Genomic DNA, 144179 nt, shown 5'->3' with positions numbered 1-144179 from the left:
AGCTGTTCCTGTCTCCAGCAGCATTCTAACCACATTGCCTTGCCAACAAATTTCTTACACCATTACGTGAAGAAGGAGGGAAGGGAAGATTGTGCTGCAGGCCATTACAAGCAGGTGTGGCCCTAGAGCCTAACAGGCATAATTTAGAGCATCTTACAGTTTCTTCTAAACAATGCAGGGAACCCCTTGGGGACCCCACCTGTTCTAAGGGAAAACAATAGTGGCTTACAGTAGTTTTGCCCCTTCATCTTCCGCTTAGGTATGCCAAATGGAGTTTGTATATCTGAGTGTCTGGCTCTGTTCTTAGGCCTTTATGAGACATGGTATCTTTTGGACACATCCAACCAAGCTGTTTATCTCCATGGGAATTTTTTAAAAAACAGCAGGAAAACAGGTAGGGACCTTGTTTATCTAATTTGTTTCCTGATGAATCTAGGAGGGAAGATTATGCTTAAAAGCTTTAATAAATGAGTAGAGATAATTTGAAGATCAGATCCCTTTATGACTCGATAAGCTTTCAGAGTTAAGTCATGTTTATACAATCAAACCCACAGAAAGTTTGATTTCTCGATCACAAGAAGTTACTTAGAATTTTTCAGAGTTTTTGTCAACGTTACATATTCTGTTTACTTTACTTTAGAAGTTGATAAACTCCAAATTTTTTGTTAGGCATGCATTTTTTTGTATCCCATATTAGCATGATCCAGTTGGTAGTGGTAAATGGTAATCCTTGTTCTTAATCTTGAGAGACATATATTTGGAAATGAAGTAACACAATTCCATTATCTGTGCCTTGGTGAGACATGAAATATAATCCAAATCCTCTTATTCAATTAACCTGGCTTACTTTAAAACAATAAAGTTTTTTGCCTTTAGTCAGTTGTTCTGTGGAAAAAATAGTTACTTAATGTAAGGTTGATATTTATCTGAAATCTGTTAAGTGACTATCCTAATATTCAGGACAAAAAACTGTAGATGAAGATAAGCAGTACAGTGCAGTTTATATGTCTTTTAGATAATGCTATCATAATGCTTCTTAAGGACTAAGAAATGTAGCTCCTCTAGATTGCTTGCAATGACTTGCAATACAATATGGAGACAACACATTTAAATGCTCTCGGTCTCTTGCCACAGAATTAATAAATAATCTTCTGACCAGAATTCACATTATACTTACTTTGCTGTATTACAGTTCCATACTTACATTTTATCTCAGACACAGCTCAACACCTTTTCTGAGTCCTCTCAGCTGTCTAAATTCAAGTATTTTGGGCCTCACTTTTCTTGATCTGCCCTCAGATAACTAGTATTCTGATGTCAACATGAGCTGCTGGTACCTTTCTGCAACTGTATTGAAATCTCTCTCCTTGCTGTTAATTGTAAGACACTGTGCGCACATTTTGTTGGCTCTGTGACTTCTAGAATCTATGTTTGGATTGGACTCTACCTTTATTTTACCAATTAATCATTTTCAGATTCTGTCAAAGAGCTTCTAACACGAGGCAGTTACTGGCAACCGACAAATACCAATCCTCCCTTACATCTGAATTTCCAGAAATCATCATTCCGCTTGGAGCTCAGTAAGCAGCACAGGGCACATTTCCCTTTCTTTAAGTAGCTGCAGGTGAAGGCCTGAAAAGATGTCTTGATTCTGCTAAAAGCAAGATTTATTTGCATTGGGAGTGGCAAAGGGACCAAAGGGAATCATAGTGGCTATTTGTGGCAGAAATAACTTCAGCAATAGAAGGAGGATGAAAGGATCAGTTCTAAATGGCAGAAGCTGTATTGTAGAGGGTGGAGAGCAGAAGAGAGGTGTGCAAGTGGCCTGTGGGAATGTCAGAACACAAGCTCATTTTAAAAAGTCCAAATATATATTGCACAGAGAGGAGTACTAAACTCAATGCTTTTCTTTTATGTCCAAATGAACATTTTTACTAAAAAGAAAAGGACATTGCTAGAATTCAGGTACTTTGAGGAAACAGGAACATTGGGATGATGGTGTCTTAGAGTCCCAGGGACACTGAGGACTACAGAGGATAGTTTTTATTTGAGACTAAGCCTGGTTATTTAGCTGAAGTCTTTTGCTTCAAATTTTTCTTGGAGCCCTCAGTAGTTGAACATATTCACCCATGAGTAATACATCACAAGGGAGATTGGACTTCATTGTACAAACAGCCTTACAGCCTTATATGCACTGATTTTGCAAGGCATTTAGTTCTAGGCTATGCTTTGCTGTCGCACTGGAAAATGGCTATTAAACATTGGCTTTAAGACCTTTAAGCTTCAAGAAATCAGTTCTTCTGCATTATCTTTACATGCAGATAGGTTTGAACATGGTGGGCCAAATCCATATGTTGCTCTTCCACCACAAATGGCCGTGGTGGATCCCTGAATCCTGTAGTTAAGAAACTTGTAGCTTAGTTTAGTGCTCATTTAAATGACTCACACTCATGCAACTAACACTAAATTAAACCCTAAGTTTGGAGGTAAAGCAATTATTGAGGTACCACCCCTGGGACTCAGCAGCTTCTGGATTATTTCAAGACATAGGTTAGAAGGAGGCAATTGCAGTTCACCACTGACAATGTAAGATGGCTCTTGGGAACATGCACTAAATGGGAACATATCCAGATGTTGGACTCCCAGATGTGTGAGTCATTGTGGAATAATCATCCAATCAATCAATTTGTGTAAAAGCAGGAATGAAAAGAAAAGGCAACCAATATATAAATGTGAATTGGAAATTGAAATGCAGTGGGCTGTAAGGCACAAAGATGGTCCTGTCAGTATATAGGACACTGGCTGTATCATGTCTGGGAGGCTCTATGTAGGAAAGTCAGTGTTACTAGACCGGGAAAGGAAGGCAAAATTTAGCTTCTCACTTGTGTGTTGATGTGTAACAACAGTAAACAGAAATGAGATGTGCAACACATGAATAACCATCTGTCCAACTTGCTGAAAATCAGATCCTCTTTGTTTACAAACTGTGCCACAGAATCACCATAGATTAATGACGTCTAGAAATCACCACTTCCACTCCATATTTTTATAATTGATTTTTTTCTAATTTGTGTTTTTTTAACCCATTGCAGTCACATTCAGAATGATATAAATACAAATACTTGTAGTTTAAAGGATTTATAAACAAAAACGGATGAGGGAAAAACACTATGGTACTTTCCTTGACCTAACATTTACACAGAAAGTTTTTAATTTTGACATGACTAGACAGATACCAAATGCCAAATGGTTTTAACTAACATCAATACGCAATTAGCAGTCTTTGTAATTAATCAGGGCAGAAAATTGGAGACAAGGGCCTAACACAGGCTTCTCTCAGTCTTAATGTCCACTTTGCAAAAGTATAAACTTTTTCCCTACTCTTTGGACAATTTTCAAAATGGCTCCTGCACAACTCAAAGATGACAATTACCATTGTTACCATTCATTCAAAGATCTGTCAGCCTTTGAAACCCTGTCATTACTTATGTTCAAAGGCAGGAAATCCTAATGAGGTTTGATTTCACCAGTCTCCATAAGACCACTTGCATATAATTCTCACAAGATAAACTCACATTTTGTGTTTATTTTGTGAAATATAAACTTAGATGTAAAACATGAGAAAACAGTAGCTGAGAGATAATATCCTTAAACAGTCCTAATATTGTGGTAAAGGTACTCCAATAAAATCCTCAGCCCAGCCATATCATTGCAGCTATTTCTGGATTTATGTGATTTTAGGTCTTTAACATGCCGTTTCAAGCCCATGGAATAGAAACACACATTCTGTTTAAGAAACACTTTGGAGTCTTGGTATGATTGTATTTCAGTTTAAGTATTTTATATTTCTTCTGGTAGAAAGTATAAAACAAAAGCTACATTTAATTTTCTTACCCCTAATGCAATTAATTAAAAGACACTGGAGTTCAGTCAGCAAAACCTAAGATGTTTACTACTTGGAAATTTAATTGGAATTTTAAAAAAGATGTTTACAGTGAATTACTGTATTCACAGCTGAACTATTTTGCTGTGCAGTTTTTTGTGTGAGACAATCGTAGAAGGTTTTTGGAGTTCAAGTTTTTTACTGTTTTTCCACTGATATTTCTTACGGTCTTTCAGAATGACTCACTTATCACTCACCAGTGTGATTTAGCATTTAACATTCTGACTGCTAATGTTTCCTAGTCCAATCAAAAAGGTCATAGAACAATACACTACTAAAAAGTCCAGTGTAATTAGATTACTTGCAATGCAAATTATAGCTACTTGAGTTGAAATTAAGTGTGCTTAGATTGTTATTCATGTAATAGTCATTACACGTTTCTGAATTTCATCTTCTAAAATGTGGATTTAGTGTGTTTTTAGTTTAATAGCTGAAGGATTTTCCATGTGGCTGGTTCTATTGCACAGATTTGGCTTTAAGCTGGGATCAGAAGAAAAAACATAATCACGTATAAGAATTAATTACAGCTTTAGTGGATAAGCTAACTTTAAAAGATACAGGCAAATCTGTACTCATCAATAGTGATTTTTTCCAAGCTTCTTTGTTGATTGTCTTTGTTGTGGGAAAGTATGAGAGACATTTCAGGAATGACAACCTGGTTGCAAAGATAAGTACCAGAAAAGATTTGATCATGTCATTGATATTGATGGGAAAATATAACTTGAGTTTTCATGGGGATTGACTTGATGGGCAAGCTAAAGTGCATGTGTAAGGATTAGGCTTGTCAGTGGGAAACACTAAGTCTGGTCATTACAGTTAGTTCATTTACAGTACAAAGAGGCAAGTGAACATTTGTAAATCTTTGGTCCTTGCTGAATAAAACTGTATCATTTCAGTCAAACTGCCATCTTAGCTGTAAAATATCAGAGCATTCAGATAGGAGCAGTGATTAGTGACTGCAGAATGATATAAATCCATCTGCGCCTTGGGCACTAAGAAGGCATTGGGATAGTCTGTCCCAAATCATGACACTACCATAGAAATGATCATACTGAATAATATGATTCCTTTTTTCAAAGTTAGTGAGGAAGTTAATGACTTTGGTTTATAACACTACAGAAGAAAAAATACTCAACTCATTGGAAAAATGCATGTGTTCACCGTCTGGTTTTCTTCTTTACATGAAAAACTGAAGAAAATTGTTCTAACTGGCCACTGCTCTGAAAGGTGAAGCAGAGATTATATAGCCCATGTTGAAAGGTTTCAGTGCTTTTAAACTACCTTTGAAATCTCCCAACTATGGTTGTTGCCGAGGGCTAGAGAGACTCTCACTCCAAACAAGGCAGCCTGAGGAAAGCTTCCCCAGTTACACCAACCCCCCTTTCCTAAGATTTCCTTCTGTCTATCCAGTCAGTGCTGCCAGTTTATGCCCAGGTTCTGAAATAATCACTCTTAGCTTTTTAATTCTGGAAGGGAGTCATGATAGCTTTATGCTTAGTTGTCATAGGGTGCGCAACAAGGGAGTCTTCATCTCTCAGGTCTCAGGGCCTCAAAGAGCTCTTTATGCCCCTATGCAACTCAAAAGGAGAAGAATGAGGGAAAGAATCTGAACCTTCAGCCATCTCTTAACATTCAGATTTATGAGTCATGTCACACGAAGGTGCAGCCCCATTTTGTTTACACCACACTCTCAATGCAATTCTTTCTGCTTAATCAATTGCAGAGTCATATTTCTGTGTTTCACATGGTATGTTATTACTGATTTTATTATAGCTCAGAAACGTGTAATTATTTATGCTATTAATATGGCCCCAATGGGAAGGGTATTCTGTACTGCTTGGTGTGTGTCATAAAAGCTGTAGTCCCCAGTGAATGCTCCATTTGTTATCAGTAATTATTCAGTAATGACAGAACAATGGTGGTGGCTTAATGCTTAAATCACAAAAGTATTTTTAATCTTTTCCAGTATAATAAAACTTTGGGATACAAACAGAGTTCCTCAGTTCCATGCAAAGTTAGGTCTTCAAAACCAACAGGAACTTCCAGAGCCCATGGGCATGCAGAAGTTTTGAAAACAAAGCTTGAGGAAAGGAACCTCAGTTTTCTGCTTGGGCCCGGTTATGTAGTTCCTTCTTCAGCCAGAACTCTAATTCGAGTCTAATTTGTGAGATATATATTTGAATTATTTCCTTAATAGGGACAAGGAAGTCAACACAATACTAGTGATTTCTATTGCACAAGTACCTCATTTCTAAACTGTGTACAAAAACCAGAGTCTCGGTTAAGCAGGCTGTTTGGTATAAGTGTGCCTAACTTTAATCACAGGAGAGTTCCTGTTCACTAGTCAACTGCAGGGGGTCACAAACTAGTCTAGAGGATCTTACTGCCTCTGTGCTCCTGCAAGTGCATTTGTACTCATGATTACAAAGAGTAATGTCTAAAGATCAAAGTAAAAGGGTAATTTTCAACCTTGTAGTGCCCTACAGTGGAGTCAATTACATGAATAATTCAGTATATCACAGGCATGCATTGTAAAACCCTGGCAGAGGAAGTACCTTTGTGATAACAGCCCTGCGTCAACGTGTCTCTTTGCCCAAAGTGCACTGGGACTGAGAGCTTTTGCTTTGTTATTTTAAATCAGTGTTCTTTTTGAAGTTTTCAAACAGTTTTATCCTACAGATTACAGGAACAATGGTACCTGTGTTGCACTATATTACAGCAGCACTTTGAAGGGGGAAGCAAACAGCTGAGGAGTTACGTTCTGGTAGTCAATGGCCACCCCATCTTCTCCAAGGTTTCCTTGTGCTCCTTTGCCTTCCCTGAAAACCAAGTAGATCAATGGCTTCTGATCGCATTCCTGGAGATCCTTTCAGATTCACAAGTAACTTAGAAAAGGCAAGAGGGAATCTCTGCTAACTACATAATTGTGAAAGCAGATAAGAACCTTTATCTTAAAAGACCTATCCTACCTGTGTAAGATAAATAGAGATCATAGTAAATTTCCTTCAGCTCCTCCTCTACACTCCTCTACCTTCATTTTAATCCTCATTACTGATGTCTATATTAGGAATGTTGCACCAAAGCAATCTAGTGCTATGGAACAAGGAAAAAAAAAAGCAAAATCATGGAAGTTGTTCCTTTCTCTGCCTTATCCTGACTTTTGAGATCTTGGCATGCTATTGACAGGCAGAAAGAATATGTAGTCACATGTACCTTCTCTCCAAGAACACGCGAATGAGCATGCTCTTCAGTTAAAGAAAAGGCTGGCCCAGGAAATTCCTTAATAATAATAAAAAGCTCTCACAAGCAAGGAAACAATTTTTTCTCCATAAGGATAAATTAATTTAAAACATGTTGTAGGGTGTGTCTCACATGCTCTAATGGGTATGTCAGACACATGACATTATTTAGTATTACACAGCACAAGGCATCATCTCTAAATCAAAGTGTTGGATGGCCCATATTTTTGCTTGACACGTAGCAGATGCCATTTGCTTACGTAAATCTTGAGATGAGATTGTTAAGCTACAGGAATAGGCGCAGTACTGAACACAGAATATTAGAGTGTGCTTTGCAACAAAAGCTGTTCATTACCAGGAGAAAAAGAGCCTGAACTGTATCAATTCTAATGCCAGTTGTAGGCAACTCCATCAAGCAGTGCTCTCAAACTGTCATCCTTCTCTTTAAAGGAAGCTGAGGCAGGTGATGACATTTACTTGAAGTGCTGGTTTATCTCCCTGGTCGAACTAAAGGAGCAGAAGCAAATGCTTTTCCTTTCATCCTCCCTACCAGCTAGATCTTTACAAAGCTAGCCACAGTCTTTGAAGATAATCTTCTTCCTTGTTCTCCTGGCATGTGCAAGAAAACTCCAGTTGCTCATAATCAGGAGCCAAATCTTCCAGTTTAAGTACAGGAACAATATACAGGATAAATCTTTCAAACAGGAACTATGTGAAGGAGCAGAGCATCAACAGCATACAGCATGCTAGACCTCATGCTGCAGTGGACTGAAGGAAAAATTAAAGCTCTGGGCAGTAGCCGTTCCTAAGGAAGCCAAGGAGATGGCAGTATTTTAGCAGAGGAATTAAATGTTGCTCTTGAAAAATGGAAAGTGACTGATTTGTGATTCTAACAGCATCAAGACAATACTAGATCGGTGAAGAAGTGAAGCATAGCTGTAACTAGAGAAGATAAGTACTAGTGTTCACGGTGCTGAAGAGAGTGGTCAAAAGTCTTTTAAGCCTAGCTTTTGTGAGGCCACCCCATTGACCTCAGCTGGGCAGTAGGAGTGATACTGGAACAAAAATTCACTGCTGCTTCTTTTGAAACTGTTTCTCCTAGAGTCATCCCCAAAACTATAAAGGTTTGTTCATTAATCAACTTTCATTAATAAGACTGATTTCCTATTTTCTTGTCTCTTTTTTCCCTTTCTTCTACCTCTTTTCTTCTTTTCACACATTGCCTCAGGCATTTGCATGTTCACTAATCTTTTCAATATTCATAAAGCAAAAGTCATACATAACCTATGGGGAAATACATACCCATTCATATATTTTCTCAAGGTGAAGTACAGACGTTTTCCGAAATGATGAAGAATCTTTATGCTGTACTAATAGCTATCACACATGCCACAGACACTCAATTGTACTCACAGAGTGTGCTCCCAGTCACTTTGCCAGGCACAGATTCAATGTTGACACTAAAGAGGGGAAAAAATGAGCACAGGGAGTCTCTAGCATGTTCTTTAAGATGGAAAAGAGAGGAAAAGCAAAGATAATGAAGGAAAAAAAAATAAGAAAGAATAAAGAGGGAGGAAAATGTTAATAGAAAAAGAGAAAAGAAAGCAAGTTGTCGTGTAGAATTTGTTTGTACACATTATCCTTTTAAAAGAAACTGCTAAATATTCTTCACAAGGAGTATGAACATAGCACTATATACTGTACACATCATACAATAAACTTTTAAAAGTCCATTTCAAGTCCGTGCTAAAACAAGTTTAGCAGTCTACAAACAAGAATGCTTTTAACATTGCAACACCCACAGCCATTTTATAGGTCTTGTGGCTTGGATCTTGTTCATGGTGGGGGTTACTCTTTATTTCTTATCCAGAGTGTTTACATCTTTGCGGTGTCGGCAATACAGACCCATCTTTATAAGACCAGCAAGAAAGAAACAGCAATAAATCTCTGCAATGTGTTTTCAGTATGTCTATAAATCTGAAATATTTAAATGTAAACCAGTCCTTTTCTTTGAAAACTGTGGATTGAAACTCAAAAAAGGATTGATTACAATATTTTTATTCAAGATGATCTGAACTAAGATGAGGCTAGTATTTTTCCTTGAATGTAACCTTGAAATTAAGGGGCACTGTGAGAAAAAAAAAACAGTATTTTATTAAAGGAATTGTTGGTAGTTTGTCACTATGGGACTGAAGCCAAAACTGTTCTTACAGAAAGAAGTACAGTTCACTGATAAAATTATATAACCTGTGTGTTATAAAGACACAGTAAAAAGTTCAGCAGTTTAGATGAAAAAACTAAATAGGCACAGATAGATCTCTCTTCTATGTCTATATTCATCATCTTAAATATAATGTTATTCAGACAGGTGAATACAGATTCCTGTAAGTAATCTGTAAGTAGTTTGGGAGATTTCGTACAACTGGACATCTGTGCTGTATTTTTTTGATGAACAGAGATTTTAATCTCCTGTTTTGATAAATTATAATATTTTCATAACAATGCAAACCCCAAAGGATCAAAGATTCATTGTGTTAAGCACCTTTAGAGTGTTCAGCACTTTCTGGAGTCAAAAATAGTTTCTGCCCCACAGGGATCTTACTGAAAGGATGGGGCCTGAAACAGAGTGATAAATATGTAACTGGGGTTTGAAAGGCAGAAGAAAGAAAGACCCATACAAAGAAAACTGCAAAGCCAGGTGGATTTGAATAAATCAACAGCTTCAGACTGCAACAATCTAGAGTGACCAGAGAAGAGGTAGAATTACCTGGGTTGTCATTCTCTTCTTATCAACAAAGTGCTGAACCTAACAAAGGTGGAAGTGGATTAATATAGAGATTGAAGGAAACAAAAGAGATTTTGATAAAAAAAGAATCTTTCAAAAGATTCAAGGTCAAAATGTGTGTTTTAATTTAAGAGTGGCAGCAGCCCCTCATGCACATTTGCCCTCTCTCATCTCTGTGTCAGTACCCGAGTGCCATGAATTCTCTTCTGATGAGTGTATGTTTTGGGAAACTCACCACACAGTAAAGCCATTCTTTCTAATACGACTCTACTTCATATAATCCTTTAATGAATGAGAAACATATTACATCATCTCTTTTCTGAGGCATATAGCATAGACTGTGTGTGTACCTACCTTCCAACAGATAGTTATTCCCAGTGCAAGATTCTAATAAAAAAAAGTCTGTATTCAACTATCTTCTCTGAACACCAGCGTTTTTTACCTCGTCTACTTAACACACTAATTGTTCAGTCAAAATACAGGTTAGTCACTTGTCCTTGGCCCTGGTCTTGAGAGCACCTCATAGAGATTTTGGCAACAAAAGAGGACACACAGGTCCAAATTTTTCGCACTTAACTTGAGGCAACCACGTCATACGTATGAGTTAGGTCTGTAGCATGTACATAGGCTGCCTATATAGATAATGCATAGACATTTTCAGAGGTCAAGTCAGCCCACTGAAGATCTGGATGTGGGCCACCATGGCGTTCCAGTTTTCAAGAATTTTTACAACAGCTTCAAAATATCAATGCAGAATTCATAAGCTGCACATAGACAGATTCCACAAATAGTCACACAAGGCCAACCCACACACCCAAATGGATATTTCCCAGCTGCTGGAGCGAGTGGGGTCCCCTGCTGCTATCTCTGTCTGTCTTAGCAGCTGGGAAGGAGCTTCCTGCTGCTTCAAGGGCAATTGGTCCTTTTTTCCACTTTTAGGATGGAAAGAAGGAAAGATTCCTAGAACATTCTCACTATCTGAGAAGGGTCCCTGGCCGCCAATACTACAAGAAGAGAGTAGGTCTTACTCTTTGGGTGAAGAACCATCAATGACCTTGTGTTATATTGTGCTGCTTTAATTTGATTTAATGGGGACAAGAAAAGAAAAACGGAAGGGAAAAAGAGAGTTAATATTGAACATAAGTACTGATGGTACTGTAGAGGAGCTAGCACCTAAATTCAAGCATCCTAACAAATGGAGTGAATTGAATAAACAATTTTTGTGACTATCGTGGATCAAATCCTCGAAAAACTCATTGGCAGATATGTTTATGCCAGCATAAACGTTTAAGTAAATCACTGTGTGTTATTACAATAGCATTGCATTTGAACTGAAGTTGTTAGAAATCCCCTTCAGAAATTAACCCAGTTATTCTTAATAGCAATTATGGCTTTTTGCAACCACATTCATATTAGTCATCTTAGAAATACAAATATTTCTAATTAGCAAAATGGCAATAAAAGTAAAAGAATTCGCGTATTAAGTTAGCGGCTGAAAGTGTCCTTTTCTTTCAGCTCTGAGCTGTGTTGCTACATTAGCTTTCAGAATGATTGCATATAGTAGTTAGCCAGGAGATTTGCTCTATGTACACTTGTACAAGTGCTTCTGTACTCTAGAAAACAAGAAATGACAGGAATATGTTGTAAAAATGTATCCCCTCTGTTGGGAGGTTTTTTATTACACATGCATTTAGTCCAAATAATTTTAAACTTACATTTCCACCAAGGCTCATCTTTGCTTGAACAAGTGTTTTTTATTAACTGGAATGATGGGTTTTTCATTTTGAACTAAATCTCCTTTTCGTGTTTTCAAAAGGGCATATATCTGAAGGCTTATTTTTAAAGCTGAAATGCAATATGTTGAAAAAGCAGTTGTGAACTCTTTTTCTGTAATTGAAAAAATACATGAGTTAGGCTTTAAAGTGTGAAGAATGATACAGCTACTATCTGTGCTGACTCAGGCCAATTTGCTTCCATGCTGGTATGACCTTCAAAAGGAGTTAGAAAAATCACTTGAGGAGAAGAGAATTTCTGTCTAAAAATGTGAATCAAAACTTCATCGCTGCATGCAAAATATCAAGTGTAATACATATTATCATTTTGATCTTAACATAGCTTTTTTCTAATATTAGCAATATAGTCTGACTACATCAGGATCCTAAAAGAATACTTTTGTTTTATAGTTGGAAATTATGCAGTAATAAATTCTTCTTTCTTAAAAATGTAATGAGAAGCAAGTGTCATTGCAACTATGTTACTCTAACACAGTGCATTTTTTATTGTATCTGGCTCTATGTTAGTAATACCCAGATCCAAATGTTTTTTTTTTTCTTCTATGTCTAAATAGTACTTAGGGATCAAAATGGCCATAATGATCTGAATGGTCATAAGAATAAGTAAAACATTTTTATTGGTCAGACAAGAACTTTGATCAGTTTTTAAAGACATATAATCCACACTGATTATGTTCAAAGGATTAATATGGCTTTATGTTCCAGAATTGCCCCTGCAGGTCCCCAGGTCAGCCAAGAATAATATCTAGGCAGATTTGCCAGTCTGAAATGGTTTTAAGTGAACTTCCTGCCCATGCTCAACTTAGCTTGATTTAACTTGGTCAAAGTCAACCGTTTCACTGATGTGCAGTTTACAGAAGAAATGTGTGAAAATTACACAAATGTATAGTTTTGAATAGCATATTCATTAAGTGGTTATGTATTTTGACAAGTTACATAGGTTATCTGTAGAATTTTTACTGAGAGGGTAAATGATTTAATCTTATTAAATGAGTAGGATGATGTATCAGTGAACATTGTTGGCAAATATGCTTAAAAATAGATATCTAATTGATGATTGCAAGTATCTTATTCCAGACATACTGGAGAGAAGGGATAGGGCTGCTGCATTAAATATTTTGGCAGTTCCCAAAAATTCTCCTCATATATGGCAGCGTGTAGTCTGTGTCACATGGTGTCACAGGGTGTAGGGTATGTCATATGGTCAATTACTTGTCTACAAGTCTACACGTCTACAGATGCCATGATACTACGCCATATATGAAGAGCTCTGTGCGTGGAAGGCAGGTGATCTGCTGGTCAGCTGCAGACCATTTACAATTATCCTCAGGGATAACAGTGGTCATAGATTGGGATTGCTTCTTTATGTTATACATTGTTTAGTATTTCACCTAAGCTTTAAAGTGACTGTTCTTTTCCACTGAGCACTCTTTATGTAGTTCCTTGCACCATTTACCTAATGTGCTACCTCCTGATTAATATAATTCCCATCTGCCATGCCTATACCTGTTTGTTTCTTCAGGGGAAGAATGAAGGTACTGAAAGGCTAGAACAAGCACTGTAATAGTCCTACTTGCCTTTCACAATCTCCTAGTTTTCATGGGTTGTTACTATCTTTCACAGATATTTTGGTACATCTCTTATCTTTATATGCTGGAAATATGGGGTGTAGAAATTCCTTCCCAGACACTTCACTTCTAGTGTCCATTGTTGTTGGACTTTACCAGTTCCAAAGAAGGAAAACCAAAAAAGATCACATTACATGTATGGTCCAGAAACAACACAAACTTAGACACTTTTGTGACCAGGACCCCAACCGATTCCTGCAAGTAAGCAATAAGGAAGGATATCATCATCATTATCATCATCATCATCATCATGATGTTGTACCCAAGACCACACCATCTGTTTCCTCAGATTCATACTCCATAATCTAATGGTCAAGATCAATGTACATTATCATTTTGCTATAGCATCTGAACAGCTGAGTGAGTGACATAATGCATTCCTGCCAAACCCCGTTCCTGATGTTGGACCATTTTGTTTTGTAGTAACTTTTATTATTTTGACTGTTGTTTTCTGCTTATAATAGGGAATTGACAAAGTCAATTCACTAAAGAAATATTAGGAATGTCCGGTTCCAACAGACTGGCAAGCTACATTAAAGTTGTATAAAGCAGTTTTTTACTCAGTAGCTAAAGAGCAGTATCACTAGCTGGGTAAAGTTTGTACTTTGTCATTGATTGATCTGTAAGAGAATGGTGCTGTTGTTTCATAACTGGAGTTCTGCAAATAAACTTCATTTTGTGAAAATGTACACAAATAGTAGTTTTTTCCATAGTCCATTCCTCTCAAAAGGTTCCTGCAATCATCTTTCATCTACCCGCTTGTGTCAGCTCAATGTCCCTCTCGTCTATCATGATCAGCATAAGCGATGTGTCCTGACGGCTCTTTCCAAACTCTTGCTCCTCTATTCCTGAAGGCTCACCAGTGATGCGACAGTGGTGCCCATCTTATATATACCTTCACACACTCCTTTTTTAGGTGCTGTCCCTTGGGCTTCTTCTTCCCCATAGGAGGAGCATTACAAAAACTTCCAATGGCAGGTTGGAAGCAGAGAACTTCATAATCTCCTAATAATATGAAATCTACCTTCTTACCTGATACTGCTATACAGTGACCAGCGCAGACATCATCTTCAGTAGTAGGTGGTTCTGTACCTCCCATGCTAAACTACTGTCTTGTTCATATGTTGTCGCTCCATGTAGGTCAGAGGCTAGAAGGATGTTAAGGCCTGCCGTGGTTGTGCTTTGCAACCTCCCAGTAAACCCTGTGATTTAAGCTGGCAAGTATTTCAGTACACTTGATCAAAAAGAAATGCAATTCTTGAACTCTCCTTTCTGCCTGACCATCCTTGTTCATAATTTGAGCTAGAAGCACTGGTTGACAGCAAACTGTTCAGACCGTACAGCCATATTTTCTTTCCTCAGCTCAGGTGGAACAGTGTGAAACCACCTGAAGTCAGTAGCACAGAAGCCATAGTGCAAACTTTTGGGTTGCACAGGAGTCTAATGGCTGCTTACAGAAACAGAGGGTATCTCCAAGTTCTGTATAATTTCAGATCAGAAGTGCTTTTATTAGTAAGTGCTGGGTTGCCAGACAAAAAAAGGTGATTCACTTGGATGGTGGGGAGAACTACAGCTCTTTTGTAATGAATTCATTATTAACACAGTAAGAGACAGAACCAGGCAGTTTCAAATTCACAAATCATCTGTCTTTTTACTAATATCTGTGGTTTTTGGCACCCCAAGAGCAGGCCCCGTTCCCCTGGAGAGGCTCTTTCATAATGCTCAATAATGCATCTATTATTATGAGAAGGATGTTGAGAGTTTTGAACACAGCAGCTCAGCTGAAGCAGCTGCTGCTTCAGAAACAGCAAAAGCAGAAAAAAGGACATTTAAAATTTTTAAATATATGCTCCCATGTGGTCTATTTCTCAGCCCATAAGGGGCCTTTGCATTGCAGCTGCCACCTGTCTGCAGTGAGGGAAGCTATATAAAGGGTTTTCCTGGAGCTGCATTTGGCTGCCTGTTTCACGCCACAGCCAAAGCCAACTGTTAAAAACCATTGTAAAGACTGAATTCAGCTATTCCTCCCTGCTTAGATTTCTCATGACCCTGATCTTCCACAGGGGCTGGTGGTTAGAGTGAGTGACATGGTAAATCTTGGTCAGCGAAATGCCTAGCAATCTCCAGAAACAAATATAATTACCTGGCTGATGATACGTATTTGATTCAAAATGCCACAGGAAACAGCAATTACGATTTCACAGAAAAATGAAGTGTTGGTAACCACAGCAGAGGTCTGTATATCAGCCAGGTAATGATCCTCACCCTGCACAGGGAACTGTTATAGGCATCCATCAGGTTTCTCACAGGGTGAGAGCGTCTGCCTGATTGAATATGATAGCGACACTGAGGCTAATTAACAACTTTCTTGAAAGGATGCCAGGAGAGAATCCTATGGATAAGCTGTGTATATCTTTCAAAGACTGTACTTTATTGTATGCAACCCAACTGCCATATTATATGCCTACTACTGCTTTTTCTGAATGGCAGATACTTACTCTAGTTTAGATTCTGCCTCCCCCTTCAACCCACTTTCTCATATTAAGTAACACCACACTCCTTAGTGAATACAGCTAACTCAGCTGTGACTTTTAAGGAGCGGTGAAAATCAGTTCTATAGGAAGTCTTGTTTTTAAAGCTGTTTCATATAAGATTTTATATCTAACTTCTTTAAGTATGAAGTGGAAAAACTGAACCATAATTCATGCAGTAGTTCCCTTTCTCTGTGTTTTGAAAGTGTAAATCAAAGGTAAGATTTATACAAATAAAAACCAGCAAGTGCCCATTAACACAGAGAGTGTTGGAATTCTGGATTTGCCACACTGATGTGCAGAGACCAATGGGAGTCGTATATATTTTAATGCATTTCTAGTCATTTCTAGAATTCAAGAGCAAGTATCCTGTCCCTGTTGCATATTATTTTGTTTCTCTTCCTTGACTTCTCCAATTAACACACATGGCCATGCTTGAAGTTATGGCTTTTACAGACCCCTGTGGCTTTATACTGACACAAATTGCAGCTCAAAAGAAAAGTAAGGGAAAGGAAAATTTATAGTTCAGCCCAATACTGTATGCCAAAATCTAAAAATGGTTTAAGACAGCTTCTTAAATAATCATACTTCAAACAACACGCTCAAGTTCTTAGGCCAGAAATGTTAGGCATTTTTGTACTTCCCCAAACTCTGTGTAAATAAATTAGTTTTAAAAAAAAAAAATCAGGCAATTATTGGAGGAAATGCTGGACAATTTTAATCCAGTCTCAGAGCTGCCAGTTCTCACGATATTGGGAATTTTAAAAATAATTCCAGCTCCTAGAGCATGAATTACAATAGATTCCTAGTTCTTATTTTATTTTTTAAAGGTAACTTCCTTGTCCTTCTAACTGTGGAAAGAAAAACGTAAATGTGAACCCTTAAAGCTAAAAAAGTTGAAAGCAAATTTCACAGTATTATTCTAAAACTGTGATAGTTAAAGTTAACTCCTTCATTTGGGGGACCTAAATCATGATGCTACAGCTATGCCAATACTGCTGTCTAATTTAAGATAATAGGTACTTCTGGAATCAACACTGCTAAATAGAACACTGTAATATTCATGTTGTATACAGAGGTAGTGCCCAAACTTAAGTGTTTTTAGTGCAGATTCTAATGGCATATATGAGAAGAAAATTGAACCCATATAATTCTTTATGAACTACATACTTTCTTGTGATTGCCTTCAAAATAATATTTTTAAAAATCCTCTAAACAGGTCAGATAATTACTGTTCCGGAAGATATTACAAGAAAAAAAATCTGTGATGGTTTAAGACCTAGTGCCCATTGAAAGGGTTTGAGTTAGATTTCTGGTCAAACATCCTGTGTCAGTACAGACAAATTGTATAGCATTAAAGTACATGGCATTTTTGTATCTCAAATGAGTTATAGGAGTGTAATTATATTAGCAGTAGGAACCATATAGAAACCTAGTGTAGATTATTTCACTACTGTTACTAGTTTAGTTTAGGTAAGCAAATTTTGGGCATTATTAACTATGGAAGAAATGTATTAGCTGTGAAAGATATGTGTATTTGGAATTTTTCTGGAGTCAGTGGAGTTGCACAGGCTGCATTCCAGGCAGATGGGTAATATGTAGTTTCCAGAACAAATTGATGTCTGAAAGATCATGTAGATAGCTGATACCAGGTGTATCATTTGGTTATATCCATGCTTAGGTGTGTCACAACCACACTGACATTGCAGAAAAGTGTTGGAGAGAGTTTATTTTAATACTGCAGAGAAAAATAATCCAAGGTTTGGAGCCAGTTCTTGAGCACTGGTGGTAGGATTCCTTCTTGTGTGTTCTGTCTCTGGCATAGAGTTAGGTGATGTGTTACTCTGCACAGCCTCTTGCTCCTGTTGCAGACTGACCACCTGCTCATCTGTGGACACAGGAGAAGCCAGCTGGCTGCTGGGGCAGTGCATGTTGTCTGAATACCTAATCCCAGTCTTTTCTGAACAAAATGTTACAGGCCAGGTGGAAGTATACACTTGTCCATGACTGGCTTATGAAACAGCTGGAATTGCTACACTATTTTATGTTTACCGACGTGCCGTATATTAACGATCTCATTTTGTCAGGAAGTAGACTGTACTTGTGATACTACACAGACATGAAGAAGTAGTAAAGCATGAAGTACAAATCTGCGCAGGAGAATTAGACTATTCTGCAAAAATGAAATACTGACTGATAGTGACTGATGGTAATGTTTGCACATGAATTTCATAACTTACACAGTCATTGACATGGAGAAGATAGTGAGGATAAGTAAGATCCCATAATTGCTGGGGAAGTATTCCAATTTTCAGCTATTTATTCTTCCTTATTAGTCTCAACTCTTTTATGATAATCCACTGTTTCTTTTTCTTTCTAAGCCCTTGTAATATTAATCTATGTTAATACCATGTATTTATGTATTTGAAACATGGATTCTAAGGTGTTATGTAGCTCTGGCTCTCCAGTTACTCTGCTTCTTATTACATTTATTTTTACACATGTGTATGTATACTTATATATACATACAGACATACATATAAATATCTATGAATACATAAATACATAAGTCTGTGTATATATATGTTTAAATATGTAAGTCTGTCTGTATGTATGTATGCATTTAATTGCTGTGTGGTTAAGTCGAAAGTACCTGGATACATACCTTTATAGTTTTTGCCTTTTGTGTACACATCTTTCCTTAAAAAGGGAATATATCAAGACATATGTTTGTGTATGCACAAACACCAAGAATTGTGCAAAATGAGGTAGCATAATTTTAAAAATAAACTGTAGAAAAGTCAGACTGCTGTCCTAAATATTTTCGTATAACATACAAATACATTTCTGCAAAAAATTAATTTTCCATTGCTGTAGAGATTTATGCATAGACTTAAGTCAAAAAACTGTGGATAATCTCATTGTGATCAATGGATGCTACCAGAATTTAGTTAAATATGAACCTAAATCTTTCTAGAATTAGGAATAGATATTAATTAAATTATAAAGAACAGACATTTATTTGGGTGGATGTGCATCACGCTGAGAAAATTTGATCACACTGTAGCAAACTTTGATCCTTTTTCTATGTGACATTTAAATCCATTGGAAGATGGCCTTATAGTCAAAACCCTGACGTAACTCTCATGTATAATTGTTAATTTTAGTTAAAACTGAGGGTTGGGAGGGTTGTTTTGTTTTGCTTTTTGCCCTAAGGATTGTCTAGGACTTAATCAGACTTGCTGGTTTATTTCCATATCAAAGTTAAGTAGTAAATATTTTCTTAACAGATGTCTGCATCAAAAACTTCCATTTGGATACCAGCCCTCAATACAGAGTCCTATTACAGAATAAGAACAGCTCCTGTACCGCAATTATAATTTTCATTGTTCCCAGACAGGAACCCACCAGTGCCCCACTTATGAATGTTCTTACATATTTCCTCCAAGGAATAATTGCAAAACAATCAGAGCACATCTAAATGGGGCTCAGAGTTGAAAACTTATAAATCACTCTTGTCAACATTTTCCATCAGTGGTTGATTTATGATATGACTTAGTGCTATAATGACACAGGGATCCTAATTTGTAATCATCCATACAGTAGAACTGAGATTCAACATTATGGAAAAGCAAAAAAGCACTTTCAGATGGGTTGATTGAATATGCTGAAGGAGAATATACCATAGACAATCCCTCAAATATTGCAGAATGGGGTTTTACAATCCAACATGTGGAAGAACTATTTGTGTTCCAGTAAAAACTGAAGATGAGGTAAAAATTCAGTTACAAATTATTAATAGTTTTGGTTTTATAGTGGTCATTTTGGGTAAGGAGTACAGGATCTGGCAGAACCGTCATACTCTGGGATAGTTTGTTTTACTCATTTCACAGCCTTACTACACCATTGCATGTACTATACATTGGAGTACAGCAGTGGTTTTGGAAGGCTATCTAAACTAGGCTTCCAGATTAATTCCTTTTTAGAAGTGTTTTTCCTCTCTGAAAACAAACATATAGAGTGAAGCAGCATCCCCTGAAGAGAAGAAAAACTATGGAGTCACCTCAGTTAGAGACTACAATGGCCAGTCAAGTAATTTATTTCATGCTCCTGAATAGAAGCTGATTTCATTCTCTCTGAATGAAGATTGATTCAGTATAATTATTCTCTCTAGAGCTTTAAACAAACCAGCTTTAAATATTTTAAGTTATGTGGCTTTTATCACTTCCTTTGGACAATATTTTCATTGTCTAATAGATCTCACTGAATTTTCTTCTGATATCCTGCCTAAATTACTTAACCACATATCATTATCTCTTATTCTACTTAGTTAAAATTCCTTATAACAAGTCCTGTCAATTATTATTGCCAAGAGCTGCTGCTTCAAATATTTCAGTAGAGATCATATAGCTAAAATCTTTCATCAAAGAAGGAATTCTCATAGGTATTAAAGCATTTGGCATTAAAAAATACATATATTTCACAGATCATCTCAGTTTCTAAGCCTATAAAATAATCCTTAATTCAATTATAAGGACCCTATCATTTATAATTAATGCAAAATTGAAGATTGATCTAATCATAAGGAAGATATGCTCCTCTGGTAGCACGGTGGATTGGGAGGGCCAGTGGGAAAACCTCCTGCTGGGTATTGAAGCATTTGTCACCCAGTGCCATGATTTGTCTACAAGGACTGTTCATCTCCTGCAGCTGTGGGCAGAAACAGGTCTCTCTGTTCTGGCAGTCATCAAGATCCATGATTGCTCTGTCTGATGGCCATGGGATGTTAGAAAAGCAATCCTGCTTTCTTGATGGGAAGGGTAAATGAGCCCGGAAGTCTGACTGATGGAGAAGGGAGCTAGGAAAATGCAGGGTTAGATTCAGGCACTTTCCAAGCAGAAGGTAGATGAGTCTTGACTCTATTGGCCAGGTTAAGACTTGGGAATATCAGATACAAGTGCAAAGAAGAAAACACTGATGACAGCTCATTGGGGGAAAAGAAGGAAAAAAAAAAAAAAAAAACTAGTTACACTAGCTTTTACACTGGAGTAATCATGTTTAGGTTTGCTGATTAACTTACGGCTACTTGACCAAAAACCCTGATGTGTATATCCACCCTTATTACCCACATGCCATTGACAGATCTCTTTTTATGTGGGCTCTCATTAGATAGACCACAGTCTGAATCCATTGAACTTAACCATATAATTTGTATTTTTGTCAAGTTCAGTTTACAGCAAATGTTGGAATCTCCTCATTCTCTTGAATCTTTACATAGTGCATCTTACCATGCTATAAGGGAGTTGGCCTAATATTTTGCTTCTGTTCTCAGCAAGGAAGATATTGTGAAGACCCAACCTGGGTGCCAGTCAGAAAGTTGTGTAAGACAGAGTAAGCAGGTCACTTGCATTAGAACTTCAAGTTTCCTTCCCTGTAAATCCTTATTGCCACATGGCTTACAGCGTTATTCCTATTGAAGGGAATTGTTTTGCTGAAATCCTACAATGGAAAGCAGTATGTTGACATGGACAGATGCAGTGAATGTAGTCAATGTTGGGCAATGTAGCAGGACTTTTTTGGTGAACTAACGTTTGGCAGAACTAATGCCTGTAGTATACAGGCAGACCATCAAGTTAGGTCTGCTCCCAGCTAAACTAACCTTTCTTATCTTACGCTTCAGCAGTTGTGAGTTGACTGTGAAAGATGCATTTAGAAGCTTGTCACATAATCATATGGGATGGTAAAAGAATTCCTGACATACTTCCCATCCCATGGGATGGCAACATCTGCAGTAGAAATTGTTTTCAAGTGGGTTTCAGTCATGCTTTCTACAAACTCTTCTTTTAAGGCTTCCTGCAAAGAAAAAGAAAAAAAAATGTCCAAAATCCAAGATGATTTTTATTTCTATCCTCTCTCAAACTAGTAGAATATTTGCAAAGGAGAGATGTAAATTACCTGAGATAAACACCAGTTTTAAGACAAAGTCCTGCCAGGTGCTGTCCTGCCATGTGCTGAAGTGATGAAAAGTGGACGTAGCAGAACCATGAGTGTGGTCTGTGAAAAGAATCTAATTTGAGACATTTTCTGAACTAAATTGCTCAGCCACATATTTATAAGCAGAGTTGAATTTATTCCTGTCTTTTATTCTGCTCTGACAACTCCTGTAATGCCTTACTGTTGAATACTTCCTTATGAATACTTTACTGTTAAACTAAATCAGTTGCACTTCCTGTTCAAGAGATTATCTTGAGGGCATGTGGCTAAAATGGTTGAATTATTCAGTGTAAGAAATGACTGATCTTCCAAGGACTGAGCAGTTACATAGTGTCGTAGGACAGGAGACATATGGCTGATGAGATTATGTGAGGAAATACACTTTTAGTGCAGTGTTTAAGGAGCCAAGACAGTGGAGCAGCCCATTTACTTCTGGGCAGTTTCATCAACTCACTCATCAATAATAATGAGTTCAGGTCCACCCTTTTTCAATCCATTAAACATAATAGATATAAGAATGTAAATAGCCCCAAATAAAACAAAAGAATAAAAATAATATTTTGAAGATACTTGCTAGCTGCTGAGAAAATAAGAGAGCACACTAATAGTTTAAGAAGTAGTTTTTGCTGCTACTGCATACAGGCCTTTTCACATTCCAGCCTTACATTCCCATTGTTAAAATGAGCGCTCTCTTTTTATGGTATGTACCACTGCTGCAAGTAATATGATTTCTATGTCAGGTGTCCCTTGAACTCAAGTTCCTTCAGTTTTAAAGCCTCACTGAGTCTTGCAGTATTTGAACTAAACCACTGAATTAGTGTTTGTCTTGAAAAAAGCTTTTGTAACAGTGTCAATGAAGAATCTTCAATCAGTGTTAAAAGAATAACAGAGAGTGTAAGAGACTGTATATCTACCTTCCATAGCAGGCAAAATTTTGAAGTTCAAAAGTCAGAGAACAGAGAGAGCTCCACATATCGTCTTTCAAAAAAGAATCTGATTATCTTGTGTTTGGCTCATGGTGGCTTTAACAGCTGGGATTGGCAGAGGCATGAGCATGGGGACTGCATACCTTACAGTACCAGCACTTTGTTACATCTTTTCACTGGGGAGGTGCTAGTATAACAGTATTATTTTAACCATAGCAGCTACACATGGAAGGTTGGCTCATGCCAGAATACTGTGAAGTGTAAAAACGAGTCAAAGTACTTCTCTTCCATTATATATATTCCCAGGGTGGAGGCGAGGAGGAGATCATAAACAAATGAACACTTGAGCTCGGCAATATAGAGTTAGCGTCGTCTCAAAGACAATGAGAGGCAGAGAAGGAGTTTGACCACATGCTGTGCTGCTGTCCTCCTAACCAACAGTAAAGTCAGCTGGGGCAGGGAATACAAAAAGCCTCTTTCTTAAGTTGTTTAAGGTCTTTTTCATTGTAATACTCCCCAATAAGCTGTCCTAGACCTTGTGCTACTATCCAACAGAATAGACAAACTCTATACTAGTTATTCTATACTAGTTATTCAAACGAGATAGCCAGAGCAAGCAGTTTAGAATAGAAAAAAGACTGCTAAAAGAAACATCAAAATGATACAGTGCTCATGCAAAATGTGCTGACTTTGTGGGCCAAGTGTGAGATCCTGTAACAATAAATAGGACAACAACAGAATTGTAAATAACTGACTGAAAGGACAAAGCTGACTACAAATAAAATCATAACAATAAAAGGGAGACTACTATAATTATTCCTTCTGGCTTTTTTTCCACCTACTCTGCCACATGGAAGGAGAATTAATGTATGCACACCCTCCACGTTGCTCCAGCGCTGCACTTCCATGTGCAAAGCATCTGAAATGCAGGTTGTATATATTTTGCTTTTGCTGGCAGCTCCTCACATCCCATCAAAGGCTAATAAGGCATTTTGGATGCTTCATCTCGTTTGTTATCTTCCTGATGGCATTATAATTCAGCCACCTCTGAGATCACCCATCACTTACAGCCATGCTAGCAGGGAAAGCACATCCAGAATTATGGTCTGCCTGCGAGTTCTTCCTCCTGTGTCTGTCACGACAGAGACATACACCTTCAGAGACTGTGTGAACCGTATTTTTATTTAAAGGGTTAAATGAAAATTGGCAGGGCAGCTATTCTTCTTTCCCAGTCCTTGCTGTAGGGGTGGCCTTAGTACACTGGGGAGGGAAGTGCTCACCCAGTTATTTTACATGCTGCGCACATAGTCTCTGTTAAGTAGGCTTCAACTGACAGCACGAAAACACTTGGATTTACACATCACTAATGCTCCACTACAGTATATGGGCCTCTTCCTCTGATAGCTTCTGCAGAACAGTGCCCTGGAAGAGCACAATATGACCACTCACAGACTAAAGCTGCCCACTGGAGATTTGCCATGCCAATCTTCAGGCTGTTTTTTTTCAGCGCTGGCATCCATCCTAACTGCACAGCAGGCTTTGAAATAGTGCAGAAATTGGTACCAGTCTTCCTAAGGTGCCATACCCATGAGATTATTTATTAAAAGATTTATATCTTGTTAATGATCTCAGAACCACCCACAGGTTGTTTTGCTTTAGAATCTGTACTTGTAAATTGATGATTAGGAAGAGTAACACAAGGGATTTGTTCCAGTGAAGCACTATTTTCTCTTTAATTAATACAGGAATTTCAGGGGAAGACACTCTTATCTCTGTCTCCTTAAGGGGAGAGTGAATCTTCATCCCAACATCAGTAAACTTTAAAACATAAGCACTTGTTTGATCCGTATGTATTATTTTTGCAAGTGTAGGTAGTCCAGGTAGTTTGTTACTGGGATTCTTTGCTCCTTGTCCTCAAAGGTGACAGTGAGCTTCAAAGATTTGGATAAAATAGAGCTCAAGGGCAAAAAAAGTGTCCAAACAAAGAAAAAGGTTTGTGAGGGTGAGACTCTATAGTGGACCAGCTAGGTATCATGCTACTTTTACATGGTACACTCACTATGGGGAAGGGAACTGTTAATTATGTCTCAAGGCTGATTAGAGAAGAATAGGAGGAGATCACTGCTCTGTGGATCTTGCTGTAAGATGACAACATGATCATTAGGCACCCTTCACAGCTTAGAAGGGTATGTCAAGTAGGCAAATTCAGGTCAAAGAAGTCAACGATACAAGCAAAGTCCTAGATCAATAAAAGATCATTCTCTGGTGAACTAAAGGGGACTCCTGTGCATTTTGCATGGTATACATTTATGAGAAATTAATCTCCTTGGGTGCTGCAGTGAATTTTATTACTGAAGCTATAGCTGGGCCCTGCCACAGGTGTGTGATATAGCATGCTCTAAGGCCATGTTTTTCCAAACTATTCGGATTAGGAACCTGGCAGGATCACACAGGGACTCCCTTTGAAGACCTTGGCAAGGCAGTGAAGTGTGCCAAATTCTCCTCCCAGATAGAAATCTAATGAGAACTGTACCTATCTTCAGGTGCTTAGTTTACACAGACTAAAATAAGCTTTTAGCCCTGAGAAGTTGCTAAATAACTGACAGCTCAAAGAGATCTCTGAGGAGACATGTCATGGCTACAGTAAAAGGGACAGAGGATTCAAGTATTAAGACAAATGAGTGTCTGGTGAACTATATGTTTGGCAGACACTTCTATGTAGTTAATAAAAGTAAGTGATTTAAACCAAGGTTTTGGAGGTGGTAATGCCGTGTTCCTCATTTTCTGGGGATCCAGCTTGAGACATCTAAGCTAATGTTTCTGGTTTGCAGATGTGGCAAGATCTCTATTGCATTGACATCTGTTCTGAGAGGAAATGTGCTATACATTGTAATTGCTTTAAAAAGTCAAGCCCTACGCTTCTTAAACCAGGCAACCAAAACAACATAGCACATTTGGCAATTATGGAAGACTCATGAGTCTGATGAGGTGCAGCAGGGAATGCAGGAGGTTATGCAGTGAAGGAGGAGAACAAAATAAAATGCTCAATAGCAGTAGTGAGCATTGCCTGTTCCTATACAAGGCATATGGCTGTATAATGAGAGTCTGTACCATAATACATATATGCATGCATGCTGAATTAAGACTGCATAGGTAATTGCAGAGGCAGCCTTAATTCTGGTACCTCCTGCTTGTTGAATCCTTACTTCTCAAACTTTTGTATATAGGTTTTGGGAGACTTGACATCATTAATTTGCACTGCAGAACTCCCCGAAGGTAGGAGCTTGTTACATTAGGCACTGTGCAAACTTATAAAAAGGGATGGTCCCAGACCAAAGAGTTTATAATTTAAATGTAATAAAGTACAGGATGAGTGGATATAAAAAGCATCTGAGAGGTGCTGAAAGGAAAATGTGTCTCTGAGATATATCACAGTGATCTCTCCTGTCCCATATCAAACCTAAAATACAGCAATTAATTAATAGTGGTAGAAGATGTTCATACATTGTTCAGCCCCAGTTTTGTACTGACACTGAACAAGTTAAAGATCCTTTAATCATCACAAGATAGCATCCCTTTCTACAGTCATATTTTCTTTAATAAAAACTATTTGTATCATATTAAAAAAAAACTAATCACCTCCTACTAGTTCACTGGAAGCAGGCAGTAATGTACCATAGGGTGCCTGCTACAGGAGGGCTCTGAACCTGGAGCCTCCCAAAAATTCAACAGAACTGTCCTACTAATAGCTCTGCAACCAAAGATTCTTGAGACCTTCTTAAGTTTCCCTATGAAATCTTGTCGTGCTTTTCCTGACCAACAAAAACAACAAAGTACAAGTCCATTCAAGTCAAAGAGCTGCAGGAAAACCTGGTGCAAATTGAAAAACAAAAATTCCAACGTTGGTGGGCTTCAGAGCTGGGCTATTGTGAACTGTGTGAAAATCTAACAAAGCAACCCCCTAACGTTCATATAGGACATGTAAACAGAGAGCTATGTCTGCAGCAATTGGACTAGGTTTCTTCTGTGGGGCTGTTACTGCTTTAGCCAGACCACATGCACAACAGAGTAAAACACATCTTTGTCTTTCCTCAGTCTTACTTCTTTCAGAATTAAGTGCAACGTGAAGCTCAGCTTCGGGGATGTGATGGACAGAACTACGTGCAGGCTGCTTTCTCATGCATACTCACCTTTGTTAGCAACAGAAGTAGTAAAAATTAATAAAGATTTTTATTACTCCTTTTACCCTAATCCTTCTCACCCATCTTTATGTCACTTCAGCAAAAGGTCAGTCTTTTAAAGCATGATTTAAAATGTGCACCCGTAAAAAGAGAAGAGCAAAACCACACAGATCCTGGATGTTAAAAATATACTCATCTGTAAACTGTGCATTCCTCTTGTGTCAAATACATACTCCCTTGCTGAGGTCTGGTTATCTTGTACTGTTTTGTGAGATATCTTGCATGGAAAGAGCTGATATAAATGATACCTCAGAGGAGCAAATGAAGGAATTAAGATCCTGATCATGTCCTTCTACAAGACAACTAATGAGATGGAGCCGTAATGAAGATTCCTTAAAAAGAGAGCTATACTTAAAGAGTATGGCTTGGGAGGGGGCAGGTTGAATATCTCCAGATTCTCATGGATCTGCTAGAGGAGATTCACATGCTTTGCTGCTGCTTCCCTGATAGTACAGAATAACTGAGGCCTCATGCAATATTCTCCTGCTACTCTCAAAACTTCACTTTTAAGCAGTCCCACAGTCTGGTGCCATTCTGAAGAAAAGTCCTATTAGGCCATAATAGCATCTCATGGCGACCCATGAAAGCTCAGGCCCACAGCAGACTTGCCATAAGGCACAGGTTACACAATTTGTACGCTGTGAACATTAAATAATTACAAAACTGAATGCATGTAAAATGCAGGAATTTCACTTCTCACAGAATGGAGCATTGCTCCATTGAGGCTTGGTAATACCAAACCCCTGGATGTGGATGAGGTGACTAATATATTTAATGCTCAGCAGTTCACCTCTGGAACAGCTTGCAAACGGAGATACGTTAAGGAAGGGTGTTACACTGCTTTCTTTCACCATCTTCCTCTGTAGGAACATTTGCTTATCCTGAAAGCCCTGAGTGATCTGTAAGATAAAACAACTGGCAAATGTGTGTGGAAAAATAACACACTGCTACCAAAGCTTCTGCAAACACAGGAGATGTGGGAAGTAAACCTCCCCCCGCACCTCTGTCTGGCACAGGCAGGAGATCAGTAAAGACAAAGTTGTTGCTTGCAGGCAAGCTGTGTTGCAATGAACCAACCTGTATGCTTTGTACTAAGATTCATTAGGTTTACTGACATTGTGTAATATTCTTAGTGTGGCAGTAAAACACTTCAGCTTTCCAACTTTGTATCCACTGAGGTTTTTAAAAATCCTGTGAATTTATCGCTAGTCATTTGCAGGGACATTTTAATGGAGGAAGAGACATAGTTATAGATTTCTTTACCTCAAACAACAGGGAAGCAGGGTACCCACTGGCAAAAAACAAAGCCAGAAACAAGAGAAAAATTCTCTAGGGGACCAGGAAAATACAGTTCTGCCTAGAGATAATATTTTGTATTTAAAGCTGTTATTGTCTAGATTTTCCGACTGAGGCTTCTGCTGTGTGAGAATGGGCTGTGTATTCTGTATGTTTGGGTTTTTACTGTTGTTTTCCCAGGGATGTTTGGCGTCCTAAAGGAATATGCAAACTACAGATGGTGCCCAAAGCAAGGAAATGTGGAATGTAGCTTGGAGTGCAACACAAATGGAACGCCTGAAAGCCTCCTTGTCTGCTCGTAGAGCAGAGTAGAAAGAGTCTTTGCTCCTATTACGTTATATCAAACTGTTTGCTGAAAGACTGTTCATTTTCCTTTTCTTTCTCTCTGTCACCCACCCAAAAAATCTAAACATTTAAAAGCCCAGTTTGAATAGTGGAATGTGTGGTATATTCTTGTCCTGCCTGATGGGACAATGTCTGTGCCATGGGGGATTGCTGAGGTAATTCTTTATTGACCCTGAGTAATGCCAGGAGCTTGTTATATAAAACTCCAGTGAACTGTATTGTGTCAAAACTATGGTTAATTTAATATCTGATTTAATGAACTTTTGTATTCCCTTTGCTGAAGAATGCTAACGTGGAAAGACACTTCCCAGGTTATAGCATTTCATGGGTCACACTTGCTCTCCAGTAGCTTAAGCTGTTTATAAATTATTATTTGGTGTTTGGATTTAAGAGTTTTTACATACAATTAGAGCTCACTTTTAAGCAGCAAAAGCAAATTAAAAAAAACCCAGTGGTTTCTCATATTGTTAAAGAAAATTAAGAGTTACTGTATCATCTTTGGGATTTATTTGTTTTTTACTTTTGCTTTCATTTGTCAAAAAAACCTGTGTTGTCTAAATGAAGATATCATAATTCTAGTGAATAAACGGGGACTAGTTCTTGCTGTCTGCAATCCCATACTGAGGCATCTACCATCTCTTCTATGCAAAGTTCATTTACACCATGGCTGCAACAAAACAAACAAACAAACAAACAAACACACACACACAGCTGAATGGAACATAAATGCCTTATCTTGTAAAAAATATTGAGATTGTGTAGAAAAGAAACACTTTGGATCAAGATGGAAACATAGGCAGTTAATTATCTTGAAGAAACTAAATTCTGACAAATACATTGAGTTTTCTCCAAAAGTTGTTTCAAAATTTTAAATAAAATAAAATCTTTCTAAGGTGAGGCATATCCAAATGGAACATTCAGACACTTTCAAACTCAATTGTTTCTTTTTCATGAAAGAATTTGTTGGAATGGACAAAATAGTTACCTAGGTATCGTCACAAACCCTCTTTCAGAACCATTTATCCTAAAACCATATAGCCGATACCATTATGCGAGATGCCAGCTTATTTTTTCTTCATCAGCTGCAGGGGCAGTGGATCATGGCTAAAAAAGGTCAAACGAGGCATGTGATGTGATCCAAGTGTAAATATTTTTTAAAAATTATATATTCAACTTTAAAAAAAGTTGAAGCTGTATAATATTCTTGTATATGATTTAACACCTATGTGATAGCAATGCAATGAAAGAGGAACCGAGTGATTTAAATGCAGTCAGAACATGAGGCTGCTGATGTAGCAATGACAGTTGCATATCTTGAAGATGTACAACTTCTGGAATACAAGTAATCAAATTTGCTAGATAATTTAATTCAGATGTTTTGTGGTTACTGGAAAACAAACAAAGACCACAAACTGAGAGAGAGGCCTAAATATCCTCTAATGATTTATTAGGAAAACTTTCAGCCTACATAAGTGGTCCTATAAAATTGACTTAATAACTGAGATACGGAACACAGTAAAACCAGACATTTTTGTCTTGCAGTTCAATGTAACCATATCCTACAGAAACATTCTGAAAACTCAAGCAGATGTTCTTTAAATAAATTGTTTCGTGAAACATGCTGCTCTTTTCTTTTGAGAGGAAATGTCCTTTTGGTTGGGCTGTAATGGAGATACTTTATTGACTTCAATGGATGGCAGAAAGAAAACTATAACCATATTGATTAAAGCAGACATTTTTAGTTCAAAAGCAATAATAATAACAGATCTGAAGACCTTAGTGAGATGAAAATTTATTCCTTGGTAAAGCTCCATAGCTGTAGCTGCAAGAACAGTAAAATGTTTGTTCTTTCTTCGGGGCGATGCAATGCACTGATCCCAAACCACAGTCAGCATGCCATGACACCCAACTGCAAGGTGAGTCAGAGAAACACTAGAGTGAGTGTTCTGAGTGTTCGTCCCGTTGCTAACATGGAGCGGGTCCTCTGGTAATTAGTTCAATAGGCTTGTCTTGGTACCACAGATGGAGAGAGGCAGACTTGATTGTCTGGATATTGTCAGGGTACCATGTTACAGCAAGGGAATATGTATGAGCCTAATCTAACAAGTGTGTGAGTGAACGGAAAAGACCCCTAGTGATTTCAGTGGCCTCTAGTAATTTATGAAAGGATCAATGACCTTTAAAACTGAGTAAAGGCAACAGAAGACTGTAGCCTGGATGAAGGGAATGATGTAATATTGACAACAGTTCCCTTAGTCAGGGAGCTTTTCTTTCCATGCCGGTTAAGGACAACTCTATTTTACAGTTGCAACAATAGACCCACTCAACACCATTTCTTGCCTCCAGTGTTTTTTGAAAATCCTTTGTGGGCAGGTGAACTTTAGGCTGTCAGCCAGCTGGGTAGCAAGTCAATTTTCAAAAGCCTTTTTTCTTTTTTCACTCAAAAAGTGAAATTTTCAAAACCTTGTATGCAAAACCTAAAGCTGCAAAGTAGCCTGGGCAAAGCTCTTGGAGTTTAATGAGGATTTTGATTTAAGAAATTAATCAGCTCTTCAGATCCTTAAATAATGTAGTGTGCTGAGATGAACAACGAATTATTTAAGCAATCGGATCTCTCTCAACTGATTTGTTTGCTACTCTAATGTTCAACTCTCTTGAGAAAGACTCTTCTGTGACATGTCCTTTGGGAATGGACTGTCTTCTGGGTATATGCATATGGCAGTATTTTGATCATACAGTGGAATAGATGGTAATATTAACCCATATTAGTAAAGGATCCTCTGCTAGGCTGGAAATATGGAGAATGCTCAATTTACTCATCAAAAGATGACATTCACAATTATTATTAAGCAGACTATAAATATGAATAAATCAGTGTCAGGTTCTCTGTAAAACAGAGGTGATATTTATCACTAAGAAAACTCATTGTGTTGATGTGTATAAGAAAGTGATGGATAAGAGCTATGTTATCAGAAATGTATTTTCCCTGTACAATAACAGTAACTTAATTAGTACTTCAAACATACAGGACTACATATCTCATTTTTCAGTATGTGCTACTGTTTATAATAGCTATCTGCACATGCCCCTAAGTACACCTCTATATCCTCTTCATGTATTAGTCCTTTAAGTTGACTGTCAGTTCTTGCTGAAAATTTCTTTTGACATTGGGACTGGGTTTTGTCTGTAAGTGTGCAAATTTCCATTTGATTTTGATTATTAAAAAAGCACAAAGATGGCTTAGAGCTCTGACCTATTTTATATAGAGGCTGAAATCAAATAAAGCAATGGAAAAACATTTTACACCCTTCTCTGATTGAAACACAGCAGCTACAGTTATAGAGCAGCAGACACAGCATGTTGAAATTATTTTCTCTGACATTTGGTATTACCAGTTTTTGAAACAGGTGAAGTCCATTCTGGTGCAGAAGGTGATGAAGCTCCCGTTTCTCTGCATGAACTGGTGCTGTGTGGAAAGCACCAGTGTAACAGCCTTACAAGAGGGTCAGTGCATTATTTTGGCCTGGCAGAGAAAAGGTATTCATGGCACCAGCGATCAGCAATGTGGTTGGACCAGAGAGGAGACCACACATAGGGTGTGTGAACACACAGATTAATTGGCCTTAAAATATTGTGTATGGGACACAAAGAGGCTGTGGTTAAACTTCCCAGTGTATTGGTTCACATGATGTCTCTGAGTGGGAACATGTGGCTGTAGTGTTCAAGAAGTTTTGCTTGCACATTCTTTTTATTATTCCGATGTACAATCTCCAGTTCGCTTACGCTTGATATGATTTCCCTCTATATCTCTAGTTGGGAGTGAATAAGCTAAAATCCTTTGCCATTTAGCAAAATAACAGCGATTTATTTATGGACATTAATTCCTGCTTCAGGGATATTTTAGTTTTGGTAACTGATAGATTTAGTTTTCAGCTCTAGGAAACCTGTTCAGTGATGTCTCTGAGGCACATGTCTGCGATGTAGGAGCATAAACATGGCATGAATATAAAAATAGAGAATTTCACTGGAAACAACTGTTATCATAGGTGTAAAATGATGTAAGTAAATTGCCATCAGGCACTAAGGCTGCCCCTGGCAAGCTGCTGGAAATATGGCAAGAAACAAACATCTATGAAATTTTGAATTCTTATAATGAAGGCTCTTCATAAAAGTATTGGTATTTGCTTTTTACTTGCAAGATGAATAGAAATTACTTGCTTGAGTTCATCAGGAATGCATGTTATAAATGATGTACCAAACACCTGCATCTGTGCTCATTTTTGTAGTCATATATATTTTAGTGGAGCTATTCATAAATGGGGCCTTTTCTAGAAGAAAAAAATTCCACAAAGCCTTTTTTTTTTAAAGCAGATGCAGTAATTCAAGTGAAGAGAATTTCAAAGACGCCCCCAATTCTTGTATGTAATATGATTGATAAATGGTAAATTTGTATTTGATCTTTTGAAAACAACTTAGGAGAAAAAGTTCAGAAAGTTCAAAAGCCCCTAAAATTCTTTCCTCTAGAAACAATTCAGACTGTTTGGGGGAGTTGTTTGTTTAATCGTCAGCATCAGACATCTCTTTTATGTGTTTGGCAAATTGTTACAATTTTTTTTTTTCATTTTGATTTGATTAATTAGACCACAATGAAGACATTGGAATAAAATGGACTGGTTACTTCTTCCTTTGTTTGAAAAATAAACATTTGGTTTGAGATCACATTTTTCCACTTGAGTGCATGAGAATATACTTTCATGGGGCTTGATTTTCGAAGATTTATTTGCAAAACGTCAAACATGTTTCTGTTTAGCTTTATTTGCAGTTATGATTTCTTTTTTATTAATCTATATTATTTGAATCATGTTCATATTCTTTGGAATATACTGTTCAGCAACTTTCAGCTGAGCCCTCTGTTAATAGGACAATGAGAAACTTGTCAAATTCATGAGGAAAAAAGAAAGAAAAAACATACCAATTTTTTTTCAGCAATTTTAAATCTTTCCACCTTATGACACACAACTTGTACAATCATTAAAGAGTTCTGTGACATAACAACGTGAAATTATGAAAATATATGGGGTGAGAGTATTACAAAGTGATGACAGCTGATTCCTAATTTCGTCATTCATTATATTTCTTGTCTTTGTGAACAGCTTGAGATAAGCTGATTTTTGTGGTTGGTAGATTCATAGTTAGCATGTTGCTATATTTCTTGAGACATATGTACTCTGCAAAATATTTTAACCAGTGGAAGCGCCTGTCTGAACGAAATAAAATAAGGATAATTGAGGACATGCTGAACCCATGTAGAAATCCCCCTTTCCCCTCTTCTGCATCTGCATAAGGAATGAGCCGTGAGTCAAACCAGGAAAATGAGTTTGACAATGCTCCATTTGCAGTCCCACTGCAGTCCCACTCTCAATAAAATGGAGAAAGATGGAGTGAAATAAGGAAAAAACCCAGCTACAAACAAAAGTTTAGATTATTTACCTGTTTTGTCTGGTCTGTGAGTCAGGCTAATTTAACATTGTAATTTAAAGAGCCAGAGAGGAGGAAAAGGAAAAGCCTCACCAGTGTCCTTTGACATGACATTTGCACTCCACATTAAAGTAACAAATTTAGTATTGGTGATCAAAGTAAGGGGTACTTCTCCGAAGCCTCCTTTCAAAATGCTATCTACTTGCTAGATTACACCTTATTATTGATGATAACCTATGATCAAGTACTGAAATAGCAGTTGAGAATGGGCCTGAAGTCAGTTCTCCATTGTTAGTGTGTTCTTTTGTTTTAAGATTTTTTATGTATTTTATGGTAGCAAGTGTTTCCACACTAACATTTAAATACTTAACTTTCTATCTCTGTAGTTTAATCTTATTCTTATATCCTTCAGCCTTTCATGACATTACAGTTATCTAATAAATGCACAGTTCTCTGTTTCCTTTGAAGTAGTGAATTATTATGCAGTATGGACTAGATTATCCATAGATTATTTTCTATGCAACACAAATCATGAGATTCTTGAGACTGTGGGCACACACTCTACATCAAGCTGCAAGGTCTGGTTTAGAACTTGCTCCAAGATTATGGAAGTGAATTTTCCTTGGCTGGTTTAACGAGTATCTCTAGCCACAGGTGCCTGAAGGCAGCATATGAGCTAGAATCTTCACAACAAGCAGCATTTAATTTGTTTTCTCTGAAGACTGGTTTCATCATCTAAAAGCAAAAATTGTCCCTGCTCTAAGAATAGTCAGTCAGTACTAAAAGGAAGTTCCAAATTCCAAAATTTTGCTTTTTACATCCAAGATTTGATGCCTATTATCAACTTTAGTGATGGTAGTAAGGAGGAGGTAATGTCCCCCATTCCTTGAAATCGTGTGGTCTTTTAATCATGTGGTATTGCCTTTCATCTAAAAAAAGAAGTTTCCATTTTGTAGTTGTAAAAGAAAGGCTAAAGTCTATGAAAATCTAAAGCAAATAACCTGTGCACAACTGATTTCTGCTGCATAGACGCTCATGCAAACATGAGTACATAATGATTTAATGACTTGTACGTTTCTTTCATTATTTTTAAGACGGCTCTCATACATCTGATTTGGTGTGAAACGCTGGAGTTAGGACTGGAATGGTGTCTCGGCCTTCTCTGCATTCTGGTAACATGGCTATCTGGATTGTGAGAGGTGGTCTAAATCTGTTAATAAGTAGCCCCAGGATTACATACAAGTGAAACATACTTGCATCTATACTCAAGACTACAAAATCCAAACAGTGTGAAAATGAATGTTTCCTATAACATCTCAAAAACAAATATTCTAAAATAAAGGAAAAAAAAAAGGAAGATATTTTATCAGAAGTGTAAATGAAGAGGGGTGTTGTCTGAAAATTTATGAACCCTGTAATTCTGTGTGTGGCTCCTGTTATTTGTTTCCTCATAGGGCATCATCAAACTGTGATATTCACAGGGGTTGCAGTGAAAATAGTTTTGAAGCAAACAGCAATACCTCCACTGCACTCTTCAATCTCCTGTTTGGGGAAAATGTTCTGTCTGCATTTTGCATAATTGTTCAGGTTTTCTTAATGGATACCTCCAGCAGTCTGATCTGTTCTTGTGCTGGACAAATGTTTAGAAGCTTATGGTCCATGCCCAGTTCCTAATAACTTTTTCCACTCCACAGAAAGTCGGATGGTGCCCTTAGGAAATGTGTGATTCAGTCATTCCAATTCTCTTTTAATTATTAATTTCTACTCTTCATTTATATTTCATTGAACTGCAGAAAATCTCCAGTCATCACAGTGCCACTTCCATCTCTTAACAGCCTGAAATATTTATTAAACTCATTAAGCTCCAGTCTCAGTAGCTAATTACAACAAACGTATGTTTATGGAAACAAATCTAGCCATGAAGATTAAATTTAAATGAGTGCTAAAAACTCCTTGCCTTCGGAGATTTTTGTTTTTCCTCTTTTTAATTTGTCATGCTGATTTGTAAAGCTTCCTAGTTATTCTGGTAACATTAGCACTGTTGATAATAACAGACGCTGTTTGTCTTGGAGAAGTGCCAGTATTCTAAGTACATATCTAATTTGTCCAGACAGTTTTAAAGTCTCTTGAATTTAAATTATAAGTTTAACCTGAAGAGTTACAGCAGCTAATTACAGATTAAAATTTGGAATGAGAATTTTTTAAACAAAATGAACTACCAGAATTCTTTGAAGTTAAGGGCACTGAACAAATTCTACCCCTTTTGTATAATGAATGTCACCAACCCATGTATTAAAGCAGGGCTCTCAGGGGATTGAGCATGTGGACTTGATGCTACTTAAAGCTTTCAACAGACCTTGTGTAGCTGTTTTTGAGGCGACTGCTAGACCTAAACCTGTGTGTGTATATTTACTGGGGTAGAAAAACACTTTGCCATTGCTGGAGGCTCTTCTGGAATGCCATCCAAGTTAGACCTCCTCTGAAGCATCCTCTGGAGGACCATCTTCCTCTCCAGGAACTATAGATAGGCTACTGGGATAAGCTCTTTAGGCTGTGATAGGTGATGTTCTAGAGTAGTCTTCAATCTTGCACTGTCTTCCATAACAAAATCCTCAGTAACCTATTTTTTCACGAAGTCTTCCCGTGAAAATAGAAAAGTGTGTTTAGGCTGTCATAGCAAAAGTGTTAGCTACTTGAATACTAACTCTTACTCGCTAAGAGTAATTTCCTTCGTTTCTATTTAGGAACCTTTCTGGAAGCTGTCCCCAAAAGTATCGATGTACCTACACAGTGACTCCCCAAGAACCACTGGAATAATTCTGTGTACATAGGCTGTACAAAGCTTTCTGTGAGAGCACTCTCCTCTCTCCTTCAACAGAAAGGAAGCAAGTTCTTTCCCTCAAGAAATTCTGGCTGTGGGATTTACTGGATATTACAGTTTGTTTATGGGTATAGACAATATGAAACATTCAGACTGGATTAAAAAGCCTCTTGGATTGCTTTATATTCCCTAGACAAAATTTGCTTTTGATGCACATTGCTCCAGATTTGTTACACTCTGAGCTGGCCTGAAATTCTGTCTAGCAATAAGTTTCAGCAAAACATGACTTCAGTCCAGCTATACCGGTTCACACCAGCAGAGACTTTCGGGAGAATCTGACCCCCTGTTCACAGCAAGGAGCCTGTGAAGTCTCACTGATGCTTTTTAGTAAACTGATACCCAGTTTTACTACAAATATGTATGCTGTGAGGTGGTGTGAAATTCAGAGCACTGTGTAAGAGTTGTCAGTTATGTGGATTAACAGGACATGAGTCAGGAAGATTCTCTTCTGAATGAGAAAGATAGTTGTTGTGGAACCCCAGCCAGCAACTAAGCCCCACACAGCTGCTCGCTCACTCCCCCCGGTGGGATGGGGGAGAGAATGAGAAGGGTAGAAGTGAGAAAACTCGTGGGTTGAGATAAAGACAGTTTAACAGGTAAAGCAAAACAAGGAATTCATTCACTACTTCCCATCGGCAGGCAGAGTTCAGCCATCTCCAGGAAAGCAGGGCTCCATCACGTGTAACGGTTACTTGGGAAGACAAACGCCATCACTTTGAACGTCCCCCTTCCTCCTTCTTCCCCAGCTTTATATGCTGAGCATGACATCATATGGTATGGAATACCCCATTGGTCAGTTGGGGTAGCTGTCCTATGCTCCCTCCCAGCTTCTTGTGCACCTGGCTGAGCATGGGAAGCTGAAAAGTCCTTGACTAGCATAAACACTACTTAGCAACAACTAAAACATCAGTGTGTTATCAACATCATTCTCATACTAAATCCAAAACACAGCACTATACCAACTACTAGGAAGAAAATTAATTCTATCCCAGCCAAAACCAGGACAATAGTGTAGGAATTTTTTGTCTTTTACAGACTTTCACTTCAGTTTCAGTAGAGTGAAGGATCTGGAGCATGTACGAAACTGAGCCCATTGTGACTTGGTAATGATGGAACTATAATGCCACACTTCAATTCAGTGATATAATGCTTGGTATTACAGAATTTCCACATTTCAGAGTTATATAGCGGCATGAAAAATCTAAAAAGCTTAGCTATAAAAGATAGCAGCAGATCTAAGAAAACAAGGCATAAAGAAATAAAAGTTACATGCTGAAACAGTAGTTTTAAATAGCATCTTTCAGCTTGAGAGTCAAAAGGTGAAAGCCAGAGATTCTTAAAAAGACAAAAGGCCTCCCACATAATCACCCTTGCAATGGAAATATTTATTGATTTTTTTAATACAGCTGTTTCCTTCTTGATTTATATGTCGTTGACTTTGTCTTCTACTTTGTATAAATGGAGTTCAGTAAATGCCCTGGAAGGAGCTACAGAGTGTGTAACCTGGAGACGGGTGTGCAAGGCTCGCTGCTGACATCTGCTGGGTGGAATTTCAGGTTTACTGGCGAAGGGAGTTTGTCTTGACTTGCTTCTTGGCTGCAGTGGAGCCAGGATATAAAATGTTATGGTAGCGTAGAACAGAAGAATTCCTTTATGCACATACTAGGTCTAGCTTATCCTTCGGGTGTGCGTAGCAAGTTCCACCGTTTTCACACTGACTGCTTTTCAGGCTAGAGCATGCAGAGGGACTGGATGCAAAAGTCACCAGAAAAGTGCTTCTGGGTTTATGATTGCCTGAATCCTACCCTTTGAATTTAGAAAAATTGTTTATCATTATTTTCATACTGTTTTAAAAAATATTTGTGGGTATGCTTTGAGTTAGGTTACTTAGACGGATAAGCTTGGAGTTGAACATGGACGGTCCCTCTGGCATTGTATGCTGTAATGAGACAGATTTTAGGAAAAAGTAGCCGAATTTTTCTTTTTTATCCAAAGAAATAGGAGTCAGATAAGATATCATAGCTTGATAGCCATCAGTGTACGTTGCCAAATAAAATCAGGTTTTGTCTTAAAATTTGTGTTTCTGTAACTGCCAGTCAATAAGTATGTGCAGAATTTGGGTCATGGTACAATAGCATTAGACAGGGTTCAGAGAAGTAGGCATACAGACAGCATAGCTTTTTGATGTGCGGTCGTTCAGCCACACTAGAGTAGCATGTTGCACTAACCATTCCAAATCCAGTTATTTCCTCTAGTATACTAAAATATTAATGGTACATTGCTGAGGGTAGAATTACTTCATCATTTGACTTTCCAGTTTTATAGTCCAAGGCAGGGAATGCGTGAATGTACAGCAAGTGTACATTCTGCAGTTCCAAATATTTCAGTCACTCTGAATATGAAGGACTGCTTTTCCCCATCTGAGGACTGCAGAGCCTATTCAAACTACAAGTATATTGAAGTGCATTTCCAAAAGTGCTTAAAATCCTTAAAATCTATGGTTACGATCAAGATTTTTAGTGCATATGAATCAAACACATCTATTAGGCTGAAAAAAAAATGGCTTATTGGATTTTGAATGTTTCAAGGAGTATCTCTCCCTCTTGAACACCAGCACTTATGTCTGTCCCTCTTTAGACAAGAGTGGACAATGACGTATTTTTCTAATCTCTCTCCACTGAGCACTCAGGGCAATAAAATGGAGTTCTCCATTTCAAGAATGTATGGATTCAGTTCTTTTTTTTTTTTGACCTGATACGAATGATATCTTCAGATGTTTTTATAATGATACCATTAGGCATACCAAATTAAATTTGTACTTACGCAGTTTACCTAGGACTGCATCTCACTTTTTCCAGGTATGTCCTCTTTTTCTACCTAAATATTTTGTCCAGGAAAAATTGAGGTAATGTGATGCCTGTTTAGGACTCTAATGAGCTGATCAAGGCCATTTGCAGACGTATCTATTGTATATGGTCAGATCTACTCTACCGTATATGAACAATGGATCCCATGCATTCAGGATGCATGGGATCTAATGTGTGTGCACTGAATAGGTGATCTGTGTGAGCACATTAAATCCAATTCACTCCGAACTTACTGTATGTGTATAAATCAAGGACGCATCCCAGACACATTAGTCTTACTGCATTTCATTTCGTCTGGGAAAATCTGGACAGAAATATAGTAGCCCTAAGCTTCCCACATTCCACACTCCACACACACACATAATAGGTTCATGTCTTGAACCCTTAGTCTCTCTTGGGCTTTCCATTATTGTTGATACAACACCTAAATCTCAGGTTAAGTGTTCTCCTGACTTTGCAGTTATTTGCGATTTTCCTATAGGCCCAACAGTTTTCAAACCCTTCTGAGTCCCTTATTAGACTTTTAGGTGGGAAGTAACAGATGCCCCTTGATGTAGTTCTGAGGATGATTCAGTAGAAATCTCTTCTCTGTGTAATGCCTTGGTATCTGACAAACCACTCCAAGTGATTTTCGCAGATGCGGGCATTGTTCTCTTTGTTTAATGTTCTCTGTTGTTTTCTTAGCCAAGTTGCTTTGGTATTTATTAATTGAGAGTTGTAAGTAATTCAGTTAATCTAACACTTGATCAGCAATTTCAAATCAACATTTGAGAGGGAACATGCCCTAAGGCAGTTGTTATTTATTCTGGTCAGGTAATTCCTTTCTGGGCTGTTTAAACAGCAACATGTTTTCTGTAATAGGGAGGCTACCCAACTTAGGAAAGGAGGTTGCAGAAGTCTGCCTTTCTGTTTCTTTAAAAGTTTAGCTAAGTAGACTGCTTAGTGTGATAATTATAATCAAGTATTAAGATGGGCAGATAGCAGCATAATTAAGAATATGCAACACTGCAATATAAAGTCCAGGCATCTGGAAGGGATTAGATTTGCTGGTTATACAAATTCATAAAGATATGAACCATTTTGACAGATCTGATAGGGAGAAGAAAGATGAATACATTACCATTTAAGCTGCCCTTGTAGCAAAGAGAAATCCTGTAGTGTTTTCCACTTAAAATATTTCAACATCAAATGCTAAACATTTGGCTCTCAGGGAAAAGTTCTCATATTTACATATATCACCCATTGCTAAATTCTCCCTTAAGTATTTTAAATATTTTATTCCTCTGTGGAGGAAATATCGACTATTACTGCTCACATTTGGATTTTAGGAGATTTCTTTTCTCCATTCGGAGTTTTGGAATATGAGTAAGTCTGACTCTGTATTCCAAAAAAGTCCAATAATCATGAATCTCTATAGTAGAGTTGCTTCTGGGCAGCTCGTAAGGAAGAAGTTAGAATAATCTCACTGAAATATGAAAGATTGAGCTATAATAAAAGCACTGTGATAATTCAGGGGCTAACATATACAAGCCACATTTGTAGTTAATAAACAACCAAGCTTTAATCACTGCAAGTAGATTGCTCCCTTTACACCTATAAAAAGTGCTTTCAAAGTTAAGCAGCACAGGCATTTAGTGAGAACTCTGATATTACAAAAGTTATACCTGGTCATGTTTATCAACAAGGTAAAGTGATAACACAAGCCTCTGTTCTCCCTTTTCTTCCTCCTCCCAAGAACCACAACCTGCACAGTACCAAAGCATTAAGCTCTATTTAGTGAATTGTTAGAGCAGTTTTTTCCTGGACCTAATAAGGCAAGTGTCTGCAGCTCCAGAATACAGTGGGAAAATGAAGAAAGCTTTGAATTTCAAACATCTTTCAGTGAGGAATTAGTTTTAAAAGACATACAACAATAAGCCATGAAATAAGTCCAGACACCATAATTCAGGGATAGAATATGCTATGAAACTGGCAGGCATCCAGGCCAGAGCCAGGTGCCTGTTTTGGATTAGATTCAAGTGGCCTTAGGCCACCTACAGAGCTTTCAGGTAAAACCTGGAAGCCGCTCACCTCAATATGCCCTACCTTACTTCTATTTCAGGTACTTGTGAAGGATTCCCAGATGGCTGGCCCTCATCCAAAACAATACGCTTTCAAGATCACGTTGTCTCTATACTGTGATGAGGCAGGTTTCAGAAAAAATGTAGCTGGGAAACAGAGACTTAATAAACTTAATAAACATTTTCCTCAGTTTGCAATGAGTTTGCATTTATATCTTGCTGCTCTTGACACCCTTAGTGTGTGACTGCAACTGAGCAAGATACAAGTGTATATATATAGTCAAAGGGGCACAAAAGGTAGATCTTGCAGCTTAGACTATTAGAGGTCATAAAAAATAAAAGTACTTTGTCAATCTAATTAATATTTTACCTGTCACATTTTTTTGTTTACTTTTAATTTCATTTTATTCTGGATCATGAAAATAGGCCAAGGTAGCTCAAGTTGTAGACTGTAGTTAGTGTGTAGACTTCTGGGTGCAAATAATTTTTGCTTGACAGTGGCTAAGTCCTAGACATGCGATGCCTTCCATAGTCCTCTGAAAGATCCTGTGCATATCCCAGTACACATCATACATGTGCAACTCCAGTTTCATACCGTGAGGGCAGCAGGCAGTGCTAGCTGGCCTGGCAGAGCTGGAGTCAGCGCATTTCTTCCTGCTAGATGCAACTCAGTAAAATTATCCTGCAAGCATGGGTAAAAAATAATCAGGTTACTCTCAAATAGACTAATCAGTTTCAGTTTCTGGTTATGAAGCACAATGTTGCAGTGTCTGCATTGCCAAGAAGGTTTAAATCTCATTTAAATTCAAGCTAAAAAACCCCTGCTCTCATTAAAAGTAAAATGATTGAAAAGGCCATGAAATCACTTTTATTAATATTACACTCTTTAAGAGTTCATCCATGGAGCAAAACAACAGCGCTTTCACAGTATTTGGTATTTCTTAAAGGAGAGGAAGGGAAGGATTTTGATTGTAAGGCACCTCCCAGCAAACATGAACATACCTAGCATTAGACTCACGCATAAGGGTTGTCTGAGCAAAGCTTCAACCTGCATGACTCCAATTTTCATGAATATTCTCGTCTACATTTCTAAAAATCACTTCTTCTTTAACTCTTCCAGCTACCTTTACATTCTTGCTCCAGTAGAGCACTTGTCTTAATATGCAAGTTCAGAATTGCCACCATAAAGGTCCAACTCTACCCTTATTGAATTCAGCTGAAGAGGGGCTGTTAATTTCAACGTTACAGGCATACAGCCTAAAATGATTTCATTCCTTTTTATTCCCAACATCCAAGCTCTATTGAAAATCGACAAAAATCAAACACTTTCCACTCAGTACACACACAGAGTAAGATATTATTAAATGTTGTCACAGCAACTGGTGCAACACTGAGTTTGTAAAACAACTGTTTGACTCTTCAACATGCTGAAATCACTTTGGAAATCAACACCACCGTCAGGGAATAGTTTTGTTTGCAAATTAGGAAGGCAAAGAAGGCTGTGGTAAATTAAAAACTGTAAGCTGAGCTCTTGGGATAGGGACCAATTTTCTGTTCTGCGTGTGTTCAGCACCTAGCTCAAGGGGTCCTGTACAACTACTGCTACCATGTTCTTCATCTGTAATCGTCATCTTTCAGCAAGAAAAATAGTGGTAAAAATATCCTTCTTTGCAGAAAATAAAAGATAAGTCATGAAGGCCTTGTTTTCCTGGGGAAAGAATATAAAGCAAGTTAAATATTTACCGTTAATACCTTTATACAAAGCTGTGAAGTGACTGCTCACTGCCATTGTGGTGTAAAATAGCCTACAAGAAATGAGAATCTGGTCCTCAAAAATTACAGCTTTCCAATGTCTAACACAAACCCCACTCTTGTTATGGTACAAGAGTTTGAAGTCTTTCAGTACACAGCAAATAGAATGTCTATGCAGATTTATTAGACAACGCCTTCTTTGTATCGTATTGCATGGTGCTGTAAGCCCTTTCTTATAGAAGCAAATATGGAACAGCTCCATAATTCTGTGGGAGACATTTTCCTGTTTGATTGCCAAGCTGTAGTTAAAATTCCCACTGAAAGGTCCATTTTGAGTGAGAAAGACATGAAGGTGGTGGGTCTGGGCAGACAACTACAAAGGGAAGATGAACACACACTGAACCAGAAATAAAAGCACCTAATGTTCATAGGAAATGGGCTGATACTTAATTGAAAATGGTAAAACAAAGTATTTGTGGGTACACTGCAACTGTTACACAGAAGGGACTGAAAAGGCTCCTGAACTTCTTTGCAATCTATGTTCCCAGCAAGAAGGCTGAAGTAACAAAGGTTCATTGATGTGAAAAGGGGGGGAAGTTTTTAATAGAGGAATCCCAGGAGCCAGCCAAAGAAGCATTATCTTGTATTAAAAAAATCTGCAAATAATGAAATTCAGAGGAGAGAGAAGCCAATTTTCTTCTTTGCTTGGCCCATGAAATTAGCAAATAAAAGAAGAAACACATGTAAAAAGGACTGGAGACTAAATCTTCCCAGCAACATTCTTCTCAGGGTATATTGTTCAGAAGAGTACAGAGGTTCATGCTCAGAAATGCTGAGCAGGTTCAGTTCCTCCTGATCTCAACTGGAGCTGTGAATGCTTGGTACTTTGGAAAATTAAGTTCTCAGAGTGCACTTGAAATTTTCATCCCAGAACTCAGACTCCCACCCTGAAACTAACTGGATACAAGCAGGAAAATTGTCATCAGAGATCTTATCTTACAAAGCAATGCAAGCACCTGTGGGAACAAGTCACATCAGCAGAAGTTACCTTTCCAGTCCAGAAATAAAATGAAAAAGCAAGATAATATGTCAGGCTTGGGTGAGATGAAGTAGCGCTACTAGGAGCAGGGGAGAAAAAAACAACTTTTAGCCTCTATTCGATGAAACATGTATGTTTTGTTTACAGAGATGAAAAGAAGGACCAATAAGAACTGAATGAGGTACCATTTCATCCCAATGCCATTTGTTTTGGGGGTGGAGTAACCTCATACATTCCTATCATGGAGGACAGAGGTTGAAACTTCCATATGGATTTTCTTTCTTGGCCTGGTTTATCCTTTTCTGGGGTGCAGATGCTGGCTGACTGTAAGAGAGACTGGGCTTTCCTTCCTGCATGTGATGCCAAAGTATGTCTGAAACCAATACTAGTGTCTTAGAAGTAATTTGCAGGGGTTTTAAATATGTCTTTGTGACTCCGTAGGCTACACAGCCTTCTGGGTGTAGTGCAAATCAGTATTTATTAAAAAACATTTCAAAGTGGGTCTTTGAACCTGCTGGACTGCATGGTTTCTCCTGTGCCATTTTTGATCCATTGTATAAATACAAATTTTGGCACGTGCACAACAGTATAAACTGCATAATTGTTTTTATTAGAGTTCTGTGAGTTTGGAGGTACCTGTGCTTTAATTACACTTGGCAAGTTTCCAGGAAAACTCTTCTAAAATGTAGTGCTTGCAAAGCCTTAGTCAGGCCACCCACAATGACAGCTTTTATTTTTCTTCTATTAGTGATGGACATTTTCATTTAATTTTGGTCTGGGTGTGTGACAGAGCCCCCATGTACTGAGCTGCAGCTTCCCCCTGTTCACTTTTCAGCCACAGAGTGTGTCGGGACACTGTGGCAGCAACTTGTGACATTTGGATCCAAGCCGAATGAGTGCTATTTGTGGAGTTTTTAGGTTGTCTTTCTTGCTTCCTTGGTCTCCCCTCCCCCTTTTAAAAATTGCTGGTGACACCAGAAATGCAAGTCAGTTAATCTCTTCTAAAATCTAAGCATTAGCCTACAGCACTTACTGCAAAAGAAATGCAGAACATTGCTCTGTGACGTTTCTATATGTCAGCCGTAAGCACCCAGCATGGAGGTGGTTTTAGTTCCGCTCCTGAGCCCAAATCTCTTGTGTAGCTGGATAGAGCAAGTACAATGGTAACAAGTCAGCAGGATAGCTGGAACTTCATACTCCATGCCAGAAAGTAGGATGTCCAGCTAGCACAAATAAATGTGTAGAACTAATCAAATTAGGATGGACATGCTGTGCAATACAGAGAAATGCATGTAAGCAGAAAATTGTGTTTAATATTTGTAATCAAAAGCGTTTATTTGGGACTATAGCAGACCAGTGCTACGTGCAAATTGGGTGAGGAAAAAATGTAAACATTGTTTCTTTGATTTCTTTGGGAGTTCGGGTACAGCAGGAGTGCTGGATCAAGCTCCTTTTCCAGTGGCTGCATTTAAAAAGCTATGTGAAATGAATTTAGGGGCTTATTGACAGAAAATATTACTGTAAATGGTGGTGAGAACCTATTCCACCAGATTACTCTTTATTGCATGGAGTTTGCCAGAATTTATAGGATGCAAACTGAAAACTGTGCGTTTAGAGACCATTTGAGGAAATAACTTCAGTCCTAACACCACGTTTTGAGGCTTCTGCAGAAAGCAGAATTAATACAGAAACTGGTGAGACAGTGGAATTTTATTCTGTGAACTTTCAGGCCTTTAAGGAACAGGAATTAATGGAGGAACCACACTAAGTCAACCAGTAGATGTTTTTGTTACTTATACAGTTTCAGTATCAGCTGAAATATAGTTACCTGTAAACAGAATAACCAATGATATGGTATAGCCCATGCCATGTGTCACTGAAGAATGCAATTAGCCATCATGCAAAAGCAACTTTATTACAGTAGCTCATATTATAAACTGATCACTGGTTAGAAATGCAGAAATATGCTTTTGGGAACATGCTAGACTAGCATTTTCCGTTCCTGAGAATACTGTAGTCAGCTTCAGATTTCAGGGAAGTAAACAAAGAACTCCTCATTGTTTCTTTTTATGAGAGTAGCTTTTAAAATTTGGGGACGGGAAAGGATACGGTGTAGGAGTGGATCTGCTGTTAGCAGGCATTACAATACCGTCTAGTACTTTATAAACCTACTCTGTGGAAGTAAGAGCAAGTGCTAATGCCATTCCAGCTGGAGGGGAGGCTGACCAGTGTCCTCAGACCACCAGTCTGTTAGGATGTGTCATGTTCCAGCTGTGCCCCTGTACCATACGTGAGGTGCTCCCTATGGCAGGGAGGTAGGCCACGAACTCTCTTTGTTTACAACCTCCTTTCTGCACAAAGGATCTATCTGGCAGGAAGGATACAGTAGACTATCTTTTCAGGTTCTGTAACTCAGCCAGATAGAGGAACTATGATCATTTATGCCAGCTGAAAGGATTTGGCCTCTTCCTAAACTATATGGTATTGAGCGGGTTTAGATAACATACGAATAGCCAGGCAAATGTAATTTGATGCCAGATGACTACATCCCTGCAACTACGCTTAATCTGTATGAACCCTTCCACGAGTTCTTTTTCGAGTTGCTCGTATTTTGTTCAACTAGAGGTTTTGTCTTGCTACAACTGAGTAACAGTTGCTGAACTCTTTAGACATATTATATAAATTCACAAAATGCCTTGAGACTATTGAATGAATAATACAATGGGAAAGAAAAGCCTCCTTAGCAGTTGTGATATGTATGGAGCATAACCAGCTTTGGAGCATAACTTCACTTTGGAGCCTCTTCAACTTGGGGCAAAGTTAAACTTGATGGGTTTTGAAAACTACCAGCTCATTCTAAAGAGGATCATTTTCATTTGTAAAGGGGTTTCCATGAAGACTTCTCTGCAAGGAGTTTCAGCCAGCATGTGGTTAATCACCACTCACTATAAATGAAGGCAAAGGGCTTCTGTGCTTCACAAGAGTGAAACATCTTCATGAGGATAAACACAAAGAGAGCATAAAGATTGAGCTGGAAGAATCCTATGGAGTGCTTACATGTATCCTGAATAACCCAACAAGTATGTTGTTCAGTAAGAAATAGTCACAGAAGCGGTCAAGTAGGAATGGACAGTTGCAGAAACTGAATGCTGAGTTAGCAAAAACGTATCTGCTCCAATTCTACTATGCATATCCACTCAATGCGATGTGACTACCTGGTTAAAACAAGCCCTCACTGCACCATTTTCCCATTGTAGGTAATCTCCTTCCAGTTATCCAATCATATATGATTTAAATATAGTATAAATTATTCAAATTAATTTCTAATACAGTATACCTGGAAAAATAATCTAGGTTGACAGAGGAAGAGATGACAGCTATCAGACAACAGACTTCTGTGAATCATTCACTCATCTCAGTGGTCACAAATTTCTCACATGATAAAGAATTTGCTCTAACAAAGATGGCAAAACAAACACGATGGCATTTTAATTCAGGGCATATTTCTTCTGCATGCCTGTCAGTCATGTTACCGATAATGAGTTCTGTGTGGGGCTAGACTCTATCACGATGGCCATAACAGCATAGTTCTTGGGGAAAAAAGTCTGTAGAAATTCATGAGAAAAAGAGGGATTCAGAATTAGAAAGTATAGAGTTATTAAAAATAGTAATCCATTTTCTCTGATAAGTTAGCAAGTGGAAACGAGAACATCCAACATCTTTGCATCTAGACATCAAGACAATGGACACTTTGCATGCGGGTGTGATCTGTCTAGAGCGGGTGGATGAGAAGCCCAGGTGAAACTTGGTCTATGCTCTTGCAAGCCTCAGTGTGGTGACGAAAGTGAAGCAAACCCCTTACTTTCCCTTGCAGATACGAGAGAAATCCTGACTTCCTGAGTCATGGTACATAAATGATCTCTTTACACTGGAGATCCCTCCCCAAGAAGGATATTATTATCTATAATGCAATGCTGCTTAAGGGTGACACGCTTCTGCTGGGTCCCCACACTTTCTTGTATTCACCGGTAATGGAGGAGTTTCTTATGTAGGTGGAACACAATTACAACAGGTGGATACAAACAAGCAGGGGAAGAAAAAGAGGTACTGAAAACATGACAAAACTGATCAGCATAAAAAAGTGATAGCAGCATCCAACCTGACAGCTTAAGGAGAATAGAGAATAGCCCAATAACAAACTGTAGTATGGTAATGATTATCTCTGAAGGAATATATGCTTGCTAGACATCTGAGGTGGGAATTGCTAGGGAGTGGGGGGAGGAAAAAAACCCTCTGACTGCATTGTTTACTACACTGCTGACTGTGGAGCTTTCTTTCTCTAATGTTTTGCATGGTAACTATGTTTGGACATGGTAACGAGCTGCCTGCAGGATTCTGTGATGTTTATGACCATCTCTGCTGGGATCTTGATTGACTTGGGGAGCAAAGCATGATGTTGTCTGAGCACGTTACTGATCAATGTTGCTGCCTACAGGCCAAGAAAGGTTGGGGTCCCCTGCCTAATGCCAACTCAAATTTGGACGCATGTCATTTATAGTCATGCAAAGCAGTGTCACATTTTTTTGTTCTTCTTTGATCATACTCAGAAACAGAAATAAATCCCCAGGGTGAAATCTTAACTCCACAGAAATCAAGAGCAAAACTCCCTTCAGTGATGCTAGGTTTATGGTGAAAGTTGTCTTTTTCTTTCTTAAACAATTCTTGTAATTGCTAGAGAACTGTATTTCCCTCCCCTCACAGCAAATAAAATGTCAGTCTTCACAGCCAGGTAGTCTACTGAAAACAGTCAAGTCTGTCTGTTCAGGGTGTTGAGGGCCGATAATAAAATTACAGCCCAATAATTTTATATTTTTCTCCTATTATCTGCAATGTACAGCATGCTTAATGTGTTCTGCTCCACTGGGACCATCGTAAAGCTGTAGCCAGCTATTTCGTATGAATATACTCAGTGGGAGGTGACAGGTGCACTATTGCAAAAAGATCTTGAAGCTTTATCATAATATATTCAGCAAGGTGATAATGTAAAACCCATTGGGAAATAGAGAGAGGTGAAGGAGAAATTCCACACCTGGGAACTTATTTAATGTTTAAAGACAGGAAATGCTTTAGAACGGAAAATATCTCTGATCTGTCTAATCCGCTACCCCAAACTAGTTACCACGAAACCCCCGGTGAAGGAGGTAAGATAGAGGAGATGACCTCCAGCTCACCTCGGCTTCCATTGTGCTCTCCAGCTTGTGCGCCAACTGGAGCAGCAAGGCACCTTAAATTGACACAGCTACCATTTATTTTCATGGTGTGACCCTGGGACAAGGGAGATTTTGAGTGAGATTGGACTGAGTCACATACTGGAAAACTCTGTAGCACAAAAGGGAGATCATGAGGTGAGGGACACTTCTCCAAGTGCAGCCAAAACCATCAGAAACAAGTTCTGTATTGATTTCCAATCTGGACCAGTCCCATTCCCTTCAATACTTCAGTTTCCTTTCAGATTATTTAGATCTTTGATCCTTTACTGAAGTTTTCTGTAGAAGGGAAAGTGTAACCTAATAGATTAGTCGAGACCAGAGCCTGGTGCTGCATTTGGCTCAATACATGTAAGTCACTGTGTAAAAGTCAGCTCCTTTATGGGCATCAATTTTCAATATTCAGTAACTGGTCTTGGCTATCACAGCTGTATTTTCTTTCCAGACAACCTAATCTTTGTTTGATTTGTTTGTTTGTTTTCCCATGAAGCTACCTTTAAAAATAATAGAAAATAACAGCACATTCTCTCCAAGTGAATGGTGTTTTGGAAGCGGGATGACTGATACTGGACTCTACTCCTTCTCCCAGCATCACACGAAAGCTCTGGTCCTTTTGATTAAGCCCCGTGGGTCGGCCCCCCTTTTTTGCACCCCTCCTACCCCGGTGGAGGTCCCCCGGATCTCTTTGCAGATCGCCACAGGTGTGCCAGCACTGGCGCTGCCCTTGCTCAGCCCAGCCGCTTCCTCGCTTCCCCCGAGGGGTTGGGGGGGCCGCAAGCCACCCCCTTTCCCAGGTGCCTCCCCGCCTGCGCCCGCGAGTCCCGGCCCCGGCCCCGGCCCGGCCCCGCCGCCTCCCCATTGGTCCCGCCCGCCCGCCCGCTCCGCTCCGCGTCGCCCCCCGGGCGGCGGCCGCGCCGAGACGCGGCGCCGGAGGCAGCGCTGCCCCGCGGCGGCGGCGGCGGCGGCGGAGGCTTAAAGCGTGCGCGTCGGAGGCGGCGGCGAGGGCGCGCTCACCTGGGCGCCGCTCCATGGGCTCCGCCGCCGCGCACGGCGGGGGCGCGGCGCTGCGAGCCGGCCGCCGGAGCTGCTGCGGGGCAGAGCCCAGGTGACCATGCGGGGGATCCGGGCTCGCCCGCCGCACGCTTCGGGGAGCAGGTAGCACACCAGGTGCACGACGGAACATGGACTGTCTCCTGCTTGTCGTCTGGACTTTACCTGTTGCGATTCTCAGCGGCAGCTCCATGCAATTCCCGACTCTCCCGTGGCTTGGAAGCATTGTAAAGGCAGGTCGAGAGCACTTTCTTTTGCAGTCGCCTAGTGTACTTTCATACCAGGTTACTGCACAGTTTCTGGTGCCTTGTCTTTCTGCCTTCCCTTGTCAAGTAAATCTCGCCCAATACTCCTTTTCTCTCTCCTTTTTTTTTTTTCTCTCTTGCAGACCCTTCAGCTGTGCTGCCTCTGTTGCATGTCTCATGCAGCAACTTTAACCAGTGACAGCATCAGTGAATTGAATCATGGTTTGTATAGCTCTTTCTGTGTCTGTATATAAACATTTGCATGGATGCTTTTTTTGGTGGACTGAGCATTTAAAGGGAAAAAGCCACAGTGTTCGGGGAACATAAAGTGAAAGCACTGTAAAAGAGTAACTGTGGGCAGAGATTAACTTGTTAAGCCCTGTGTGCAAAAGCTAAAAGGAACGATATGTAACAGTAAAGCAAATGAATGAGATGGTAAATACATCCACATTTACATGTGCAGTTAGAAGGATGAATGTGTATGTAGCCACGACAGCAAAACCTCATGTGCCTGTTATGGAAGCAACGAGACAAAAGTAATGAAAAGACTTGGGTGGGAGAGCGGAAGATGCTGTGCAATGCAGGCTAAGGGAAAACAAACCTGGAGGGAAAGGACTCGTGTGAGTGAGAGCTCAGGAGCTGTTTGTTCCCAGGTTGCAGAGGCTAACACTTAGATGCTGATGACTTTGGGAAGTTTGAAGTGCAGTATATGCTTTTTATTGGGTGTGAGTGGAAACAAAGTACTATAGATAACCACACCAGGATGCAGAAAGGAAAACCCTCTTGCACCCAATCATCTGCTCACTGGGGGATTCCCTCTCTCCAGCAGCTGCTTGCATTTTTTGGCCACCAGCCTGCTTAGCGTCCTCAACTTCTGCCGTTGATTAACACCACTCAAGGAAAGTGAAAGTTCTTGATGTATTGTTTCCATTATCTAAGGGAAAACAACCTATCACTGGTTATGTTTTCAGCTTAATGTGTGCCCAATAAAGTCTGTTCAGGCAAAAAGATTGATAGTTTTTGCAACATCTGTTACAACAAAAAGGAGGGGGTTTTCTTCTTTTTTAACGGTGTTATTTCAATTTAGGAAGAGAAATTAATTGTTCTACTGTCAAATGCATGGACATCTTTAAGTATTCACAGAGAAATAAATCTCAAAAATGAAATGGGGTTGGGAAGCAGTTTATTCAGCATAATTACTCCTGTAACCAGGAATAGGTGCAAAAGTCCTAGGTCAGCAAACGGCTAAAATTCAGACCCAGTTTCCAGGATACAAGTAATCCCTGTATGGCTGGATCAACAGCAATGATAATGTACTTCAAGCTAGGCACCTGCTTATGCAGCTAGCTGAATCCTGGCCTCTATTTTTGCCTTTCTTAGGTGATTGTGAGTAGATCTTAGTCTTAGTCTTCTCCTCACAAATAGTTTTGTAATTTTTCACATATTTTATCCAAACCAGTAAACTTCTTTGACATGCAATTAGCAATGGCTGACTAAAGGTTATTAGGTAGGATGTAATCTCTTTCTGCTGAAGGTCAGTTACAATTTGAAACCCAGTCTAATCGAGTCACTACAAAGAGATGAGGTCTCACTCAGTTAAGGCATTAATAAATTAATCCTTTAATCCATTTGAACAAGCGGTACAGTTCTACAAAATCTCAGTCATGGTTACCCCTACAGTGATATAATATTTGCTGCATTCTTAGGGAAAGAAAAAACCCCTCAAACCAGAGCAGCCTTCACATTTGACAGCAATTAATACAGGGGGAGGGGAAAATCTACAGATCTGCTCGTGATGACAAATGTCTTCAGAAGAGCGATTGTGGGAATGTTCACAGCTATGCTAGTTAGTCTGTACCTCTCAGTGGGGCGGAAAGGAAACAAACACTGTTTGAGAGCCTGTGTGACTTACAGGGGTGAATTTATGCAGTCAAGCCTATACACACATAGCCTGCAGAGCTTTCAGGCCATTCCCTAAATGAGGGAATGCTTCATGCCATAGTGAAAGCCTGATGCTTACCGTGTTAGAATGACGCTTACCTTATTTACTGGATACAAAAGCTGATGGCTAACTTTTTATCGTTACAGATTATGTATTTGTGACACCTGTCAAAGTGGATTCCAGTGGATCGTACATTTCACATGATGTTTTGCACAGTACTAGGAGAAAGAGATCAACTCAGAGTTCAAAGAGTTCCTTGCACTACAAATTTTCAGCATTTGGACAGGAACTTCACTTAGAACTTAAACCTTCGACCATTTTAAGCAACAGTTTTATTGTCCAGGTACTCGGGAAAGATGGAGTCTCAAATTCTCAGGAACCTGAAATTGAGCAGTGTTTCTACCAGGGATTTATAAGGAACGATAGCACCTCTTCGGTAGCAATATCTACATGTGTAGGCTTGGTAAGTGTTTGTTTAAAACAAATCAGCATTAAAAGTATTTTCATATGTGGAACAGTAGCTGGAGGTATGTAATTCATATGATATGCAGGATACCACACACCATTTGGTGATTTTCCTAATACCACTAGTTGCCTATTGCATTTAACAGAAGAGGTTTAGTTATAGCCGATGAACTGCAATGCACCCTTTGTATTTTTTGATTGCAGTCTTTCAGGAAAAAAAACAAAAGACTGGCTGGTAGTCCTAGTAGTTATCCCATAGCAATTTTCATTTGTTACAGTTTGTGCTAGTTTATACATTTTTGCTTACTCCTAAGTAAATGCTCTTCCTGCCTTTGTGAACTACTATGAATAAAGAAAAAAAGATCAATCTATAAGCTTGTGAGAAAAAAATACTGTACCTAGGTTTGTCAACTGCTTTAAGGAAGGGTGGATTTTCTATCTCAGCAGGAGTATGAACCAATTCCCCTTCGTTTCCTTTGACAATTCCAGCCTTATTCGGGTTTATAAGTCTCGATTAGTTGATCTCTTATGAATGTGTTAAATATTATCATTGCCTATTTTCCATTTATGGCTGTGATCCAAGTTCATGAAAAATTATTACTCACAAATTATTTTTTCAAAATACATTTGACAGTGTTCATTGCCTGCAAAGAAGTCTTTACTGATGTAATTCAGAAGAATCATCTACAGAAATAATAGTTATTTATGTTTTTTAGGCTTAAGCCCTTGCACTTGCAATGCAATCTCCTGTGGATGTAGATGAAAGGAGTGACATTTAATAGTATTAGGTATATGAAGCTATCTGTATGCTTTGTGGTTGACTAAGGTCCAGAGGATGTGTTGGATCACCCTCTAGAAATCTGTTTTGCAAAGGTACTTGTCCATAAGGGCTATTAAACTGTGTGACGAGACCAAAAAAGGAGTACTTGAGACACTCAGTGTTTCCTTTGAAATAGTAATCAGTGACTTGAGAAGAGGGTGGTTCATTAGGAAGAGCTGTTGAATACTGATAACTGGTTGAAGTAGTCTGGATTATATTTTGAATGCTCTACTTTTTTTCTCAGCAAGTTAGAGAAATTAGTATCTTATGGTTCCTTTGAACAGTTGCAAATGTGACTTTGGAGCAGGTGCCAGGAACTGGAATGAAGCTTTCTTTTGTTTTTTTAAGTTGTGTTTGTAGTCCTGAACTGTTAATGTTGGATGTGCTTAGTTGTTTCTGTGGTAGCTTCATTTTCACAACTGCTAGCTTTTACCATATTTATTCATAAAAAAACTGTTTTCACTTATTGCAGTGTCTGCCTTTTCCTCTAAGAGAAGTGCTCTACCTACACACAACAGTTACAGTTTGGGTGATCTCCCCTGTTTGGTCACGTTTTGTTTTTTAACATGCTTTATGAGCTAAGTGAAGCTGGGCTTGTCAAGTCTTGTCTGGAGAAGGAAGGTTCAAGTCTGCCTCAGGTCACAGAGAAACAGAATGTGGTGATCTTAACTGAGACTGAAATGGATCTTTTACCACTGTCTCGACATAGAGATTGTTATGACTGGTAAGCTTCACTTAGACAAGATCCAGAAACTGGTCAAAAGGGAATAAATATTGTGGCATGAACAAATTTATTATGGCAGAACCTTTTTCAGTACCTAGATTATCACCAGTTAGAATCTCTCTCTTTCTTTAATCAGTTCCAAGGTTCAATAGATTTCACCTTAAATTGTTATTTTAAACTGGTAAATTAAGTAAACCTTTACTTACAATAATCTCCTGCAGAATAGGTATCACAAATGAAGTATAATTGTTCCTTTCTCCCTATGCGTTTATTAATTTCCGTGCACCTAATGAATCCCAGGCAAATTATCAATAGGATTATTAGTCTTTCAGTTTGTAAGACTGCCTTCTTAAAAATGTGTCGTCAGCTGTCTGTAATGACAACCACGTCATTTTTTACTGTGATCCGAATTCAGTAATCATATGTTAAGTCTGGACACTGTGCTCTGATCAAGAGAACCTTGTGAATAGCTTCTATATCCTCTTTGCACCAACTACTTTTGTCACTTGGTTGCCCTTCTTTCCTATTTGCTTTGTTCACTGCAATTAAACCGAAAGTGGTGTTTCTTCTATATGGTTGGTAGCACTAATCTTTCCATTGTTCCTTTCATTAGCAATAGCTTCTCTACAATAAAACTGCAGTGACCCATTCTTTCAAGCCTGGAACACCACAATGTAATTTGGAAGCAATTGCATTTCAATAGACTACAGGGACTCTTTGATCTAATTTTTTGGATGACCTAGAGTATTCAGTCATTCAGCTGTCTGTTATCTGCCATTGCCTGCAGAGTAGACTTTTGAGAGAGTCTATCTGAAATGGTTTGTTAGGCAGGATGACCTTAACTTAACACTGGAAAGGAGCAAGAATTTGTTGCTTTGGTATAGATCTATTAAGAGATGTGTGTATCTTACTCACGTTTTAATAGCTTAGTTGACAGTAAGGCCCCACATTTTTATGCTGATTTGTTGATTTGAGACCAAATGTTTCCATCAGTCAACACAATTTTCTTGATGTGTCAGAAGGCAAAACTGGATCTATGCCCTTTATCTGAATAAGTACTCTAATACATTAAGTTAGCATTTTAGGAGGATGTTTACAAGTTTACTATGAGTACTGTCTCTTGCCTTTTCACATCAAAGTTTTAGGTGCTTTGATTTTCAACAGGAAACTTGCTTTCTTCTGTCTTCCGCCCTTTCCTGCTTCAGTCAGCATCCTTTACTTGCTGGAGCATCTGTTATGCAGCAAGAAAGCTGTGATTTTTTTTTTTTTTTTTTTTTTAAATGAAATGATCTTGTATGCGAGAAATCTTGTTTAGATCTTCCCATGTGTCTGTTTCACCATCAGGCATTGAGTAGCAGCATCATACTTACTTAGTGATAAAAGACTATGACAGATTTATTAAACTTCAGGCTTATGTTGTACTTCACACGCATTTGCTCAGTCATTTTATCAAAAATGCTCAAAACACAGATGTACTTTGTACACCTTCAGAAAAATGTGTTCTGGACTATCTGTGGAGAATATGATACATTCCCTCCAAAGAAGTTGTGATAATTTTTTTCATTTTTATATATTTTGTTAATACATTCTCACTTTCAGGGGTGGTTTTTTTTAACTCTTAGAACTTTGGGTCAATGAGTTCATTTATGTTAGTAAATACAAAACTAGTTTCTCTCTTTGGCATCATCGTAATGTGGCCCAAATAGAAATTAATGCAAAATTTTCAACTCCTTTCTCCACTGATATTCATTATTACTTTTAATAAAACTCTTCTGTTACTCCAGCATGACGACTTGAAGTTTCCTTCAATCCCTTGGGCTCTCCCAATTGATATATCCAGGCCACTGGTTTGTCTTGCTGCTTCATCCTCTGTTTATGTTCTCCAAGCTGTTCATTCTTCCCAAATTCAATTTTTTTTTCCAAATTCCTGAATTGAGCTAATTCTTACTTACTTTAATTACATGTTTTTATTACTATTATTATTTAGTAATCATGTTATTACTCATAATTGCCTTTAGCTATCTAATTGGGAGGCAGACTATGCCAAATCCACAGAAAGGGGTTTTTCTGCTTTTCTGAAGGAGATGATGCTGGCCACTGTTAGAATAAGAAATTGTTTCTAGGGCTTACTCAGTGTGGCTGTATCTGTATTCCTACCTCATTCCTCATGCCTCATCCACATGTTGTGCTATCTCATCTGCATTAAAAACAGATATCTATTGTAGGTTCACCATCTTTATCTCCACTTTCATGATGACATTGTCTCTAAAAGCCTTACTACTGTCTTCCTACTCTGTGTATAAACTGTGTGGTGTTTGTCTCTCTTTATATGCTAGTTTTTGTCTCCTTTCTGTCTCCTTATGTGCTGCTTATGTTAGGTCTATGTATACATAATCTCTTGTATAAAGTGAGTTGTTTGCAGTCACACAGTAAATCAGGGCAGAGAACCCCAGAGTTGTCAGTAGTCCAGTTGTGTTCTGGAGACATTCTTAAAAGTAATTTATAACTGTGCATTTAGAAGCAGAAGTCACATTTCCCTTGTGAACAAGAACTCTCTCTTACAAACTCAAACAAGTTTACACTGTAGTCCAATACACAACATAGAAAATAGTGAACATAATGAATGAGTAATTTATTATATAGCATTTGTGGGGATGTTGCAGCTATTTGGTGGAGGAGACAGTGAGGGTATATAGCGAGTACAAAACATGTGCGCCCAGAGGAAAGAAACGTACATACAACATAAAGGAACTCTCCTACCATTACATCGCAGTGGAGACACACATGTGTATTTTGGGTCAGAGAGAAAATCAGTACAGTTCAGTGGAACAGATCAGGTCCTTTAAAACTATACGATGCACAGTTTTATTGTTCAGGCCAAATTCAGCCCTGAGCAAACGCACTAGCATGGAGGCCTGAGAGGCTGCACCTGCTTGCACTAGAGGTGAATGTGGGCCATTCTCCCTTTTATTTATGTACCTCTATTAGAAGAGTGGAGTCAGCTTCATGCACTAGCTAGTGCCCTCCTTTGTTTTTGGTAAGATGTGATTGAATCTTTCATTATAAGGGGCCTCCTTCTCTTGTCTCAAGTTCTGTTATGTTTGTTAGTGTCTAGTCAAGGGAAGAGAAAGAAGAGAGAAGGATGAATCATGTTACAGTCACTGAGCTGTCAGAGGAGTCTACGACTGGAGAAGGGGTTAGATGTAGCACTGAGAGATAAACAGGAGATGTATTAATTCAATGGAAGTTGTGTGTGCATGTCTGAGGGCAGGACTTTGCTCGAAGTATCAAAGAAGCCACAAAATTAAAGCGTCTTAACGCAGTCTGGCCACCTAAGAGGCAGGCAGGCAAGGCAACTCATGTACCCATTCTTTGTAGTCGTTTAATTGCACCCTGTATTAGCATTATTTAAGTTCTTGCTAACAACAGCCTCTTATTCCTAGAGCTCACACTTTAAGTCCAATTAAATATGTTGAGACAAATCCCAAGGTTCTTATGCAGACAAACTCCCATCAAAATCAGTGAGCCAGACTGCTGGTAAAAGTACAAAATAATTGCTGTTCGCATTGAGGTTCCTTTAGAAACCTACAGCTGTAAAAATAGGACAAAATTTGGCCCAGTGGGACCTTGAAGAGAAACTAAGTACAGAACTGGTGATTTGACTCATTCTCAAAACTATTTTTAGTCCATCCACAAGTCAATATACAAATTCTACATTTTCTGCCATTATACCAGCACAACATGAACAGCATCTGGTGTAGGAGTTCTTTGATGTTCTTTATATTCACCATTACATCTCCATCCTTTATAAAACACAGACTGTGTTTTACAGGATCATCATTTTGTCCACTCTTTTGACGGACATTTTGCCATTATTCACTCCGTAATATGGTAAAGATGAAAATAAGAAAAATCTTTACAGGAAAATGAGGTGACAATGGGAAAAAGCCATATTCTTGAAGATATTTTAAATTATACTAGACAAATACAAGACACGGTTTCTGTTCTCAGCCTTGAATTGACTACTGGGGAATGACGGGGAATGAATTGTGTGATTGGATTATTGATTGCCCTTCTCCATATCTGTCTGATAAGCTTTCTGTTCAGTTCTGCAAGACAAAGACAGTGTTATCCCAGGCATTTTGACCCTATTGATTCCTGATGGGTAAGAAATGGAATTAAAGAGGATTAATGATGGAGAAATAATCTGCTTCCGCTGGACAGGAAAAGTAATAGAAGTTGCATTTGTTCCAGGTTTTATACTAAAAAACCTGGAACCCTTGAACATACATAGAGGAAATACTGTGTCACTGAGAGCACTTTGGCTCCATCAGCCTGAACACAGTGGACTGTGGACGTAGAACAGCTTGCAAGAGTGCCCACAGGAACTGGTCCTCTCAGTCATTTTTGCCTGCTCCATTATTGCTCAGCTGGCAGTAGGAGGATGGAAGTTGTTCGTCGGTGTATTTCAAACCAACTTCAGGCTGTTAGGGCACTGCTGCTTGCATGCTTAAAGCAGCTCCAGAAACAGGGAGCCGTCCATTTATACATAGATAGGCAGTTCATCCTGGCCTTTCTTGTTAAGCAGCAGACTTACCATAACTTCTAAAGGAATTAGTAGACTATCTATACTTGAAACATCAGCATTTTTCTTGCTGTAGCAAAGTCTTTCCACAAAGCTTAGTTCCCACACTTTCCCTAGTCCATTAGAGAGAAGCTTATAGTCAAATGCTCTCATAAGGGTCAGGAGAGGATGACCTGTCTGCACAGACTTGACCTCTTCATAACAGGATGTCTTTGATGTAAATGAGGATTTTTATTTTAAGCGCCGCTATTTTCATTTGGACCATACCATCTCTGCTGCCGAGATGCAACATATTCTCTTCTGCACAGCTGAGAACTGCTGAACATCTAAAATATTTCTCTTTTTAGAGGCAGACTCTAAAAACTAATAGCAGCTTTCAGTCACTAATAATTAACCTAAACAAGGTTTTATTTCTGTCTTTTTCCCCTTCTTCCTCCACTTCAGAAGTGTTTGAGGAAGATACCAGGTTTGCAGACCTGGAGTGTAAAGGCTTTTGTTTACCCAAAACACAATGACAGTCTGTGAAACTGTAGTTCAAGGCCAACTCAAGCAGCCCACTCCTAGAGCTCTGTGCCTGACACACAGCAATAGAGTGAGTGGAAAGTACAGGAGTATTTTGGTTGTGCCCTGCTGCAGAGTCCGCTTAATTTGAGTAAACGGTGGTATCAAAACTCTTCTTAAACATTTTTTTTTTCTCCTAAGCTTACTCGCTCCTTAGCCTCTCTGCAAAACCAGTGCCCTGATTATGGTGACAGCTTTGTGATTTGCACACTTGTACTCAGTTGGCAACTTGACTTTGATTCAACATAGGCTGCCCAGTCATAACCGGTCTGGATGGTCACTGGGAGTTTGTTACCGTCTCCATAAATCCCTCAGTCATTTTGGCACCTACAGTTTTTGTTTGTCACAGTTATGTTTAAGTCTACAAGGTATTTAAGATAATGTTTTCTAATTTGCAACTTTTTAGGGAAGGGTTTGTGCTTCTGATACACAGCATGTCCCATACTCTTCAAAAGAGATGGTAGTTTGATCACTGGGACTGCTGCCCAGTACTGCAAACAGTGAGAGAAGGACAGAGGTCTAAAGACTGTTCTCAATGTCTATGGCTTTGAAATTTGCAGTCCATGGATGGGGGCAAGACAGAAGCTGGGGCCATGCTAGACAAAAGCATCCAGAGCTGTGATGCCAATAATATATCGGTCAATTCTTTAAGACAATTTCAGAGCTATTTGCATCTGATTTCATTCTCTCCTGAGCAGGAGTAATGTTGCTGACTTAGAGATTTATAGCTTTCTAGGGATTTTCTAGAAAATACCTGCTTTCTCTTTTTGGAAGTTGCAGTGTCTGGTGATAACCTGACAACAGCCCCAATAAAGTCAGCAGCCTTTTTAGTCATCAGAAGTGTTCCCTCTGACTTGACTCCTGACCACATACAGAAGCTGTTAGCTCTGTGTGCCTCATTTTGTAATGGTCTCCTCTTAGTGAGCTGGCAGGAGAGGGGTTAAACTTAGTCATCTCTGTGGTGAGAGCTAGCAGTGGACCTACAGTGAGTTATATCAGCTGAAGCTCAGACTTCAGTATCTTTTTTCTAAAAACCACTCATTTTGTGTTAGGAAGGCTCTGACTAGTCCTTAAATGGTATCTGAATTGAACTTTAATGGATAATTACATTACAAACAAGGCTTTCCTCTGTCTTTTTGATCATGTCACTGGGAGCAGAAATGTTGGTTCTTTCTTGCCTTTTCTTATCCCTTTTTAATCCCAATTCTGTTGCTGCAGGTCTACCATAAATTACAGTATGCTAAAGGAATTTCCTATTGATTTGCTGTGACAGTGATTTGACCAGCTATGTGAATAGCTGATGGAAGCAAAACTTATCTTTGGTTCAGACAGTAGTGCATTGACTAAAGCTTCGAGGTAAACATTTACAGAAGAAACCTGAAATCATAATGCCTTGCAGCTCAGCACAATTTACAAACATGTATTAATTAAGCTTCAGTACTGGCTTTACTGTGTGTTAGAGGAGAACAGCATCCTGGCTCATAATGGGTTGACATCAGTAACCTTTTATTGTTTATCATGCTCGGAAGTCACTAAGAATGAGGGTGAAGAAATGTCAAATAATCAGGTCATATGCAAGTGAATGAGTCTTGATGGTTGAAGCTCAGTACCGTGGGAACCATTATTGTCCAGAGTAATTTCTGGAACATGCAAGTTAATTTCTTTTTTACAATGTTAGTTCATAAGCTAGGGAAATCTACAAACAAGTTGTACAGTCAGATGAAAATCCTTTTCCTGAATCTCATATGTGGCTGCCCAGCTAGTTCCTGCCAAAAAATGGTAAAAGAAAAAAGTTTGATGGCAAAGATAATAGGTCTTGAAGTTATTCTTACTGCAATAACAAGGCCCAGCACAAACCTGCTTAATAGAAGAGGAAGCTGAGGCAATAAAGTGATATTTACTTGCACAGACAATAGGGCGTTGCCTTTTCACTCTTCTGTGGCATTAGCATTTCTAGCCGCCCCACTATGTACACAGCACACTCATGGCTTTATTCTTTGAGGACTGGATTCTTGCTGTTCACAGTGGGATCACTTGAATGCTTGTGCCTGCCTGCCTAATATATGTTAATTGAAGGACTTTTGTGTCTCAACATCTTTATTAATATTAATGGAATGAGATTTTTAATGGACCTATACAAAATATGCTTGACCTAGCTTGAGCCCTCACTTTTGTTTTTATACTCTGTAGCACAGTGTGGCTTCCAACTAATTTAAGAACGTAATATTATATTCTGTGGCAGAATACACAAACTAATGAAACATGGATTACTCTTCAGATCTGCAGTTTCTTTGCCATGAAATATAAAATTTATATAACACCAGAATACATTTTTTTTTTAATCATGAAATTAAAAGCAGATTTGCTTTTTCTTCATGCAAATTATTGTACTTCAGTGAAAAGAGTGAGCATTTAAAAATAATTCTATCTTGAGCAGGCTTGTCTTACGCCACACACTCATTCTTTTTTTAGGAAGAAGTCATCAAAACAGTGAGTCTTAAAATTAGGCTAGACTAAACCTCAATAAATATTTCAGGTTAACACTGTAATTAAAGTATAAGCTGGTCATGGTAAGGGGTAGGTATAAATGCTGTAACACAGTGTTGGAGAAGAAAGTTTACACTTTTCTAAAAATGTGGCTACCCAGTTTCATTTCTTGTTAACACTTGACAGAAAGATATGCTATTTGTTTTGGTAGATGCAAGTATAAACTAAAGATTAAAATACCAATCTTGGGCTAGGGCCGAGATGAATTTTTTGCAGCCCACTGTGGATGATTACAGTACGGACAAGAAAAATGGTTCTGTCACTTCTGCACTTTTTTGCTACTTTTTCTGACAAAGGATCATTCCTTATAGTCCGCTCTACGTTACATTGTTTGCAATAGATGTCTGGTCACTGTAGAGATCAGCCTACCACAACAGTATCTCCAGCCTCCAGGTTTTTTTTCTATTTGCTGGCTTCTCTTCATGCTAGAAGCCATGCTGAAGGCCATATGGATATTTTTTTGTACTCCCCAAATCAGATTGTTATCGTGCTTCTAGCAGCAAAAGCTTGAGCAAAGGGGCAGAAAAAGGACAATTTCCAGGCTGAGACACAAGTGAGCAGCTGACATCTACTGATTCCTACAGCACAATACCTTCCACTCTCATTGACAAGTTTTTGCTAGTTTATGGGCCTCATCTAAAGCTTGTAGTGAGTATAAAGTTTTATGCTGACTGCTTTGGATCAGAACCTGGCCTCAGGAGAGTTCTCTTTTCTTCCTCCCTACATCATCTTGGCCCTTGAGTCAAGAGGCACACCATTTCTTTGGGAAGCTACTACAATTATTCTTTGGTTTAGAAAGACATTTTGCAAATGGGAAGTACCACTGGCTCATCAAGAAAGTGAAGCATGTCCTTTTCGACTGGCAGACCCCAAAACACGTCTTGTAAATAATCCAAGGTGGTGCTGAATCAGAAGTGAGATGGAGGAAAACAGCCTACTTGAAGGGCAAAGAAACCCATCTGCAGACTGACCCTAGGCTGTTCTCATAGACCACTCGGACTAGTAACAGCCAGGAGTGAAATGAAGCAGGAGTTCAGGCAGTTTCCCAGAGAACCAGCTGCTGCTACTGCTGCTAGAAAATGCACTGAAGTGCTTGGCATCTCGTGCCTACAGCTGCCAGATACGTTTCAGTGTAATAATGCCAACTGTTTTCATTCTGCTATGCTGCCAGAGTATTACGGCAATGAAGGAGTAAAGGAAGCACAATGGCCACCAAAAAATACGAAGTCAGGAGTAAACGTAAAGAGATTACGTGGCCTAATCCCAATCAAGTCCTGATAAAGTCAAGTCTGGTGTTGGGAGTAAAAGAGGAAATTAGCTTTTGAGGCTTGTTTCCCTTGTTAGACAGGAGATGGACTTCACAGTTTTTGATCTACAAAAATGTGCAATGTCATCCTGGGAACCTGTATAAGGCTTCGTTCATCTTCTGCTCTTGATAGGAGAGCCGAATAATTGCAGAGAGGAGAACATGTTACAGCGATAGTTAATTGATTCCTCTGATTCCTCTGATTCCTCTGCCTACCAGAGAGTCCTGGGTGGTCATTTTAACTGCGTGAGGCACAGAAGAGTCCTTAATGAAGATCATGCATGAACCCAAATACAGGGTGGGAGCCATGACAGAACAGCACACAGTTGGTGCCATGTGTCATTGAACATCAGACCAATGGTATGGTGACAAAGGCTTGCTTTCTCCGTCAGCCTGTGTGAGAGGTGAAATACCCATGAAAGGACAATTTGAACCAGAAGCCGAATTGGAAAGAGAGGCTGATAGATTACCATAGACAATTGAAGCAGGGATCAAAAATGTGCCAGACTTTGGTCTCCGCCTGTGAATATTGCACCCGTTCTATTTACAGGTTCTCAGCCTTTGGATTACAGTGCCATGAGAAGTTTATTTTTGTTGTAATTTTTCAAGCATTTTTTGAAAACTAGCTTTCTGGTGTGCAGAATAGCACCACAACACTAAATTAGTTGGAAATAGCTTGAGGGCTGAGAGAATAGTATATTTTTTTTGTTGTGGCTGTTCACATGATTTATTTAATCATTTTAAAGATTACAGTTTGGGAAAGTCAGGAACACGTTCTAATGTGAGAAACAAAACAGAAGGAAATGTTATTCACCCAGAATGAAGGTCTGTCTTCTGCAAACTAGCATTTGTGCATAGCAAAGGTCACTCTACCTCCACAGCCCTACTTCTGTGTTAGGTTTAACAGAAGATGATGTGGAGCGTTTCCCCATGGGGCTATGTTTCCTGCTCACCATCAGTCTGCTTTGAATGGTGCCCATGTGCTCCAAAATACCGCCAAGGATATGCCACTTGCCCTTAATGACAGCTTAGCCTCTGGACTTGACTTTTCGCATTTTACTTGCCAAAAAAAAGGAAGAGAAATTTATATATACATACATATCTATACCAATGCACTGAATTGGTGCCAATCCTTTAATCTTGATTTTACAAACAACAGTGCAACTCAGTGTCCATTGTCTGTGCAATATTAGTATATTTGTATTTCCATAAAGTTGCACAAGGCAATGCTCTTTACAGCTGTTGTCTCTTCTGCCTTTCGATAACTATGTTATGTGCTAGCAAAATAGTAATTATAATTTAAATCACCACCTTCGTGTTTCTTCCAGGAAGCAACTTAGGTTTTAAAGAGAAGGTTGATGTGATTTGTCTCTGATTTTTGTAGTGACTGGGTGCATGTAGGGTTATTGCAAAAAATGATAATGTAGAGGATGTGTATCAGTCTTGCACGACTTCTATCATTATATGTTAATATATGTTAAAGGAATAAGTCACTATAAGTCTAAATTATCTTATAAAATTTATTTACTCTTGGAAAAAAATCAGATTTATTTTGGATTGGTGAAATTTGTGAGAATTGGTAACAGTATAAATAATTTGAAAAAATACGGAAGTTCAGTGTCCTATTCTAGTCCTTTTGAGGAGTTCAGTGGAGTTTATAGAGAAGCCCTGGACAGGGGTGATCAGATGTGGAATCTTGGGCTGAAACTATTCCAACAGGATAGGGAGTGTAGTTTAGACCCTCTCTTATCTTACCAGAGTTCTTGTGCATGCTGGCTCTCCACAGCAAGATGTTTGATTGATTCATAGCAACTGATGGGCAGTTTAAAATTACAAAGCTTTCAATTTCCTTGTTCCTGACAGATAAAGAGGGTGGGCATTTCCTGATTATATGGTATGCATTCAAAATATTTAAGTTCCCTATGGTGCTATTTGTGACTAATTTACTTCCATAGCACATTAAGACTGCCGGTTTTATGCTGTGGGAGGAGTGTATAGTGTAACATGCTGTGAAGAGAGGAAATGTTTCACAACAAGAGGTCCTTCTGGCTTTTCCTCTGTTTATGTTACCACCTGGAAAGAAGAAAAGGTGGAGTAAATGACTGATGATCCAGATGGATTGCATGAACAGTCACATCTTTTGTCACGACACATTAAGCTGGGCAAATTCACACTGAGAAGTGGCAGGATTGCACTTTAACTCTTGGAAGCACATATAATCTTGTGCAGGAAAATGTGTAGGCACAAATAGGGCTTGACTACCTTCATGCCAGTAGTCTTTTGGCAGGCAGTGCCCCTTTAGTGGCCACTGGGCAGCCAGATCATTTTGGGCAAAAGTCAGGGATACACTAATGTGAGGGACAGGGGCTTGAGGACAGGCTCTAGCAGAGAAGTTAGAATCTGAGAATGATAAATCAGTGGCTGTGCAAGCGACACAGAGCTTCAGAGACACTCAGAATGGGAGGGCCACATTTTTCACTTTTCATGTTCACTTTTCTAATTCTTGCCTATGAAAGTAGACAAATTATCTCTTGTTTATGGGAGTTGGTGTGTTTTGACGCACTACTTATTTGACTTATGCAGCACTTCTCAGCACGCCAAGCGTATCCTGATTTCTAAGTAAGGGCTCAAGATACCACAGAAGCTAAGCTGTGCAGCACTTCCCTCAAGTTATGTCTGAAGTCCACAGAGAGCAGCCGCTGGCTGTGGTGTAGCATGGTGCGAACCCAAGTCGTGTCCCGTGGTGTCAGGATGAAGCAGAGCACACGCAGGCCCTGGGACTAGGAACTACAGATGAGATTGAAGTGTCTGTAACACTCTCACACTTCCCTGATGTCCCAGAGCCTCTGTGACCCTGACAGCACATTCCTCTTCTTGGAGCTTTTTTCTTAACCTATGCTTAACCTGACCTTTGCTTAACCTACTGTTCAGTAGATTCATTGCAGAAAGAAGGTCAGGCTGCTTAGGAAATTTTGCCTCTTAAATCTTCTGCTGATTTTTTTTTACCATTCTTTTATAACTTTGCAGCATGCTGAGCTGTCAACAAATTCCATATAATTGTATCTCCCTTGACTTTAGTGCATTTTTATTTCAATAAGAAGGCCTATAGTGTTTAACATAGTGGCAACATCTGTGGCAATAGATTTCTAGATTCTTGGACCAGTTTAATATAAAGAGTATCTCAGAAGAAAAAGTTGCTTTCAGGCACAACCTTCCCTTTGTCACTTTATCTTTCATATTTCCTGAGATCTCAGAGATCATCACAGGGTTACTTAGATCTTTGGTGCTCCACAGACTATATTTTGAGAGCCTAATATGTAAGGTAGTGCACTGAAAATGCTCTACTGTACAAATGCTTTCATGAAGAAATGCTATTCACTTGCTTGAAAATCATAGCAAATGGTGCTTGCTGACACAGGAGTCAAAGGCCTCCCTTCTTGGAACAGTTTCTGTCAGACTTTGTAGAAATTGGAACCTTTATGTCCTCTCCTCAGCTGCTTCTTTGTCCTCTGTTCTCATTTCTGATTCTCAGAGGTGCATAATAGAACTGATTTCTCAATGAAAAACATAAGTAAATGCTCCTACAGCATCTTTCATAGTTTTCTTAAGACTCATCCCTGCTAAAGAGTCACATAATTCACAGGCTTATACTGAAGTCTGCTTATGGTAAAATCAGTGTAACTTTTCATGACCAGTTTAGTTCTGCACGCCTGTTCAGTAAGTACAAGTCAAACACGGATCTGAATACCTGGGAACTGTTGTGTTAACACTCCAAATACTGGTTTAGACTTGTATGTTGTACTCTGACCCTGTCAGTAGACAGGATGTCAGGAGATGTAAATTGATGTATTGGGTTGAAGAATGGATTTACCTCACTTTATGCTGAAAATCTGGACAAATACAAAGGTAATATTACTCTTTCCATTTTAAGAAGACAGTTATGGCATGAGGTTTTATTTCATACCAAACCAGGACCTCTTTGTGGCAGTTTTTGCATGTGATCACAGTTTTTTCTACTACAGAGGTTTCTGTAGTTAGAAAATTGTACTGAAAATTATTTCTCATCAAATTCTCATTTATAATAGTATTAAAAAATTTCCTAGTCTGGAACAAATCCACCCAGGTTTCCTGCTTTTAATTTCGTGCAGTTACACCAGCAGAGAAGTTATAGCGTGCTCACCTTTGTGCATCATTCCCTTAAAATAGAAACATAGGCTAATTTGTGGGAGAGAGGAGTGTGAATGAGTGTGCACAGTTTTGAAGGAGGACAGGGATCAGTGCAGAATGTCGGAGCACTGCTGTTTGGTAGATTTGGCCACAAGTAGGAAAACTAAGAATCTTTGGACCCATGTTATACTTGGCAATATAATGTTGTGAAGGCAGGTTTTACGGCTGTAAATGGTGCCTACAAATATGAGGCTTTTTCATGATGTAGAATATAGATGTAAGTTACTACATTTATCTTAGCAAATAACTCACTTCTTATTCAAATGCCCATTGTAAACTAAGATCTGGATGCTAAGGATGTTTGTATGGTTATCTAAATGTTACATGGAGTTGCCATTGTACAGGTTTCTTAATGTGAAAAACTGAGAAAATTGTGAGGTCTTATTTTAAATCAGTGGATCTTTGGGATGATGCTGCCCTGTATTTCAGGTTTAATAGTATGAATTGCACTCAAGGTTTTACTGATTTGCCATTTCTTGGAAAAAATTGTTATTCGGACATACCTAGGCTGCTGTCCTGTTTCAAAGAGGTGATTACAGCAGAAGAAGAGCAGATGAAATTTATTATTTCCTGCTCCTCCTTTCACAGTGATGCTAGGTAATCACACTTTCTCTGTAGGTATCTGTAAAGTAGAAAGCATTATAGCAAGGGAATTCCTAGTTATGAGCAAACCTATCAACCTTCTCAGACTCCAGTGAATGTGACTGCATATTTCCGGGTCACTTACCATGTAGCATCGTTGTTCCTGTGAGTGGGGTCACACAGCAGAAGCCCATCCAGTGATGTGACGAGGGACAGATCACGGGCAGAGCCAAGTCTGAGGAATGTGTCTTTGAACAGGGCACTTGCCAGCATGAGCCCTGCTAGGTGGCACGTACGTAGCTATGCCGTGACCTTCTGTGCTGAGTGCAACTGGTCACTGGATCATAGCTCAAGCTACTGAAGGCTGGAGCTGCAGCATATAGTGAGGAAGATGGAGGCATTTTGATACAACAACTCAACTGGGGTCAAATGTGAGCCTTTACAAGTCTCTCTTGAGCATTTACTGAGTTGATTACAAAACCCTGCCTATAAAACTGAGAAATAAGGAACAGAGAAGCTGAATTGCTGAAGAACTGGGAGTTTAATCCAGATAACCCAGGCGCCAGCCTGACTCTCACTCTTGGGCCATCTTTGCTTCTTGTTTTCCATTCCCTTAATGGCCTAAGCTCTTTTGTTCCCCTCCCTTTCTCCTTCCCACATAGATATTTCAACATATGTATACGTCTGTGGATGTGGAATATCAGCAAAGCTGATACTTCGCTCCCTACAGAGTTCCTTGTGACCACTCTCTCATGTAACTAATCCATAGCAATGTATACTCCAACAAGGAAAATTAAAAGGTTGGGAACCACTGACCTAACTTCTTAGTAAGCAATACAGCTGGCAATCAGATGTAACCCGAGCTCCTCGTTATTGGAGATGCCTGAGCTATTCATAGCAAAGTAAAATTGCTATGGGAATTGAGCTGGATTTATTTTGTTTGAATGCAAATTATCACAGGTCAGACAGGCTCAGATCTTCTGCCCCCTCCAATTCATTTGCATCAGCTCTGCCAGGCTGAAGCTTTTATCTGGAGGATCTTCGCTGGGGAAAAGCGGGTATGGGTAGTGAACCGCCAATGTCTAGAGTATTTGCTTTGGGGCTTTGATGCAGTCAGTGTAAGTCACTCTGAAGCCAAGACCTCTGAATAGAGAGAAGGGCCTACCATCAGCTAGCCCTATGTGGTGTCCCAGTGCATTGGGTAAGTGTCTCTCTCTATTGGCTGCAACTTCAACAACTATCTTGTAAGGGAGAGGGAGTCTTTCAGACTTGTCTGCCACTCTCACTCATGATATGAAATGTTCTTCTGAAAGGTCCAGCTGCCAAAGTCCCATCATCACAGGAAAAGCTGCGATTTCACTAAAAACCCCCAAGTTTTATTCTACTACACATGATCATAAAGGGTAAAAAAAACTCTTAAAAACTCAATTGAAAATGGTTCAAGAAATCAGAAAGAAAATAAACCACCAAAGCCCTTCGGCATTATTTTAAAAAATCTCATAATTTATAGTGTTATTTCCTGCAAGGTCTGATTCATGGCTTTTAATGTTTGGAGTTGCATGTCTGATAGGGAGGAATGTTCCTGATCGGAAACACTCAGGCAAGCATCTGTTAATGCTAAGTACCTATGGAAAAGAATTTCCAAGTACTGATTTCAGTTATCTATCATCAGTTCTGTTTTTTTTAGCAGTTCATTTTCTGTGTCACTATGCCCTAATCTTATTGGGTTTGCCTTTATCACAACTATAGGAGCAGAAGATTCATTAAGAAGGCATGCAGTTTCCCTAGAATATTAGTATATCTGAATTCCATCCACATAAAATCGATTAGCTGTACACAAAGGAGGAGGAAAATCTTGCCAGACCATTTTTATTGCACCTAAGCCTTCGAGCAGCATGAATAATTCATAGCAAATCATCCTTAGGGTGAAATTCTGCCCTGTCCAAAGGCCTGTTAAAGATCTAGGCATCTTGAAGTCACATTTTAGAGATTTAAGAGGAATATAAATGGGGCTTTTGTTTTGTGCTGTTACACAGAATGAGAGGACAGGGAGGGCTGCATTTTCTATGCTTCAAAATTTCCGAAAGGTAGACCTCCTCTCACACTTTAAGGATTCTCTTCAGCTGTGCACTCAGTTACATGGGATGCTAGATTAGGGGACTAAGCTACCTTCTGAAGTCAGTTGTTCTGTTATTCTTGATGTGCCGTAAGTAACTAATCAACTGTAAGACAGCACATGACAAATAGTGGGCTCTTTTTAGGAAACGTGAAGCATAAATGCATTCATAAAACAATCCTGCTGTTTCCTGTTTGCTTTGTGATGGATTTCAGAACTGTCATAACTAATAAAATATCTAGATTTTATCTTACAGTTGCAGGGATTTGCTTAAACAGGCCATACCCAAGTGCTTGTACAGCTACCAAGCCTAAATTCGTGCTGTTGGTTTTAGCTAATGGCTTTTCAGAACCATTATAGCAGGCCAAAGAGCCATACTGATGGAATCATTAATGAAGTGATCTTGAGTGCAACTTGGTAAACCTTTGACACTTAACTTAAATATTATTAGTGTATAGTTATTGTCATAATGCTGTAGTTTACATTAGTATTTTTCTTCTGTTCATTTAGCATGCCTACTTCTGTTTTTTAAAAAAAAAACAAAACATGAGAAATGAGGGAGCTCACGTACTGACAAGCAAGTATTTAATGTGTGGCAAAGCAATCAAATTTGTGTTAGTTCTAGAATATCTCATTACCCTGCAATAAATACCAATTTAATACATTTAAATACCAATGTGACTGGTTCAACTACCTTAAGTGGAGGAACAAATAAGAATATTTCCTTATTTGCCATATGTTGACAGAGGATTGCATAAAGATGTTTTAAACAAGTTCAGTCAACTGCAGAAATACAAAGGCACTATTCAGAGATAACGCTGTCTTTGTTCATATAGGAATAATTAAAGACATACAATTTTGTTACCTTGTTTTAATAATTGCTGAATGTTCTGCATAGCACTTCTTTTGAGCAACCAAACAGAGTAGTCTTTCATGACTAACTCAGACTGGCAATTTAAACATTGTACTCTCCTTCTGTCAGATCCTCAGATAATAAAATGCTATATTGTTAAGAACTCTTAACATTTTACATTTGCAAGAAATCTATATTATGTTAGAAAACAGAATAAATTGAGTTATTTTTGTGAGTCACTTAGAATCTAAAGAAAAATGTGATCTGGTGCACAATTCTCAGGTCAGAATAGGCAACCAGTGATTCTAATGCTTCTTTCACGATAAAAATATTTTAGTGTGTATAAAGGCCATTAACTTAACCTAAACATTTGCTGTGGTAAAGAGCCAGATATTCCAATCTGGTGAAAATCAGTAAAGGTCTGCTGAGGTTATTCTCATCAGCCAAGGATCCAGTCCAATAAAACATTACATTTTTACTTCCCTGACTCCGGGGTAGTCGTCAGTAACTGCCCGTGTACAGACTTGATACTTTTCTGAAGGATGGATGAATTTCTTTCGCAAACATAAAAGCTAGGGAAAAGTTTAGTTAACTTAAATTCTCTCTTTCATTTAGTGTGTTTGCATGCCTTTGTGCTGCCTGGTTTGGGATAGGATCAAAAATGAACATGCTCTGAGTTTTACTCGTGGGATTTCTGACTTCAATAATACATGTGTATTATTGGAAACCTCATGAGAGTCCATTCTCACTAGTTTCCCAGAACATTTTCTTTCCCAAATTGGTATAAACGCGCTCTGGAAATGCTTGCAGAGACAACGTTCAGCTCAATGGGAGCTCCTGGGTGCTTAACACTCTTTAAAAGACAGTCATTTATTTAACAACCTGTGTATGGATTTAGGGTCCAGACCTTTCACTTTTTGTTGGGGAATCATGGATCGTGTCCCTGTCACTGTGTCTCAGAAGCTTGTTTAATTTACCCAGTGCTTCAGTACATGGGCGCGTCTGTGTGAAGTGCCCTTCTGAGGGGGATAGAAACAGCATGTGAAGGCAAAATACGCCTCAGCTCTGTTAGCTGCTGCTGCCCCCTTTGCAGTCACCACCCAGAAAAGGGGCTGTAGGTCATAGCAGAGAGGGAATGAACTTCTTTAATTACCATGATTTACTGCCATTGGTTTGGCTGTTTGCTCATGATGCTTCCCAAGGGTAAAGATATCTTTCACCTCAGCAACACTTTCTGCAATCCGGCTCCTTCCTTCTGCTTCGCCAGATATGTTGCTTGTCACTTTTTCTACCTAATTTCACATCTTAATTTGCTCATTTTGATTATATTTTCCAGAGCACTGACATTTTGACCCTAACCTGAGAGGTGCTCAATAACCCATCTCTCAAAAAGCCAGTTAGTGATATCAGGTATCTACAATTCCAGGTCAGGCTGTACTATAACGCTGCCTATAATTCTTGGAAGTAGTTTAGCTTGTGACTCTAGTAAGGTTATAGTCTCGCATATTTTTCAGACTACCAACTTAATCCATCCCAAGAGATGAGTCTACTTCATTACACATTCTCTAAAGAAACAATAATTTATTTAGACTGCTTACATGATGCAGGATTGCTTTGAACAGCCTTGTACTAGTATTGGTTGAATATCCTTGCTTTGGAGGAAAGAGGAATCCATAAGATGAATGTTGGCAAACTTAACAGGACTTTATTCTTCCTGGGATCCCTTGGCATGTGTGAGAAAGCTATATCTTTCCATCATTTTCAAGGCTTGACCCAAACCCCATTCTAAACAGCTGGCACTTTTCCTTCTGTCTTGACAGGATTTTGTATCAGGTTGCTGGTATATGCACAGAGGACTGCCATCTCCACATGGGTTTCTCTGAGTATGCATTTGAAACGGATCTGAAATCACTGTCGCTGTTCTCCAAGCTGCCGGCCGTGAACTAGATGTTACAAAGTACCATGTAGACACATAAAAGTTATGCTGTGCTTGAGCTAATAATCCAGTCTCTTAGCAGCTACATTGCTTCTAGTTTGAGCTGGCTTGCCACCAGCTGCCTTGGAGGATGTGCAGAATGAATGGAGGGCTGATCGCAAACGTGAAGATAATTTCTATACTTGGTGAAGTGACTACCATTATCCGCTTAAAACCTGAGGGAAGGGCCTCATCTCCCCATCAGTCTGCAGTGGAATCTGAGCAGAGGTACAGGAGTTATGGGGAGACCTCTCTCTTCTTCTAGCATATGGTGTAGTATGTTGGTATTTGAAAATTGACATCTGCCCAATTCTAGAGGCCAGTCTGGGCCCAAAGGCAACTTCTGGCTGTTGTCCGGTAGCTCTAAGTTGTGTGAAAGCTTCATGTTCTCTGGATCTCCATTGTACACTCTTTCTGCTTCTAAGATGCTCATTATTCCAGTATCGGAAACAGTCTGGCAGACAAAATCCACAGGTGGGACATCTGAGCTAGGGGAGTCTCTTCTCCAGCAAGGGAATTCCTTGGTGGCGGAGATAGGTCTTTTGTGTTTCCTTTGTGGTGCCAAAGTGTCAGAGACATAGCAGAGCATCAGGGCAGAAAATAAGAGTTTGACTTTGATTAAAATGAACTGTAGCTAAGATAATTTCATGAGTTTTCACGTGAATGAGAAACGACTCCAATGTACTGTGACATGAGATGGTCCCAACAATATTGTGATGTGAATACTAGATATACAGGCATCTGTGACCTCAGATAATTTTAAATAACCAGCAACTATAGTTCTTAGGTCATCTGTGCTTCCTATTCTTTACATTTCAGGGAAGTTCTTAATTTACGTTTTTATTTGTTTTAAGTAGAACTAAAACCTGTACTTTATGTCTCTGTACTTTACGTGCCGTAACTCTTGTTAAGATGTGTTTGAATCAATGATTTGTGTTTTTTAGGAGCTGGACAGTTGGGAAATAACACAACAGAAGTCTTGGATCAATGTCCACTGAAGTCTGTGGAAAACTTTATGCCAATTTCAGTTGGCCTTTTCTCAAGTCTTTTAAAACTTTGCATGAATATTTGGAACTATTTTAATGGGTGTGAAACTACATTTAACTCTTCCTTTTGACAGATTTTTCATGTTGAGTACATGCACACCCATCTAATGGTATAGAATTCCTTGATTTCTTTGGTCATTGTTTTAGCTGCTCTCAGTTTTTTAACACCTAATTTTATGTATATGCTCATAACACTGAATAAAGCATTCTGGATATTAAGTAGTATTCCTTAGACAATACATGCAAACTTTTTAGCGCTTTATTTAGTTGAGATACTCCTGTCTTCATAAAAACTGTAATTTAACTTTGCATCAGTCAGCATTAAGTAGTTATGTTTAGCAGAGACATTGCAGTTCATTTATTCATATGTTTTAATTCTCAGTTTCATTTCATTATGCTTCTTACCTCATTATTTGCATCTGGTTTATGAAACTCCTGTAACTTTAATATGCATATGGCCAAGTTGTTGCCTTTAATTTAATTAGCATGTAATGAAAATGCCTTGTATGCAAGCAGAGAACCCGCAGCCATGAGGCTTTTCTAGTTCAGAGCAAGGGTTTATCTACTATCGCAGAACTTAGCTTTCTTAAATTATAGGCAAGAAATAAGTTCTGAAAGTCCTTTACTCACTGTCACTGTTGTGTTTTTTATGGAGGGTCTGTTTCTTGGAGATGCTGAAACCTCAAAATCAATTAGGTTTACAGGCTGGTAAGCTGCCAAAGGCTTCACTCAGTCTAAGAACACAGGGGGAGACAAATGGGAGTAGCTTTTGTGCTGTTCCAGTAAGAGGCCAATGAGACCTGTTAGAAACAGGTATGTTAGCGTGTGACTCTCAAAACCATTCCATGTGAGTCTAAAATCAGTGGAAGATTTACCTGGTTTTGTATAGCTAAGATGAATTTCAGTGGTTTAAAAAATTCTCCTTATTTTTCAGTTTATAACCTAACTTCAGTTGAAAAATATCTTGAAGCAGATACTTTCTTATCATTTCCCTTGTCCAGATTTCTTTTTGAGATTCTTCCTCCTTTTGAAACACACCAAGAAAACAGAACAAGTGCCTTACCTTGGTAATAACACCCTGATACTGAGGAATTTCACAAAGACGTATTGGATCTGAAAATTCCTTTAGCCCAGAGCTAAGCAAACATTTCATAACAAATAACAAGTGGGAGGAATGTTGCCTTCTCATCTCTTCTCAACTTTTCTGCAAAAAAACTGCAAGTTCCTCTAATTTATTGATTCTGAATTATTTGCTAACCACACAGATCAACATACGTCCTTCAGTTTACTTTCCAATGGCATGGAATATCCCTTACAGAAGGATAGCAGATATGTGTTGTGAGGGAAGAACAAGAGAACAGCAAATTCCAACTGAGCAATCTCTTGGGTTTTCCATCCCACCATATTCTCACAATTACTGCTATTATTAGTGATAGCCACAGTGGGAGAGAGAGGGAATAGACAGGAGTCCCTGGACTTTTTCATGCTGTGTTGTCTAGACTTAGTAAGAATGTTAGATTTTGTCATCCTGCTTCCTCTCATGGTGTTATAATTGCAGAGAATCTGAAATAAAAATGGAGTTTTGACCTATCTGACCCTCTCCTTGTTGGGTCCCAAACCCATCAAAGTTAATGGAAAGATATCATTGAGTTCTGATTCAAGAAAATCACATGTATACTTAAAGCTATGCTGGCAATAGGAAACCTAATGCATAAATTTCCATGACAGTTTTGACAGTATTTGTTCATCTACTGAAGTATTAGAGCTGGATAAACATATTGTATCTAACTCACAATTAGAGAGTTATTTCATGTATTTGTAGAAAAAATTCCCTGAAACGCTTTTTTTTTAGCACTTACACTGCCCAGGAGTACACTAGCCAAAATCTGGCCTTCAAGACACTGCAATTCCTTGGCAGTGTAAAGTTAGAAAAGACCATTCTATGCTAGTATTCTGCCTCTGTGCTCTGGCATTTCTCAGCTGGCATATTTTCCAGCCAACATGACCATAGCCATAGGCCTCTTTGCTTTACCTAAGGCTAAAATTCAAGAACCTGCAAGAAAAGTATCTGGCAGTTTTTGCTGAATTGCCCCCTTTGCAGTGATCCAGAGGACTGCACCTCTTTCAGAAGCCAGGTCAGCATTCTCAGCATTACTTTGGAATTCCCAAAGAGATTATTTTAATATGAATCCTTGAAACCATCCCATACCTGGAAGAAATGGAAAATGGTCTGTGATTGAATGAGTGTCCAGACTGCTCTGTGGCACTTCCCCTTTCTTCCTGACAACTTCATAAAACTAGATGTTATCAGAAAAGAAGGTATCTTTCATTCACACAATATTTTTCAATTTGGAGGATGTGTCTGATATAAAACCCAAAGGAAAGAATTCTTATTGGAGATTTAGGGTCATTTCTGCTGGAAAAAAAAGTGAATACATTTGTAAGGCACTCAGTCAGCTACAGTCTATGTAAAGGTGCAGCAATATACATGCAGTACAGGACCCAGAATTCAGTTCGCTCCCCCTCAAATTCTCAGTCCGCCATTATAATGTTAAATATAGAAATTACATTTGGGGCTGAAACTTGGTGTACATCAGGGACAGTTTCTTACAGGAAAATGTAGAAACCCCTTTGTTCCATATGGTTTGAATCATTTACAAAATGAATCCTACAGGAATAATTTCAGATGTGGAAACCTTTAAAATGAGGAAATAAAAAACAGATTCACTACATTTCTGTTTTCCAGCTGAAAAAAAAAAATCATTTAGAAGTGCCTAATTATCAGTGCACTCTGGTAGATGAAGATTGCCTCTCAAAACCACTTTTAAACTGCGTGATGACACACATCATAAGGATTAAAATAATAGTCGTCTTCCCTACAGGAAAGTACTTTGTCATGACCAAATGTGATCTGACATTTGAAATATGCCAACTTATTGCATTGAGCAGGCAAGTTAAATTCTTGTCAATTATTTACAGCCTGTCTCTTATTGACAGAGGCAATTTTAACCTTCATTTAGAACGTTAAGTAGATATAGGCTGAGATACGTAATTATGAATTCATGCTGAAGAAGGGAGAGGGGGCAAATTGTTAATCCAAATATCATCTATGTTTGTTTTCATATTATTTTTCAGAAGGCAATTAGACCCTCCCAGTTCATAATATGGAATCTCTTCTATTGTCAAAATTAAGATCACAGTATGATTTTATGAGCACTATTATTAGGCCCCCATGAAAGATGCTTATATTGGGGAGTACTGCGAAGATACCTTTGATTTGGAAAGATAGAAGTGAATTTCCATGAAAAGGGCATAATGTATGACTATAGACAGTTGAGGCCCTGTATCTCTCTGATAAATCTTTTCAGCTGGAATAGACTTAAAGTCAATTTTAGCATTAGCTTACTAAATAGTTAAAGCTGTGAAGATTTCATATGTAACTTTCTATTTTCACTTGCTTTTCATTTTCTGTTGAGTTTTCCTCATGGGAAACAGTTCTGAAAGTGCAGAAAATTCCACAAATCCTTAAGAAATACAGTGCTTACATTAGGCATTCAAACTGTTCTCCTTCTGATACCCTTGGCATTCTGGTCCTAGGAGGTTAGGCTAAAGAAAAGCATCCATTTCAGAAGGGAATAGGTGATACATGTCTAATATGTGCATTTTCAAAAAATACTTTTTGAGGAAGGAGGTGGAATCATGGTCTGGGAGGACTTAAGATGTCGGGCAAGATGGTTTGCAATTGACATTTGTTTGTCTGCACATATTTTTCTGAAGCATAAGAGATATGTAGTTCTCGTGGGATGTCAATTTTGGCAGGAGGGGGTTGGCAGATGGTAGAGCCTCACTGATCCAAACCAAAAATCTGTATCTAGTATTACGTATATAATGTAATAGAATTACCTGATGAAACTTCTCCTTGGTTTTTGACTTGGTAAAAAGGAGTGTTTATTACAACATGTTTTATAAAACCAAGAAATGAAATAAAATCATAACTGATTAATGAGCTGCATGGAAATACTTCCTCAGTGCCACCCACATTTCCCTGGCCCTGATCCTGGAAACACTTCATCACATGTGCAGTTTTATGCACAGATACTATGTGAAAAATACAGTGTAGTTTTCCCATACTTATTTCTGTCTTTCAGGGATCCAAGAAGGAAAACAATCAGATAGTTGCTTTCACTGATCAGTTTTCTCTTGTAGGAGGGCATAAATTTTAAACTGCCTTTATGATGATTAAATTGTGGGGAGTTGATTACTGAATGATAGTAAATGTTCAGATGCTTCAACTTCGTGCTGCTGTACCATAATGTGCTTACATTTCTACTTGGAGTAACCTCAAGTCTGGGAGTCCCGTCTGGTAATACCTTGTTCTGAAAAAAACCTGAATCTTAATTCAAATATTTTGTTTTACTAATGTATGCATTTATTAGAAGTTGCATTTTCCAAAAGCATTTTCTTTTTATGTGAGACTGTATATCCTGTACACAAACACACATACAAACAAATCTATACTTTAATTATAATTAATTAATTATATTGCTTATGAAATTATTCATGGCACTGTGTGAAGGTGCTTTGCTGCCAGTCCCACAAAATTCTTGTTTTGTGTGTTACCAAATGTGAAACCTGGTCATCTCCAAAGTGAAATAATGCATACTTCAACTGGGAAGACTATCTAGATTGTATCTTGAGTAAATGTAATTTAGAGGAGCACATTTCCATCTGTCTGGGCTTTGAAGGAAGATCACTTTAAGAGCTAGCATGTTCCAGCTGTGAACCTTGACAGTCTTTTCTCTAATTTGTGGTGGTGTTTCTTTTTTTAGTCAGGTTTGATAAGGACACGGAAGATCGAGTTCCTTATATCTCCATTACCTCAGCAGCTAGCACAGGAGCACAACTACACATCACCTGCTGGACACCATCCTCATGTATTATATAAACGAACTGCAGAAGAGAAGGTGCACCGGTACACAGTAGAGTCCAGTCCCAAATACTTTTCTTTTGGTCATCACAGAATTCACACTTCCCACAAGTATCATGCTCAAGCGAATGGTTACCACCATGGAAGGTTTCAAAAGCAACATTTTTGTGGACGTCGCAAGAAATGTATGTAAGGAAACTTTCTCTCCTTGTTTGAGATAGTGGCTCTTAGAGACTGTATGGTGATTCTGAGGTGTGGTTCATAGTCACCTTTGTGATGGAGACATAATATTTTTAAATTATACATTTCTAAAGTGAAATAGATACGAGAAACTTGATTATTCCTTTAAATTGATGTCATCGTCTGATTTATTAAGCTATCAGAATCACTGTTTAGTTTTCTTATTGTCTACCTAGATTAAAAGATCCCATGCCTGATTTTTTTGACATTGACATAATTTTCAGTAAGCAATTCTGTTTTAGATTGCTGTTTTTGCACAGTGATGGATGCCAAGTCCCTGAACTGCTCTCTGTTAGTTTGGGGATATATAACTAATTAAGCTTGAAGATGGAGAAAAAAGTCTTCCAAATCATTGATTTCTGAGAGGACAGATAGTAAGTCTTTCTATAACTCACCATTTGATAATGAAATTCTCAGCAACTGAGATCTTCAAAAAGAACCTCCCGTGTAAATTGTTTAAATAAGATTTTGGAGCCACTTCTTAAAAAACGTATTGGAATATATTATCCTGCTAAGGTCTATTCTGAGTCCTTCATTAGGCCCTCAAATTGCAGAATATTTTAGAGCCCCCTTGGACCCTATATCTGTACTTAGAGCATTCAGTTGATTCTTTTTGAAAGCTGAACTGCTTCTGAGCTGAGTTTCTTACTGAGGATCTCCAGGACTGCACACAGTATTGAAAACGTTGTCTCAGTCCAGTTATATTCTTCCATATTTCTTCTATAACTTCCTACTAGAGTTCTGAGAAAATGAGCAGGTTCCTTTTCCAAAAGGTGTGTAAGGAAGAAAGGGAAGGAATGAGAAAGGAGGTAGTGGAAAAGGTGGCTGTCTGAAACTGAGGCCTATTTGAGGCCTGAAAACTGCTTATTAAAAATTGACGGCTTCTTCAAAAATCCTTCTCCCTAGATTTGAAAGCTAGACCTCAAATGCCAGCTGCACAAGCCTATGATTCAACTTGTAAACATTTGCATTCTGATGCAGTTCAAAACTACCTCATTACATACTCCCTTTTCCTTTTGTCTGGTTTTCCTGCTGCATGCTTCAGAGCAGAGGATAATGGTGCTAAGTTAGCTCCTCTGCTCTACAGTGTTTTATTTTATTTGCATTGTTCACTGTGGCCTTGCGCCTTATTTACTGTACCACCTGTGACTGCTTGTCCAAATTCAGAATTATTCATGTCCTCTTGAGCTTTTACATGGTGCTTATCCCTATAATAAATGAGCGCATTTTGAACAGTGTATTTTCATAACCTCCTGGGCTGTGAGAAGATATTATCATTATTCCTGTCTTATAAATGGGACTCACAGACAAAGGAGAGATCAAAAATAACCATTACTTCTGGGTACTAAATCGATAAACTGAGTTTTTCTTTAAAATACTTATAAAAATATATGCTCCTGTAATTGTATATATGTATCTATATATTCAGTAATTTCAGTTACAACTGTAAGTTCTTACCTGCATATTCAAGCTGGGTTTATGTTAGTTGAAGAACATGCAATTAGCATCCAAATGTGATGAGTTTAGTATAAGTGATTTACCCATCATTGCTTAGGAACTCGGTGTCAGACGCACTGTTAGAATCCAATTAAGCAAGATTGCATTTAATGACCTTAACCATGAAACTCTTTCTTTTCACATCCTGCAGTCTTTCACTTCATGCAGTACATATCTGTAACCTTCTGAGAGAAAGGAAGGAGGAGTTCTAAAAAATAACAACCTATTCCCATACCCAGCCTTGGTTATATGTAGAACAAGTTGATCTCGTGTTCAGTGAATGAATGCAGTCCTACAGTTAAAATAACGTGTGATCGCTTAATTGAGTAGGGGCAAATATAGGATGTAGAAGAAAAACATACCACTCTGGTAAAGGCAACACTCCTTCTATGAGTACTTGGAGCTTTTTTCTTCTTCTTCCTTTCTTTTTTTTTTCTTTTCTTTTTTTTTTTTAATTTATTTTTTACATTGTTTTCCTTGTCTTGTTCTGTAGTCCTATCAGTTTGAAATTTTCAGCAAATGCCTTGAAGTTGTATTGTCTTCAAAATAGTACATGGAAACTGATGTGCCTTGAACTGAACGCTTCACTCTTGGGTGAGGCATGTCTTCATGTTTTGATGTGCGTCCAGAAGAGAAAAGTTCTTTGAGCTTGTAAAGGACAGTTGTTTATAATGAGTGATACATTTTAAAATCTTACTAGCACAGTCACTTGCAATGTTAAATATAGTTCAGAGTGACTTAGTTCTTGAAAGCATTCTATGGTATTCTTGATTTCCCAGTTTGGCATGGAAGGAAGTAGCGTCTGTTTTAGCTCTGTCGTTGGGATAACTTTCTGATGAGGCACAGGCAGGATTTTTTTTATTACCTGAGGCTCCCTCACTTATGTCACGTTACATCCTGTGTCAAAAAAATCCTATTGTTATCCAAATAGTATGTTAAAGTGGCCTTCGAGTTAATTCTTGATGCAAAGGCAGTGTAGGTTTATGCAAAAGAAGCTGTGAATAACAGGAGCATTATAGGATGAAGGATATAGCTTTCTTTTCCCATTTTCTGCTCTCTGAAGAAATGGAGTAGAGACTATTCTCTAACCATGCCATTGACCATGCTACACAAGCACAGAGAGAAGAAGCGCACCCTGGCATTGGGGTGTGTGGGCTGGATGCGCATATCCTGTTGTCAAGCCCAAGTTGCTGTTGCCTGACATTTCCCTGCACTAAATAAATATGTTCCCAGCAGGAATAATCTCAATGGCAAATTCGCATAGAAGGCTAATGTCAATCACAATAGCAGGCTGGCAGGAATCTTACTTGTGGTGTGTGTCTGCTTTCTGTACTGACGGTGGACATCTGTTGTGGAAAGGAGTTTTTTACCAACTGCTATGTAAGTAGCACATGCCAAACACCTCAGGAAGTTATCAGAAGGAAGGAAAAATGTAGATATTCTGTTAAAAATTCTGTGTGTATTTTTTGCCACAGATGCTACCATTTTATTAGATTAATTCCTTATTTTAAACTGCTTGTGGCATACGAATGTGGTTCTCCCATTTCCTTCTCTCCCTGTAGCCATCCTTCCCACAGGAATGAATCAGGTCTTTTTTAATAAATATACAAGAACTTAGCCATAAGTATTAAATCACATGCTTTAAAAATAATCTAAGCCTCTAAACCTGTGATACTTAATTTTCTGATGAAACTCTTCATGGGTGATCTGAACCCTTTCCAAAAATGAGTTTTATTTCCTTTTAGATGCACCTAAGCCACCCACAGAAGAAACATACATTCGCTCGGATGAATATGGGACTTCTGCAAGGTTCAAAAGATCATCTGCTAAAATTCAGAAAAATGGAAGTCTAAATGTTGAAACGCTTGTTGTGGCAGATAAAAAAATGTTGGAGAAACATGGCAAGGAAAATGTAACGACGTACATCTTAACAGTTATGAATATGGTAAGATGTGGTGTAACTGAAATATGTTTTTCCTGTGGAATATTGTTATGTCAGAGTAGGATCTTTCAATAAAAAAATTTGGAAAATATTTAAAATGTTAAATTTTAAAATACTTCTTGTGGAGTACAAAAAAGGCAGGTGCTCTGAAATTGAAACTTTCGTTTCTTTTCCTATCATGAAGCTTAGTCTGTTTTGTCCGATGTCTCTCCTTGAAACAAAAATTTATTTGAGAAAGCACAAATTTATTTTGAGAAAAATTATATAATTTTAACTAGAAATATGTTTTCCTTTGTGGCTTTGCTCTTTAGTTTTGTACTACAAAACTTGAACTTGAACTTTGAACTTGATTACACTTGATCCAGGAAGCCAAGGACAGAACAAAGCCCATTGAAATCAATAGAACTTTTTTAAGTTTTTTGAGTAAGTGTAGTGGTTTGGAGCATAATTCTTCTGGGTTAAGCCTCTTTTGGATTAATCCTACAAGGTTTAATAACTCCATTAATTTGTATTGAAAATTGAAGCCCAATGCAATAACTCAATACATATGTTTAGTCTATTAAAAAAAAAAAACACACGTAGATGATATTTTCTCTTCAATAATCGTTGCAGGTCTCTAGTCTGTTTAAAGATGGAACAATTGGAAGTGATATAAACATCATCGTTGTGAGCCTTCTTCTTTTAGAACAAGAGCCTGTAAGTTGTGTCAGAATTTTTGTGTGGTATACTTCATTTGCTACTGTTCACAGGGAGCATTGCGTGTTCCCATGTTATGTACATGAACTTTCATTAGAGGTTTCTTAAGACATAAAGCATGAGAAGAAGATTAAAATCACAAAAACCTCCAAAATCACACTTTCTGTATTTCACTGCTTCTCGGTTTTTGATCCTAAAATCTTCATTTCTTATAAATGTTCTTTAGAAACACTGAAATGCTTCCAGTAAGATAAAACTTAAAATTTCCAGTGTTTTCTTGAAGAGTAATGGCTGGAATGAGAAATCTACTTAAGAAGTATTTAAATAAATAAAAAGATTTTCAGCTGAGCTTTCCAGGATGTGATGATCAGAAGGGGGAAGGACTCAAAAGTCCCAAACTGAAGATAGCATGTAACAAAGGTGGGAGTGGAGCCAATTCTTTTGTCAAGGTGCTGAGACAAAAGAAGACAAAATCTCTTTTGATGCAAAGAAATTTATGATGGGTTGATCTACTTGGATAATACTTTTCCTCCACAGAAATCTCCAAACATTTTAATCACAAGGTTGAAAATGGTTTAGTGTTCAGCTTTATCAGGAATCAAATATATTTGTACACTGTAATTCCAACCACTGACTTTGAAAATATCTATGTGTCTGGGGAGAGATGCAGTTTTATTTTACAGTTGTAATAGATTCACTCATCAGCTGAATCAGTCATCACAGACAGTTAACTTGGGAATACATAAGTTTATGTAGCACAAATATGAAAAAGTAATTCCCTTTTCCCTAACCAACTCTTACTCTTTCAGTCACCTTTCTCAAGTACTAATGGAAGCACCTTATTTCTGTGTCTGTGAAATACCTACAGGGTGGATTACTGATTAACCACCATGCGGACCAGTCACTGAACAGCTTTTGTCAATGGCAATCTGCTCTGGTTGGGAAGAATGGAAAGCGCCATGACCATGCCATCTTGCTTACGGGTTTTGATATCTGTTCTTGGAAAAATGAGCCCTGTGATACTTTAGGTATGATATGAAAACACATTCTGAGAAACTTGTGGGTGTCAACAGCAGCATCTTGATTGATAGAGACTGAAATGTTTTAAAATAAAAAAAGTCCATTTTTGCACATAACATTAGCCCTCTTGAAGAGGAAAGAACAGTATTATTTTTACATATTTGTCTTTGAGGTACCTGGAAGAAAAAGACTATTACTGGTATCATTGCCCCAGAAAAAGTGGCAAAATAAGCTATCTGAAGACATCCTTTTGAATTGTCACCTCTTCAAAGGAATATTTTTGATTTTTAGAATATTTCTGAGCCACTCTGATACTTTTTTTTTCTTTTTGTGACCACTTGCCCTTTTTGAATGGGTTTCCTCCCTAATTTGGGAACAGTAAAGGCACGAGGCGGGGAAAGAAGAATCTTTACAAGTAAAGTGTATTTTGGGAGGTTAGGTTTGAATTATACTTCTTATACAGGAGTCCCTTATTGTCAAATAAAAGACTGCTGTAATTCCTTCATGATAAACCTGATGAAGTAGACAACCATGTTCATGCACCACAATAGACTGGCTTGTTAGGACCAGTGCAGATGGTATATGTATTTGGAATTCTGTAGAGGAACAAGCTATTCTACTGCTTCCTTCCTTCAGGATTTGCACCTATCAGTGGCATGTGCAGCAAATATCGTAGTTGCACCATTAATGAAGATACAGGCCTTGGACTGGCTTTTACAATTGCTCATGAATCTGGACACAAGTAAGTTTCATGAGTCTTACATGCTCCTTCTATAAATAAATATATAAGTGAATGGAAACATAGCACCAGTTAATATAAATCAGTTAAATATGGATAATTTATAGAGAGCTATGTAATGATTAGAATATAGAGAGCATCCAGTTAATGCATTGGCCTTATTAAATATCATCTCTTCAACAATCATAAAAATAACCACCGTGGAATTTTGATCAATTTTCTGCCATAGGCGGAGGGACCTTATTATGATACAGGTATCTCACAACTGTTTCTAATTTGATGGGGAGCTATAGGCAATTTTAAACCAAACAGAGTCAATACTCTTCACTCAGAGGTGTGTCCTTCAGCATGAAATGGTGAATCAGCTGCCCACGGTGCTTTCCTTTTATTTTTATTTTTTGACATTTTATCTATTCCAGATGATAACCAGAACAAACAGCAAAAGCTGACAGCAATAATCTACAAGCTTCCCACACTGCTACCATGTTCTGGTAGACGAATTGCTTCTAGTATCAGTGTGGTTGCTCCAAAAAGAGAAAGGACACTGCAGCTTACAGTATGGAGAAGTGATCTCTCTGAGTCTCTTAGAGGGCGCTTTCCTAGAAGACCCAGTGTTTCATAGGATCTGGGAGCCATTCATTCCATTCAGCCTGTCCTTCTCTGTTCTCTCTACCTATTTCATGCATGATTTGGCTAAAAACAACCTTTGTGGTCGTTTCTGCCTTTCTGTATCTATATCCATTGGATTTCCATTTGATTTCTATGATAATAAGAATGTAATTTTCCTAAGAACCTGCTGTCTTTCAAACAAAATTAGTAATAATCTTTCAGAGAGCATCAGCTATTCTCTGAATTGTTGAATTAAATCTAATGAAGATGATTAGGTTTTGCTCTCCTGTTTTTTTCCCAAATCATTTTGAATTACTTTTTCACAATTTTTTGCGTGGTTTTGATTTTCCATTTTAACATAGCTCAAGCTGGAATCTGTCTAACCACTAGCAGTATAGAAGCATAGTTTCTCTATGTGGTACAAACCTGAAATCAAGGGTCAGATAAAACATGGGCATAGGATCTTTGTTTTGTGCAGCAACATTACTGCAGAGAATATCTTTGAAAAGCAGTGGTACTGTATTCTGCTGTTTGGTCAAGGCATGAATCCTTCCGATTCTGCATGACTGAATCAGGACTATTTAGTTTTCATTGTACAAATATGCTCTACAATATATACTATGACCTAATGTCTACATGAGTGACCCTTTCACAGGTTTCTGTACCTCTGAAGGGAAACAAGGAATTAAAGAATAATCCAGCTACCAGTGAAGCCCATGGGAATTGTGCCAATGCTTTCAGTGGGACCAAATATGTAAAATATATATTGTTTGATCCTCCTATCACACTAATGTAATTTCACTGACCTCAGTACCTTTTTAATGCCCTTCAATCAGTATTAGGAGAGAATCAGGCCCATAGCTTATTTTTCAAGAATTATCCCCTTTAGTCTCTTAATGTTCCTTCCTGTTTGTTTTCTTATTTGCTTTGAGAGACTATGCTTGGAAATTTTTTAATGTTTTTTTTTTCTTTTTCACCACTGCCTTTGATTCTCATATTATTCAGCCTTTCTTTGGTACAGTTCCATACTCCTGACTAATAAAATGCATCTTACCTCCTGGAAAAAATCTGCCCCAGATACAGAATGTCTTTATTATCATTTGTTCATGTTCATGTTCCTGAGACTACCTAGCATGTGACGTAAGACAACAGAATTCAGTCTCTGTGGTACAGAGGTTCCTGGAAGAAAAAAAACCTGTGACAGCTATGGAGATGCTGAGGTCCACTGTGAATATATTAACCTAAGGATTTCATAGTAGGAGAATATTGTATACTGTATAGATCACACTCCGTGATCCACTGAGTAGCTTCAGTTGTTATACATTTTTATGGTTTTCTTTAAGTAGTTTGTGTTTTTACCTGAAAGCTTAACAATTTTTTCGGGAGTTCGGTGCCCATTGTGTCAGTGGATTCTTTGGCTGCAGTGCATGTGAACAAAGTTAGTATTTTATAAAGGATTCTAAAATACTAGCTCAGTTGGGACTTTTTTTGTCCATTTATAGAAGGAGTCATATATTTTAGCAAGTTTGGAGACTCAGCTGGTGGCAACACAGGCAGTAACTCTGATGAGCCTGCAATGATTTATAACAGTAGAGGATCGACTCCAGTAAATGAGATATTCCCTGCACGTGCACAGATTACATTCATAAAGTTGCCAATGTACTGCAATGTTGAAGTAACAGATTATGAAGTTTCTGTTCAAAACACATTGAAATTCACAGATGTCCTGTACAGTGAGTAAATACAAAACAGTGAAGGGAAAAAACCTGAAAATTAGCTTTATTATAACCATAAGCTCCACATGTTTTATCATTTTTAACATGGTTTTTATTATTGCTTATTATTCTTTACATTATCCTAACACCTCTCCTAGTGAAAGCAGGGCCTCATGATGCTGCAGACTGAGCAAAGCACCCAATAAGAGGCAATATTCCCACTAAAGAGGTTACAGTCTAGGCAAAGTAAGTGACAGTGTATAACAAAGGTGAGGAAAAGAAAGTGATTTGCCTGAGGTAATGTAGCAAGTTAGGGGCCAAAATTAGAGGAATAAACATATTTTTATATTCATACTTTGTATTCTATTAATTCAATCCCACTTCTTTTGCTACAGATTGAATGCAGTTATGTAGTTCTTCCCTCCTGTTAGGAGGGCAGTTATGTTTTATTCTTACAGCTGTGTAACACTGGTATTTCCCTGGATTCTGATCTCCACGCCATTCATATTAACAAGTGTTATCACTAGGCAAAGAACGGCTCAGACTGCATGCATGTTTTAAGCTGACAGATTTATAGGCAAGTATACAAGTGTGACTGAAAATAAGATTCACTACTTCCATCCATCTCACCACGAAACATTTCTCCTTCAGGAAAGAGAAATGGTTAAACTGTAAAGCTTCTGACACAATCTGCAACTCTGGTACTTATGTGCCAGTGTCTTGTCATTAGCTCACATTGCAGAGCTGCTGTGCATCAGCAGTATGGGTCTTCCTTGAAACTTGACTATATCTTTTTCTCATCAGACGAATGTATGATGACAATAAAATTTGAATGCTATTGGAGCTACTAATAGTCATTTGTATGGTGCATGTGTTTTCATCCCTTTGGAATGAAAGGGATGAATTCCACATTCCCTGTGGAGTTCAAGCATAGAACTGTTACCCAGAAAGTGTTTCTTCTGCCCCAAATTGTCTCTTGCTTCTGATTAATCTAGATTTTCACTCTCACGCCTGGTTCTCTTTTCAGCTTTGGTATGATTCATGATGGAGAAGGAAATCCTTGTAGAAAAGCTGAGGGTAATATTATGTCTCCCACACTCACAGGAAACAATGGAGTGTTTTCCTGGTCTGTATGCAGCAGGCAGTATCTCAACAAATTTCTCAGGTAGGTCAGATATAAATCTGGGCTGGTGCCAGGGAATGTATCTTTAGTAACTGGGCTTGAACTCTTGAACAGACATAAAAATTACTTAAGTGTGAAATTCACCTCTTCTAAAATGTGCTCAAACCCATGTACTATTTGAGCCCACACACTTGGACTTATGAAGCGTATAGGTGGTATGGCATATAAGTGTTTTTGTCCTGCCTCGTTTCAAAAGAATGAATTTCACCCTCCGTGAATGTCCTGCAGTAATGACTGGTTTATCATTCTTTCCCAGGCATTCCTGTCAGCAGCTAGGTTTATTAGAGAATTAGTAAGAAGTGAACACAAAAGAGGGCAGACACAGTGGTACCAAAGTAATTACAAAATGTAAATTAACATTAGTGGCCTTCCTCACTGGAGTTTCTCTCTTGATCTAGCTCATGTCATGAGTAAGGACATCTTACATTTTTCTGGGGGAAAAAAAGGAAAAAGAGAAAGATGCCAATCATTTCTCCAGCATGTTGGCATTACTCAGCGATGCTTTTAAAGGAACTGTTTTTCGGTCTATGTTTAATGTCATCAGAATTGCAGTCCTTTCCTGTACAACTTTCCTTTTATTTTGTTTGTCATACATGCGTAGAGTATGCATGATTACTAAAAAAGGTGTAAGTGGCACTAAGACCCAGATCCAATACAGGCATTTTAGATGTTAATTCCTTAGAGTGAGAATCAAACACCCAGATAGTTCTGTGGATCTGATCCTTGAATTCCAAGTTAGTATCTTAGAGTAGCGGCCAGTAAAGGTGACAGAGTTCTGGTGATTTTTTTTGTGGTGCAATGATGCAGCATATTGTGACTACACAAGCACATTGCAAGCTAAAAAGTCACATAAGCCCTCCAACATGCAATATGGCCCAAGAGACTTACACTTGGAAGATAAATCCAGCGTAGAGTGACCTGTATACATGGGTTCTCAAGCATATACAGAGGAAAAAAAGTAGACCATAGGGTACCTTTGATCTTAAGCTGGACACAGCCAACCCAAAGCACAGACGCTGCAGCAGCCTTCTGTTTGTCAATCCACACAAAGCAAACGCTAAATGAGACAGTGTGCCTGTTGATTCTGTTGATTCCTGATTTTGGGAATCCGTGTAAGGGAAAGAAGCAGACTAGATCACCTTGCTCTTGGTTACACAGGAATAAAGAGAGGAAAAGAATTTGACATCATTCTTTCTTGTTGTCACAACAGTCCCAAAGCCTGGAAATTCCTGCTTCCTTAAAACTTTGCAGGTCAGGCTACCAACAAGATGTCAAGATCTTTTGGCTGTTGCAAGCAGATATTCTCATTTCAGTGCATACCTCTAAAGCTAGTTAAAGGTACTGTATACCATATTATGTGTTTTTGCTGGTCTGTAGCAAATTAAAATATTTTGATATAAAGATCATAGTTGTGCCTAATATACCTTCTCATTATAGTACAGCTCAAGCTGCCTGCCTGATTGATGAACCTAAGCAAACAGGACAGTATAAATACCCTGACAAACTGCCAGGGCAGATCTATGATGCTGATACCCAGTGCAAATGGCAATTTGGAATGAAAGCAAAACTGTGCAACCTCAGCTTTGTAAAGGTACCTATTGATACACTTTTGAAAAGTTAAAATTACATTAGAGTACACTAAGTACAAGTAATACAGTGTTCTTCAGAGGCCTGGGCTATTTCTCTACCTTATCTTGCTTGGCAATTTGCTTGGAAGGTACTGGCCTCTTTTGAGGAATATCACAATCCCAGGGGCATTTCAGAAGGAAATGTGTTCTTTCCAGGAGACATGAGGAGTACAGTTGAATACATAAGACTCATGAGTCTGGCCTACTAAGGGAAATTAGCAGGCAGTAGAGTTTTGATCAAAACTTGCGTGGGGTGTGGGGTAAGAAGGACTAAGTTTCTTGTGTTTTGTTTTACTCTTATGCATTGACAGCAAAGTCTGGAAAAGATCTACAGGGTTATTTTAGAACAATAGAAACGTAACTTACACTCTTGACTTTGTGATGAAGGATTAATTTAGATTAACCCGTTATTTTAGTGACTGCTACACTCTTTGCTGATCTCTTCAGAGAGGACATTTTATTAAATAATCTGGAGTGCTCATTCTGAAAAGAAGTATTGTCATTTCTTTTACTCTTGTAATTATCCTGGAGTATTTTGATTTATTTTATACTAACCACATTTATCAGGTGATGGCAGCTGTGTTTCTTCTACAGCTAATAAATAACAAAGAGAGAGTGAATAGCACTGTGAAGAGACTATGTTTCCAGATATCTCCTGTCTTTTAGAAAATGTAGTCTCTTTACAGTATTATAGTCACTGTAGACTTCATGAAATTTTAGCCTTGAACTTTTTAACACAGTTTTTGTTCTATTATAGTCTCACACTCAAAATAGTTTTAAAAAATATATAGTGAAATGATGCATAAACAAAAAGGCAATATAGAGGATATGGCTGTGCTATGAATCTTAAACCCTGAATTTTCTGAATTCAGAAAAGGTTTTATTTATATGGTTTTTAAGGTAGCAGAGGCATTTATCGTTTACTCTTTCTAAACACCAGGAAATAATGGGAATTATGAGTCCTAGAGTGAGTAGTACTTTTTTCTTTTTTCTTTTTCTTTTCAGGATATATGCAAATCTCTCTGGTGTCACAAAGTGGGTCATAGGTGCGAGACAAAGTTCATGCCAGCAGCAGAAGGAACAGCTTGTGGTATAAGTATGGTGAGTTGTTTTATAAATAGGACAATGTCATTCCAACTTGTTTTTAGACTGTGTTGGGTCAAATGCCAGCTCTTGTCAAAACCCCTTTTATCCAGATCCCTCCAGGTTTGCTATCATGGACTTCTGGATTTCTCTATAAAAGATTGCATTGTGATACATAGTCAGGACTGGTCCTCACAGTGGCACCTATCTGATGGTAGGGAGTGATGCCTCTCCCATCAAACTATGCGATAAGGTATATCTGGCAACTTTAAATCAGTAAGAAAATCCATTAATTATAACAGAAGTTAGATCAAGGCGTCAAATTCCACTCTGATATAAACATTCCTTAAGCCATAATATTTGCTGTACAGACTAAGGCCATCATGCGTATTATCATCAGTGATCACTGCTAAAAGACCATGGATATTTGTTTTAGTTGAACCTTCTAATTTACACTCATCTATAGTTACCCAAAATATTTTCTTTTGCTGTAATGTTTCTTCCAGTAGAATATTGGTTTGATTTTCAAGTTACTGACAAATTTCTATTTCGCTTTTTCTCTTTGTGCAGTCTTTCATAATTGAATGATAAAGGGGTGAAATTTTAGCAGAATTTTAGCAGGCTATTTTTAAATAACATGGGAAGTTTTGAGGTTCTGACAGCACAGGACCATAAATTAAAATGGATTTTTTTGGGGAAGAGTAAGCCAAAAAGATACTCTCAAAGAGGACAGTTTTGAAAATTTGTACCTCAGAGATCTTCAACTCAGAAGTTGGACAAATCTTAGGACATTACTTATCTATACCATTGTGTGGATCAATGTTCTACTTCAGAGTCCTTGTCCTACTGTGAACTATCCCATTGAGTTCAGTGGGTGATCTCATGTTTATTAGGGTTAAGCACTGGAGCTTTTAAATGTGGATTTTTTCTTTTTTGCATCTACTAGGTACCGCTAACTCTGATGGACTATTTTTTGGCATTCTTTTGGCAGTGGTGTCGAAGAGGACAGTGTGTCAAATATGGTGATCATGGACCCAAGCCTGTAAATGGCCAATGGTCTGCCTGGTCTGAGTGGTCAGAGTGTACTCGCACTTGTGGAGGTGGGGTCACATATCAAGAAAGACACTGCAATAATCCAAAGTAAGACATAGATATGAAAAGGTATTATTTTTATACTAACTACTTAAGTTTTTAGAAGAAAAAAAAAAAAACAAAACAGAGTCCATTTCTGTAGGGAAATAGTACATGTGAAAATGTTTCTAAGACCTTTCTTTCATGTCCAGCGTGACTAGTCAGTAGCTGAAAGACAGAAATATGTCCTGAGACTAGAAAGTAGTGGCTGTCTGAAGACTGCTAAAGTACTAGAACATCTACAGCCCACCTTTTTCAATTTATTTTGTGACACTACAGTTTATCAAATACCTCTAGGAGTAATGAAACGCCACACAGACATATTCACACCTAATAATTTAAGAGCAAGGGAGAAAGGTCTTAAAAGCTATTAAGACTTCTGATGAGATCATATTATCCAGGATAATAAACCAAATTCCAAATTAAAGTCAATATCAAAATGGTTGTAGACAGATATCTTTGTACATCTGTCGTGTTCTTTGCATTCTTCTATGTTTCACAGGTCAGAATAAAGTTCCTGAACCCTAGAATTGTATGCTAACTCATGAAACGTTTCTGGTATTTTCCTCTAGTGAATGTCTTATCACTGTAAATACTACTATTCCTTACGATACTATTTCAAAGAAGAGGTAAAGTGTTATCTGACCAGCATCTTTCCCAAGTACTCAATTCACTTCAACTTACAAGAAAAAAGGATTTCACTGTTTTATTTCATACACAACTTCAACAGGCATAGACACATGTATTCTTCATTGCACACAATAAAAACAGCATTTAAACTGCGGTAATAAAAAACAGAGAAAACATGACACAGTTTATATGAGGCTGTAAAGAAGCCTCACACCTACTACACAGTGCTGCAGTAATAATATCCACGCTTCATATACTATGTTATAGGAGAATGTGAGTTAGTTAAAATAGTCTTTATTACCCTCACTCAGTCAAGCCAATTTTTGCAGATCTGTAGCAGAGCATTTTCTCAACCTTTTCTGTTGTTTCTCAGTGTATTTTGATAAATAAAATTACTTGGATAGTTTCCTTTATTAAACTATTTAGCAAGAGAATACAGAGTCTCAATTACACATCATACATATATTTTTGTCTCCCTATTTTGGTCCCTGTTTTGCCTGGTCGATTTCCATGTATGACATTGTTCTTTGCATTTATTCATAAGCCTTCCCTTGCTCTCCCTGTGTGACAGAAGAATGTCCAGTAGTTGAAATGTTTCAGTTTGGTGTATTATTATAATTGATAATGATTTCAAATGGTCTTCAAACAGAAGCTCTTTAACATGAAGGGTGTCTGTTACTGTAGCATTATGTATTTCAAACTTGCATTGAGAGTGATTTTTTTGTTCTAAAGTAAGACTTGATGCAAGACCTGATGTAACCAAGTAAGACTTGATACCAGAACTGGATTGTGTTTATACTAAATTTAATTTTATTATATTACTGATAATTCAGTGAGAGCAAAGAGAAGATACTATAAATCTCTCTCAGAGTTAGAGGGATGAAATGGCAGGACTATAAATAAGCCATCCACACAGCTGCATACGAATATCCAGGTAGCTGTATTTCCCATCACAGCACTTTTGTATAAATGTAGAATCATTAGAAAAACGATACTATCCATTTTCAATGTTACACCACATGGAATTATTTATAGCCTAGTCACAGTTCATTGTTCACCTCTATAACTACACATAAACAAAGAATAGTGGTTCCTTTCTTTTTGAACTTCTGAAATATATTTCAGATGTTTATATATTTCAGTACATATATGTATATTATTTCATATGTAATATATTTATTTCACTTTTCCTAATCCAGATTTGTGTAGGAGCTAATGTTTATTTTGTTCAAAAGCTTGATAGACGATTTTGGATAGCAAAATTTTGGGAATGACAAAGAATAAAATGTATTTCTGTAAGAGATTAGGACAAGGGGTGTGGATTGCTGAAGAACTGACTGGACTCTAAAATGAGGTTTTTAAACAAGTAGTCAGTTTTTCAAAACAACTGACTTCTTATGACCATTGAGGGAGAGTTCTAGGTTTCCAGTGATTTTAAAGGAGCTTAAAGACAGGTGAAGAACACAAATTCAGACTGCTGCTTATGAAAATCTCATTACCTATGTTTTGTATGTGAAATTCTCCTCTTGCAAATAATATTCAATCAGTTCAATTCCCTTTCTCTTGACAATTTTAAGACAGACCTTGTGACCACACCCAAACGGCTCTGAGTATGGCTTCCGAATTACCACCTGAGTTATGTACAAATTCATACTAACAAACACCTCTGGAGGTCATCTGTAGAACACAGAACTATGCAGATTTGCTAAAATCATTATGTTTCTGTAAACTATCACAGTGTAATTTCATGGATCTGGTTTTCATACATCACAACGTTTTACAATTGAGGTACTTTTCCAAGATAGAAATAGATTACATAATTTAATAGTTTAGCTGGGAAAGAACCTGAAGAGTGCCCGAGAGATTTAAATTAATACCTAAATCATATCTGTGGGACTGCATCCTATCCACTTCACAATAGTGCATTGTTCAGTAAGAGAAGAATGGAGTTTTAGGCATGTATGCAATCAAAAGACTAAATCAAAATTGCTTGAACATGTCTTTTTAATCTTTTGTGTACAGTATCTGTAACAGTGATTACAGACAATGCAGATGTAAACTGATGCAAAGTAATGATGCCATTTAAAATACTAATTAAAAATGAAGACTGTGAAAGACCTTGTAGACCTTTCAAATTCACGCAGAACAAAATAGTCTAGCTTTGTGATACTATCATAATATGGTCATAATACGAGCAGAAATGTTCTCACTTGAATTTGAATGATTACAAAATACGAAAAAATAGGAGTCCAGAATTTCAGAGTCTAATTCCCTTTGTAATGCATAAAATACTTTCCTTGATCAGATTAATTCCAGGATTTCTCACTCTCTGTGTTGCATTGCAGTGAATATCCATTTTACTTCCCTTGTTCATGAAGTCTATTCTTAAAAGGGTACTGCAGAATTAATTTAAGCTGGTCTTGCAGCATTTTGAGTCTTATATGAAGTGGAGTATTTGCATCTTTGCGCTTATAGTCCTTTCACAAATCATTCTTTAGACTCTTTTTCTGCTGGCCTTTCTTACCAAATTTCTTCCTTTTCCAATTATCCTCAGCAAGGCCTCAGCTCTAACAGCATCTATTCATGCGGGTATCTTTAACTACACATGCCAACACTGGGGAAGTACACCAATGGATGAAAAGTTTAGGCTATATCTGTATTAGGCACTGTATCGCTATAGAAATATTAGAATACCCTCTGTGCAAAGTGTTCTGTTGTAAGCGCAGTTATACTAACAGAGCTTCTATAGGCAGTCAAACTAAAATCTATGGGTGGTATAAACGTCACCAATAAAAGTGTGATTTTGTCAGTGTAGATAATAGTCTTTTTTCAGAAATTTGGTTTTGTAGATCTACATCTAGTTTCCTGTGAATTACTTAACTCTTACTGACACCTTGTTGGTAAAAAATGAAGGTGGGGAAGTTTCCATAATTCTCTGGCCAACAGTTTCAGTAATGGGAGTGTACTGTAATACTAAAATGCTGTAACAGAGCTGGGAAACAGAATGCCTCTTTCAGTGCTCCCTTAGTTTGGTGGAATTTTATACCATCCTCAAATGCAAGACTGTGGCTAGAAATCACGATCTAGCCATAAATAATGCTATTATATTGCTTGTTTGGTGGCATTTACTTGGAAGGAGGTTGCTTCTTTTCCTTACACTAAAGCAGATTTGTTCTTTGGGGCTGAAGGAGGTCAACAATATCATACATGTGCTGAAGCTGTAAAGAAAGTCTGTAGAAAACTGAGTAAGGACCCAACGGTTTGGCTGCCTTAACTCAAAAGCTCTCACCAATTGCACAAAGTCAACATAAATACTCCCTGACTTCACTGATGTTACATATCCTCCCTGCCCTTCACAGACTAAATTGCTGCAAACTAGGACAGAAAATTTAAATTTCTTCGTTTTAATATCTTCGCCGTTATACCCAGTGTCAGGGTAGCTAGTAGGTGATCTCAAGAAAAGTCATTGGAAGTTTATTTTTCCCACAACACATTTTGCTGGTGCTTTAACCTAGTTTTAAGTAGAGCTGCAGGTGGGTTTCCACCTCTTCCTTTGAAAGATTCTTTTGTAGCCCAGAATTCTGGAAAAGCCAGATATTGTGTACATTCAAAGCTGATTCAAAACATAAAACCCACGCCCCAGCTTGGTTACAGGGTTAGACATATGAGGGTTAAAATTTATAAGAAAGCAAACAGAAAAAGCACCTGGATTTTCTCATCCATGTTGCACCAAGCTGACTCCATATTACTCCAGTCAGATGCATGTCAAAAGAAGTTGCATGGGATACTTGATATGGGGAATAGTTATAACATAGTGTTTAGGGATTTAAACAAACAAATTATACTTGTTGCAACTGTATCTTTTATACTATTATTATTAATTATTAATTATTATTGTTAGTTAATATATTATTATTATTATTTGGTATCTTTTATATTATTCTAATTTTTTTCCTTAATGTGTGTGTAACATGGGCAAGCTGTCTACTGAAAGATCATAGCTTGTCTTCCAAGTCCGTATGTTCACTGATTTTTAAAAATCATTGTATAAATGTATGCAAGTGCAGCACTGTTACATTTCTTTTCACTTGACGCAAGAAATTGTATAATAAGACAAACAGTTCTTAGAATTTGGTGTTTTGAAGATTTGGCTCAGTACTTGCAGATGTACATCCGAACATTGTGAAACTGCAAAAATAACATCAGTGAATTCCTGTGTAGATCCATAAGGAATACAAAAGTGAGTGAATACATTTCTCAGCAGCTTGTGAGACCTCTCAGTACTTTAAAAAGAGCAAGTCTTACATTTTACGTTGTTTTACAGTTGTGTGCATAGACCAAATAGTTAAAAACTGTTATTCTGATAATATAAGATACTAGCAAAGTAATAGAATATGCTCTCTTCATTCTGGCCAAGATTAAGGGAAATGCCCAGGTAAGGTTTGCTGAAGTGAATATGACATGTTTAAAGTTCTCCATGAATTCCAACATTTTCCTAAAGCAGGACAACTGTGCACAGTCCGTGTTTCCTTTGACTGTTTAAAAGCACATTTTTCCAAAATTATTTACAAAACAAATGACCAACCAAATGTAATTATTCATTCTGTTTATGTTTGATCAGTGTTAATGTTATCCTTTATTAACTCTTATTGTGATAGGTAATTCTTTGCACATGTTCATTCCTGGGTTACAGCAGAGTAAAAATAGCTATATAACAAGATTGAAACCAGCCAATACAAAATAGCCCTATAAATTTAAATTAGTGAAAACATGACTCACCTCTAGATGGTTGCATCTTTGCTGAGTTTGCAGTGATCCAACTAGATAATTTATGGCAAGTGCTTTGCTTGGTTTTAGGAACCATGAAAATTAATGGCCCATATAAGAAATACTCATCTCCTAAGACTACGTCCTCTCATTTTCTCTGTTAATACACATGTAACATGCCAATCACACAAAAAGTAGGTTTTGCAAAAGAATTTTTTTTTCTTTTTTTTTTTAGGCCACAGTATGGCGGCAAATTCTGCCAAGGTTCAAGTCGTATTTATCAGCTTTGTAATAACCAGCCATGTCCAGCAAATAGTTTGGACTTCCGTGCCCAGCAGTGTGCGGAATACAACAGCAAACCTTTCCGGGGATGGTACTACAAATGGAAGCCATATACTAAAGTGGAAGGTAATTATGCCACAGGTCTGATGGACAGAGGCAATTGCAGGAAGCGAGCTGAAAGCTGTAACTCATCCATATTCTTTGGGCAAATACCACCCTGATGTAGGCAAATAGAAATTCAGTTGGCTTATTGGAGATGTGTTTGCTTTCTAGCATAGTTGAATCTGGCCTCCTGTGCGATACTGCCTGTATGAACATGCAGAATTGATTTCGGTTGTGAATTTAAATCTTTGTCCTTAGCATGACTCCCTGGCTGTTGCTACCCCTCTCTTTCATTTTATATTACATATCTGTTAGTGTAAAACCAAAACAATTTCCATGAATTTTTCAGCATGGGAAATGTGAGCTCCCACAATAACACTACCAGAATCTTCCTTCCTTTGGAATGTTCTCACATTTCGAAAACGTAACAATAAATCAACCTTTTAACTTTTCTGCTGCTATAGTCCCATGAGAATTGGAAAAAAACAATGTACTGGCATAATTTTTTTAAAGTAATCTTTTCCTAAGAGATCTTTATAAAGTTCAGGTCTCAATAACTATTTCTTGTCTTTAGTACAAGCAAAGTTTATTTCTACTTTACACATCTTAATTTTGCGAATATTTTGAATCAGTATTCATTTTTGTCAGATAGAACAAACATTTTCTGCAGTTTGAAAGCACAGTTTGTAGCTGCAGTTGCTACTACTTGAATAAAAGTGGCTGGATTATGTCACATTGTATCTGCTTTGTTTAGCATCTGCACAAATTTGCTTTTGATGATAGTAAGTGTGTAATTATATATATATGTATACATACACATACATGTAACTTTCATTCATAGCCTGATTATATTTTCTTCAAAAGACTTTGCAGACATTTTCGTGGATATTTAGAAACCTATGTCCTAACAGCCTCTGTGAACAGAGGAAAGACGAAATATGGTTTCACAGCATGTAACAATGGATGTTGTATAATAGGGAGGATAATGCATCTTGTTTAACAGAAATTAAGGTAGCCTACCTTGGTTTTACAGGTAGGGGCTGTGTTTAGTAAAAGAAATAGGAGCTTAAAATTAGGGACAAAGGGCATAATTTTCAAAAGCAAGGCGTCTCCAAGTGACTCTGAACTTGAAAATGCCTGTCCTTACTTTCTTAGCTGCTTTTCAAAATCTCCCCCAAGATCTACATTTATAGTCCTGAAAACATGATCTGTAGCAATTGCTACAGATGCCTTGACTCTGTAGAAAGTACTATTGAAAATCCAGCTGCTTCTTTGAGAATAAAAGGATACTTTTTTGAATCCAATTTCATGTTCTTCAAAATTTTGTTACGCACTTACTAGTTGTATTAAAATTGTGTATTTCAACAATTGTGACAATATTTACAATTGCATGACTATTTTTGTCTACGTAGAATTAATCGGCCCTTTAGAAGCATAACATACCATCCGTGTATAAGAAGAAATTTGATTGACAATGGTTGGGATTTTTTAGAGGAAAAGTGCTTTTGTTAAGGGAAAATCTGGCCCCAGTCCTTGCTTTCAGCTGAACTGATCATTTGTGCTATCGTGTATCTTTTTCAAATTTTAGCTAAAAGTTAAATAAAATTATTACAATCTCCCATTTCTCTTAATAAAAAATGAAATTTGAAACTGTGAACCAGTGGAACTGAAATCAGGGCCATATCAGCAGAGCTAATGCAGTGTGCATGTTTTCACACTGGTTTTGAATTCTTAATTCTATGTGTGGACAGTCAAATCCACGTGTTCTTTTAAAGTAGCATAATATAAGCTACTGTATTTGGCTATATTTCTGCCCATCTTGGGGTCCTAATATGTCACCACACACAATTAATCCTTGTAGCTTGTCATCTAGGATGCAGGAAGAAAAAATAGCTTTTTTTTCCTTTTTTTTAAATTGTGCTACAGGTTTGCTAATACATTCTTGTCTTGTTTTTTTTTTTTTCCCCGCCCCCCAGAGGAAGATAGATGTAAATTGTACTGCACAGCTGAAGACTTTGACTTTTTCTTTGCAATGTCCAGCAAAGTGAAGGATGGAACTCTGTGTTCTCCAAATAAATATGATGTTTGCATTGATGGAATATGTGAAGTAAGATAAAATTAAGTTTCTTACAGTCCTAATGTCTTTTTTTTTTTAAGTGGGCAATTGACTCCTTTATGGAAAATGCAGCTGTTTCTTCAAATTCCCTTGTGTCTGAGTCCTTCACTTGTGCCTTTTGGTTGCAGCAAGTAGGGTGTGATCATGGACTTGGTTCCAAAGCTGTATTGGATGCTTGTGGAGTTTGTAAAGGAGATAATTCAACGTGCAAGTTCTTTAAAGGCCAATACTTGATCCAGCACAAAGCTAATGGTAAGGAAAGCTGTTCCACATGATGATCAACTCATTGCTCTGCTGTATCCCCATGTAATATATATGACTCCTTGCTCATTAGGGCAGTGGCTAAAAGTCCAGATGTGAACTGAAAATCACTGGGAGAGGAGAGTTCACATTTCTCCTGTTTCTTGGTAACAAGAAAGCTATGAGCATGAGTCTTGGTTAGTTAATTTGCAAGCATTCCTCTTGTTTCTTAAGCCACATTTTCCCTTTACGTGTGAATTTCCTCTTAAAAGAGATTTTAGGATTCAGGCAAGTGAAAAAGTAGCTGTCAACAGCTCTGACTGGAATGGGACTGTAGAAGATACAAAAAGCGATACACAGCATAATGCCAAACATGACAGTATTTCCATGTCCATTTTCAAATTAAGTTGACTGGAAGCCGTCCAGCTTATTCAGTGGATGATCCAGTCACTGGGAGGTGGACTTTTCTTTAGTGGACTGTCACAGGCTTCTTGTGAAATAATCTCACTATGCCTTAGTTAGGCATAAAATGCAGATAATATTTCTTTATGCATGGGAGTATTTTGAGGATCCATTTACTGTTGATCATAAGACATGTCAATACTACAGTAATATAGGCCAGGAATTTGTTTAGGATATAGTAATATAGAGACACAATGCTAGAAAAATAATAACTGAATGCTCTGCGAAATTAGCATGTTGGAGGTTGTCAGTGGTGTCTCATCTGACTGTAGAATGAGTGAGATTTCTACATGCTCAGAGCGCAGTGGGTTACAGCAGGGAGATCCAGTGGTATACAGAGCTTTGTGAAAGCTCTCTGCATCCCAGTGCATCTCACCTCAAAAACCTTGTCCATGATGGAAGCAGTACCTTCCAACTACTGTAGGGAACTAGAGGGAAAACATGGTAAAACAATTACAGTGAAACCACCATTAGTCTGTTCTTGCTTTTTCTTGTCTTTAATCACAAAGAAAAATTCCAGGAATTGAAATACCTCTGAGTTACTCTGATTACAGGATGCATAGGGGGGTTAAAATCAGAACTAGTTTCTCTTTGTGAAAACGGAGTAACTTTGGTGGATCAGAACAGCTGTCTTCAATATCTTTTAAACTGCAAAAATCTCAAATTAGCTCAAAAATGATAAGCCATCTCTATCTATATGACAACTGCAAAAATGTTGCTTACTTCTTTATTTCAGACTACTATGCTGTGGTCACTATTCCAGCAGGAGCACGCAGTATACAGGTCCATGAAATGCAAATCTCCACCAGCTACCTTGCAGTGCGCAACCTCAGTAAAAAGTATTATCTAACAGGAGACTGGACAATTGACTGGCCAGGAAAGTTCTCTTTTGCTGGAACAGTTTTTGATTATCAACGCTCTTTTAACCATCCAGAGAGTCTATATGCAGCAGGACCAACTAATGAGACACTGGTCTTTGAAGTAAGCTTTCTTCTGTTTATTCTTCCCTTGATGTCTATTACAGAATTAGTAACGACAGCTTTAGCTCGGCACTGAAGCTCTCAGCTAGATTAAAGAATAGCGTTGAGTCACGATAGTATTCAGACTTAATTGTGTGGTCATGCTAGATTGAAAGGCCTTTCACCAGTTTATCAAGTTTAGTAAACTGTCACAAATCCTGTGAAAAGGAAGGTGCATAAAACACACCATATAGCATTGTTTCTCAGTTGCTGCACAATGGTAATAGAGATTATAAATGCATCCCATAAATGGTATACAATAAAATTCAGTGATGTAAAAATTAAATCTAACATTATGGCAAGGCTTAATTGTAACAGTTTCAAATAATGCTTCTGAAACTCCAGGCGTATGTAGCCATTTTTTACATCTTCCTTGGGACACAGACAGTCAAAGTACCACACACAGGCTCCTGTGTAATTTCTGTTGATTCAGTTCTATTGATAGCATCTAAAATAATGAAATTTTTACATGTTTATCTCCCAGTCAAATTTGTATCACCTACTCTGTCTGCCAGATGTCTTGTGTTGAAACTATATTTAGTAGAAAGTAAATTTGGTACTTATATGGTTTATTCCAGTGTTACAATTTTGAAATTGGCCACTAATAGTTCTGTTCTAAAAAAAAATCTCTTTCTGCATTAGGTTACTTTACTAGATTTTCTTTTAAAATGCATCAGAACATCTGAGGGTCAATATCTGGCTGAATCACCACAGTCTTTACTCCCTGTTAGCTACATTAGTTCGCCTGCTTTGTTAGAAAGCTCTAGCAAATCCTTGGCTTTGTAACTCATCTGTTATGTCTGTTTTGATGAATCCTTCCCTGTGAGAAGGAAGGAGCCCTCTCCAGAAGGGATTCAGTTCCTTCCCACACCTTCCAGCCGTACTTTGGTCAGCTCACTATCAAACGCATAGCTTTCTCTGGTGTGCGCTTGGGGAGCATAAGAGCGAGTGCTGTACCTGTTCTCTGAGGCAGCAGTCGGCGGTTCTTCGCCCCATCAGGTAACACCGACACTGAAAACTGCTCTCTGCAGAAGTTTAGCAGGAGCGGTTAGCTGAGAACTCTGCATCCCGTCTCCCTTACATAGCTTTGTTCTGTTAAACTAAGAAACATAGTAAGTATAGACTGTGACAGGAAATACATTCTTCAAGGATTATTTAAACTTTCACAACTATTCAGTACAGTTTTTATTTGGAATACTGAAGAACCTTACTGCTATTCATACTGATTGAGTAATGTACTTAAACGTATCTTTAAGAACCGCTGAAGTTCATGGACCATGAACACATGTTAAAGTCCTTTAGGAAGAACACATTTTAGAATGGACAGCTTGACATGGGCTAAGGGTGTGTATTTTCACAAGTTACTATCACAATTTGCAATGCCTTTTTAAAACATTTTTTCTCAGTTGAAGAATTTTCATTTTGGGTATGTATGTTAATAGGGATGCTTTAGTCCAAGGAAGAGTTTGGTCTACAAGTTATAGACATGCTTCCCTGTCTGCAAATCACCTCCAAAATAGCCTTAGATCAAAGAAACAAGCACACTTATAAATACTATGAAATGTTACGCTGAACTCTCAGGAATCTTATTTGTCATAATACAAAGTAGATTGAACTGTATCATTATAGGGCTAAAGTATGAATAATAAATTGCCTGCAAGATTATTTAGTTGGCTGCATATTGTGCACATACTTTGCAGAATAAAGATTAAAGAAAAAAATTTTAATGCCAAATAACATTTCTATTTTCATCCTATCAAATTATGCTAAACAGTTTTATTAAGATTTAACATTTAACTGGAGGCTATTGCTCCTATGAGAGCTTATTTAAACTTCCCTTGTATTTTTATTGAAATACCTACACCACTGGCATTGGTAACTAGGGATTCTAACGACTGAAAATGTTACAGTTACGTATTCCCCAATTACATATATCTATGAGCTGTAGTTAAGATTTTTCTTCCTTTCAGTAATTTAAGCAACAGTCAACAAGCTGAATTCTGAAAAAAATGCAAAACTTTGTGTGTTCAGAGATCTGCATTATTTATGATTTACCAATAACTCTAAGCAGCAAAAATGCCAATGAAAACTAAAGAAATATGCTTTTATGAGAAAACACACATATTGCTGAAGATCTGTTTGAAGCAGTAATAATGAAACAAATCCTACTTCAACTATAAATACCAGAAACTGATGGAAGGCTGAAAAAAGGAATATTTAAGCATACTACATTGTAACTTTGTTTTTATTTTTATCTCATCTCCTCTGTAATTTTCAAAGAAGCATACAAAAAAAGTCCTGCCAGAAATTTTTTACCCAATTAAGTTGGTTTTCAATAAGATAAGGCTTTCCAGGGTTTAGACCTCAACTTCTTCCTGTAATGTTTAGATATTTTTTTCTTCATTTTTTAATTAGGTTGTATTCAAAAGAAATTTAATACTTATTTTCTAGATTAGTTTTTTTTCCAGAAGAATTCAGTGGCAAGCCCTTGTAAAAATGCACATTGCAGGTATTGAGAAATTGAATAAACTGCATGCATAAATACAGGAAATTTTATTTTTCAGGTGGGCAGAAAATAGAAGGCTTTGTAGGTGTATTTATTGCCATTCCACTATGATCTGAAAGACAGATTAACACGGCTTGTGCCTGTTTAATTTTGTAGTCTTAGTTTTGCTAGACATTTGTGTGGTGACTCAGACGGTCCAGGTTTTCGACTGTGTTTCTGAATGCAGATCAGCCTGCATGTATCCATAAAGTTCAGGTTACGCACGTCCTCTGAGCAACATTCACAGGAGAGGATGGGACCAGTGCTCTCCAGGTATGGGTCCAGACAGGTCTGGCAAGTCTGTGCTCAAGGCAATCACTTCCTTTGAAATGCAGTCATTCCCCAAAATATTTTCTTGAAAGAGACATCTGAAGCATGTATTAAGAGAGAAGGAGGAAACCCAAATAAGAAAAAAAATCTTAAAATTCCCTATTGTCTTGCATATCACAAGTTCAGCCTTGCAGTTCTACAAAATGTTTTGTACAGTATGTTCCTATGCATCTATTTTTCTATCATTTTTTTCAATAGTTCAGCTGAGCATGTATCATTTAATCAGACTTTGCAGTCCTAAACACTATTCAAAAATGGATAAGAGACAATAGAAAGACTGATAAAGTGCTTTTCTTATTTACCCTGGAATTTCACAAAAAAAAAAAAACCACACATATATATTTGCATATATTATATGATGTAATTATGGGAACGAGTTATACCAAAGACGACAAAGGGCACTGAATCTGTAATTTAACTTAGTTGTGGGAGAAAAAATACAAACTATAGTGGCCAAATATTTTCTGAGGAGAAGGAGAACATTGTGAGATGAATGTGGAATTAAATGTGTAGGACTAGTATTTCCTGAGCACTTCCACAACTACTGGAAGTGTAAATGCATGATGAGATTTTAGAATTCATCAGAACCCTTTCTGGATTCAAGAATTAATTTCACAGATGGAGGGAAGGGAAAAACCAGTAAACCAGTGCCCTTCAGAATTTGTGTATCTGTAGCCTTCTGAAGTTAGTATTATTGATACTTTGGTGATTGTGGCTAAAGTTGAAATGAAAAATATTCATGGATTCAGAAGGCAGTTCCTGAAATGGTCAGATTCAGGTTACATGAAATAACAGACAATGGACAAAGGGGTAGAAATATGATAGTTAAATGATAATCTAGGATCAGAAATTAATACCAGGTTTTTAAAATATGGTTTCTGTAGCATAATTGTCTCATCTTAAATGGAAACACGCTGGATTTTTTTTTTTAATGTAGTTGAATATATTCAGCTCATTTATCTGTCATTTGGTCATAGGTAATCTAAGGTCAGCTCTTTCAATTTAAAGACCTTGTCAGTGTTTTTCTGTTAACTGAAAAATACTTAACTTGAGGAGAAACAAACAGTAAATTCATCACTCATTTATCTAGCTTTGCAAATAAGGGCTGCCAGTGGGCACCACTGACTGCTGAAAATACTTTCCAGAAGAGGCTAGCAGAGCACAAGGGACATTGCCATCACAGGGCTCTACCAATACAGAACTCGTATGAGGTTCACTTGTGACATCCATTTGGTGAAATATTCAGTCACCCTCCACGACTGACTCGAATTACGGGAAAGATTCTGAAAGGGGCTGAACTGTTATGTGGGTGTGAAAAGTATTGCATGACCAGGGATTGATAAACTAACTTAAAACCATGAGAGTTTAATAATTTGGTTTTTCATTCTATCAATAAACGGATGAAGAATTGACTGATTTGAGAAGTCAAATACGATTTGAGAAAGCACTGTAAAGTTTTTCAGGATGAGATAGGATCAGTATCCTTACTGAAGTTTACCTCAGACTTGGTGAAATACTGAATCAAGAAACTGTGAAATCTTTTGGGGGAAAAAAAATAGTTTATTTTGACAGCAATAAGTAACAGATGGAAAGGATGCTTTGCAAAGAGGCAGGCATTCATGGGAAGAGAAGGTGAATGGAGCTTCAAGGCAGGAGTATGTCTAATTAAAACCAGTAAATCACTTCCTCTTTATCAATAGGGGAAAAAAAGAGAAAGGAGGCCAGGTGGAATGACTTTACTGATTATCTAGCTGCCACTGGGAAAAAGCCAAGTTGCAGTTATAAAGCATTACATTTATTATTAGCTACTAGATGATAAATTTGTACTGATTTCCCCTAAAGAGAAAGTAAGCTAAAGAGAGCTAAGATGTGCTTATAAGATACAGATGTTGATTCAATACAACGGATAAAAGGGTTCTCCTTTAGTGAGGAGAGATTAGCTGGACAGTATCCCTGAAGGTTGTACATTTAGCATGTGAACAGTAAAAAAATGGAGACACAATAACAACAGAAGATAAATATGAAACAGCTGAAGTAGAAATGAGATCATACAGGACCTTTCAAGGATACTCTTTTTTTTTTTTTTCCCCCTTTTAATGACCTTAGTGGACTTTCTTGAAAAACAATAGTTTGTCATAAGCTTTTAGTTAAGACTGTGTTTAAAGTGACTTTAGAAATATTGAAGAGATAAACCCCCTTTTGTTTTAAGGTTTGGCTTAAGTAACCAATGGGTAATTCTTCCTTTACTGGTGCTTTCCAAGCAGGTGTTCCCTCACTTTCCTTTGAAGCTCCTGGTGCTAGCCACTGTCGAGGATCCCATCCAATAACTGCCCAGACAACGCTCCTGTTTTAGAACTTGTTTGAAACAGTTTTCTACCAGCATCATATGCTGCACGCTTAGATCTATCCTGCTGAAACTAGAGTAAATTCATAAAAGTCAATGGAATTAATCTTGATTGAACAAAGAAATCAGAATCTGACTTAGGATGTTGGATGTTACAATATTTATTAAACAGCCTGTAGCTTCACAGTGGATGAAGACTGCAGGTCTCGCAAGCGTAACACAGCCAGGCACTAGTCTTCCGCACAAACTTCTCCATCTGCCCTTATTGGTGTAACTGATGGCTCACGGCAGAGAGCTTAACTCTGTTACATCCACCTAAAGAAATTATCAAAGACTTACAAAGCATGGGAGTGACCCAGGAAATGTAGATGCAATTTGAAGACTCAGATCAAAGCTACCATGTATGCTGGTATTCAAAGTTTGGGCTCATGCCCATTTTGTAAATTATGCACATGCAGAATGAGTAAAGATGAAAATATATGAAGCACAGTAGCTATTCCTTTACCTGGCTTTTTCTCTATGCTCAGCTTCACTCAGTAAATGATTTGTAAATGTCTATTAGTCCTTCACAGAGATAATGAGTCTTTTTTTCAGCTTGTTACATGCCAGGCATTAGTATGCTTTCCTTTACATTGACAGAATATTGTGGAAGAAAGGAGATAACCTTGCGTAAATTAATCTCTTTTAATTCAGTATGTTGCAAGTAACTTCACATACATATCTTACAATAAAAAACACCTGAAAAACACAGAGTCAATCAGAACAAAGCAATGTTGATAGGTTCTTTAAAAATTTGACCTGCAAAATGGAGTATTGTATTGAAAACTTAGGATAGCCATGGGAAAAAAAAAATAATCTCAAACAAAGGAGCAGATGCACAGCTAGTTTAGAAAATTTATTGGTTTAGCTTTGAAATCAAAATTAGCAGCAAAAGGAAAAGGTTCTTTACTCAGGAGAATTCAATTTATCCATTGTTTTAAGATTTTGTGCCCTAAGCGAAAGACACAGTTCTTTTTCTTCAGAATAGATCTGGCAGATTCCAGCCATAGAGTCTGTGGTTTTCGAACTCAAGAAGCTGTAAATTTTATAACTCTGCGCCCTGCGGTCAGAGCTGCTGAGTGTTGTGTCTGAAGTCAGGTGGTTGGTGTGTTAAAGGTAGACATTAAACAGTTCTATTGAGGAACTGGAAATGTTTAAGGAGGTTGTTTGCCAGCTGTAAATTTGGGAGCAAATGCCAGTTGGCTGAAAAGATGCTGGAATGCATCCAGTTAAGTAGACTAGCACTGGAGGTCTTTCCAAATTTGTAGGTCTGATAACTTGGCTGTATTTGCAGACTTCAGTTATTGGGTTGTTAAGGAAGGGCTTTATAATGAATGTTTGAAAATACGATAGAAAACTTTTTATATGCTCATTACTTTGGCAAAATTGCAACTTTGCAATAGTATCGCATTCCTGATAAAAACTTGGTTGAACATTATACATTGTATACTATTTTTCAGCTGAGTGCCAGGGACTTTAAAGTATATGGTTTTGTGCCCTGCAATATTTTGTCTCCAATACTTTTCCAGAATTTGATTTTGCCCTTTTTCCACATAGCTGGGATGATACAGGAGGAAAGAGACCTGACTGTGATGCAGCTCTTGCTTTGTAAACATTCCCTCTTGTAATCTGCTGGGTGGGAAGGGGCTCTAGCTTTGGCTGCCAACCAGGAAATGGAGAGGAAGTTCACCTCATCACAATTATAATTGTGTCTACTTTCCAATGCGCAAGAAGGGGGTGTAGCCCAAGGTCTTAAAATATGTATGGCCCAGCTTGCCTGGTGTACAGGATTTACCCCATAGGCACTCACTCAGCTGCAGGTTGCGAGTTTCTTACATCAATGTGTGGTTGTTCTCTGAAGTGATAGATACTAACATGTCTTGTTCTAACTCGTCCGAGACCATTTCCTCTCCATTTCCTGCGATCTCTTGAAGCACCAGGAGAATATTGCTCTAACAGGAGTAAAACTGGTTGCCACTTTTATCTTCTCATCCTCCCTTTTTCATGTTCTGAGTTCTGTTGTTCAGGATGCATTCGTTCTGTTTCTTGCCTTATTATCACAAAGTAAAGAGCACTTTCAGAAGACAAGTGTTCAGTCTAATACTTCAAGATACGTTAGAAAAGTTTTAAGCTTTACTGGTTTTTTTGGCCATTGACATAGCATAGTTTTATGACAGTTGTCAGAATCAAATGAGATGAGGGCTAACCCTTACACAAGGTCTTGAGGTATGGACAAAACCCCCTCCTCTTTTGACTTACTAAAAGGCCAGATAGAATTTCAGCCTCTGCACTTGAAGGAACACAGAGCACCTACTGAACAGAGAGAAAGTGCATCCTCATAGGATCATGAAAGAGGAAATCTGACTTTGACTGTTCATATATTAGCCAGATCTTTTCTAACACAAGAAGACAATAAAGCTACTCTCTGAAATTGTTTCTGGCTGCCTAAGATGCTGAGATCTGTGCTAATACCTTGGACTCGTAGGACCTTCTAAAGAGAAAAAGCAAATTAAAGTTTTTGAGGTCTGGTCTGTAAGAAGAACCAGGAAAGGAATTGTTTTAATTAAAGAAAAGTTTTCCAGGGCTCAATTCTTATTAGGGTTAATGCACCCTATTTTTTTCTGAAGCACATGTTCTGAAACGTTACACATTAGATATTTGTCTCAATTTGTCCTTAAGAGGACAGTCAAGTGAACATACAATTGCAACCTGTTTTTTCTAGAAACTCTAATACCCATGGACTTGAGGTTCAATATTCAAAGTGACTGTGGAACAGCTGTTTTAATAGAGTTGGACTTTTTGCTATCAGCAGACAGACAGCTTTCTAAAGATATTTTCCTTCATCTGAAGGGGCTCTTAAATCTTATAAAACATGAATAGCCAAGGAAAAAAGAAAGGTCCTGAAAAAAAGTTACACTGGTAACAGTTCGAATAGAGCATAGCAAATAGGGAACAGAACCACACTTTGTAATATGCTCATTAGTGAGCACCATGTGCTGGGAGCATTGAACGCAGTAGAGGCCTTCTGGAAAGACAGTATGAGATCCAGAGATTCAGAGCGCATCTGTGCAGGGCAGCGTGAAGTTGTACAGCAGTCTCAATTCTAATGTTTCCTAATTTCAGTGTGTTTGATTTTAATCCTGTTCTTGTAAAACAGTTGTGATATATACATACATGTATGACTCACCCCTAAAGCAGATACAGTAATATTATTTCTATCAAGAATATTCAGTAAAAATAGAGAGGTCAGTAATCAATCTCAGATCAATTTCTTCTGTGATCTCACAGGTATTCTAAGGTGCTCATGAATTAAGCTTGGATGGGTGAGATGAAAACTTTCACATGAAATACTTTAATTTACCTGTGCTTAGAGGATCTTCTAATCTGAATCTTCCAATGAGAAGGCACGTGCTTTCCAATTCTTTTGGAAGTATTTTGCCTTTTACAGTCCTAATTGCTATATTCTCAGTTTGGATCATTATTAAGGTTCACTGACTGAAGTAAAATCTTTGGATACTAAGAATGGAAAATACTGCATCCGTTTTTCTTTCTTCTAGAAAAGTAAACAGTATGCAGTCCAGATCCTTCATGTGTTCAATATTATTGAGCTGGAGGTCATGTAAATTTGGTTGGAATTTTCACTGTCATGGGTAATTTCTGTTTCCCAATAGGTACATTTTCAGAATACTTTAAAACCGTTGGCTACATTTCAAAATGTTATTGTATTTCTTGGTCTTAAGCGACATAAATGCAAGTGTGTTGCTATTTTATGAAACCAGTCTATACAGAGATCAGTTCTACCTACATGGATTGCTTAAGCACTCAGGTTAGACATCAAATGAACTTAACTGATATTTTATTAATATTTTGAATCGTAATCATTAACATAGACTGAAATTGTACTTGAAATGCTAGTGCTTATCAAAAAGCATATTTAGGGACTGAGGTTAACTGCACCTGCTCTTTATATTACTATGACCAGATCCATACTGGTGAAGAATTAAAACTTAGTAGAGCTCTGTAACTGTAAACTCTTGCACTTTTTCTATTAAGTATGAATATAAATGCACTTTGCTGCCAGAAAGTTTCTAAAATAAATGTTGTTAAATAGAAATTTCTCCCCAAATTTAGGTATATGTCAGATGTTCATGCATCTTGCATTGATTATAATTCAGACTTGAAATGAATACAGTGAATTTTAAAAAGTTGCCTACATGAAAACTGCAATATAATTCACCACTAAAATAGTACACCCCCGAGAGCTAGGCTCCCTGAGTTAAATGACAAAAATTATTATTATAGTCAGTAATCACACTTTCTATAAATTTTCTAACACATTATGCTAAAATCATGAATAAAAGATTTTTCCAATCCTTTTTCCCTTGTAGACACCCAGGGACGGGTCCTTTCCTGGACTGAAGCTTTTTCAGGTTCAATCATCATGAGAAAATACCAGCTGAGGGTCTTCCAAACAAAATTTATCACCAGTCTGCACAGAAAAAAGCTTTTTATAAGAAAAAAAACCCCAAAACTATTTTATACCCTCCGCCTCAAGAACTGAGGAAGCCATCTCTAACCACCTCTATTCCCAGTTCCCGCACAGCTATATTACTGCTTTGCTCAAGCTTCTTTCAGTAAAGGGTTTGAGTCCTGCTTACTTAATGGGCAAAGGCTTCTTCATTCATAGAAGACATTGTGGAAGGATCAGCTAGCCTGGACGAAAGGAGAGGAAATTTCTCCCACCCCCAATCCTTAATCCATCCCTGCACTGCCACAGGCAAACTCCAGCACCTGCCAGTGAGCCCCCAGTGAACGCAGGGACCCACTTGTTAAGGGCCAGTTGCAGGGGCAGAGCAGTGAGAGCTGGGGCAGGGGCAGCGATTAATACTGCATTGCCAAAAGTCTTTGGATGATATTTCACACCTACTGAAGGCATTTCTGCTTCACCAAGCCAGTCAGATGCCTTCTGATTTAAAGGAGCGTTATGCTGAACCGTGTATTTCTGCACTCTTCTGTTATGTGCCCTGCAGGTGTTAGTCCAAGCAAACGCTTTGCTGTTTAGGAATTACTTTGATGGTTTTTAGTTTATCAAAAAATTAGGTCTCCTGAAAATTCTTTCACAAACATGGTGTGTATAAATATATTACGTGTGTATCATGTTTAGTTCATCTTCCTTTAGAATGACAGAATCCTTTTGGTTTTTTTGACCCCTTCCCTTTTTTTTTTTTAAACAAACCCCAAATACCCCTCTATAGATCCTGTTACAAGGCAAAAATCCTGGGATTGCTTGGGAATATACATTTTCCAAAACGAACAATGAAAACAAGACATCTGTCAAAAAACATAGCTACTCCTGGGTGACGGTGCAGTCAGAATGCTCAGCTACTTGTGGTGGTGGTAGGTAACTTTCCAATTGCCAATCCTTTTCTTTTTCATTTTTTTAAAGCATCTCAAACATTTCAGCTGCCTTTAATTTCGCAAACACGTGTATCAATACATACAGGGAGTTACACTGAACAGCTGGTCCTTATTTTTTTATCTGACAACTTATAACATAGATGAAGTACCTTCATATTTCCTTTATAGTAAAAAAAATTCATGCCAGCCTCAATTCATGTCACTTGTGGTGACTCAGTCTTCTTTCTTTAGGTCAATCCGTATGCATATGATATCTTGCTGTTGAAGTGATGTGGGAATTAAATATGTGCTTTGATGTTGTTGTAATTTGGGAACATAGAAAGATACCAAATAATGAGTAAAATTTATCTTATCTGTAGAGAGTAATTGAAGACCAAAATATTATCAAGACCTTTACTGACAGTTGCACCCTGATCTTCTCACTGTTTAATTACAAATATTTGAGTTCTGCCAGGTCAGAGCCTGAAATTCTGTATAAGCTAAGGATTTCTTATTACCATATTCCTCTAGGTATTTGCTTTGCGCAGACTATCTATTTGTTTTTCTAAATCCTGGATGTTCTGTCAGTGAAAGTAATTCTGGGATGTAATGAAAGCAGAAAACTGGTATGTGGGAAGTCCTGCAAAAAGAATTGAGAATTAATATTTTAGTGGCCTTTAAATTAGAACTGGGTCATATAAATAAGACTATATGATGCAGTTGTCTTTAATGCCAAAGAATGGGACTGGGTGACCAAGGAAATGCCATGTTATGCTCCTGTATTGGCCAAAAAGTCCGGGTGAAATTCAGGAATAGCTCGCTAGTGTGTTGTCAGACTTCACAGCATCTCAGTAGACTGTTTATGGAAGAAAGACCCACCAGGAGCACTGCAGACATCAAATATGACAACTGTATTTTTCTTGCTTCCCTTTAAAACAAATGAAGGTTGCAGCGTGAATATAAAGCTGATGGAAACAACTGTGTTTCCAAATTTGACTCGCTGTGCCCAATGAACCATGTGTGAGGTGAATGATACATCTCAATTAAAAGATAAATCTATAAAATCACTTCACCTCTTAAGGCATTTGTAGTCTTCTCTGTAATCTGTCATGATGTTGACACTAGATAGAGTTTAGGTACAGGAACCTGCAGAATTCTGAAGTCTGTAAAGATACACTGTAAAAAGGTGCAAAATGTTCTGTTGCAGTTTGCAAGTGCATGAAGAGAGCTCTAAGCAAGCACTGCTAGTTTCTGCAGGGAATTAGGACTTGAGGAATTACTAATTTTTGCTGGGGGAAGATTCTGCAAATATGCTGTTTATAACTAAAATGTTTCATCTGGCTTCAATAGTACCTGTGTTACAGAGAAGGAAATTAATGTTAAAAACATGTTCCGAAATTAAATCCTATTTTATTTACTTCAAGTCAGTGGAATTGTACCAAGGATGAGCTTGGACTTGTTTAGTTAAAATTCTTCCCTACTACTTTTTCTCTTATATTTTGAGTAAACGTTTATTTTACTGTATTTTTTTCTAATACTTCCATAGGACACATTACAGCAAAAGCAGTTTGTTTAGAAGATCATCGTACACGGGTTAATTCCTCCTTTTGTGGCCCAAGGACGAAGCCTTTAACTGAAACAAAACTATGCAATACTAATCCCTGCCCAGCGTAGTAAGTTCTCTTTATTTTTGTACCTTTTCGCTGTGCCTAACGACTGAGTCTGCCACGAAAGAAGTCCTCTCCGATAGGCACACAGAATTGTATAGCCTGCTAGATGAACCCACTTTTATTCTGTAACGTAAAACAGTAATTGTTTAAAAATGTTAGTCATGTAGGCTTCTGCCCAATGATAATAATAGAGGCGGTATTTCTAATGTTGCTAAGCAAGACCTCCTGAGGATTGCTTGCAGCTCTGTCACCATGCTGGGGTTAGCTATGTGACACTGAGTAAATCTAAGTTACTTTGAGGCCCATTCTGCCACCTTTACTCACCTTGAATCAATAAGACCATTTCCTGAGGAAAGTGCTACTCCCCGTGTGGAAGCTTGGCCCCATGACTCAGATTCCACATATTAGATTAGGTCAAAAGAATCTTGTGAAGTGTAATTAGTGATTTTTGGACAAAATGTCTCACAGAGTATTATGATACCAAGAAGAGGACTATCTAAACCAAATAAATCGTCAGCAATGCTCCTGGTGCCCACAAAAATAAATATGAAGACATGCCTATGTGAACAATCTTATTTTCTAAAAGACGTAAGAAAGGTGAGATGCAAAGGAAGACATTGACGTATAGATAAGCATTTAGAATCCAGCTGGTCTAAATCAATAGAGCTCCTTTAAAAACAAGGGAGTTACACTGATTTATAGTAGCTGTGGTAGGGGTCCTTTGAAAAAAAAATGTTGTGTGCTCATATAATTAAACACAGTATTATGTGGCTCAGAATATAAATGGGTAGATTTAAGGACACATTGGCCATCTTTCTTCTGCTGTTTTTTTCACTTTTGGATTCCTGACTTTGCAACCTTAGCATTACTTTAATTTTATACTAAAGATCAGAAAAGCTGTACTATGTTGGACAAGACATTTTGACTTCCAGAACAGGAGATTTTCTAAAGCGATATGTTGAAAAAATTAAGAGTGTTTCAGCGGGAAATACAGACAGTTGAAGATGCATTGAAGCGCACAGGCAGCAGAAGGCTGAGGAAATGGAGGAAAGCTCTAGACCTGGTGTCATCTGCTGGTTTTACTCTGTGGTGATAAAAGCAATGGGTGGTAAAAGCAATTGGCTAAGCCTGCTCCCATACTTCATAAAATAACACAGTTAATGAAGTTCAATAGGAAGCATTCCCCATCTCCCCCAGTCCAGAAGAGAATGATGGGGCAAAGCAAAAAAATGTATATGTTCTGCAGTGGCTTTGTTTTTACTTAAAAATCCATAGTTTGCAATATGTTGAACATAATGAAAAATAGTCCAGTAATAGTTTGGAATTTCCTGCAAAATTTAAAGATTACAGCAGAGTACACAAAATCCAAATGGCAAATTATACACTATGACCACAAAACGATAGAGATAAGGTTTAAATAATGGTAACATGTGACACGAGAGCTCCATGTTCCTGCTTCAGCAGTTTCTTTAGATTGCGTTTAGCCACATGATTTTCTCAATACCAATTTTAAGTAATCTCTGTAGCCAAATACAATCTTTTCATATGCAACTTATCTTCTGCCAGAACCATTTTTATCCAATGAACTCAGTATCATGTACACAGAAATGTATTGCCTATGATGTTCCCAGGAGTCTTTTTAAGCTGTTTATGCTCACCTTTGTTTTGATGTGGCATTGTTATGCTATAAAGCTTCACCAAAATCATACTCAATTCTATTGACCACACACAAAATTTCCATTTCTATTAAACAGAGATCCCAATGTATTTTGAACATCCACTGATATACCTATCACTGAAAATGCTGAATATCCATTTTGACACGCACTGCAATGTTTTCATGCTGAAATTGCTTTGATATTCTTAGATTTACTACTTTAAAACACAATTAATGACTTGAACCCTAAAAAGAGTACAAAAAGAAAAACCATAAAAGCCCTAAGCCACCTTTAGGGAAGAACAATTCAACTCACTAATTAATTATTTTTAAAAACCTTAGGATATATTAATGTATGGAGGATCTACATGTAGGACCATGTCTTAAATTAACAGATTGCCATTCAGCTGAGTGAAACTATGCCAGAATATCTCTGCTGAGCAATCTGCCCAGAAAGTCACGGCATGTAATATTTCCCATAAAACCCAAGACTGCCAACATCAAAAAATGTAGTGGTAATAAATACCATGGAGGAAACAAAGAGTGCTTAATAGCCAGCAAATAAAGCAAAAACAAATATGGTAGGCATAATAGGCAAGGGAAGGAGGTGAATAATAGATGAGATACAAGCGTGTCAGTTTTGCGACATAAAAGAGGCTCCAGACTTATAAAGGTCGGTGAGGAATAATTACTGCATAAGAACAAAGACTTATTAGTCTGAGTAGGAACAAACTACTGTCCCAACAGTAAGAACACAGAAAGGCATCAGTACTGCACACTGTTGTTGTTGGATTTCAGAGCTGCCAAATCTGGTCATAATTATTTAGTTATTTGAGCTAATGAAAGATACTCTTGGATCACAGCCCAGATAATCTTGAAAAATGGCAGTTTACTAGAGAACATTAAAGTAGGTTTATTACCCTCTCCTCTGTGAAGACGGGAACTTTCTGGGCAGTTACGGTGAATAAACTCTGAAAATGAACACTTTTGGTGCTCTACCCATCACTGTTGTCAGAAACATCAAGGCAAACTAATTAAAAGTTGTAAAATGGATTAAAACTATAACTTTTTTCCAGAAGTTTGTATTGCAATAGTCCAAATATTTATAAATCAGACAAAAAGGAAACTTCTGACGTGTTCTGGAATTACATAACTACTGACTTTTCACATTAATATTTCTTTGTCCTTAAATTAGTGCTTTTTATATTTCCCACTACTTTTGGCAGTTACTGAAGTTACTAGACTGAGAGTTGGGATTTCTTCTATTCCCAAAGGAATTTTTCCAAAATAGGCTTTTTATACATTTTTTTACAAATTAAAATTAGATTTGTTTTCGGGCAGATGTGAACAGACAGGCAAATGGGATGCTGTTCATCTTTCACACAGTAAGAAAAGAAAAAAAAAAAAGCTTTCTTGTCATTAAAACTGTATGTAAGCAGCTATTCCAGTGGTCACAGGGCTGATGCTGTGAGAAACTGTGGAAGTAGGATAGGCCAAGCAGTCGGATTTGAGACGAGCACCTTTTCTGTGGCATGAATTATTAAAAATTTGTAAAACTGCTGTTTTAAAATCTTTAGTTTAAATTTAGTGCTGGGTCTTTGAATAAGAGTTCTCAACTTGAGTAATCATTTAGTCATTTATAATTTCCTTTGTTTCTTCACTTCTGTTTTCCTATCTAATTGTAAATGATCTTACATTGTAAGCCTTCGAGGACAAAGACACTTGGTTGTATGTTTGCAAAGTGTTCCACAAAGGCTAGCGACCCACTCAGTGCTTCAATAATAGAAATACTGAGCCGCTATTGACATTTCAAAACTGAACTTATCCTAAGCAATTGGCAGTAATTCTTCAGACTTTGTGTAACCTCACTGACATGATCCATAACTGAAGCGTGCTTGTGACTAGAGTGTAGATTTGCCCAACAGCTTTTGCTGATTAAATTTCCTCTGTTTTATTTAGATTCTACATCATCTGTCTGCCAAATTTATTAGTCTGAGGACATTTAAATCCTCCAGACACTAATGACAGGACTGCTGATTGTAGCAAGAAAGTTCTTTTTTGTGAATAGAGGCCAGTAAGGTTTGACATAAATACCACTGGACAGCACCATGCCAACATTTGTCGCCCTGTGTGAGTGTATATCTACGCACAAATACATTGGGAGGTACATGCTCACCTAAATTGGCCCCATTCTTCCCCTGCCATGCCAGCTTTTCCCTTATATCAGCTTAGCTGAATCCTCCTCCTCCTGTCTTCCGAGAGAGATGTAAAAAGGAAAAAATGTAACAACAAAGGGCAGAACTTTCCAGTAATAGAATCTTATCGATTTACAGAACTCTCTCCGTCTATCTGGCTTCTTCCTTTGGCCTCGGGTCTGTTAGTCTATTTGGAGGTGTCTTCAGCAGCTAAAGTGACAAAAATCATCTTCTGATGTCATCATCTTACCATTTCTTTAGAAAAGATTTTTCTTTTCCTGTTTCAGAGAGATTTTTTTCAATTAAAAGCATAGACGTGGTTAGAAAGGAATGGTGATTTGTTAGCCAGACCCTTAGATCTTCTAGATACTCCTCCAACCTCAATGGCAGCATCTCTCTCAGACCCTGTGGAATGCCAGATTCCAGGTCGGATTCGTAGGCAAGTTGGTTCTGGTAGATGAGAACTGTAAATAAGTAATACTAGTTTTTCTAGTTGTGTGACTTGTATTTCATCCCTAGCAAAATGTTCCATGCTTTAAAGATAGATTATGTAACTAAGGCTTTTTGATTGCTTGAACAGATATCAGTACATCAGGAGAGTAGGCGAAGCAGAATCCCTGAATAATTCACATTTGATAGGTGATTTTATAAAGCTAATTGGACTCTTGTGTTTCTAACATACATTTTCTCCTTTAAGCTGGTCAACAGGCGAATGGAGTGCATGCAGCAAATCTTGTGGAGGAGGGCAACAAAGTCGTCTCCTTCAGTGTGTCCAGAAAAGGGCTTTCCAAAGAGAGGAGGTAGTGGCCCATTCCCTGTGTCCTGTCAGCACCCCTACACAGGTGCAGATGTGCAGTAGTCAGGACTGCCCACCTGAATGGAGCTCTGGCCTCTGGTCTCAGGTAATTTGGAGAAAAACTTAAATTTTTGTCTGCTGGCATAATGAAAATATTGCCAAAAACTCTGCTCAAAAAGAAGAATAGTGCAAACTTTGTGAAGATCAGTATTTTGCAAGTGCTCTATTCATGAAAATAATATGTTAACTGTGTATATATTTTAACTAGCCTTCCTAACTGCTCGGACAGGAGGGCTTGCCAGAAGTGGACATGAGGTGTCCTTTTTGGTACATACAAACAGATGGATAATTTTTTCTGGTTTCATAACTTAACGCTCTATGAATTCTTCAAGGCCATTAACCCCCTTCTGAGATTACTTCCCACAGCAATATTAACTTTTCTCAGAGATGACAGGCAGTCAAAGAATGAAGAAATATTTGGGGTTAGAGTTGCGTATTAATGCACACACATATGTGAATTGTGGGTTGATAAATTTGTGATTCACACATTCACTAATCACTTCTGTACTTTTGCCTTTGCTAGAGTCACTATTCTACTGCAAGTAGAGCACTGCTGCAGTTAATTGCCATGAGGGGCATAAGGCCCCTGGGCAGATTCCTGTGTGTACACACCCTGCTTCACAAACCTGCGAACTGCCTGACATTAAACCAGCCTGAGTTAAAAAACACACACGCTTACACAAAACTCATCTCTGCTCTTTCTTTTACTCCTATTGCTGCTGGTATGAACTGTTAATGTAAGGATAAATGAAGTACTGGGAAATCTGGGATTTAAGAGAGAGCTGACCGTACACTTATATCAAAAGGAGCTACATTATTTTTATTTTCCATCTACATTTAATGAGATTCAAGGTGGATTTAAATTTACTGAAAAATCTGTTACTTCTGTGTACACTTCTTGGTACTGTTACTCTTTAGGTGTTCAAGTACCTCTCGACCTAAGCATTCCCAGCTGAGAAGCACAGACTGCCTCTCTGGGGGAGTGCCCTGTAATGTACTATGACAGACGAGTAACTCCTCAATGGTCCATCGTAACAGAGTTTTAACACTCAAAAAGAAACTTTTCTTCCAGTGTATGTGAAGGAAACCTTAGTGTGGCAGGAGATAAAAACCAGGTATAATGATCAGATACTTAAAAAGGAAGAACAAACACATTCACACTTTCAAACTTTCCTTCCTCTACAACTAAAAAAAAAAAATTTTAAAAAATCCATTTTCCTCCTTTTTAGGAGGTGTACAATTCAAGTTGGGATTTTCAAATAAGCCTATGAAAACTAAGTCCACAAGTCCTGCAGAAATGTAGTGAACAGGCCTATTGAACAAGTTAGTAAAGATTTTAAGATTCAGCTGAAAGCTGTTGTATCACAGGCTCAAAGGAGTTAAAAGGAAAAAAAAATGCAAAATACCCAGCCTCTCTACACAAATCAGAGTAATTTTAAATGAAAGGAGTTTTTTGTTTGGGGGAAAGATTAAAACCACAGATTTTCAGCATGCAGATATTTCTGTTGCATCCTCAGTACAACTCTGCTTTTGTGAAATCTTTTAAAAACATTTGTGATTTAATACAGATAGTGATAGTGCAGGATTCTGCCTTGGAATGTGTCCCTTAACTATTTGTAAAAAGAAGAACAATTAGAAGAGGATGCAACAAGATAGAAAGCTGGCAGCATTATTTCAGGGCCGATTATTTCTTCATTTCATCAGAAATGGCTTGTTCATGCATTTTGTGGTATGCTAAGGCAATGAAAACTATAGAATGTCTTTTCAACTGAACCATGGTTCAACAATGCGTATTTATTCACTGGTGACTTGTCCTAAGCTTCAGTTGTAATCTTGGCAATTAAAATATCTTTGGTCAAACTTCTTAACCATTGTCTGTATCAGATTCTGTCTTGTAGTGAGATTCATTTGGTGAAGGAGTTAAGAACAGATTCTCTAGGTAGTTTTCTCTGCCTGTATCTCATCCCTCTAGGCCAAGGTGAGGACAAAATAACAAATAGCTGAGAACATCTTGCCGTGGGAGATTTTGCGATGGGAGGTTAGGACCAGCTTTCAACTATGCTGTCCAGGGAAAAAAGCATTTTGCTCGCAAGTCCAACTTTCCTCATCTACGGAAGAGAGATATTACTTATCTGTCCTACATGGGGGCTGTAAGAGTTCATACTTTACATTAAGAAAGCACTTAGAACAATGTTTTAGAAGTGACATACAGATGTTACTGTTACTTATTTACCAATAGAATTTCAAGTTTACTTATAATTATAATGGCAGCTACACAGCACATTAGCCATGGTTTCCATGCTCTGCTGTAAAATATAAATAATGCCAATTTTGATTTCCTCTAGTTCAAATGAATATTTCTTTCCATCACAGTGCTCCAAGACTTGTGGGAGAGGTGTTAAGAAACGGGATGTCTACTGCAAAAGTACCAGTTCACCCAAGGTTAAAATCTTGCCTGAAAGTATGTGCAGCAGAGACCATAAACCTGAATCCCAGCAGACCTGTGTGCTAGGACGCTGCCCCAAAAATGACCGACTCCAGTGGGTGATTTCTTCCTGGAGTGAGGTAAAGTGGTGCAGTTACATGGCTCACTGCCTGCCTTTGCTGCTCTTGGAAACATTGACTCGGGGACACACACAAGCCATGTGGGGGAGAGAAAGCTGAGCTATCATTTGAAAATCAGGTGTTGTAGGCAAGCCACTGTAAAAACACAGTTCTTTACATCCAGATGTAGTTAGATGTACCCTGATGTCTTTGTTTTTCAGGACTTTCATTGACTTGGATTCATATTTCAGTTTACACGCTACAGAACATGGTCTTTGTGGTTTTCGTTATATAATGCTTTGTAGTTTCGCATAATTTGGGGCCTCTTCCACATTCTCCTTTATCTGAATGTGTTTCTGTGGGTTTAAAAGGAGTACTTCACCTTTGCAGTGCTCAGTCTCCTGTGGCCCAGGTGTACAAAAGCGAGAACTAAAATGCGGTGAGAAAAGCATCCATGGGAAATTGATCACCTTTCCTCAGAGAAGATGTAGAAACATCAAGAAACCAAACACCGACCTGGAAGAAGCTTGTAACAATGGAGCCTGTCCATCACAAACGTTGTATAACATGGTGTCTGGCTGGTATTCCTCACCCTGGCAGCAGGTAGGAATGGGAAACTTTCTCACCTCTCTTTCCCTGTCCCAGCTAGCACTCTTTCTCCAGCACTATTTCATGTCTTGGCTTTTACGGAGTTTACAAAAGGAGCAAGTTTCTCTACACAGTAGTTCAAGTAGCATCCCCTAGAGCTTTTCACTACGCAGCGTTAAAGAACAAAACAACTGCAACGTGACTGCTGACTCTTGGACAGTGCATCCACCGTAATTAGAAGGTGAGGTTGCAGGGCTGGCCAGAGCACCAAACCTAGAAAAGCCATGGTATCATATGCCACAGCATGGACACTAGCTGGAGTGGCACAAACACCTGGCAGGCGTAAAATGCTGAGGACCATGCCACTGTCACTTTAGGGCAATCTGAGTCCAAGCTACCTAGATTAAAGCTAGCTCCAGTTTTACATTGTGCTGTAGTCAAATGTCTGATGGTATGGAGGAGATAACTCCAGTACTTACAGCCCACAGGTGTCTCCTGCACGTAGCCATTCCCTAAAGAAGGTCGCACCACTCGGCCACTGAAACATGATGCAGCTGGTCCACATCCATCATGTACTTCGGTGCAGCACGTTTCTTTGTCTTGAAACTGAAGAATGTCACCTAAAAATGTTATTCATGCTCGAAAGGCACTACATTCCACGCTCATTTTCCAATGCTTTCTTCTCAGTCTTCTTCGAACTGCACTGTGGTTGAACTATTACGTATCTATACGCACAATGTATTTGAGCATCTGCACAGATTGCCTGGAATTCCCTAAATACTATGATTAATGATTGGATCAGTCTGTATTTGTTTCTACATTCTTGCAAACAAGCTTCTGTATTTCTGGAACTTATCTACTTTATGAGTCACATATCAATGAGACACACACTCATTTAATAACATTTACATGAAACAATGTATGCCTGACAATTGTAATCAGATGAAAATGATCACATTTATCTTAAAGACATCTTTTCATGAAACACATACAAGTAAAAGCCTTATTCATTTTAAAATACTTCATAGATCTTCCTGCAAGCACATAGTGTTTTTCCCCAGATACTGCCATGATTATGGTTCCAACAGTTTTATCTCTGTTCAGACAGGATTGGGCCCAGCGGCTCAGAGTTCAAAAGAAATCAGTGCAGATAATCAGGAACAGGTTTTCTAAAATACTCAGTTTCTGTCTCAATGCCTAAGTAAGGAACCAAATTTTCAGCTGAGTCCTTAAATAACCAAACTTTCGGAAGGGAGAACAGACGCACACATCTTTGAAAAGTTGGTCCTGATGGAGGTTGCTGAACAGCAACACATCCAATCCTGACCTCTCTCTCTTCAAAAGTCTCATCCAAAGCCCTTGAAAGTTACTCCTTTGGCTTTCATGGGCTCCCAGAGAGTCTCTGTAATGAAAGACGGCTTTTACTTTTTTCCTCTCTACAGTGTACAGTAACATGTGGAGGGGGAGTGCAAACCCGGAGCGTACAGTGCCTGCGCCAAGGAAGACCAGCTTCTGGGTGCTTGCCCCATCAGAAACCACTAGTCCTGAGAGCTTGCAATACTAACTTCTGCCCAGTCCCTGTGAAAAGAGGTAAACTCAGCTCTACGTGCTGCAGCAGGGTTGGTTGCTTAGAACTCTATATCCAGCAAAAATCACCTTTTCCAGTTACACCCACTGAAGATTGGTACTTGGCATGTTCCTTCATAAATCATTTTTTCCCAGACTTTACAGCTTTACAGTTACTCTCTGATACTACAGCATCTCTCTTCTCAAAATGAACCCTCTTAAAGCAGTCTTGAGAGTATAACTGACAGAAGATTTTAAAAACAGGGAACTGTTAAAAAAAAGTACATCAAAAAATTACGCCATTTGGTTCTGAGCTGCATCTTTATACTATCTATCTTGTTGAATAACGTAGAAGCATCCTATGCTGGTACTGTTTTATGATTAAAAATAGCAATTTTTGAACTAAGCAATAAGAATTTGTCATTTATTTTTAGTCTTTTGAAGTCTGCCCAAGCTTCAGATTGCACCCATATCGTGGGAGTGCAAAAATGCTTTGTCTGGAATGTACTTCTCTTCTTACTGCTTCTGATCAGTGTATGACATAAAGTCAGGGAACATGAAATTAAGCTCTGTCGCCACTTGTACGTCTACTGTATCCCACTCCACCTCTTAAGTGGAATTCTAGGGGAGCAGGAGGATCAAGAGGTTTTGTGTCACTCTGAATGACGGGAGGGGAATTCTCTCAGAACCGCCACAGAAAGACAGCGGTGCATTAGCCCCATCCCATATATTTGCTTACAAGCTGGTTGTAGTTTATGACTCCTTGTTAACTGCGGGGAAAAAAGCTCATGGAGGTCCAGGTTTGTCCCATATAGCGCTAGTTATCTAGGTATGCTAAATCACTTTAAACATTAACTTTCAAAATACCATACATTAACTGTCTGTTACCATTTTAAAACTGGGAGCTGACAGTAACCTCTATAAAACCTAGGCCGGATTGCAAGAGAAAGGTGGTAAGAGTTGGGAGCAAAGGTCAGGCGCTGGCCCTGCGTCTTGTACATTGACATTAGCCAACCACCCCCCTAATCTGTACCGATTCCTGGCATTCACTGTGCACAGAAACCCTGTAAAACCCAGTGATATCTTAACAGACCATTCTACTGCATCAACTCAAGACATGCAGACTATCAAACTATATATCAGGGGACCTGAATCCAAACAAGGATATATAGATGAAATGGTCCTAAAAGGGATAAGTAAATAGTTCTGCTGTTTTTATAAGTAAATGTTCTTAACACTTCAAATTAACCTTCCTAAAAAGTTCTGCTATACTTTGGAGTTTCTGTATTACATCCTTTTCTGTCATGATATAGCAAGCACTTTTCTTTCATCCCTGCCTTCCTCTGCTATATTTCATGTCTGGAGTAATGTCTGTTATTCATTTTGGCCTTGGCCTGTTTCTCTCTCTCCTCACATCTGCAGGAGCCCTTTCCCCTTTATTGCAACTGGGTCGTCAGGCTCTAGAGATCAATTATCTCTTCACTGCTCTCTAACTTTCTGTCTAAACCAGCACAAAGAGAGGGAACCAGCTGTGCTGGAATCACATGGAAGCAAATCAGTCTCTATTATCAGCCATGCAGCTCCAGCTCAGTGATCACAGTCAAGAAATTAATGTTTCAGGGAGAGTTTACACACTTTCCTAGACAAACTGGGTCATTTCCATCCCTCTGTTAGATGCAGTTACGGTCACCATAACTCCTGCAAGCAAATCCAACTGCTTAAAATGAATGAAAATTTAAACAACATATAAATACTTGAGTAAATATAAGTAAGGAACTGACAGCCTGATCCACATCCATTGAAGTTTGTGGGACTCTGTGTTCATTCCAATTAGGTCCCAAGAGTAAAGTTTAAGCCATACCTTTGTAATGTTAGCATTGCACTCCGATCTTCAAAAGGGGCATAAAGATTTATTAACATTGCCTCCTCAGTGCTTATAATTTTTTTTTTAAATAGTAATTCGTAATTTTTGAAAATTTACCCCTCCATGGCAGGAGAGCTTCTTCCTGACTTAATCAGAACAGCTTTCCTCACTTTGTGCTGTGCATGTTTTTCATCTGTTGTCTGCTTTGGGTCCTCCCAGCAGCAGATTCTGTCTGGTGGACAGTAGGTGAAGTAACGTGAACGCTGGTGCTGAAGTCCCAGTTGCATCCCTACGGACACTCAATTAAGAATAGAAAGGCAATGCTGTGGAGCGGAAAGGCTGCAGTTCGGTACTGAGCTTCCTACTTCCTGGACAACTGTTTGTTCAGGGACGGTATTTTCTTTGCGTAACATTAGCATTTACAGACACGCTTAAGTTTTGAAAAACTGAGGAATAAAATGGCATCTTTTAAAAAATTAGTAGTATTAAATTATTTTCTTATTCATTCAAATAAATTTGAGGGTGATGAAGGTATAGAAAAATCACCTTTGCCATCATATAAAAGGGAATCAAAAAAAGCAAAGTGGTGACTAATCAAAAGAAGTTCCTGTAGAGAGACGGAGATGACTCCTGGCCCACAGAATATGAAGAAGTTGTCTGTGCTATGCAAGGCAGCATTTATCTTCTGTGACTCAGCTTAGCTGATCTGAGAACGCAGACAACAGTGGCTAGATTTTTCTTCACTGTCTCCTTGTAAATTCCTTTTATTGACCATGTAAACAGTAGTTTTGAGAGTCGAATGGAATCTTTTCCCATGCTCACAAGAGACTTCAGTTTAGCTATAAATTTTGCTAAACCTCATTTAAATGTCCTACTGCTCTCTCAGACATGGTGAATTTGTTTATAAATCATCCATATGAATCATCACTCTGCTCTTTTAAAGAAACATAAAGCATCCACTACAAAACTGTAGAAAGGAGCAGCTATGAAATGTTTTTAAAGTGACTGGGCTGTGTGTATAAATGATCTGTACATAAATTTAAGTGGAATAAAAGCTTAGTTGAAAAATATGGTTTATTGGTATTTGTAATTAAAAGCTGGGCTTTTCAGAACTAAACATGGTCAGCCTGTCTCTTTTCCCATTGCAGTTAATTAAGATTTCACCAACATGGCATAGTCAAAGTCCTAAAAGCCTGATTCATGCCACCTACCTAAAGTGTCTAAGAAGAGAGGTTTTTTAGGCTCCCTGCATAGTCAAATGGAGAGAAGTCAGTCCCTCTAGAAAGCATTGGAACGCAAACACGTAGCAGAGCACTTTGTGCACATGTGCACAGAGTAGGGTCCATGCATTCAGATTTCCATGCATTTTGTGTGTACATGCACATACACTAAAAAATGACACTACTTTGAGGTGCAGGTAAACTCCACATGATGTTGATGGCCTCAAGCATGGAGCAGGCTCATTTATACAAGTACCAGGCTTTAGAACATTTGTAATCAGAGATGAAAACACAGATGACTTTTTTTATACTCCTGAACTTCAAAGCATGCTCTAAATTTTTTAATTCCTTTAGCCTCTGACCCTCCTATTATATTAGCCCTATCAAATTAACAAATTGGATCTCTTAACAAATTAAACATGTCTTAAAAAATTAAAAAAGAAATTAGTATTTTTGAGATGAAAGCTCGTCCGTGGTTCCTCTTCTTTGAATTAAGTCACCCATCATGTTTTTAATATTACCAAATGCATACAAGTGTGCGGAACTATTGCCTGACTTGTATACTTGCTAAAACACAGTCTTATCAGATTGCTTGGATTTGTCTCCTTCAGATGATCCTTCCTGTGTGGATTTCTTCACTTGGTGTCATCTGGTACCCCAGCATGGTGTCTGTAACCACAAATTTTATGGCAAGCAATGTTGTAAATCGTGCACGAAGAAGAACTGATAGCAGCGTGTTATCTGAACCCTTCAGTGACAGGATTCTCTTCTTCAATTTATGTTGGAATTAACTTTGCTTTGAGGCAAGACATGGTGCCACATAAACCACTGATGGAAGAGACGTTTTTTCTAAGGGAATGTCTGAGGTACAGTAATTGTTGGATATATGTTGAAAAAGGAATGTTTCTTTCTTTTTTTTTCTTTATTTGCTGACCTCACTGAAGTACAGGGTACTATGGATCACTTGAACACTGAAACTCGAAGGGCAGTTCTTCTTTCTTTAAAAGTGTCGTTTTGCACTGTTGTATGTTATGAGGAAGAAATTAAGGCAAGGAAGCCTGTTCTGGCTAATTTACCAGAATGCAACACAAAAGAGATTGGGAGCTCGAGGAGGAAGGTTACAGCGTGGCGGCATGACAGATCCCACTGTCAAAAGCATTTCCTTTCATTTTTTTTTAATGATACTATCATCCCAGGGTAAGGAAGCTGTTTACTGCCACTTTCACAGAAAGACATTCAAATGGCTGTTGTCTGGAGGACTCAGCGTCACACGTGTGACCACAAGAAGTAAATAGTGCACTACAAAGATATATGGTGCTTCTTTATTAGACTTGCTGCTGGAAAAGCAAGTTTTGCATCATGCTAATGTTTTTATTGTTTTGAAGAATTCATTTTCTGCTTTGTGTAGAAACTCAGAGGTGGTTAACTAGTAACTTGAAATGTATTCCTAGAAATATTCAGCGTTAGAATATTTGGACTTTTAATATTGCTGTGTTACAAGTAAAATAGAATTTCATATTTCAACTAACTCAAGGAACTCAGATTTATTGAGCTCAATGGTTATGTTTTCAACTTTCTAAGCTCATTAGATATGTAATTTTAAAATTTAAACTTGATATTTTAAAGTAGTTTTTTTCAGAAGCTAGGTTGTTTGAATGCCAAGATAGTGAAGAATGTCTTCCTTTTAATCTCAAATCTCTCTGCAAATTTTGTTTCATCCGTTACCCAAAGGAAATAACAAAAATATTACAGTCCGTTAATTCATGCTAACCTTCTCTAAATAGTTATTTATTCACACAGGTTATATGAAAAAAAAAGAAAAAGATAAGTGGATTATTTACTCTAACCAAATAAAAGTCAATTCTATTTTTATACATTCTCCTAATACTTTTATTTAGTACAGAATCCACCAGCAAGCAAAAGAAATGTAAACATAATGATATTTGTAATCATTCAGTATCGAGATGTTCGGTGACACTCTATATCAAATGGTACAATTTAAGAAGTTTCTGCATTGAAAAAATACCCAACCTATTTGCCAAACCCATTCTGAGACAGAGCTGTGTTCTGCAGTAATTTTCTGGGGAGTGCCTATGAGGGACATATTTATCTAATTCCACCCAATCCCGCAACTTTGTTTGATGAATGTAGTTCAGTTTTACTGTTTTTTTAAAGTATCGTTTCAGCGAAAGATTAGCCAACTCAGCACTAATGCCAGACAGTGGTCACTTAAAATTAGCAGTTCCTTTTGCAACAATTTAAATTAAAAACATGTATTCTGTGATACTTTAAAAAATGATGATTGGAAACATATCTCAAACTACACCGCTCTGTCTTGATATTGGACATGGTGTAATTATAACCTTTTTTCTAGGAAAACTACAAGGGTTTTTTTGTTTTGTTTTTATAATTGTGTCCTTTTTATTATTTGATGTAAAATAATTAATTTATTAATGCATAGCTTTTTCTTTATATTTCTTTGCTCACTTCCTTAAGTGACAACTGAGGAAAGAAAATGGTAGTGTCACAAAGTATGAATTATGGTGTAAAAAAGGCAAAAAATATAAGTGTAATATTTAATTATTTTATAAGCTTTGTAATAAAGTACTCTAACTTTCATTATATTTGGAATTGTAAAATTCATGAATAAAATATGGAGGTTATACGTAAATATCAAGTAACGTAAGTGGTGTATGGATTCATTTGCATTTGTGTTGATTATCTCATAGTATCTTTAAGTAAGACATTATCCTGTTTTCGTCTGCTACGTAATTGGCTCATGTCTGTGACCCTGAGCCTGTGCCAGTTCTGTGGAGGGGTAGTGACAAAAGCTGCCCACAAGAAAAGCCTGTTCTTTGGGGCAGTGGAAATTTAGCCACCGTAGCTAAGTGTGACCTCTGCCTAACCACGCCCCTTACCATTCAGGTCTTCTATGGGTTAATATTGGCGGGGAACCCTCAAAACAGTGGATTTGAGTGTTAACAAGCCCTTATGATGAATGGGATGGAGGTCATTCCTTTCAGGCAGTCAAAGTCAGGCGTATGTGCTAAGGTCATGTGAAACTTCTCTACTTTTGAAGGTCCCATTATACTGGCAAGTGAGGAATGCACGACTGGTTATTCAATAGAGTGAATATATTGTAGCTGTCTTTTAAGAGCAGAAGATGTTTCTCATTTGAATGACTACCCTACCATTGAAGCAGCTGGCTTGGATTGTCCCCATTTCAGGCACAAAAAGGCAAAATGGACAAAACTTCATGGTTTTATTTTCATAACACCACAAAAGCTAAAGTACACAAAAATATAGTTGCCCCCCTATGTGCAAGACAAAACTGACCTATCACTTCTCTCACCAAAGACAGTGGAAACTTGTGTATCACAGAACCAGCTTGATTCTTCCCTGCATGTATTTATCTGCAAGGTGGTTTGCAAGATAAGAAGACTCATTCAACATAGCATTCGGTTTTACAGCCTCTCCTATCTGCCTGGCGATACTTTATTTTTCTAAAAATGACTCGGCTAAGAAGTTTCCAAGCCAATCCCTACTAGGGACTACATTGATTCACTGGATCATTTTATATATACATATTCTCTAACATATATTTGCCGCTTTTCCCTTCATTCACCATCACTCAGTTCTCTGTCAACAGAAAGCTATATAGAGTATTGTTGACAGGAAATACTGAGCATGCTTCTGACTTACAGTATAATCTAGTAGGCAATAATAAGTAATAGATCAGTCTGCTCCTGAAGGATTCCCAGCAAGCGCTCTTTTGAACATGATTTGGACTAGTGATTTAAATAATTAATATGCCCACACAAGAATTCAGACTCTAAACTGCTTTGTGTTCTGGGCTAGAATTTTGGAATTAAAATGAACTGACGGTTGTCAGTGAATTACAGTGTTGGAGATAGATGTTGAAAGAGGAAATATTGCATAAAGATGTGCTATTGTGTGGTTGGATCAGCCCCAAGTCCACAACTGTTGTACTGCTGAGCCCTTACAACGATATTTGGTATACAAAGCTTGGCAGTTTTCTAGAAGTACATTGCTGCAAGGCTCACTTGATAGAGCAGAATGGGGTCTTTTCACAAAGGAATAGCTCCGTTTCCTGTAGTCAGATTTCATCACTCAGGTAAAGGACGCATCTGCCTAAAACTCAAACAGCTATTTAATGAATGGCTTGATTGTGTAAATCAAACTCAACTATCTCGGATGCCCAGAAGACATGAAATGTTGGAGACAGATGAACGTTTCGCTGCATGTGGTTTTATGGTAACATGATCCACATCCCCTATTTCCTTTATTTTTCAGCAAATCCTATTCAAAAGCATCAGTAAAATAAATTAACATTATTATTTCTATTGTAATAGAACTCCAACCCTACTGAGTCACTGGGATCCCGTTGTGTACAACCACTGTATACACATGTCACGAAAGGCTTACGGTCCCGAGTGTACAGCAAGAAACAATAGGAAAAGAACATGTTAACAGTGAGCTCATTGTGATCAGGAGAAAAAGTGTTGCTCGTGGCTTGCTGTCTGTCTGGACACTGCAGTCAAAGGCAGCTCCATGCAGATAAGATCTGAAAGAGCAATATTGAGGAACTTTATCTTGACTCTTTCGAAAGCAAACGCTGAGCATTGCTGAGGTCTGAGAAGATAGTAGAGGGGAGAGGCAGTAGGAAAGCTGGGATACAGCGGAACGAATCAAAAATGAGGTGTGTTCAATGCTGAGTCCTAACCAAGATAGTGACTATCATGAGAGGAAAGCAATACATGTGAACCATTCAAACTGTTAGCCTGGCAGTTATCAGGGACTACAGAGACAGGAGTTTTTGGCAAGGCAGTAAATCTTTCCATCAAAAAAAGTTCTGAAATAAGGAGATGCACCTGCTAGAAAATGCCTTAAATTCCTCCCCAGCCAATATTGTATGAACATCAGCCAAATCAAGCTGACCTTCCTGTCCACTTCCTACACACTGTGCACCACTATCGTAGATGTTCTTCATCCCCTGCTCTTCAGAACAAATCCGGGTCCAGGCTGAGCTGGAACACGTCCTTTGATGTATATCACATTCCGAAGTTCTTCACCTTGCAGCTTACAAATAACACTTGCTTCCTACAAGAACAGGCAGTGATAGACCCCTAGCAGGGCCATATTGATTCTCAGACTTGCACTGCAAATGGTACAGATGCAGGTTGCTATTTACGGCATTTGTATCGCACTGCCCATGGGAAGTCATTGCCTCCGCCCTGGGTAGAGGTAATCAGAAGCACACTCTGGCCTGAAGAGCTTGCCTTCTAACAGCCACACACACCAGGTAGGGCTAAGGGAAGTAGTGTACTCATTTTCCATGAGAGATACCGGGACAGAAACAGCCTGAATGTCACAGCTGGGCTGAACTAGAGACAAAACCTGTATTTCTCAATTCACAGTGCAATGTAGTAATGTTAAAACCAGTTTTCCTCATGCTCCCTGAAGAAAAGCATCTATCATGGGACCTATCCTTCAAATTACTAAATATTTTATGTACTCGCTGTTCAATAATAAGTATTCAGTCACGAACAGAATCCGTTTTAATTTCTGGATTCCGCCAATGGAGGCGGGAACCCTCAGCTCACCCCTAACTTCCAGGCTTACTTTCTAAGCATTAAATCAAGCTATTGTCACCATACATTTCAGCCTGAACCTTGTTGTGTATCTACTGCAACTTAAGATAGACCTTTAGTATTCTTTAGGTGACTTGGGCTGCCAAGCGTTAATTTATTATGTTCTGTTTTGATAATGTTCACTAATCCTTTCATAATAACATAAGAGAGCTGACACAAAAGCTCATTCAAAAAGAATATGAAAGGGTTTATAATGGAAATGTTTACTCATGAATTTCTTACCTATGGAAAGCAAACAGATTTTAGAGAAACGCAAACACAAGAACTCTCTCTTTGGGATCTTCACCTTCTCATATCACCATAAATCTGAATTACGTCTGTCTAATAGGAGAAACTGAAGGCATTCCCCCCAAAGCAGGAATCCCCTGCCAACACTCCTGTGCTTCCATGGAAATAATGGCCTTCTACTAGCTCTATTTAGATTATAGTTGAAGACATTCAGGGTATCTGCAGAATTCAAGAGTTGTTCTTGTATAAAATACTTAATCCTATCTATAATGCCCTTTCTGACCAACTGTCATAGTGCTTTTAGCATGGTAATGTATTGCAGGCATCCTGATTCCTCACCTCAGGCACTGCAGGACACTGCAATGATACCCAGGATTCCTGCAGGGCTCAGGCAGAGGGGGGCACTTGAACACAGAAGTGGCTACGTTTTCCTTCGAAAGGAAAGGTGACAGAAAATGCCATTAATGTTTTCCCTGGATGCAGTTAGGACTCGTCTCACAGGAAAAGCCATTCTGGTGCAATGTGTTCCCCAGAGCACTAGAACTCACGTTTCCACATTGTATATTCAACGTAGCTGTTGAGCAAGTCAAAAGTAATTGAGGTCTCTACTTCCTCAAAATGCACACCAAAAAATGATTTTTATAAGCTACTAAACAAAATATTTTGTGGCTTTCATTTTGGGGGGCTTTTGATAGCTGAGATATAACTTCTGATTGAAAAAGACAGAATAAGCTTTCTATGTGTATTTTTAATATCCAAACAGATCACCTCACTTATTTTTTCCTCAAATGATATAAATAGATAAACCCTGCAGAAAGTGCTCATAGATTATTCATTGTATTTGATATGTCACTATTTATCCACAGGAGCTGAATAAGAAGTTTCTATATACAAATCATTATTTCACCCTCCACAAAAAGATACTGTACTTCCAAGTCCATTAAAGGAATTTTAACTTTCAAAGAATTTACTTTAACTGTACAGCACCCTCCATTGATAGATAACATTTTAACTGGAGCAGAACATTTCATTTCTAGCCAGAGATATTGCCTGTCAGCAGAAAGCTCATCAGCTCAGACTTTGTAAAAATACACTGCAAATGCCAAGTTGCCCAGAACTACCATGACTTATTCATTCTTGTCTTTGCTGGTGTGTGGGGAAAAGTCAACCAGCACAGACAATAACAGGCTGTAAACACAGCTCTCTCCAATTAAATATAGTATATACGTCTTCAAACTGTATCATTTACCACAATTTAATTTTGAGGTTTTTGGTGTCCACTTCCAAAATACTAGTTGCAAAACCAAAATTGTATATAAACAAACTGGAACATCTAATTTGAAAAGCACTCAGCTATTGAGTGAGACCGAGAGATGGTATATGGGCTACTGTGATATACATCTACCATATTACATGTTCTGAACTTGAATTGGCGTTGTGTCTTGTGGCCATTTAACATCTAATGCTGACTTTTTTTTTTTGTTTCTCAATTGCAATGGAACTTGTCATGAAAATCATGAACTTGTTATAGGCTTATTGTTTAGATAAGCATACAGCTTGCTCAAGTGTCAGAAACGGCCTACTAATCTCTAGCTAGACTACACGTATGTTACATTAGATTGATTCAAGAGCGTACCAGTGCAACTCTCAGGTAGCTGATACAAAACACGTAACTCAGTAAGACACATTTAACATCCTGCACACTCAGCCATTTTACTTATTCCTTAGCACAGTGATTCTACCCTTGAGCTTACACACTTTTGAGAATCCTGCTCAGTTTCACCAGTCGTACTGCTGTTTGTAAGGTAGAGCTAAAGCCTCCATGCCTCCCTGCCACAGTGCAATGTTGCAAGTTGGTTGTGAGCACTGGTGAAAAAACTTCATCTGGGCTAAGGAGCTGAGAAGCCAGAAGTTCAGAGAACTGCTTATGTAACAGGTGAGGGTTAATGCCAGAGCTATAAATTAAAGTTTGGGATTACAGGGCTTCTGAGCTTTGACCTGTTGTGATCAACAATTGCCAGACTGACTTGTGTTTGCTGCACAGTATTTGCATTGCATTGAATTTGACCCACTCTTCAGTGTTTCTGCTGGTCTTCAGCAGGGACCAAGAACAGGTTTTTCATCTTGAAGCATAACTTGGAAACACAAAAGAGAAGGGAATCTGTGTTCTGACTGACAAAAAACAGAGACAAGATACTGTACAGGATTTGCCAATTCTCTTGTTCTTGGTCGAATGATTTGCTCACTTTTTTTACACCCAATGCTAAATCTATGGTCAAGGAGGATTTTTTCTCACCCAGTTAAGATCACTTGGACATTTTCAAATACATTCCTACTATTATTGCACATATTTTAACCTCTTCTACAATCTTCCTGTGAATTACCAGGTTTTGAGTCTTTGACCTATTGTATCAAGTCTGCTGCAAGCTGGTAGATAGTGTTTTTGCAACTTCTTGTACTTGAACTGGGGAAGGAAGAGGGGAAGGGGAACAGAAGAGCACATACTCTTTTGGTTCATTCTGGACTCTACACCTATGACATAGCAGTCTGTTGTGGTCAGAGACTGGATTTGATAAAACAAGTGATCACTTTCAGCCCTTTAACCACCTCTTTCTAGCTCACTGTATCCACTATGCCCTCTTTGATTAGGTTGGTTAAACGGTTGATTTTATTTAGGGCAGGCACAACTCACACCTCATGTCTGCATGAAGGCAAGCGCAATGGGGCCCTCGTGTTGACTGGTACTGAAAACAGCACTGATCTGCTGAGAGATCGTGACTTGGAGGGAGATTAAAGGTCTTATTCTTCTTTTAGGTCAGACTAGAGATTCCTCTAACAAGGCAAATTTTAGAATCTGCCACCTAAACTCTTCTTATCCACATGTATAGAATCGTAGAATCATAGAATAGTTTGGGTTGGAAGGGACCTTTAAAGGTCATCTTGTTCAACCCCCCTGCTGTGGGCAGCGACATCTTCAACTAGATGAGGTTGCTCAGCTATATACTATGTACTGTATAGTTCTTCCAGGCTGTTAATCTAGCTCTTTTTGTTACATAAGGATCTTAATTAAGGTAGAAAAAAACCCAAACTATTTCATATATGCTATGTCTTCTTATTCAGGAAACAGCCAGAGTAAAGTAGTTCCCCAGCTTCCTAGATTACACAATCACACTTTGCCGAGGGACGGAGTACTTCAAGAACTGGGTTATTCTTGGTGCTGGCTTTTGTAAATGCTCTTCTCTGAACTTCTCATTAACCCTCTGAACCTCATGCCTACTGGATGGATCCCAGCCAGCATCCTTCAACTACCAAAGGACTCTTTGAAAGGAGAGTTTACACCTCAGTTTCCAAATTGTGTTACTGTGGCATACTAACTATATAGAAGAGGAAGGCAAACAGTGGATTTGCCTTTTTAAAAACAGCAGTCGATTAAAAAATAAAGTACCAATAACGTGAGAATCATACAGTCCTGAAACCTTCAGACTTTTTGGCACATAGCTCTGTCTCTCTCGGACAATTGCATCCCCTTTTTCACTGCATCTCTCCTTCTGCTCCAAAGCTCCCCCCCGAAGCCATCAGGGGGTGGGGAGCAGAGGGGATTGTGAAGTGTCTTGGGGTAATCCACTTTGACAAGGAACTATGCTGATTAAAAGTTATGGCTTTGGAACAGTAAAGCTCCCACTGCTGTCCATGTACAAGTTGCTGCTTTCTATTTAAACCTTAACAGTCACATCTAATCAAGAGAAAATAAGGACGTTTTTATGAATTCCATGAGAAAAATTCCCCTCAGGTGTAGGTTGCACGGTTTGATCAGCTCCAGTATCATGTTTTAGCGTTTCATATTAATCCCGCAGATTCTGAGCCAAGAACGCTAGCTTTCATACTCGCCTGTCGGCCAGGCAAAAACACTTTAGCAATTTGTTATTATTTCAGCTAAACTTGCAATATGCAAATTAAGATTTATGGCAAATGAAGGCTTAAAACTATGCATTTATCTTCACGTGGAAAAGGTATCATGTAGTTGCAAGGTGCCAAAAAATACCAGAGCTGGGCAGAGAACAAGCGAATTACAACTCCCAGAAGGCACTGGAGAGTTGTACATCAGCATTTTGTGTCCTGATGACAGGAAACAAACTATTTCACAGTCTGAGATTTTCTGGAAGATATGGAGTTGACCCAGCCCTCAGACTAAGTATCTCGTTTCAGTGTTTCCAACTGCAAATTGTTAAAAGTGTCAGGTAAATCTAGGTTTTTCAACAAGGCTAAACTAAAGAAAAATTATTGGTTTATGGAATGTAAGTATCCTGTTGAAAACACAGTGATGGGAAAAAACTGATTAAGTACAGATAACATTTATATTCCCTACTATTCTCCCATCCTCCCCCTTGTTTCTCCATGCATAAGCAATTAAGATCATTCCCAGCCGTGTGCCGATTCAGCTTTGCTGCAATCACATTAAGGCAAAGAGACAAGATACTGCCTATTCCCTAGCTCATCTTTCTGGGGTAGTACAGAGTAACACAAACCATGTAAGCAAGATTCAGAGGTGCTCTAGAGAGATGCATTCCGGGTGGTCTTATTCCCTACTTTATATTCTGCAGTACCGAAGACAATAGGATGACACATGGACTGGAGATAGATCCATGCATACTTTCCTTCGTAAGTCAGGGTTTCCAATGAAAAGCATTGGAAAACTGAGATACATGCCCAAAGTTCAGCTCAGCCTGAGCCTTGGGGTCCAATTTTTGTCTCAATCAGAAATAATCTCCCTTAAGTTAAAGGATTCATAACGATACAAAATCAGGGCGTACAAGCCAAACTCAAGCCACATCTGGTAATAAGGACTTTAACAACAAGAAGAATGTTAAGTGAACAGCACGTATTTTTTTCTCAGTCTATCCCCTCACATACAAACCACAATTTCCAGATTCTGGAATCTGCTTTGCCTCACTCCTCCAGCTTACTGGAAGAACAAACTAGCCTTAGTTACACACAGTCTACCTTATTCCCTGTTTTTACCTAACTCCTATGAATTCGGCATAGAATTCAAAAAACTGGTGTTGGGAGGAAGTCATTCAAATTGATATAAATACTTAATTCTGTCTTGGAGAATAAAAGTGGTTTAATCAAAGGGATCTGGTGTCCAGTACGTGTGAGGCTGGATTCCCTCAGCCCAGACCTTGCAGCTTGTACCTGGTACCTGCTTGGCTGATGAGAGGGTGCTCTCCAGTGTGAGATCAGAGAATGGCAAAGCAGCGAAAGAGCTGTGTTTCAGCAAGTAAAAGAATATGAGCGTTCTTAGACAGCCACCTAGTGAGTTTAGTGAGGAATCAAGAGCTGCAAGAAAATTCAGTAAACTCTTACAGAGACTGGAGTTACACTAGAAATACAGTGCGGAAACAGTGCTAAAATTAGCAATGCATTTCATAGTTTTTTTGCCTCATAGTTGATGCAGCAGCAGAGCAGAAGGGCTCCTGAATTACTTAACAGTTGTGAGACAAGATTCCTCATCACTTTACTAAAAAAATGGTCTGAGGTGAATTTCAAAACTTTGTTTAGGAACAAGTATATGGGTTTTTTTATATATATATTCACCTCACCTTTTTCTTATCTACCCATTTCTAAATCAAAACATTAATGTTGACTGAAAACCCTTATACCACGCAATATAAAAAGAGGGGCAAGGTCCAGAGGGAGAGATCCTTAGAACTGCCCCCGGGAATTTGCACAGAGAGCCCGCTTCACCAGCATGTTTCTATTCTACCATTTCTGCTAAACTAAATTTGAATGTGGTTGTGAAAATAACACGAAGTCTTGAGTAAGACAAGAGAACCTATGAGCCCAGTTCATATCAGGAATAGCACTTGCATTTACTAGTTGTGTGTGCTAAATTCTAGCTCTACGAAAGAAAAGAAAAAAAAAAAAACCCTCAATCATAATAAGGGTCCACAGAAAAACATTGTTATGATTTCCGAGTTTGCCTTTGCAAAGTTATTCCAGGGAGACCTCTGACAAAGTTACACACTTACGGTCTTATATCTGTGATAGTGCTCTGGATGTTCACAGAACCACAACATGCAACTTTAACGTCATTTTAGAAAGACGCAGAATGTGTGGAATTATAATGAAGCAGCCAGAGTTTGCACCTCATCAGTCCAACAGTTACCTATTAACAATTGCTTGCTAAATTACTTTTTGTTATGAAGACCATTTGCAAGAAGAAAGCTCCCAGATGGTCTCTTTTTATAACTGTGATCATTGAAAAGAAAATGAAAAAAAAAAGACCGGCTGAAATAAAAAATTAAGACACTAGTGGAAAACGTTATCAAAACCATGGATTTCCAAAGTTCATCTAATATTAATATGCCACGGAATAGCTGCAGGGGGGTGAGTAGGTCAAAGAAGAAACAATTAAACCCTGCTGATGATACTCTGTTTGGGATGCTGTAGAATTTCTACTTAAGACATTTACTGCCTCCCAAAAATCAGATACAGACAACTGCTGTAGCTGCAGATCATGTCAATCCTGAACCATTATTGCAACCTTGGACGTATAGTTTCTTTGTTCTTACAGACTTGCAGTGTTTGTAATCCCCAAGTCCAGCCATATAATAATATACTAAAAATAGCTATGAGTGCACTTTGAATTCCTCTCGGAAACATCAGCTCTACATGCCTAATTAAGTATCCTCGACACACAAAAAAGAACTGCAAGGAAAAAGAAATCTCCCTCATGAGGGCCAGATGATTTTAATTAGGTCTCACGCAAAATCTTCCTAGCCTCACATGGCTCAGCTCGCTACAAAACGTTCAGTCACACTGAGACTGCACGCTGTGCTCCTGGCCTCTCCCTTCCCTTTCACACTGGTTGCTGCTCTTCTTTCCCAATTTCTCCCTGTTCCTTAAGAATTTACTGTCATCCAGCCCTCAGGGCTCCAGTTCTGAAACTCCCCAGACATGTGGGGCTGGTGCCATTTGCTGATTTCTCTTTTTTTTTTTTGTATACCTCAGGAAGAGCTAGCCTGCACATATGGCATGCTTCTGTGTAGAAGCTGAACATATGCACAAGGGTTCCACGCAAAATCTGTGGAGCAGGAGAAACAGTATTTATTTATTCCAGATAAGAGTTACAGCCCCTTTATCCTTCCACAGACACAAGCAGATCTGCTATCAGCCCAGCAACTGGAATACAAACTCAGATCTCACTGCCTTCCTCAGAGGGCAAGAGGGGCTGAATCCTGACAGCAGCTCACCAGACCCTGAAGGGTATCACCAGAGGGAGTGTGGGTCCCACCACCACCAGAAGAGATCCTGACAAATTCACACTTCTGCTATCTCCCTCCACAAACCTCAGTTTTCATCTCTTTTGTATCCAGGGAGGAATGCGTGCCACGATGCTGTGGTGTTCTGTGACCATGCTGAGACATGCAAGATCAGCACTTCTCAGCGTCCCAATTCCAACTCAGATATTTAAGGCTTTGGCATTAAAGAACTGGGGCATCTCTTTCTTTCCCAGCCATACTTATTAATAGTAAGTACTAAAATTTATACTCCATGAGAATGGCAATGATATGAATATCCAGTTTGCTCTAAGTAGATGTTTACAAATGCTAGAATTATTTCATCCACTTCAGTATAACAGATATTGGTTGTCATTGTTAACAAAGTCCTGCAGTTCATTCTTGTGTGATTTCTCCTTTCCTGGTCCTGAGCATTTTTAAGCATAGGCTTTTGGTTTGATTTTTGTGTATACTATGGGTTCAAACATATCCAGTATTAAGTGTCACAAGCCTCATCCTGGCCCTGAATGACTTGTTTACTACAATGTCTTATCTGTCATCTTCTGAAACATCTCCACTGCAGTGTCATACTTCTTCTCCACTTGGGGTCACCTACAAGTGTTCCCCAAATGGCCACTGGTTCCCAGTGCTCTCCTGCTGCTGGAATTCAGCACTTGCAGGTGCTGTGTATGACATTTTGGTCTGAACTTCTGCCAGCACTTCTGCAGCTGATGAGGTTTCCAGTTCTGCTGTTAGGAGTTCCATTCCTCCATGCTGGGTTTTTTCTTTGTTTTTATCTTACTTCTAGTACTGCAACTTGTCCAGGAATGTTATCAAGAAATCTGCTTCCAGTTATTGTTTAGTTACACACACAAGACTCTTTAAAGGGACAGTCTCCACAGTCTCTATGATTCCTCTGTATGCTTCTCCAGTTTAGTACAGCTATCCACACAGATCTTATTAGCAAAATTTAGAAGCCTTTCTCTTTAATTATTAGATTAAGAGTCATATTTAATTTGGCCAAAGAGAGAAAGCTGCTTAGTGCTGTTGTATTAAGGTAGTATTATACTAGCGATTACAGTTATAGAAGTACTCTAATCTGAAGCAGTTTCTTTAGCTGTGAAGCCATGCCTATATTGAGCTTCCTACCTACGTGTATAATTCTTGCTTTTATGCAGCTCACCTGATGTGCAAGTAAAATTCATCCCTATCAAACTATACAGCAGGTATTGCTTCTTAACACTTGAGAATATATAAAATATATTTCCTTTATGTTAGACATGTAAAAGTTATAGTATATGTTTTTCTTTTAGGTAATCCCTGTATGGCACTGATTTCTACATTATGTAGATCAGTGACGATCTGTAGATTATTTCTACATTATGTAGATCAGTGACGATCTGTAAGAACAGTCCTTCAGAATACCTGAGTTCCCCTCAAGTAGTTTGACTATGTGTTCCCATCATCTCTCTAGAGGTCCCTTTCCGAGAGTATTTGACCTCTGCTCCTGCAAAGTGGATGAGTATTGCACGTTTATAGACATCTGTTACGGAGAAACATCTCTCTTGTGAAGCCTGATTCAGACTTTTTTTTCCCCACCCATGACCTTTTGTTCTGACACAACCTTGTAACCAGAATCACCCCATAAGGTACCAATTAATAGCCATAAGACACTGCAGTATTTAAGCTTGTGGAAAAAACAATGTAAACAACTTCTGAACCTACAGATGGGTTCAGGCATAGCCTGCAATTTTGCTCTAGGACTTCTGTTCATTCGACATTTTGTTCAATACCATTACTGTGCCATATTAAGTGAAAAAATCTAGGCAGGAACTGAAAGGATCCAAAGAATTGAAAGCAGACCAACTTTCTGTGGCCCCTGGAAAAATATCCAGCTTCTTGTATGAATGACCATTAAGCTGCATCCATCTTTCTGTGGTTTGAAAATAAGGGCAGGACTTAACTGAATATCTTTGTGATCACGGGTTTAACCTTTAATGATTCAGAGCGAAAATATCTCTCCAGGATCTTCTAATTTCGAAAGAAATGCTACCATTCTCTCTGGTGAACTACCCCTATAAATGGAAATTTGGTATCCCGCAAAGCCTCTGGAAAATACTCTGAGTAGACTGGCAAAATTAGAACCATGAATTCTCTTGCAGAGGACAGTTTGGTGGATTTTTATTGCTTCCCAGATCTTCAACTACAGAAACATTCCTTTTAAAACTTCAAAGACTTTTTATAAAACAGAGTTTGGATTATTTTATTGTTTCTATCCCTGATTTATTAACTGGAGGTTTTCTTTTTAAGTTTTGAAGGTGGGCAAGAACATGAAATTACAGCTGAAGCTGGTGAGAACTCAAAGTATGGAACTACTAAATATTCACCTCTGATGTCAGAGTAAAGCCATTTTACAGGAGTAACATTGTACATCGACATAACACTCTCAACGTAGCACATTCAAGCATATGAAATTAAACATATACTGGAAATTATTTTACTATGCTTTTATTTTTTCAAATCTGACATGCTGGCACAGAATATGGCAGAGTAACCCACAGTACTAGGAAAGCATATATTTAGACCTCCAGTGTATTTTATGTAAAAGTTTGTGTTATCCTATGAACATGAGATACCCAAGAACAGAAATTTAACTATTAAAATTTGCTTGAGTTTTTTAACAAATTCAACTGAGCTGCAATCAACCAAACTATTGCAGTGTGTGCTTGCAAAAGATGCTCTGCAGACATGACTTGCCTAAGATTCTTTGCAGGCAAAGTTTCAAAGTCAAGAATACGAGAAAAAACCCTACATTTGCTGGATGACTTGCTTGCAAAAACTGATTTGTTCCATTTCAGTGAAAACAACCTCAGAGACACAAAGTTGTCACACTTTTTGTAAAACAGGAAAAACGTTGACCCATCTGAGAAACGAAGATATACCTACTGGTTTAATAACATTACATGGATTAACAGTATGCTTGCATTGATAATACCACAGGGCTCAGATGAGAGAGCCAATAGAAAAACGCTACTGAGCTTGGAGAT

The 144179-nt window shown here is 38.2% G+C and overlaps 1 protein-coding gene across 1 annotated transcript; it reads left to right on the top strand.

The window, feature by feature from the left end:
• The first annotated feature begins 51246 nt into the window (after positions 1-51246).
• On the top strand, positions 51247-130627 carry ADAMTS18 (ADAM metallopeptidase with thrombospondin type 1 motif 18). Its single transcript, XM_075161450.1, has 24 exons — positions 51247-51348; positions 51504-51582; positions 53449-53765; positions 79939-80221; positions 83007-83153; positions 83519-83718; positions 84328-84411; positions 85280-85439; positions 86068-86173; positions 89522-89659; positions 91115-91268; positions 92311-92406; positions 93380-93528; positions 99152-99324; positions 101277-101407; positions 101545-101668; positions 102855-103099; positions 113651-113792; positions 115339-115465; positions 120012-120216; positions 122544-122735; positions 123105-123317; positions 124745-124892; positions 128564-130627. The coding sequence occupies exons 1-24, from the start codon at positions 51247-51249 to the stop codon at positions 128677-128679; spliced, it is 3831 nt and encodes a 1276-aa protein (XP_075017551.1). The 3' UTR covers positions 128680-130627.
• Positions 130628-144179: the final 13552 nt, after the last annotated feature.

The sequence above is a fragment of the Calonectris borealis genome, chromosome 12 (genome assembly GCF_964195595.1).
Source record: "Calonectris borealis chromosome 12, bCalBor7.hap1.2, whole genome shotgun sequence".
NCBI classification, from domain to species: domain Eukaryota; kingdom Metazoa; phylum Chordata; class Aves; order Procellariiformes; family Procellariidae; genus Calonectris; species Calonectris borealis.
Note: the sequence above shows the minus strand (reverse complement) of the source record. Positions and strands in the feature narration are given on the sequence as shown.

Coding starts and splice junctions, on each gene's coding strand:
- ADAMTS18 (XM_075161450.1), top strand. CDS start 51,247: ATGGACTGTCTCCTGCTTGTCGTCTGGACTTTACCTGTTGCGATTCTC. Junction 80,222..83,006: donor TTGTGGACGTCGCAAGAAAT/GTATGTAAGGAA, acceptor ATATGTTCCCAG/CAGGAATAATCTCAATGGCA. Junction 115,466..120,011: donor ACTAATCCCTGCCCAGCGTA/GTAAGTTCTCTT, acceptor TTCTCCTTTAAG/CTGGTCAACAGGCGAATGGA.